At 47.0% G+C, this 139264-nt stretch overlaps 8 protein-coding genes across 12 annotated transcripts in view; 5 read left to right on the top strand and 3 right to left on the bottom strand.

Moving 5' to 3' along the window:
• POLR1B (RNA polymerase I subunit B) overlaps positions 1-13119 on the top strand; it is a 21606-nt gene extending 8487 nt beyond the window's left edge. Inside the window, exons 7-15 of the mRNA XM_061990861.1 lie at positions 286-457; positions 1992-2163; positions 2982-3263; positions 3826-3959; positions 4994-5164; positions 5805-5961; positions 7936-8132; positions 8461-8714; positions 11181-13119. Of these exons, the coding sequence (XP_061846845.1) occupies positions 286-457; positions 1992-2163; positions 2982-3263; positions 3826-3959; positions 4994-5164; positions 5805-5961; positions 7936-8132; positions 8461-8714; positions 11181-12063 (2422 nt within the window). The 3' untranslated portion in view covers positions 12064-13119. The remainder of the gene's footprint in view (positions 1-285; positions 458-1991; positions 2164-2981; positions 3264-3825; positions 3960-4993; positions 5165-5804; positions 5962-7935; positions 8133-8460; positions 8715-11180) is intronic.
• A 233-nt stretch (positions 13120-13352) lies between these two features.
• On the top strand, positions 13353-18545 carry CNPY3 (canopy FGF signaling regulator 3). 2 transcript variants are annotated; one of them, XM_061990858.1, is made up of 8 exons: positions 13353-13421; positions 13557-13868; positions 14087-14128; positions 16901-17024; positions 17180-17276; positions 17601-17723; positions 17899-18016; positions 18109-18545. In XM_061990858.1, exons 1-8 carry the CDS (start codon positions 13370-13372, stop codon positions 18315-18317), a joined length of 1077 nt encoding a protein of 358 aa, XP_061846842.1. In that variant the 5' UTR covers positions 13353-13369; the 3' UTR covers positions 18318-18545. The 2 variants fall into 2 exon arrangements, with proteins under 2 accessions (XP_061846842.1, XP_061846841.1); XM_061990857.1 differs by lacking the exons at positions 13353-13421; positions 13557-13868; positions 14087-14128 and adding an exon at positions 15070-15195.
• Positions 18546-18607: 62 nt separating this feature from the next.
• On the top strand, positions 18608-20833 carry GNMT (glycine N-methyltransferase). Its single transcript, XM_061990855.1, has 6 exons — positions 18608-18989; positions 19109-19236; positions 19482-19595; positions 20067-20209; positions 20306-20427; positions 20525-20833. Exons 1-6 carry the CDS (start codon positions 18784-18786, stop codon positions 20694-20696), a joined length of 885 nt encoding a protein of 294 aa, XP_061846839.1. The 5' UTR covers positions 18608-18783; the 3' UTR covers positions 20697-20833.
• Positions 20834-22304: 1471 nt separating this feature from the next.
• Positions 22305-38543, bottom strand: PEX6 (peroxisomal biogenesis factor 6). The gene is made up of 17 exons (XM_061990854.1): positions 37653-38543; positions 37399-37559; positions 36140-36223; positions 34745-34847; positions 34054-34190; positions 33858-33969; positions 29914-30116; positions 29235-29427; positions 28807-28883; positions 28583-28715; positions 26654-26859; positions 26500-26561; positions 25939-26047; positions 24426-24542; positions 23831-23908; positions 22672-22811; positions 22305-22537 (listed from the first exon to the last, which is right to left on the bottom strand). The coding sequence occupies exons 1-17, from the start codon at positions 38541-38543 to the stop codon at positions 22401-22403; spliced, it is 2943 nt and encodes a 980-aa protein (XP_061846838.1). The 3' UTR covers positions 22305-22400.
• Positions 38544-42144: 3601 nt separating this feature from the next.
• Positions 42145-45103, bottom strand: VSX1 (visual system homeobox 1). The gene is made up of 5 exons (XM_061990697.1): positions 44722-45103; positions 44383-44461; positions 44027-44150; positions 42995-43175; positions 42145-42413 (listed from the first exon to the last, which is right to left on the bottom strand). The coding sequence occupies exons 1-5, from the start codon at positions 45101-45103 to the stop codon at positions 42145-42147; spliced, it is 1035 nt and encodes a 344-aa protein (XP_061846681.1).
• A 19295-nt stretch (positions 45104-64398) lies between these two features.
• On the top strand, positions 64399-76409 carry FUCA2 (alpha-L-fucosidase 2). Of its 2 annotated transcripts, none has more exons than XM_061990849.1 (7): positions 64399-64905; positions 67879-68066; positions 69819-70158; positions 70857-71067; positions 72388-72578; positions 73810-73918; positions 75376-76409. In XM_061990849.1, exons 1-7 carry the CDS (start codon positions 64673-64675, stop codon positions 75514-75516), a joined length of 1413 nt encoding a protein of 470 aa, XP_061846833.1. In that variant the 5' UTR covers positions 64399-64672; the 3' UTR covers positions 75517-76409. The 2 variants fall into 2 exon arrangements, with proteins under 2 accessions (XP_061846833.1, XP_061846834.1); XM_061990850.1 differs by lacking the exon at positions 64399-64905 and adding an exon at positions 64945-65327.
• A 366-nt stretch (positions 76410-76775) lies between these two features.
• Positions 76776-97568, bottom strand: PEX3 (peroxisomal biogenesis factor 3). 3 transcript variants are annotated; one of them, XM_061990852.1, is made up of 13 exons: positions 97448-97568; positions 89917-90048; positions 88555-88660; positions 84919-84962; positions 83567-83691; positions 82149-82215; positions 81997-82051; positions 81579-81735; positions 81002-81072; positions 79117-79239; positions 77875-77971; positions 77446-77551; positions 76776-76980 (listed from the first exon to the last, which is right to left on the bottom strand). In XM_061990852.1, exons 1-12 carry the CDS (start codon positions 97518-97520, stop codon positions 77468-77470), a joined length of 1134 nt encoding a protein of 377 aa, XP_061846836.1. In that variant the 5' UTR covers positions 97521-97568; the 3' UTR covers positions 76776-76980; positions 77446-77467. The 3 variants fall into 3 exon arrangements, with proteins under 3 accessions (XP_061846836.1, XP_061846835.1, XP_061846837.1); XM_061990851.1 differs by having other exon boundaries at positions 76776-77551; XM_061990853.1 differs by having other exon boundaries at positions 76776-77551; positions 88555-88636.
• A 58-nt stretch (positions 97569-97626) lies between these two features.
• On the top strand, positions 97627-110319 carry ADAT2 (adenosine deaminase tRNA specific 2). Its single transcript, XM_061990844.1, has 6 exons — positions 97627-97714; positions 97986-98090; positions 106191-106341; positions 106923-107029; positions 108709-108781; positions 108905-110319. The coding sequence occupies exons 1-6, from the start codon at positions 97655-97657 to the stop codon at positions 108943-108945; spliced, it is 537 nt and encodes a 178-aa protein (XP_061846828.1). The 5' UTR covers positions 97627-97654; the 3' UTR covers positions 108946-110319.
• Positions 110320-139264: the final 28945 nt, after the last annotated feature.

Here is a 139264-nt window from a genome sequence, read left to right as displayed (position 1 = left end):
AAATGCTTTGTAAATTGCTATTAGTTTTCAGCTCAGATTTGGGGTGGGGTGAATGTATGCAGATATCTGTAAATGATTGGTGTCATAGCTACTGTAAAATAACACACAAACCTCAGCTGTTGACTGGTCCTGACTCAAATACCTGTTTACATAAGCTTTATACTTACAAGGACATCTAACAAAAAAAAAAACCAAAACACAAAGGCTTGTGTTTATTTAGGAAAAAAGACTTGAATTTCAACAGCTAGCATGAGGAGACAGTTGTCCTCCTTTCTGTCCCTCCAGCAAGTGCATCTGCATACACCTGACAAACAGAACTGAAAAGTTCTACCTGCTCTGTATGATGACCCGGAAGCTGTATGCTTTTGCCAAAGGGGAGTGCATGGAGGATAATCCAGACAGTCTGATGAATCAAGAAGTGCTTACCCCAGGACAACTTTTCCTTATGTTCTTAAAGGTAAGGTCTTTAAGCCCATGAATGTAATGAACATTCTGCCCAGACCTCACAGCAACCATGGGGACAGAAATGTAAGAGCCTGAGTATGCTCTGAAGGCTGAGTGAGTGTTGGATGTAGTGTAACCAGGCACTGCATCTGAGGAAAGCTTGATAATCTTAGTGTAGGTTATTAAATATGCTAAAGAAAAGCCTGTACAAAACCCAGAATAAAGAGCTCTGTAGTTTTCCAGAGCAGATTAAAGCACTTCGTTCAGGGTAGGAGTCTGAGGAAAGAGGCATACAGCTCCTTCGGGTGTTTGAAGAGGGCTTTGGAACAGCATACTTTTATTGTATCAGCTGATAGAGGAGTGGTAAAGATCTGCCTTGTGGTAGTGATGCTGCTGTTTCACATGGCAAGTGTACAAGAAAATAACTGCCTCCCTCTTGTCTTCCAAAAGGGATAATTCATGATGTTGTCATCACTCCTGTCTTTAAATTCCATACAGATCAGGAAGTTGGTAGCATGCTTGTGACTTTATTACTGGTGATGTAAAAACAAGATTTCTTAATCTATTCCAATTCAATATGAATTCCGTTTCTCTCTTAGGGATTCCTCATTTTAGGATGCCACAGGGAAAATATCCTTGCTCAGAAGCTTGACTGTCCCCCGAATTTCATTGTGGAATGGTGGTTCTCATCCCGAAGTAGAGATACTTCTCTGAGTTCTTAGACAACAGATTTAACCTTTCTTTTTCACTTTAGCCAGAATTTTTTTTTAGCATTGTTTTGTTGAAAGACTGCTAAAACCTCTCTGCTACTAGAGAGGTATCAGTGAGTTTAGGAATAAAGTAAAATGTGAGTTTTGTGAAGTATTTCAGTGCTATATGGAACTGCCACCAGGAATCGGAAGAGGTTGATTTCTTGCCTGGCCCTGTCAGATCACCAGGGAGGAGGGAGTTAGCAGCACCTTTTCTGAGTGCACAAATCCTAAATAGAGCAGACACAGTGTGGCAGTATAAAGAGTATTGCTGTGTATCTTATGTTCTTTTCTCTCTTTTTATATAGTATCTAAGATCACAGCAGCAATAAAATAAGTTAAAATGAAAGTCCAGTCCACTATCTCATATTGTCTGAGCAACACTTCAATACTGTGTGTCCGTGGCCTTCAAGTTTTGGAATCTAAACTTACTTAGTAATGTGATTTTACTTTGTCCCTGTATTTAGCAGGCTAATCAGTGGAATTATTTCTGCTTTGGAATCTGTTTGTGAAATCTTGTTCTTGCATTTCATTTGCCAGACTCGCCACAGGTCTGGGTAGAAGCGATTACTAAGCTGTTGGGCAGGTATTTTCCCTTGCAGGTCTGTATTGGCTTGATACCATCGGCATTTTAATAAAATTAGGTCAGTGTGGGAAATACAACTGGGAAACTTATCAATCCCTAAAAGTTGTCTGTCCTACTGATTTCAGAGAGTTTCTGAAGCATGTGCAACTAATGTAAAGTTCTAATTTGAGCTTTTATTTTTCTGTTTTAAATCTCTCACTTTTAAACTGTAGGAGAGGCTTGAAAGCTGGTTGCAATCTGTTAAGTTCGTTTTGGAAAAAAGAGCAGAAAAGGCAGATATCAGCATAAATACAGACAGCTTGGTGAAGGCATTCAGCCTGGCAACAGACTTTTCCAAACCATTTGAATATCTTCTTGCAACTGGTAACCTGCGATCTAAAACTGGTAAATAAATCTTTAGGCTTAAGAAGCCTCTTTGATGTTTTTTTTTTCCTGCTGAACAGAATGAGAAACAATATAAAACAGAGCCCTTAACTGAAAACAACTCTTTGTATGCAGACATTGTACACTGTAACTCAATTAATGAACGTAGTGTGAGGAAAGTGATAGTTGAAGAAAAAGGCAAGATTACTCCTCAAGCATAGACTTTATAAAACAGGTTAATTATTAAAGCAAAACATCTACTGAGATAAATTGATGAAATGAAGTTTAGCATTGTCCAAAAGAGCAACCATATTTTGAGTTGTTTTCCCAAAGGTAATTTCTTGTTAGAAGGTGCAGTGTAAGAGAGAGAAGGGGCATTTGTTTTATCAGGACTGCCCCATTGCTCGTGTGAGCTCAAATGAAGGGAAGCTGCTAATGTATATTTCAAATTGACCTGACCCTTCACTGGCGTATCTAGTGTGATGGTACTGTAATGGAATGCTCACCAGAAAAGAAAATGAAATTAGAAGGCCACAGAATTTCTGTAAAGAGAACAATCTGCAAATCCCCAGGTCGCTTCACTGGGAGTGACTTTTCATGTGTTTCTAAAGGGAGTTGGAGTTGAAGCAATAGCTTGGAATTCGAAGTCTCTAGGCCTCTTACAGGTCACTGAGTTAACCTGTGCACGGGCAACAGCACACATGCCTTCTGTTGTTGGGATTCTCTGTGAACATCTTTAGGGCTTATTAGTGGAAAATAAGAAGCCACCTTGTAGCATCATACTTAATTTGTTAAAACTTGATGACTTCTTGCCATAAATGTCAATTTTTATTCCCAAGGCCTGGGTATGCTGCAGGATAGCGGGCTGTGCGTGGTAGGAGACAAGCTGAACTTCATTCGCTACCTCTCGCACTTCCGCTGCATACACAGAGGGGCAGCATTCTCCCAGATGAGAACTACGACTGTCAGGAAGTTGCTGCCTGAATCCTGGGGGTTCCTGTGCCCTGTGGACACTCCAGATGGAGAACCCTGTGGCTTGATGAACCACATGACAGCTGTGTGTGAAATCGTGACGGAGATGGTGCCCGTGATAGACATTCCACCTTTGTTGTGTTCCCTAGGTATGTTTTACTGGCTTGATCGTTAAATCAAGCAGTCTTTGTCTGTACCTTTCTGCCCTGCACACCTGCATCTGGGCTGGGCTCTTCGTATACCATCACCGTACACTCTTGAGATGGTGAAATCGAGTTAAACCTGTACTGTGCTTCCTCATAGTGGTGAGTGGCATGTTGCTTACACGGGCAAGTTGACCTTTTGGAGAGCGTGGAGTTCAGTGTAAATGTCTCTTAGCTGTGTGCTGTAGGAATTGAACAGTACAGGCTCTAAGAAGTTGGCCCAGGCAGTCACTTTCTAATGCCAACGAGAAGAACTGCAGCTCACTTGTAATTACCACAATAATGAGAGTCCTTATCTGACTCATTGAGATGGGGAAGAGAATGGCACTCTTAGTTGGGCATATTTTACGTTTTCCATTAAGTAATCTACAGTGTTTCCCTGTAAGTCTGATTTATTTTCATGTCTCAGAAAGCTTTTTGGTGTGGATTAAGGCTTCCTGCAGAAATAATTTCTGTGTTTTCTTTGCTTTTTTGGCTGTTTTCTTCTGCCAACCCCCTCTTCTCACAGGTGTCACCCCCATTGATGGCACTCCGACCAAGCCTTACATAGAGTGTTGCAGAGTGGTGCTGGATGGCTCCGTGGTTGGCTGGGTAGAGTGGGAGCTGGCTCCTGAGATAGCAGAAACTCTCCGCCGTTTCAAGGTCACCTTGTTTAAAATACTTCTTAGCTAAACATCCTCAATATGCAGTGGTGAAAAATAGGCACATTTGGAACTACTTTTAAACCCTTGGCTGAATGTTAGTATTGGAGTAGCAATTTCTGTTCTTCTTTCTATGCATTCCTGTCTGACCTGATGTAGGTGGGACCTGCTTTAGCATAGGGTTAATAATCTCTAGAGGTCCCTTCCAACACCTACCATAGATTCCCTGATTCTGTGTTTGGTCTGTCTGTTGATGAAGTCATCATTTCTAGAACTTTTCATGAAAATGCTTTCGAGGGAGGTTCTGCTCCCCCTCTGCTCTGCCCTGGTGAGGCCTCATCTGGAGTCCTGTGTCCAATTCTGGGCTCCTTAGCTCTAGAGGGACAGAGAATTTCTGGAGAGAGTCCAGCACAGGGCCACCAAGATGTTCAGGGGACTGGAGCATCTTCCTTATGAGGAAAGGCTGCGGGAACTGGGGATGTTCAGTCTGGAGAAGAGGAGCCTGAGGGGGGGAATCTCATTAATAGTTACAAATATCTAAAGGGTGGGTGTCAGGAGGTTGGGACATCCCTTTTTTCTATGGTACCTAGGAAGAGGACAAGGGGTAATGGGATGAAGCTGGAACACAAAAAGTTCCAGTTAAACATAAGGAAAAAACTGTTTTACTGTTCAGGTGAGGGAGCCCTGGCACAGGCTGCCCAGGGAGGGTGTGGAATCTCCTTCCTTGGAGGTCTTCAAGACCCACCTGGACACATTCTTCTGCGACCTGATCTAGGTGAATCTGCTTGAGCAGGGAGGTTTGACTAGATGATCTCCAAAGGTCCCCTCCAACCCCTACCATTCTGTGATTCTGTGATATTCAATCCTTTTCCTGGTGGAGATCTTTCTAAGAGTATTTTTAAAAGCTTTTGTCCAGCGTTTTATTTTAGTAGCTACACCTATGGTTGGCGTTTTCATTGTGTGGCCTGTTGGGTTCAGTATAACTAAACCAATGTTGAGTTGTGTTTCTCAATTGGCCTTTCTTTGTCCAAATAGATAACACAAGAGAAGAGGTTTCCTGCTCGGGCAGAAGTGGTGCTCATCCCCATGACAGGAAAACCCAGTCTGTATCCTGGTTTGTTTATTTTCACTACCCCTTGCCGGATGGTGCGGCCTGTCAGAAACCTCTTCTATGGAAAGAATGAGTGGATTGGTACTCTGGAACAGGTGGGGTTTGCACATTTCCTTGATTAAAGCACTGACTATTACAAAGGTACCTACCGTCAAAAACAATGGTTTGGGAAAGTTATTTGTTAAAGGAGATGAAAATGGGACATAGGGAGCTTGTGTTGAAAAGCTAGAATAGGTGGTAAAAGGGTTGTCTCACCACCTGCTGATGGCTTTCCTGTAAACATCTTATAAGGACTGTAGGGATCTCTCTGAGATACTGTTCTCAGTATCAATTTAGTGAAGCTTTTGAGGCAAAGGATCACTGTCTTGTGTGTACTGTGTCTTCTGGTGTTACATCACATTCTCCAAACTGCCCATAGGCAGACAAGCAGTGGTTAGCCAGGGAACTTGCCCATTTGGAACAGCTGAAATGGGAAGCAGGAAGGAGGACATGTTAGTGCAGATTTGTATTTCTAGACTTTATTTCCTTGCCATTCGTCTGTGATTGTGACAGGCAGTTTAACAGTTTGACACCAAGAATCTGATATTACCTCATCTGCTAATATCACTAAGGTGCAGAAAATGAACACAGCTAAAATTGAAATAGGTTAAAAAAACCCATCAGACGTAGCTTGGTTTGTTTCCTTCTTTTTAAAAGAAGGTAGTGAATGAGTGTGATTTGCTTTGATGCTTGCAGGTCTTCATGAACGTGGCCGCCCTGGAGTCAGAGGTGGTACCTGGAGTGACCACTCACCAGGAGCTCTTCCCTCACAGCATTCTGAGTGTGGTGGCCAACCTCATCCCCTTCTCTGACCACAACCAAAGTCCACGAAACATGTACCAGTGCCAGATGGGTAAGTGCTGTAGTACCCAGTGCTGCAAGTCCCTGGGCAAGGGAGGAGGGAAGAAGAACATCTCGCGTGTCTATTCCAGTGTGTCTTCCTGCATTCCCAAGTAACAACTCTTCCCGGATGTTTTTTCAACACTGAAGTTGATCAACAGCCATTTTTTCATGGCAAAGTAGATCACAGAATCACAGTGGTGAGGTTTGGAAAGAGTTCTGTAGAGATCATCCAGTCCAAGGCCCTTCTAAAGGACACTCCCCTCCATCAGGTCACACAGGAACGTGTCCAGGCAGTTTTGGAAACTTCGAGAGCAGGAGCCTCCACACCCTCCCTTGGGCAGCCTGTGCCAGGGCTCCCTCACAGGGAACAAGTTAAGTAGATGAAGTCAAGTTTTACCATCCTGGCTGCCTTTCAGCACGCAGTTCTAGGTTGTTGCGATCATGTTGCCTTCCTTAAGCCTTTATTTCTGTTGGGTTTTTTCTTAATTCAGTGTCGTTGATCATACAGATGAATAAAGAGCACTGCACCAGCTGTGTGACAGTGTTGATGTCTGACAGCTGTGCTGCCAACAGTCCTCTGGTCCCACAACCCCCAGAGGTTAACCTCCTGACTGGCAGCTATGGTAGACGCTCTGTGGTACTGTGCCTGAGGTTTCCGTGCCACCTGTTTTCCATGTGAGTGGCTGCTGTCTCACCACTGCAGCTGTTGAGAGGACACTTGCTCAGCATCTGTTGCAAGAGTCATGCAGCACTGCAGCAACAGGGTGGGTGTCTTTACTGTCAACTCTTTGATAAAGACGTCAGTTGATTTCTTTGGTTGTCAGAAAGAAACTGGGATAAGATATGGAGCAGGGATTTCAGTCAACCGAGGGGCAAGCAGTGTGCAAGAAGCTTATCTTTTTAAAACAGCCAAAAAGGCAGGCTAAAACAAAGTATGGGGCTAGGGGCTTCAAGGGAGCAGGTCTCATTACCATGATAGCCTCAGTAGTGTTACATTTCTGACAATATCGTCAGAAATATGTCCTTAAAACATTAGTTTTTCCACACTTCCAATGTATCCATGTTCAAGTGCTGGAGAGAGTCCAGCACAGAGCCACCAAGATGATCAGGGGACTGGAACATCTTTCATACGAGGAAAGGCTGCGGGAACTGGGGCTGTTTAGTCTGGAGGAGACTGAGGGGAGAACTTATTAACATTTATAAATATCTAAAGGGTGGGTGTCAGGAGGTTGGGACATCCCTTTTTTCTATTGTATCTAGCAACAGAACAAGGGGTAATGGGATGAAGCTGGAACACAAAAAGTTCCACTTAAACATAGGAAAAAACTATTTCACTGTTGAGGTGAGGGAGCCCTGGCACAGGCTGCCCAGAGGGGTTGTAGAGTCTCCTTCCTTGGAGGTCTTCAAGACCTGCCTGGACATGTTCCTATGTGACCTGATCTAGGTGACCCTGCTTCTGCAGGGGGCTTGGTGGACTAGATGAGGTCTAAAGGTCTCTTCCAACCCCTACCATTCTGTGATTCTATGAAAACTTGTCTTCCTTGCCGATACATTTACACTGGAGAAGCAAATGCTTTTTGGCCTGAAAATATGTGAGGTGTGCCTCACTACGGGAAACTGAGGAGAGGAACACACCCCATCCTCAAAAAAAAAAAAAAAAACAACCCAAAAACAACACACACAAGCAACAACAAAAACAAAACTGAAAAACATCACCTTTACTGGAGATCTTTAAATGCAGAAAAGACACAAAGCTAGGAAATGTTATGAAAGAGATTGAATGTTATGGCTCAGAAACTTTTACAACTGGTCTTAGGGCAATTATTAAATTCCAAGAGTTTTTAAGATAGATTATCATTGTAAATATTTCCAGCTTTCTTCATAACAAGATATATGGAAGATGAAACATAGATTCACTTTGAACTGATCCTGAATAAATCCAGCTTCCCCCCTCCTCTCTTCTCCCTCCTCTCTTTCTCTCCAGGAAAGCAAACAATGGGGTTCCCAGTGTATAACTACAAGGACCGCTCAGATAACAAGCTGTACCGCCTTCACACCCCGCAGAGCCCTCTGGTGCGGCCCAGCATGTATGACTATTATGGGATGGACAGCTACCCAATTGGCACCAACTCCATTGTGGCTGTCATCTCCTACAGCGGCTATGACATGGAAGACGCAATGGTGAGTCACCAAAAGGACAAATCCTGCTCTCCTGTAAGGATATTCATGTGAGGGATGGGGAAGAAGGGTAGTACTAGCTGAGAAGAGCCTTTTTTTTTGCTTCTGCTAGTCTATAGGTCTTGTTAGGAGAGGGGAGCTCCCTCGTGCAAGGGCAGTGGGCTTCCAGCATTGAAAAATACTGGGGTTACGGGAGGTTTGGCTCTTTTGGAATGGTGACTTGCTGGGAGGCTTTACTTATGAAAGCAGCATTGCTAAGACTCAGATCAGAATGGAAATGCTTTCTTTGTTATTAGTAAGTCTTTAACAGGTCTTTGTTTATTCTTTTTAGATTGTGAACAAATCTTCCTGGCAGAGAGGGTTTGCCTATGGAAGCGTTATCAAGATGGAGAGCATTGACCTTTCCCTTAAAGCCAGCAGGGCTGGTGACAATTTAGTGTTTGGCGTCAGGCCTGGTGACCCAAATGTTACAGAGAAGCTGGATGCCGACGGGCTGCCTTTTGTTGGCTCAATCCTACAGCCTGGGGACCCCTTCTACAGCTTCATGAACCTCAACACAGGGGAGACCTTCACTGTGTACTACCCGTAAGTACAGCGTGTCCCTCTGAGCTGCACACAGCAGTGGTGGGCAGTCTGAGCACCGCTATCCTCAGTGACCTGCAGCATCTTTTATTCCAGGTGTTCTCTTTCCTCCTCACATGATATCATCCATGTTTTGAGAAAGAAACTGTGCAGTTCATGTTGTAGATCACTGCCACGTGTATAAGGTTTTGAGACCTGAGGCTGTTCAGCTTAGAAAAGAGAAGACTGGGTGTGGGGGGGAAACTTATCAACACTTACAAGTGCCTAAAGGGTGGGTGTAAGAAGGATGGGTTCACATTTTTTTCTGTAGTGTCCACTGACAGGACAACAGATAATGGACACAAAAAGCTGGAACATAAAAAGTTCCACTTAAACACAAATTTCTTTGGTGTTGAGGTGAGGGAGCCCTGGCACAGGCTGCCCAGGGAGGGTGTGGAGGCTCCTTCTCTGGAGGTTTCCAAACCCAGCTGGACACATTCCTGTGTGACCTGATGGAGGGGCTTGGACTGGATGATCTCCAGAGGTCCCTTCCAACCCCTACCATTCTGGGATTCTTTATCACGGCTTTTCTCTTAAGCCAGTGTATGCCTGACTTATCACAGTAAGAGAATCTGAGGCTATTTAAAAGAAAGAGCTTACAGAAATGTGTTGCTGTCTCCCAAGGGCTGTTTCTCTGACCATCTGTCACAGTCATTTTCAGTAGCATTGTCTAAAAAAACTCAAAAAAACCACCAAACAGACAACCAAAACCAAGTCCCTGGTCCCAGAGACTTGCCGGGAAACCCTGTAAGCAAAGTTGTTATTGGATTAAGGGTTCAAAGAGCATTGTTATTAACATTGCAGCCTGCAAACTACTAGAATGTTGACATGTATCAACTACACCCCTCTCTTCCTTGGAATACTTCGCGGTTAAGAGTTTGAACTTTGGTTGAAAGAGAGAATGCTGCTAAAGCCTTCATTTTAAATGCCCTTAATTCTTTCAGGAAAGGGAAGCAAAGGCATTGACAAAAATTGTTATGTTTAAATGCATCCTGCGCTCCCAGGTGTCTGTACAACTTCAGGCCTTACCTGTGTCTCCTACAGCATTTATAGGGCGAGGATAGTGCTGTGTAGTTACTCACATTGTGAAGGTGAATTGGTTTGAGAAGCACTGGGGTAACAGAGGAACCGGCATTACTTTGTAACAGACAGTGCTTTAGCTGCACTGGGGAGGCTGCTGTGGACTCCCAGAGTCCTGGTCATGGAGCAGAGCTAAGAGATCTGGCACATGCTGGTAAGGGATCTGTGAGCTTGCTCTTGGCCTCACTTGTGGAGCCCCCTTTGGTTCTCTCACCTCATGCTCCTGTTTCCCAACAATGTCCTGCCAGACCTGCCTTAGTTCAGGTTCCTCATCCAGAGGAGCCATTTTAACTCTGTACCATTCAGCTTTTGTTCATTCTTGGTCCAATTTGGGTTGTTACAGAGATCTGAAGTTCCTGGCTCTTGGTGTTGGCTCTGTCCCCCAGTTTGCCTCAGAGACCCTTACTAGGGAATTGTCTGTGCTCTCTGAAGTGCTACATACGCTGTTAAATCGTGTATAGCTTGGGAAAGCCCTCTCTTTGGGACAGAGACTTTGACTTAAGTTTGAACAGATTTGGAAGAGGCTTATGAAGCATAGCTGCTTTTTTTTTGTATGTTTCTTTTTGTGATGGCCTGTACCCTGGTTGCATTTGAACACAGCAAAATAATAGCTTTGAAACAGAAGCTTAAACTTGGGTACAGGCCTTCTGCAAACACTGTGTTCACTAGAAGTTCAAAGGAGAAAATCTTTGTCTTACACAGAAGATATTTATTCTTTAGCTGTCATCTCCGAAACGAGTGGAGAGTTTGAAAGCTCTCTAACAGCAGTTAAACCTACAGAACACACCTTGTGAACAATACATCAGGCTGAGGGTTCATCTGGAGAAGTATCACACCCCGAACAAGGCACTTGTTAGCAAAGCCCTCTCAGCTCCTGCTGTGCCTTCCCCTTCTGCTCTCAACTCTTTGCTTTGCACTGAACCTAGTTCCTTTGTTTTTTTGGTGTGAATTTCTTGGGAGTAGAGAAAGGGGCTGCTGCCTTAAACCAAGCCAGATGGCCTTGGGATGCAGGTTGTCATGAAGTGTGATACAGATGAGCCAGCTTTAAATGATCTTTATTTTAAAGTCATGGGTGGCACATTACCTGATCACCAAAAAGCTGTAGCTGTGCTTTCAGCATTAAAAAAAGCAAATGAATGGCACTTGTGTGATGCCATTGCTTCCTTGGCTTAATGTCTGATTTCCCTCGCTACTGAATAGTTCCCTTCCAGACGGGTGCTGTTGCTTAGCTCTCCCAAGGCATTTTATGAGACTTTTATGAAGTAGTTTGGGTTGGGGTTGGAGTGGTTTTTGTGTAGCTAAAAATCATTAGGCACACCTGACACCTTTGCTGCTGTTCCACCTGCACAGGAACAAGGAAGTTGGCATTGTGGACAACGTCAGGTTATGCAGCAATGACCGTGGCACTGGGAAGTTCAAGAAGGCTTGCATCACTGTGAGGGTTCCCCGAAACCCAACTGTGGGAGACAAATTTGCCAGCCGGCACGGACAGAAAGGCATCTTGAGCCAGCTCTGGCCAGTGGAGGATATGCCCTTCATGGAGAACGGGATGGTTCCAGACATCCTCTTTAACCCTCACGGCTTTCCCTCCCGTATGACCATTGGGATGTTGATCGAGAGCATGGCAGGGAAGTCGGCGGCACTGCACGGCATCTCCTACGACGCCACTCCCTTCACCTTCACGGAGAAGAACTCGGCCCTCAAGTACTTCGGTGAGACTTTGGTGAGCGCAGGTTACAACTTCTTTGGGACGGAGAAGATGTACAGTGGCATCAGTGGGCTGGAGCTGGAGGCAGAGATCTTTGTGGGAGTGGTGTACTATCAGCGCCTGCGCCACATGGTCTCGGACAAGTTCCAGGTGAGGACAACAGGGCCGCGGGACGCCGTCACCAACCAGCCCGTCAAGGGGAGGAACGTGGAAGGCGGAATCCGCTTTGGGGAGATGGAGCGTGACGCTCTGCTGGCTCACGGCACGTCCTTCCTGCTGCAAGACCGCCTCTTCAACTGCTCCGACGGCTCTGTAGCCTATGTCTGCACGAGCTGTGGCAGCATGACGTCTCCCATGCTGGAGAAACCACCCCACTCCTCCTCTGTGATGGGCAGTAGGCGCTACTCCTGCTCCGTCTGCAGCATGGTGGACACCATCGAGGTTGTCCCCGTGCCCCATGTCTTCCGTTACTTTGTGGCAGAGCTGGCGGCGATGAACATCAAAACCAAGCTCAACGTGGAGTAGCTCTGTGCTGCTGCTGGGGGGCAGGAAGCATGGGGCAGCCCCTGCCTTTGCTCCTGGCAGGTTTTGAATGTTAAATCGGTTCTCAGGTTCTTCACATGTTTGGAAGATTAATTTGACGTTTGTGTTGAGACAGAGCGGTCGCCCAGCTGTATGGTGCCAAAACGCAGCTCCAAGTTCATTTGCCCTTCCTAAAGGATCAGTAGCTATCGTGATGTGGCGTATGGAAATCAAGCAATATCCCTGCTCCCAGCAGGCCGCGGGATTGAGAGTGGTTGGCAGTCCTTTGTCCTCCTGCAAAGATGAAGAGGTCACAAAACAGCATGAAGTGAATGCTGGAAGTGATGAAAAAGAGAGATTTTTGGTTTTTTCTGAAGAGGAAATCCTTGCACTACGTATGCCTTAATGATGGATACGTGTTAAAGTGATCAGACATGTTTTGGTTTGCTTTATTTTAATACTCATGAAGAAAAAGAAAGCACAAAGTTCTACTGCATGAAGCTACAGCCTTGACTGTAAGAGACCAAGCCTGTCCTGGGAGCATCTCTCATCACCAGGCCCAGCCCCTGTCATGGTTTGGCTCTGCAGTGCTTTGGGTTTGGGGTTTTTTTGGGGTTGGTTTGGTTGGTTTTGGGCTTTTTTTTTTTTGGAAGAAAGCAGAGACTTTCCAGCCTGCCTCCGAGCCTGGATCCTAGAGCCCTCCTGAGTGCTGTAAGGTGTGGACACTGTGGGCTGGGGGCTCTCTGCCTCCCCAGCAGCAGCAGTGGCCACTGCCGCGGTGGCTGCCGGCCCGCTCCCGCGCTCCCGTCTGTGCCTGTTCCCGCCCCCGACCGCCCCGGGCTGCTGCTTCACGCCTTCTGTTAAAGGTTCTTTTATACGTTCTTATATCACCTGTGTCCAGAGTCGTGCTGGGGCCGGGGCTCAGGGCCCGGGGCGGCGCTCCCAGGGCTTGGCGGGCGGAGAGAGACGGGAGGCAGTAGGGCTGTCCCCCGTGGGCGAGGCGCGTGGCCGCCGCACTCCCGGCGGTTCCCGTCCGCTCCGCACCAGCTGCAGCACCTCGGCGAAGGAGGCGTGGGCCGGGGCCGGGGCCGGGGCCGGGGCCGGGGCCGGGGCCGGGGCCGGGGCCGGGGCCGGGGCCGGGGCCGGGGCCGGCTCCATGGCGCGGGCGGGCGGGCGGGAAGGAGGAAGGGCGGGCCGTACCACTGCTGCTGGAGGGGGAGGCGGGCAGTGCCAGTGCGGTGTCCCAGGGGGGCGGGGCCAGGGCCATCCCGCGGCCGCTCCGCCGGGTGAGGGGCTGAGCTGAGCCCATATGGCTGCCATGGAGGTGCTGCTGGCGGCCGCTCTGCTCCCGCTCCTGCCCCGTGAGTACTCCCGCGAGAGACAGGGCTGCGGCAGGCGGGAGGGAAGGAAGAAAGGCTGGGCTCAGCCGGGCAGCAGCCGCGGTGCGTGGGGTGTGCAGGGGATGTAGTTCCTCTGACCGCTGTCCCCCGCCACAGCTGTCAGGGCTGCCGGCCCCCTGCCCACGCTGGCCCCACCGCTGAGCATGGTGGTGGGCGGGAAGCAGCGGCAGCTGGTGGTGTGTGTGGTGAGCGAGTTGGCCCCAGCCTCTGGCCACACCGTCTGGATCTCCAGCGGGAACGGTAGCATCCTCCAGTCCTTCACCTACGGGGTGTCCCAGGAGGATGGTGGCACTGTCTGCACCGTCTCCCTCCTCCCTGACAACCCTCCAGATGAGGGAGATCTCGCCTGCCACGTGGGGCCCAACAAGACCTCACCAGCCCACAGCTCCAGCCCCGTCCACATCATGGGTATGGCCCTGCCACCACTCTCCCTGCCCCTGATGGCCTGCTGGTCGCCTGGGATGGGGGTGGTGGGGGGCCTGGGGCTGCCAGGGTGTGGGTATGAGGCCCCAGGGGCCAGCATTGCCATTCGCAGGGGCAGGCACAGGAAGGGGTTTGTGGTCGGCCGTGCTGCACACCTGGGGCCAGGCTGCTGCTGCCTCTCCAGCTGTGCTCTTATCCCACAGGCAGCGGGGAGGTGGCAGAGCTGTGTCCCAGGAGCATGGCTGGTGAGTGTCTGGATACTACCATGCTGGGGATGTCAGTCGCTGGGGGGGAACCTGCTTTGATCCTGGCAGGGATCAAGATGGGGCTGTGGTTGGGGTGGGTCCCCACAGCATCATAGGGCTGGGGAAAAGAGGCTGGAGCTCTATCCTTGTGGAGAGGATGGGGAAAGTGGGTCAGAGCCAGCTTGCTCTCAGGGATGTGTGGAAGACAAAAGTCCACGATGGGTCACAGCCTGGAGACTTGAGGCCACTACCCCTGAGTTGTCCCCTGCACAGCCCTGGGGGAACGTGTGGGCAGCGGGGTGCCTGTGGCAGGCATCACTGTGTCTCCTCCATTACAGCGCCACAGGCCTGCACTTCTGCAGCCCTGCTCACGGCTGCCCGCCTGGTGCTGCTGAAGGTCGCGCTCTTCGACGCCCTCCTCACCTCCCTCCTCCTCACCCAGAGCAGAGGGCCCGAGTGGATGCCCTTCCCCTGAGGGGTAAGTCTCCCCGGTTTGGCCTGAGGCTGCAGGAGGCACCTGGAATATTCTCAGTATTCCAGCATCGAGACTTCCCCCCTCGAATGCTGGAGGGAGGGTGAGGCACGGTGCTGCCGGGGGGATCCCTGTTTGGGTGGGGAACAGAGCAGCTGCCACGTTTCTGTGGGTGGCGGGGGCCTGCAGTTACCCGGGGGGGTAAGGGCAGGCTCCCAGGTTCCCCGGGTCAGCGAGGGGCCTGGAGGGCTGCGGGGTGACCGCACAGCCGCTCCCGTGTCGGAGGCGCGGCCGCCGCCAGCCCCGTGGGGTCCGGCGGGACGCCCCGAGGGCGCTGCCGCGGCGGCCGGGCGGGCCTTGGCGGGGCTCGGATTGGCCGGCGGTTGCCGTGGCTGCGGGGGCGGGCCGGGCCGGGCGCGCCGCTGCGATTGGCCGGCGGCCGGCGGTTGCCATGGTTGCGGGGCGGGGCGCTCCCGGAAGCGCGGCCCCGGAAGCGGAGTCATGGCGGCGGCGGCGGCCGCGCTGCTGGTGGCGGTGGCGGCGCTGGCGGGAGGCGACGACTCGGACTGGGTACGGCTGCCCAGCAAGTGCGAGGGTAAGCGGGGCCCGGAGGGCCGAGGCGGCGGGGTGGGCCGCTGGCTGCCTGGGCCGAGGGGTGCCAGCGCGGGAGCGCAGAGGCGCGTGGCGATGGCCGCCGCAGCCGCCGAGTGCCCGGGGGAGAGCGAGCGGCCGAGCCCCGGCCCGGCCCGCGGCCGCACTCCCTCCTTTCCCGGCCCAGAGGGTTGGGGCCGCCCCGCAGTCGCTGCCTGTTCCAGCGGGCAGGAGCAGCTCGTGGCTGGGGCTGCGTGCTGCTGCTGCTCACGATTGGGCCTGGGTGATGCTTCCACCCGTTTGATTCATAAGCAAAGGCCTCCCCAGGCAATCGATGGCAGGGCATGGCAGCCCTTTTGCTGTCTGCCGTGGTTTCCTCTGTCTTTGCTGCGCAGGGACACGTGGAGCTCGACAGCAAAGGAAGAAGTGAAACCCCGGAGCTCTTTGCAAAGCTTTCCCTGCCAGGGGAGCAGTTCTGGAGACACTGGTGCCCAAGCTGTGCCAGGTGGCACCTGTGTAACCTCCGGGTAATGCCAGGGTGAGCACTGACCACATGCTGCTCCTCTTCCTGCCCAGGCCTGGAACCTGTGTGAGCACACAGCCGTGGCCCTGGGCAGCATCTGGATGCCGGGAGGCAGCGGTGAACACTCCCAGCACGGGCAAGGATGCTGCAGCGGGTCTGGGGAGACACATTCCTCGAGGGCCAAATCCAGAGGGGCTGTAGGAAGGAGCAGTCGTCCCACCTGAGAAATGGCTGCAGTCAGCTCCAGCCAGGCCCTGGTGCCAGCAGAGAAAGGAGAACACAGGAGGAACCCAGCAGAGCTTCCCAGTGTGTGCACAGCAGCTCTGGAGAAGCCACCTCACTCACCTCCAGCTGACAGCACTGGATCTCCACTTATGCCATTGGCTGGGAGAAGACGGGGTGGCTCATGGCACTCAGAACACTTGTGCTGGGGCCCGGCCCTTCTCCTGAAGCAAATCTTGAAGAAGAAATGGCCCACAGCACGGGACAAAGGTTTCTCCAGCCTCCTGGCACACCGGTTTCAGGGGAGGAACAACTACCCTGTGCCTGGCTTCCATCCCTCTACATTTTCACTTGTAACCCCTGAAGATGTTTCTCTTCTCATGCTGTTTCTATAGCTCTGTTGGACACTTTGTTTCAGAAGAAATAAAGCTTTTGTTTCCTTTTTTTTTCTGCTCAGTTTTATAACAGAAAACATGCCCCTTGTCATAAAGCTGTGGGTGCTGTGTCTGTGCTGCAGACAGTGCCCCACACGGTGCTGTGCTGGAGCTCACAGACCCTCCTGCACTGACACAATCCGTGTCCCATCACCCTCCCCACTGAGCCCTGACAGCCTCTGAGTCCCCAGGGTGCCAGGGGACCTGTTACTGTGCAGGATGTGCTGGCACGGTGAGCAGGGGCAGAGACCCACACTGTGGGAAAAGATCTTGTCCTCTTTCAGAAGGGAGCAGAATGGGCACCATGTGCCCTCCTGGCTGCAGGGATGTGCTCCCACTGAAGCGCTGATTCCTGCTTCAAGGGCTCTCCAAGGGAATCAGTTGAGCTGTTCCCAGTTCCTCTTCTGAATGGCCAAGGCATCTGTATTCTGTCCTGGTGTGCCCAACTCCTGGGGCTCCTCTGTGCTGCTGTCCTGTCCCTGGGTGCTGTGCTGTGCCCCCCTAAAGCTGCCCCTGCTTTCCTCCCACAGTGTGCAAGTACGTGGCCGTGGAGCTGAAATCCGCTTTCGAGGAGACTGGCAAGACCAAGGAGGTGATTGACACCAAGTATGGCTTTCTGGATGGGAAGGGCTCTGCCGTCAAGTACACGCAGTCGTAAGTGAGAGCGGGACTGGGGGGGGGGGTGTTCATCTCACTGTCTGGGGGCTCCGGGAGCCTGCGACTGCACCGGGGCTGGGGGGGGCAGCTGTGAGACACTCTTCCATCACCCCAGCTGGGCTGAGGCCAAGCCCTCCCTCCTGCCCATGCAGGGACATCCGGTTAATTGAGGTGACAGAGAACATCTGCAAGCGGCTGTTGGATTACAACCTGCACAAGGAAAGGAGCGGCAGCAACAGATTCGCAAAGGTGAGGGCTGTCCTACAGCCTCCTGCTCCCAGGGACCAGGCTTTGTGCTTCCCACCCCTGAATCCCACCCCCGTGCCACGCTGCCCTGGAGTGCTGGCCCTGGTGGGTGGGCCAGCCCCAGCCCTCTCCTACACAAAAGGAGCCAGGGACTAGTTTGCCTGGCCTGTGTCTTTCTGTTATTTTGGGGAGTGGGTTTGCAGAGGGCCCCAGGGGCACTGATTTCAGCTGCCTTGCATGTAGCTGCATCCCCAGGCAGGTGCTGGGAGGTGGGAGCGGGAGCCCAGTGTTTATAGCGCCGCCTGACTGGGCCCCACCACTCCTCAGGGCATGTCAGAGACTTTCGAGACCCTGCACAACCTGGTGCATAAGGGCGTCAAGGTGGTGATGGACATTCCCTACGAGCTGTGGAACGAGACCTCCGCTGAGGTGGCCGACCTCAAAAAGCAGGTACCTGTCCCAGGGAGATTGGCCCTCGGCAGCGGCTGCTGTGGCCTTGTGGGCTGGAGCATGGAGGGGAAGAGGGGTTCTAGGGGTGCCCTGCAGGGAACGGGGCTGTCAGCAGGACCTGCTGCCCTGCCCCTGCCCCAGGGACATGTGGCCACAGCTCAGCTCTCTGCACTAGTGCGACGTGCTGGTGGAGGAGTATGAAGATGTGATTGAGGACTGGTACAGGCACCACCAGAGCGAGGATCTCTCCCAGTTTCTCTGTGCCGACCACGTGCTCAAAGGGAAGGACACGAGTAAGTGGTGGCTGCTGCCAGGGGCAGCACCCGTGTGCTGGGGATGGGGGGGAGCCCCACTTCTACCTTAGGCTATCTCTGCCCCTCTCCAGGCTGCCTGGCAGAGAAGTGGACTGGCAAAAAGGGCGACCTGGCAAGTGTCGGGGAGAAGCAGAGCAAGAAAAAGAGCAGGAAGAAGAAAAAGGGGCAGAAGGATGAGAGTGAGGGAGCTGCCAGCCTCCCGGAAGCAGGGGAGGCCCTGGAAGAGAGTGGGGTCCAGGAGGAGGCTCCGCTCACCCGCAGCCCATCCGACGAGCTGTAGGCAGCGGGCCGAGCTCTCACCCTGCGGGCACGAAAGGCGAAGGGAGGCGGTGCGCGGCGGCGGGAATGCCCGGGGAGCGCCCGGCCCGGCCGTGCCCGCGAGGGTGCGCTCCCGAGCGGGGTGGGCGGGGAGCTGCCGCCCCCTCGCCGTCCCCGCCCCCGGGGCCGGCTCCGCCGCCGCGCCCAGACAGGACTGTAAATAAAGGCGTTTTCTCCAGAACCGCCGCCACCACTGCTGCTGGCCCCGCTTCCTCTGCCGGCCCCGCCGGGGTCGGGGTCGCCGGGACCGGGGTCTCCGCCGCTGCCGCCCTGTCCCGCCCCAGGGCAAAGGTCGGGGAGCGGGGCTCAGGGGGGCGGAGGCGGCCGCGATTGGCCGGGGGCGGGGCGGCGGGGACGCTGCCGGGGCCGGAGCGGGAGCGGAGCCGGCGTTGCGGCCGGGGCGCTGCGGCCGGGGCCAGGGCGCAGCGATGGTGGACAGCGTGTACCGGACGCGGTCGCTGGGGGTAGCGGCGGAGGGGCTGCCGGACCAGTACGCGGACGGGCGGGCGGCGCGCGTGTGGCAGCTGTACATCGGGGACACGCGGAGCCGGACGGCCGAGTACCGCAGCTGGCTCCTGGCGCTGCTCCGGCAGCACCGCTGCCGCTCCGTGCTCGACGTGGCCTGCGGCACCGGGTGAGGCCCCGCGCGTTCCCGCAGCCGCGTTCCCCACACCAATCTCCGCCTCCCGGGGCTGCCCTGGGCCCCCTCCCCCCCCCCAGCCGCCCCGGCCCCGCTGACAGCCGTGTCCCCAGGGTGGACTCCATCATGCTGCTCGAGGAGGGCTTCCAGGTGACGAGCGTAGACGCCAGCGACAAGATGCTCAAGTACGCGCTAAAGGAGCGCTGGGAGCGGCGCAAGGAGGAGCCCTTCGACCGATGGGGTGCGGACACCGGGGGGGCTCACGGACACCCCGCCGCGAACGGGCCGGGCTCAGCCTCGACCCCCTCCCCGGGCTCCTCCCCGTGCTCAGGCCGTGGCACAGGTGCCGCTGGGCACAGGCCCGCGGGCCCCGGGCTGGAGCTGGCACCCGTGAGAGCCGAGGAAGGGCTGGGTGATGCCGGGTGGGGAGCTGCGTGCACGGGCAGGTGGGGTGTCTCTGCCCTCACCTGCTCCCCTGTGCCACAGTCATTGAGGAAGCCAACTGGCTCACCCTGGAGAAGGACCTGGAGAAGCCGGGGGACGGGTTTGATGCAGTCATCTGCCTGGGCAACTCCTTCGCACACCTGCCCGACTTCAAAGGTGAGTGGGGAGCAGGGAGGGGGTTGCTGGTACCTATGCACACGCACAAGAGCATCTCCCAGCGGGCTGAGAATGTGCCCTAACTCATGCCATAAATGGGGCTGTGGCGTGTCTCCAGGGTGGGGCTGAGAACGTTGCCCCAGTATGGGGCATGAGGTGCTGTGGTGGTGGTGCTGGAGCTGTGTGCATCTCTACAGCATCTCTGGCAAGGCTGGAGGCACACCCAGACTTGTGCCACGGGCAGGGTGATGGGCTCCCCACACGCCATGCTCGGCCTCAGTGAGGCTGAGAACATGCCTGAGCTCATACCAGGGGTGGGGCTGTGGGTTCTTCAAGCTGAGAGGCTAGGTGGGGGGATGGTGGGGGCAGCTCCGAGTGTGTGTCTCTGCGTGCAAAGGGGCGAGACAGGGCCCTGCAGGCTGTGCCATGAGGTACAGCCAATGCCTGGGGACGCCACGGTTTCCTCCCCAGGGGACCAGAGTGAGCACAAGCTGGCCCTGAGGAACATTGCCAGCATGGTGCGGCCTGGGGGAGTTCTGGTCATTGACCACCGCAACTACGACCACATTCTGGCCACGGGCTGCGCACCGCCCGGCAAGAACATCTACTACAAGGTGAGTGGTTGGTGGAACCTGCCCTAACCCCAGCCCCTCTGACCCTGAGGGGCCCATGTAGGGCAGAGGGGCCACCATATCTCTGCGGTTCCCCAGAGTGACTTGACCAAGGACATCACCACCTCGGTGCTGCTGGTCAACAACAAGGCGCACATGGTGACCCTGGACTACACGGTGCAGGTGCCTCCCATGGAGTCAGGAGCAGCCCCAGAACTGAGGTGAGAGGGGCCAATGTGGGGGTGGCTCCTGGCACAGGGGGGTGGCCAGCACGGTGCCCTGCTGTCCCCCACCCTCACCAGCGGTGCCTCCTTGCAGCAAGTTTCGGCTCTCATACTACCCACACCGGCTTGAGGCCTTCACAGCCCTCCTGAAAGGTGCCTTCCAGGGGAAGTGCCAGCACACCGTCCTGGGCGACTTCCAGCCCTACATGCCTGGGCAGGCCCACATCCCCTGCTACTTCATCCACGTCGTCAAGAAGACAGCCTGAGGGGGCCCGTGGAGATGGGACTGTGGTGGCTGAGAGCTGCATGTGGCTCTGGGGACCAGCACAAGGCTGGGGATGTCACTGAGAGGTCCCTGGGAGACCCCTCGCCTTCATTAAGAGCACTCATGAGAGCTACTGGAGCCTGTGGTCCGTGTGTCTGTGTATGTGCAGGGGTCAGGGTGAGGGGGTGGCCACAGCTGCCTCAGGACTCCTGGGGATGGAGATGCCCAACCTGGGGAGAGCATAGAGTGGGTGCAGGCACAGCTTTACCCTCCCAGCCTCCAGGTGCTGGTACCAATTACGCCTGTGGCGGGGATTTGGGGCTCCCCTGGAAGCCAAGGCAAGGGTGGGCTGGCTCCTGGGTGGCTGCTGGTCCCACCAAGCCTGCTGCAGCCCTGCTCACAGGACTGGACTGCAGCCACTTTCCTCCTTTGCACCTCCAACCACATGCTGATCCCTTTTTCTCAATGCCCCTAGGGTGGGGATGCTCTGCACACCCCCCGCCAGCACTTGCGCTGTGGCTGCAGCTCCCCCCTGCCCGCCCCAGGACAGAGCTGGTGCCCAGAGCCAGCAGTGCCTGCGGTCGGGGCCTGCTCTGCCCAAACAAGCCTGGGTGCTGGGGCTGGAGCTGCACCTGGGCCTCCCTGCACCTCCCTGCAGCTGCAGGGGCCTGGCAGGGATCAGGCAGCTCCACCTGGCTCGAGTGCAGAGTGACTGTGTGTCCCGTGGCCTTGGCTGGGACACAGGGCACACGTGCCATGGCGCTGGCTGCTGCCACGAGGCTGCAGGAGGTGTGACAGGACCACAGCGGGGTCTGGGCTACAGATGCTCAGCACGGGTTGGTAACAGGGCAGCTTGGGGTTGCTCCAGCCATGGCATGAGTATTTCTGAGGCTGGAGCCCTCCCTCTGCGGGGGACATGTTTTTTTCCCAGTATCTAGTGGGAATGCCCCATGCTGCCACTTGGTTCCATTGCCTCTGGTCCTGTTGCTCAGCACCTCTATGAAGAACTTGGCTCCCTCTGCTCCCAGCTGAGTGACCCCTGCTCCCTCAGGCAGCCTCTCCTCAGGCACCAACCATTTTGGCAGCCTTTGCTGGACAAGGGTGGCCTTGGCCGAGTTCCCAGGCCTCCTCCCTCTACCTGCTTTAACATTCAGCCTGCCTGGGGACTTGCAGTGACCTTCCCCAGCCCATAGGCACCATTAGGAAGCAAAAAGCCCAGGCTGAGTGGTGAATACTTAGTGCCATAACCCTTCAGAGAGAGCACGTGGAGCCTAGCACACCATGTCCTGTTCTCTCTTGTCAGAAACCCCGGCCCTGGGGGCTGCCACTCCAAGGAACTGCTTACAGTCCTGCTCTTGCTGCCCCACCAGTGCTCTGCCACCCACGTGGATGTTCTGACATTGCCCACAACCAATGAAGACTGATTTGTCTCCAAGGGGAAGTTGCCTTGGTACGGTGCCAGCAGCCACAGAGTGCTCCCTGAGCTGTGAGAGACCATTACAGAACCCACTAGCAGCTTGGCTGAGCAGAGCAGCACTTTCACCAGGCCAAAGAAACCACACAGCCACTTTTCTCCATGCAGGCTTCAAAGTAAGGGGCTCAGGAGGCATGAGAGAAAAGCAAGCAGATGCCTGCTTGTGCCTGTTTTCTTCCACCACGTAATACAGTGTTCTCCTCAGCCCTCCAGTCCCAGCTCTGCCTGGCGTTAGCAGGCAGCAAACTTCTGCTGGATGAGCTTGTACCTGAGCAGCTCCTGCTCAGAGACTGACGGCTGCAGCCTCGCAGCAGCCTGCAGGAAGTCATCCATGGTGAGGAGCAGAGCAGAGCTCTCCGTGTCCAGCCCTGCAGGGGAGAGAGAGAACAGGAGAGGGCTTGAGCGACGGGCGAGATGCACCAGCACCCGGGCGGGAAGGGAGCCGCGTCTCCTGCCTGCGCGGGGCCGCCCCGGAGGAGGGGCTGCGGGGCCGGGCTCCCACCTTCCTCGATCCATTCCACTTTGCGCTTGACAGCACAGAGCACGGCGTCGGCGCACAGCGCCGAGATGTCTGCCCCTGTCAGCTGAGCTGGGCAGTGTTCTAGGATGGAGGGGAGATTCACGGAAGGATCCAGTTTAAACCTGCCCAGGGAGAAACCCGCAGGTGGAAAAGCCACAGAATAACAACGCACAATAATTAACCCCAAATGACCAGGAGTGACAGAGCCATCAGCGTTAAGTGGGCAGGAGGAAACAGGGGCCTAAAGTTTAGCTGCCTCTGGACTTTCTGCATGCTCCTCAAAGGGGATAGCTGTTTTGGTTTTCCTCACACTCACTTCTCTTTCAAACATCCCCCCAGCAAGTTGCTCTCTCCTGCTATGCAAGATCAAAAGTAACCTCAAGTTCTCACTCTGGGACTATAAGTGCTGCCTTGTGCCTGGGAAGAGCCTGCAGCCAGGACTGGCTAAGAGCATGTTTAATTACAGGTAGTGAAAACCACTGTAACAGCAAACCATCCCATCTGAGCCATGCTGTAGACAGGCAGCCTCTTGCAGCATGCTGTGGTGGGAAAAGCTCATAGCCAGCCCACACTGCTCCACTGGCAGCTTATCAAGGGCAGCAGCAACCACAGCTGCCCCTGTCAAAGGCAGGGGGGCAGGGGCAGAGCAGCCCATCAAGCCGTGCCTGAACTGCAGGGCTTGCTCTTCTTCCTCCAGAGATGCCCTCAGGAGCTTGAGACAGCAGGGGAATCAGCCCAAATGCCACTGCTGCAGTGACCCCACACTGCCAGGGCTCAGCAAGGCAGGCCTTCACCTTTGGGCCTGCAAGCAGCAGGGGATGTGCTAAGGGGACCTGCAGGAAGCAAAGGGGAGCCTCCTGCCATGCTGCACTGCAGTCTCACTGCACTGCTAGGATCTGACTGAGCACATGGGCACAGTGACTGGAGAACCCTGCCCACCCTTCCACTTGCACAGCTGCTCCCATCTCATAAGAAAACCAGCTTCTGGAAGTTGCCACATTGTCCTCCCCCACCTGCTGGCTGTGGGTCAGTGACCTGGGTGCTCCCCAGCCATGAAGCTGAGCTGGAGCACAGTACCCATGACCCCCAGGAAGCTGCAGGCTTTGTGGGGAGGTGGCTGTGAGAGCAGGGGCACACTCACTGCCTGGTGACGGCGCTCAGCACCTGCAGCTGAGACTCCCGGTCTTCATTGATGCCCACATAGACCAGTTTGTCAAACCTGTCCATAGAGAGAAGAGACACTTAAGCACAGGCTGAGCCAAACCAGCCCAAAACTGAGGGGTGGCCCTGGGGCAGCTCCTTCTGCTGCCTGGTCTGTGGGGGATGCAAAGCCTGAGAGGGGAGAAGCGGGCAGTACGCTGGAGGGGAGGGCACAGAGGGAACTGGGCTGACGGGACCCACCTCAGGTCCAACAACAGCAGGATGGGCAAACTGCAGGCCTGAGGACAGGCTGGGGGGCAGCTCTGCGGAACAAGCCCCAGGGAAGCAATTTTGGTGCCACAGCAGGTCCCTTATTGCCCACAACCAGAGTGGTGGGGGGGTAACAAGCAGCGGGATCTTGTACTGCTACGATAGCCACAGGCACCGGCCTCCTCTTGGCTTCCACAAGCCAGGGCCTGGGGGCTTGAGGAACAGTCTCTGTGGAGGGATCATGGTAGGGATATGGTCCCTCTCATCATTGCCTGAGGAGCTCTGGGGGCCTCTCCTGGAGGGAGGCAGGGGGAGATGTGACATACCTGCCTGGCCGGAGCAGGGCTGGGTCCAGGAGGTCAGGCCTGTTGGTAGCTCCAATGACAAACACCTCTCTGGTGGAATGGAGGCCATCGAGCTCAGCCAGGAGCTGGGAGACAACTCTGCAGAGAGCAAGACAGCACACTCACAGCCAGGCCTTGGCAAGTCACCCACCGTCACTTTCAGCCACCAAGTCATAGAATAATTTCTGTTTGAAAAGACTTTTTAAGATGATCAAGTCCAACCCCTCCCCTCACACTGCCAAGCCCACCACTAACACGTGTCCCTCAGCACCTCAGCTACACGGCTTTGCAATATCTCCAGGGATGGGGACTCCATCACCTCCCTGGGCAGCCTGGCACAGTGTCTGACAGCCCTCTTGGTGGAAAAGTTCTTCCTAATCTCCAACCTAAACCTCCCCTGGTGCAACTTGAGGCCATAAAAAGAAGAGGCCAAATGAAAAGAATAAGCAATTCCACTGGCAGGTCCAGGTCTGGACTTCAGCTTCTATTTCTCCCTCTTGAAGAGGCCTGACACAGCCATCCAGACTTTGTGTGTGGACTCATCACAAAGTGAGTACAAACCCCTGGGACTAAGACAGCCCTTCAGGCCTGTGCTTGGATCTGAACTCTGCCAGGATGGCCACACAAGCTTACCAGTCACACAGAGCAAGCATAAGCAGGCAGCCATGGCTGTGGCTCAGGTTTCCCCTCTCTGATGTGCTCTCTGCTCCTAACTGTCCCCGTGCTGTGGTTGTGCCCAGCAAGTTCAGCTGTCAGTCCATGCTGGGGCTGCCCTGACAGGCCAGTGGCACAGGGTGGTGAAAGGCACGTGTTGCTGATCTAGTTCTGCGGCCATGGGGCTCAAGCTGGTGTGGCAGCACAGCACTTCAGTGATGCACACATCTCCTGGGAGATCTCCACCAGGTTCTGGCATCACTGGGCACCATCCCCAGCCCCTTCCAGAGCTGCTGGTTTGTGTGTATGAAGATGGACAGTGAGGGTACATGGTGTTGCTGGAAAACTCCACTGAACCCCTCATGGACAGAGAGGAAGACTGGATGGGGACTGTCAGCTCAGCAAAGAGGGCTGAGGGAAATAACCCTGCTCCTGGGTATCTCCAAGCTGTACATACTCCTGCCAGAGGCACCTGAAAGGTTTCGCACTGCCAGGAAACAATAGCTAATAGGAAGAGAGCACAGCAGGGGTGTGAAGGATGACCTTGGAAGGGCCAACAGGGGAGCAGTTGGCAGCCACAGAAGCAGCTGGAGGAGACTCTGTCTTAACCAAATGTTTGCACAACAAGCTTGGGCAATCGGGAATCTGTGGCAATGCAAACAGCAGTACTAACATCCAGAAAGAGGAGACAGGCCATACAGAGGAGCTGAAGGCAGCAGGGAGAGGGAAAAGGAGAGAAAAGAGAGTTGGGATGGACTGTGCCTGGAGGGGCAGTCCCGTGCATCCCCCTAGCTGAGGCAGGTGTGCTGCTCTCCCCTAGGACACACAGTTAATCACTCACCTGTCCATGACACCCCCTGAATCGCCACTCCGCCCGCGACTGGGGGCCAGGGAATCCAGTTCATCAAAGAAGATAATGCAGGGAGCAGCTGCCCTGGCTTTGGCAAACACTGGGAGAAGACAGCACAGAAAGTGAGAAAGACCTGGAGGAGCAGTCAACGGTGACAGACCTGCTACATCACCAGCAAGGGAAGAGCTGTGGCTGGAAAGCAGCTGCCTACTGTCTCAACACCACCAACTGCTCCTGCCTGAGGGGCTCAGCAGGGACAGACAGCAGCCAGCACGCTGCACCCTGACGCTCAGCTGTGTCTCTGAGGGGCTGCTCTCCCATGAGGGACACCAGGGACAAGCAGGACAGGAGCAGAGAGCAGGAGGGGAAGCTGTGGCGAGGCAGCACAGAGACTGGCTGTAGGAGACAGCAGCATTCGTGCCTTTGATGGCAGCTGTGGGTGGGAGTTGGGCACAGAGATTTAAGCGCTACCCTCCTTTCCTCCAGCACCACAGAAAAGCTCTGTTTCCCACAAGCAGGAGCAGGATGCATCTGCTCACCATCACTACTCACCATTACGCACATTCTCCTCGCTCTGCCCCACGTACATGTTGATGAGCTCTGGTCCTTTCACACTGTGGGGCGGGGAGAAGAGGGAGGCAGCTGGAGCATGCCCATCTGCTGGCAGGAACAAGGCAGCCCCATTATCTCACTCCCCACTCCTCACCTCAGGAATGTCATCGTGCATGTGGTTGCCACAGCTTTTGCCAGTAAGGTCTTCCCTGTTCCCGGAGGCCCATACAGCAGCAGGCCAGAGCGGCACAGGCCCAGTGACAGCAGCTCCGGGTGCTCCAGGGGCAACTGGATGGTATCCAGGATCTCCTTCTTCACCTCCTGCAGCCCACCAACATCCTGCCAGGACACAGAGGGGATCTGCCAAGAGAGGGACAGTCCCTGTCAGCACTTCTGCCTCAGCCCTGAGTAGGCCTGGGCAGCAGCTCGTGGGGTTGTAGTCGTCAGCTCCTTGTGCTGCACCCACCGGCCACCCTGCTGCAGACAGCCCCTGGGACACATGAGGAAAGGTAAAAACATGAAACAAATAAATAAATGAAAGAACCCTGGACCTAGAAATTATGAGCTCCCTGTGTTCAGGGCACCTTGGCCTCCAGGGTGGTGAGACAATGCCAGGGCTTCACACCAATGGGGCAAAAAACCTGGGGCTACTGGGAACTGCTGTCATGTAAAGGAGGATGACAGAGACAGGCACTGCACAGAAAGCCATCTGGTATTGAAGGGGAGGATGCCTGAATAAAGTCCACAGATGCTTACAAGAAATAGATAGGGATGGGGTCAATTGCAAGCACACATGGATCGTTGCAAAGGGAGGAAAAACAACAAACTGGAGAGGAGTGAGCAGTGACACACTTGTTTAAAAATGCTGCTACTGCTCTGCTCACGGCTTTAGAAACGGCAGGAATGCCCCAGTCTGCATGACAGATCCTCCCAAGAGTCAGAGCAGCTCTCCTGGGAATGTGCAGTGAAAGCAGAGCCCCAGAAGGCTTCTCCCCAGCTGTTGGCTGGCTGAGGGACAGGTGACAACACAAAAAAGGGGCTTAAAAATAGGCTACAGCAAAATTCTTTTCCTCTCAGCCCATTTGGCTCTCCTTCCTTCTCTACTTGAGATGATGTTATTTCTCCAGCTGTCCAGCAAGTCCACCAGGAAAAGCAGGTCAGATAAGATAACGATTTCCAGAAAATAAACATTGTTAAAGCATAAGGGCACAGGTCAGTGGTTTTCAGTGCTGATGAATAGAAGAGCTGCCCTCTCCCCTGCACTCCTCCTGATACCACCTCACCAGAAAAAGCTCTACAGACATCAGCACAGGAGCTGCAAGACTGCAGCAAAGTTGTTTTCAGGGGAGATGTTGCAGACACTTCTGGCAACTTGAGATTTGAAATTAGTTTCCCTTTAGGAAGCCCAAGCTGGAACTGCAACCCAATGTGTGACTAACCAAGAAATGCAAGCAGGGAATCGGAAGTGATGTATGTTGAGAGTATCCAGGTCTGCTAATGGGCTTTCTGAACTGCAGCCAATTACTAAAGAATTGATAAAGGGTTGTAAAATGCCAACAAGACCAGTGCTCATTTACACAGCTCACTGCCCAGCTATTATTTGCCTTATGGCAAACGTGCCTCCAAGCTGAGCTCACTCCAGCTTCCAGGAAACCTGTGAGGGAATGAAGCCCCCATGTAGCTCCTGGAGGAGGCCACCAGCAAGGTGTGATCCTGGAGGGGAAGCTGGGGAAGGCCCCAGGATCACTGCTGTGAGGATGGCGCTGCCTGTGCTGTGCTGAGCTCAGTGGGTCTTTGCTGCTTTTCATTTTTTCTTTCCCTCTTCTTTCCCCTTTCCCTTTCCTTTCCTTTCCTTTCCTTTCCTTTCCTTTCCTTTCCTTTCCTTTCCTTTCCTTTCCTTTCCTTTCCTTTCCTTTCCTTTCCTTTCCTTTCCTTTCCTTTCCTTTCCTTTCCTTTCCCAGAAGAATACATGAAGGACACTGCAGGAAGTCTCATCATACCAGAGCACAGCCCCGAGCTCTGCAGAAGTATTTTGAGCCACAGAGCTCTGGAGAGCCAATTCCCACCCCAACCCCCCCTGTACCTTGGGGGCTCCCACGGCCTGTGCATGGGCACTGTGCATCTGCTCCAGCGCCGCGCTGAAATCCTCCTCCAGCACCGGGAACCCTGCTGTGCAGAAATCCCTCTCCACCTCCTCACTCAGCCCACCTGGAAAACTGGGCAGGAAGGAGAAGGGAAAGACTCAGGACTCTGAGGGCTGCAGCCCCTTGTCCCCCCACAAGCCTCCTGCCCTGCTGCCTGTGCTACCTCAAGGCCTGGATGCGGGTACAGGCAGCCCGGCTGCTGTGGGACAATAGGGCACAGAAATCTCCCAGCACAAACCCCTGTGAATAGGGAAACAAAGAGCATCAAGTCCAGCCCCTGGCCACAGCCCCAGCCAGGCCATCAAAGGTGAGTGGGGAGCAATTCCTCACAGAGTTGTTCTTTCAGTTCTGTGCCCTGCTTAAAGGCTCAGGCTTTTTTCTTCTATTAGCTCTGTCCTCTGCCAGAGCTGAGCATCAGCCAACACCTCTGCAGGAAGCATGCAGTCCTTAGGCATGAGAAATCTGCACTTAAAGCTGATGTCTGAGCACCAAGGCTATCACCAGGAGTTGGCTGGGCCGTGGGAATTGCCCCTTTCGCTATGACCAGGGAGGGGAGGTTGGCCCAGCAGCCCCGGCCTGCCCATCACTCACTGCAGTCCTTCGGGCCAGCTTGGACAGGCTCACTTCTTTGCCCAGGGGCAGACTGGCAGTCAGCATGCTCAGCATCCCCCTCCTCTGCTCTTCTGAAGGGGCTTCGATCTTCACCTCGTGAAGGAAAGCAGTCTGCACGTCTGCAGGAACATCCTGGGGCCTGCAGGTCGTGCCAATCACCAGGACAGGGTGGCTGTGGATAAAAAGGGGGAAAGTGCCTGGTCCCAGTTCTGTGGAAGCTGCCTTCTTACACTGCCAGCACCCACACCACTGGCTAGCCTCCTCCAATTTGCTCTTGAACTGCTTTAGGAGCTCTGTCTCCAAGGCCCTTTATGTGACATTTTATGGCTTGATTTGAAGTCTCCCCCCCAAGCTCTGGCACTTGTCATCAGCCTCAAGACTCAGTGCGGTGCAAGCTCACTTCTGGGGACCCTGTGACCCTTGGTGTGCCTCACAGGAAACCTGAGGCATCTGAACAACTCAGAAATGAGCTTCAGCCAACGAGGCTTCCCCAATGCCCTCAGAAACTGAGTTGGAAGAACAAGGGCCCTCAAAAGTAACCAAAGCAAATCTGGGAGAGGCTCTGCTGAGTGAAAAATAAACCAGGGCACATTAGTAATCAGTCATCTTTGATGTAGCAGTGTCTGCTGCCCTAGGAATGGCAGAAGCAATCAATCACCTTGGGTCTCTGTCCAGCAGCAGTTGCCTCAGAGCAGCGATGACCCTGGCATCCTCTCCTGGCCCGGCCCGCTCTCTGCCCAGCACCTCGATGTCTTTCAGTAGGAGCACACAGGGGTGATACTGCTGGGCTTGGATGAAGGCCACCTGTACTTTCTCCTCCGTGGCTCCACTGGTGTCCCCACACAAACCCACACAATCGACCTGCGAGACAGACAACACCCCACCACACAGTCTGCAGCGGGACAGCCAAGGGACTGAAGGCAACGGGACAGCCAAGGGACTGAAGGCAACAGGTACAGAACCACAGCATGGCAGGAGCTGGAAGGGACCTCTACAGATCATCCAGCCCAACCCCTCTGTTAAAGCAGGTTCCCCTCCATGAGCTCACACAAGAACACATCCAGATGGGTTTGGAAACCTCCAAAGAAGATGATTCCACACCTTCCACAGGCAACTCACAGCTGAAAGGGGATGTTTCCCAGACACGCATTCAGGACATCTTCAAAATAAGACATGTTCAGGACTCTCTGGCATGGGGAAAAAAAGGCTGTTTCTTGCTTCTCTGCAGTAGGTGAGGGAGGCAGGAAGATATTGTCTGAAAGAGGTGAGGTCAAGGGACTGGAAGAGCCTACACAGGGGATGTCACGGTTCAGCAGCCTGAGCTGGAAGGGATGGGAGCACTGGGATAGAGGCCAACAGAGGGAGAACGAGGTGTCTCTGGGGAACAGTGCAAAGAGCTGGGGGGGAGGCTCAGGAAACTCTTCAACCCAGTGCCACACAAGCTCAAAGTGCAAGAGCAACACAAAAGGCAAGAGCGGGGGAAAAAATAGTTAGGTGGTGGCTAGAGGCCCAGATCTTGTTTACTAAGCAAACATGTGGGGAAAGCTGAGCAGTGAGCCTTGACCAGAACCAGGCAGTGCTGCCTCCTGGTGCTGGGAAGTCCTGCAGGGAGAGCCTAACCATCTCTGGGATTCCTTGGGCCTCATCCTCAGAGGCTTGGAGCAGGGGGAACAGCTTGAAGAGCTGACATAAAGGGTAAGGATGGGGATGCAGGTCAGAGGAACTCTTGTGTTCCATGTACTATAGAAAAACAGCAGGAGTGAGCGTTGTGGCAGGCACGGCCAAATGGCAGCAGTATCTGCATGCAAGGGCAGAGAGAAAGGACAAAAAGCTGTTGATCGTGGTGGAGATGACAGTGTGGAAGAATTACTGTGTCCTGGTAAGAGAGCAGGCAGAACAGACAGAGGAGGTGAAGAGAAGGTGGAATGGTAATGCGAGCACTGCAGTAAGTGGGAAAAGGAGGGGAGTGTGTAAAAGCTAGGAGGGGAGAATAAGACGGACAGCAAATAAGAGTGTAAAGTCTTTAAAAGCAGCACATGAGACTAAACCCAGAGCTACAGCATTGCACATCACACTAGAACCTGGGGCCACCTGCCAGGCCACAGTGCTGCCAGACAGAGTCTACCTGAAGGTACTGAGAAGTCTCTGCAATCTTGTACTGAATCCCAAGAGCTATGGCACATCTCCTGAAGAGAAAGAGCTCAACACCACTAAGCATCATGTCCACAAGATGAGCTGCACAGCAGCTGGCCAAGGCTGTGTTCATTTGCCCCAGTTCACTTGAATAGAACAGAGAGTGATGTCAACAGGACACAACTTCTAAATGGAAGAAGAAACCCCAAATACCTAAAATGCTTAGCTTGTTTTCTACGAGGTTACTCGAAAAAAGTACCCATAGAAAAATGAGCAAGCCTCTGTTTTCCTTCCACTTAAAAGGAACCTTTCCATCTTTCTTCTTCCAATTCCTTTCACAGATTCGGAAATTCTCCTCGAAGAGTCACCATGTGACTTCTGATCCTCTCACTTTTGCAAAGTTAACTGTCCAGACTCAGGGAGAGTAAAGAATTTGAGGACTAGACTGTCAGAGTGAACAAAAGGAGTGTGCAGAAGGACAACAGTCCTTTTAAGGAGTGAGTGAATGCTGCCTTGCTGCTCCAGTGCTGGACAGTGGCAGCGGCCAGATCTCATTTCAGAACAAGAGTCCATTTAGCCCACTGTTTTGCTTCCAAGCACGATCACAAGTGGCTGCTTAAGAAAAGGTAAGCTCTCCTCCAGTTTCCCTGTGCCTGCAAGCTTCATCTGTCAGCCCTAGGTCTTACGTTGGTACAAAGTAATCACCATCCACTTTCTGCTGACAACTCAAGGTCTTGTAAACCTCTACCAAATTCTCCTTAAGTTCTCTATTTTTCAAGCTGAAGAGCCTATTCAGCTGTTCACCACTCAGAAGCCAGGTTAGGCCCCTCACCTTCATCAGTGTCCTGTTCTGAATGTTTTCAGTTCCATCTTCATGCTTTTGTGATGGGGAGCACAATATTCAAGCTGTGACAAGACACAGATCTGCACAGCAGTAGTACCTACTCTTGAGCTTGTTTCCTAAAATCTGGTCTGATTTCTGACAGATACGGAGAAGAGTCCAAGTTTTCACGGAGCCATTGAGATACAACCAAATTCTTGATCCTATCTGGTCAGAGTCAGCTTGAAATCTTATCATTTTCCACATAAAACCAACTACAGTGAGTTTTACCTGCCACTTCACTGCACAGTCACTTGGTCTCATTAGAGCTTAATCAACAAAGCACCACTCTTTCCCAGCTCTTGTTGCAAATGACTGCAGAGCTCTGCTGCTGACTGTGAACTCACCAACTACTCCCATCTCATTCCTGACCTTTAACCAGCACTTTATCCACGCCAGGATCTTCACTCACATCCCACCACTACTCAGTTTCCCAAAGAGCCTTTTCCAAACCCAAGCAGCCTGTGCTGGTCACGTTACCTTCCCCATATGCTCAGCAACACCTTCAAGTAACTTTCTGAAGGTTTACAGGACTTCCTACTGCAAAAACTACATGGTTTTCCCAGCGTGTGTTAACTCTACCCTTCACTCTAACCTGCTGCAGGTTTATGCCCCTTGGAGAATGCTTCTTGTTTCCAGCCACTGTCCTTTACCTCCCCTTCATCTCTTTTCCATTTATTTCTCTCAAGCCCACCCCAACATGATCTACGCAGGGGCCTCATGCTGTGATGTGGTGTCCCTCAATCACCACCACAGCAGAGGAAACACTCCCTTACCTTGATAAAGAAACCTCATTTTCATCTTGTTCCCCTTGCAGAACCCAAGAATTGCTGTGGAGCATTTGGAGGCTTTTTTTGCTCTTGGGGGGTGGTGGTGGAGGTGAACAGTTACAGAGCAGGCTGTGAGATTTTGAACCAGATCTGGCACACGTGCTGTTATCTAACCAAGTGCTGCATTTCTTCTCTTGGCGTCCCAGATACATAAGATCTTGGCATCATCTCTGCCTCACTTTCCAACATGCCTTTTGCCCAGCCTAAGAAGGGACCATTGGGAACACCCAATGCCACTGCAACTCCTGTCCTCATTATCCCTCCGGTTTAGTCTGTTTCTATTGCAGCCACTCTCTGGGGTACTGCTTCAGCTCAGTGCCATATCAAATGACAGCAAGTGAGTCTTCTGAGACACAACCCTGTATCAGGGCACCTGTAAAATACATCAGACTGACAGCAATCGTGGCAAAAATCCATACCAAGAATGGTGCAAACACAACCCCTGGACCAAGAGATCACTGAATTGTAGATTGCCTACGCTCTTTTCCTGAACATGTTACCGGCCAGTCTCAGACACGAGCCAGGGGACCAGGTGGACCTTTAGGCTGCTCTGGCCACCAGCAGTGACAACCTGTGCCAGAGTGAGCTGCTGAGCCCAGCATATTTGGGCCCTTTTTGTTCTGTAGCAGGTGAGTAGCCTCTGGGTAGGCTCCTGTCATGACTGCAACAGGGGTGTTGGTGTGTCTAACTTCAACAACATTCCCATGACACCCTGTATGGTGTAAATCCACTGAGCAACTGAGGGCAGGAGGAATTTACCTTGAAGAGGTGGAGGTTGAGGCAGCTGCACGCAGCTCTGACAGCCACCAGCTTCCCGCTGCCGCTCGGCCCTGAGAGGAGAACGCTGCCAGCCCGGCTCAGCACAGAGGCCCTGGGACATACAGACAGCTCTCCCAGTGACCAAGGAGCAGGGCACCGTCTCCCCCAGCCATTGCCAGCAGCAATTCTGACTCACTGACTGCTCAGATGAGGCTGAAGAGCATCACAGAGCTGCTTCACAACATCTGAAAGTCCAGCAGGAGACAAACTGCTCCAGAACTCATGGTTGTTATAGGCTGGGGTAGATGGGACAGCGCTGTTTGTTGAACCCACCTGTGAGGAAGGGAAAAAAGCACTCTGTGGAAAAGGCTGAGAAAACACAGGCACCAAGGCATAGAATCATAGAATCATTTTGGTTGGTAAATACCTTTAAGATCATGGAGTCCAACTACTCACCTCACACTACAAGCTCACCACTAAACCTCAGCACGTCAGCTACAGGGCTTTTATGTATCTCCAGGGATGGAGACTACATCACCTCCCTGGACAGCCTGTTCCAATGCTTAACAACTCTCTCAGTTAAAAAGTTCTTCCTAATGTCTAATCTGATCGTCTCCTGGTGCAACTTGAGGTCAGTTCCTCTCATCCTATCATTCATTACTGGAGAGACCAACTCCCACCTCACCACAACCTCCTGGGAGGCAGTTGCAGAGAGTGATCTTATCTCCCCTCAGCCTCCTCTTCTCCAGACTAAAATGGGACAAAGCCTGTCCTGAAATATCTTTTTTTCAGTGGCAGGAAACACAAGCATCCAGAGAAATCTTTGTCATCCAACCTCAGCCTCAGATCTTCTGTACACCTCCCTCTGCTCTCCACTGACATCTTACCAAATAGACAGAGGTGTTCTGGGTGTCCACCAGGTAACCCTCAGACTGCTCGCCTTCCACCATGCCTAAAGTCTTCTTCACTTTGAAATACAGCTCTGGCCACCTAAAGGAAAAAAAAAAAAACAAACCAACAACCAACCCCAAGCAGTTTAAATTGCTGAGTCAAAATCTTGCAAGGTAGGAAAAATACAGTTTTCAACAAGAAGACAGCTGAAAGCCACTGGTAAGTAGAGATAGTCTTGCCCTCTCCCAGGACCCATATGGATCCTTTAAGGACCCCACTGTGCTGCCTGACCAGACAGGACTGTCAACAGTCAGAGCTTCTGCCGGTGGCTTCAGTCCACGAGTACAGATGTACTAACCGTATCTCATCCACCTAAGAGCTCCAGACACTCTCTTTTCTGCCATCACTCCCTTTGCTACAACTCTGCAGAGATTCACCTGCAGCATATGAGTCCTCCGGGCTGCAGACTGGAACTCACCCAAATGCTGTGAAAGACTAGCAAGCATCCTGCCCTGAACACATCAGGAAAAAAGCCTCTTCCAACACTGGTACCCAACTGGACAGATTAAGGGATCTGCAGAGATCTCCTCCAGGAGTTTCTCCAACCTCTGAATAACAGTACCAACACAAGTTCTTTAAGTCCCACAGACTCTGATATCTTCTCTGGCTTGCCACATGGTTAACATATAAATCTATCAAGGGAAGACTTGTGTCCCCTGTGGAACTGCCTCTCCCTGAGAAACACCCTGGAAAATACTCAATGTAGTAGTGCTATAAAACTATTGGGTTTAAACACACACAGCAGAACTGAGCAGCATTGCAACGTGTCACTGGCACATCCTGCATGGACAACTCCTTGGTATCACATGCCTTGGTTACCTGTGGCACTTACCTCAGTGACACAGCTGGAGCATTTCTATACCAGCACGAGCCAGATCCTGCTGCGAGGACCCCGACTCCCATACAAAAGTGAAGCACAGAACTGCTTCAAAGCCACAGAGGCAAAACCAAGACAGGTGGCCAAACACACCGTTACTCTAACATTAACTGCTAGTACTGTAACTGTAACTTTCACACTTTGTTTTGTCACACGTTCACAAGCCCAACTTCCACTTTGCTTTCTTTATGTGGCACTGGTTGTTCTCAGGCCACCCTTTCCTCCTCTGTGTTCTTTTTCCCCACTGGTTTCTCTCTTCCTCTCCTCCCTGACATTCTTAGCTGCAGCCTTCTATACTCCAACAAAAACATCTCTCTCTTCTCCCTGAAAGAACAGCCAGATAAACCCCAGAGACAGGCCAGAATGGAATCGACTGTCTAGTTTCACTAGCAAGAAAGTATCTTTAATCTTGCCATACCCATGTTTGGTGGAGCCACGGTTTGTTGCCACCTACCTTAGGAATTTGTCTGCATTTACTTCTAGAAAATCAGCATGTCCAAATGTTGGAATACACAGTATGTCTCCTTCCTGGACAAGCCTACAAAAAGAACCAGAGAGTAAATCCTCCTGGCTGTGTGTCTTCCCCACCCTATATCACATGTGTTTTTACAGAAAAGAATGGAGCTCTTCACACCAGCTCACCTCTGTCCTGTGAATAACACCATAAACAGCCATTTATAAGATTTAGTATGCACTGGATGCCAGTAGGCTCATCCAGACTACTGTGGGGAATCTTCTGGAAATAGTATAGAAGATGAAGGCCATTAGAGAGTGTCTCTTCCATACACAAACAGCTTCCTTATCCCTGGAATATCTGAGTGTAATTCAAAAACCAGAAAGCCTCAGTAGCCAAAGAGGCTTGGGGGCAGGTGTCATAAGAGAAGATGGCAACACATCCAGTTTCCCAATTACTCAGCTTCAGTCGAAGCTGAAAACTGAGATTGCCAAGACTCCCCCAAAGGGAGGTTTGTGGGCAGCACTCGGGAGCCTTTGGCATTGGATGGAAGATCCAGAGGAAGGAGGCTCAAGGATGATTTCCAAATGACTGAGCAAGAGGTGCTGTGAGTGATGTACACTCACAAGGAGAAAACAGTACAAGTGGATATTCTCAAACTACTCAGCATCCACACTAAGCTGCTGCTGATGCACATCGGCAGTGTCTATCACAGAATCATTTATGTTGGAAAAGCTCTTTAAGATCATCAAGGCCAACCACTCCTCTCACACTGCCAAGCCCACCACCAACACACGTCCCTCAGCACCTCAGCTTTGCAATTTCTCCAGGGATGGGGACTCCACCACCTCCCTGGGCAGCCTGGCACAGTGTCTCCCCTGGTGCAACTTGAGCCCGCTTCCTCTCATCCTATCGCTCATTACTGGAGAGAAGAGACTGACCTCCACCTTGCTACAACCTCCTGTGAGGTAGTTGCAGAGAGTGATCATGTGTCCCCTCAACCTCCTCTTCTCCAGACTAAACACCACCAGTTCCCTCTGCCTCTCTTTGTAAGATTTGTTCTCCAGATCCTTCATTGCCCGTCTCTGGACATGCTCCAGCACCTCAATGTCCTTCTTGCAGTGAGGGGCTCATTACTGAACACGGTATTCAAGGTGCAGCCTCACCTGGCCGCACCAGCACCGACCTGGCTGCCGTGAGGGTTCACCTCAGGAATACACCCCACAAGCAGCAACGCATCTCCTCCCTGCACAGCTCACCGGGGCGTCTCAAAGTGCTTGTAGAGGACGCGGTCGTAGCCCCCGCGGGCGCTGTAGGCCGGCGAGCAGACGATCTCTAGGTGCAGCTCCTTGGCGAAGGGGGGCACGGACAGCACGGATCGGCTGCCCTTCCCATCCACAACGCCGGCTCCTTCGTACCTCTGCAGAGGGGAGAAGGCCGCGCCGTGATGCCCCTTCCAGGGGACAGAACCGTCCGCGTCCCCCGGGCGCGCCCGACCCCGGTCCAGGCTCACCCGCAGGCAGAGGTGCGTGGCGGCGGCGGGGTCGCAGCCCAGGTTGAAGGCCAGCGCCGGGGCCAGCAGGGCCGTGCCGTCGGCCGGACCTCGGCGGGCGGCCCGCGGGTACTCCCAGGGCGGCGGCCGGGCCAGCAGCGTCGCCAGGTGCTCGCGGGCCACCCCCTCGGCGCACACCCGCACCCACTCCCCCTGGAAGAGGCCCAGCGCCAGCAGCCCGCGACGGCTCACCCACACCTCGGCCCCGCCGCCGCCCGCCCCGCCGCCGGAGACCGCCCGCAGCCGCGCCGCCGCCGCCGGAGCCGGGCGGGAGGGGGAGGCGGCGGCGGCGAAGCGGGAGACGAGGGGCGGCGCGGCGGGGCGCGGGCAGGGGGCGCCGGCGGGCGCGGGCTCGCGCGGCGGCTGCGGGGCTCGCGCCGTGCGCGTCCCGCTGCCCAGCAACCCCTGGAGCGCCGGCCGCGCCTCCAGCACCAGCGGGCCCGGGCTCGGCCCCGGCAGCGCCTCGCCCCGCCGCACCAGCACCGCGCCGCCCTCCGCCCGCCCCGCCCGCCCCGCCGCCCCCAGCAGCACCCAGGCCAGCGCCGGCGGCCGCCGCACCGGCCACACGACCACCCGCCGCCCGGCCGCCAGCCCCAGCCGCCGCAGCAGGGCCCCGCGCAGCCACAGCTCCGCGCCGCGCCGCCCGCCCGCCTCCAGCGCCACGGCGCTCAGCAGCACGGCCTGCGCCCCGCCGCGCCCCGCCGGCCGCACCGCCAGCACCAGACCCGGCCCCGGCCCGCCGCCCTGCCCGCGCAGCGCCGCACACAGCGCCGGCGGCGCTAGCACCAGCGCGGTGGCGGGCGCCAGCTCCGCCGGCGGGGCGTCCAGCGGCCGCAGCACCGCCACCGCCATCGCGACCGGCCCGGCCCCGTTCCGCCCCGCCGGCACGGCGCAGGCGCGGGGGCGGCACGCAGAGGGCATCGGGCGGTGGCGCAGGGCGGCCCCGGGCGCGCCGGGAGCGGGAGCGGGAGCGCGGCGGCTGGCGCCCATCAGGAGCGCCCCGGCTCGGCCACGCACCGACGGCACCTGTCCCGGCGGCAGCAGCGGACTCCCGGCCCGGGCACAGGGCCCGTCGCACCGACGCCGTCCTCCTCGGGCTCCAGCAGCGAGGGGCTGCGGGAGGTGGAGAGAGGGGCAGCGGGGCCAAAGAGGCCGGTGCGGCGTTTGCTGAGGACCCTGCCCTCCCCCAGCCTCGCACCGGCAGAGCGTGGAATGAGTGGGAATTGGCGTACGCCCCCGGAGCAGAACGGATCGCCCTCACCACTGCCAGCCTGAGGAGGATGTTGCAGGCTGAACACGTGCGCTTGGTTCGTAACAATGTGCTTCTATTGGGCGTTGGTGCTGAACTACGCTTGGAAAGGAGCAGTCTGGAGGAGATCTGTGCTCTCTGCCAATAGCCAGCTTGGCCTCAGAAAGGGAACCCTCATTTCTTGTTGGTGACCCAAGAAGTAATGAAAAAAACATCCCCCCCGTAGGATTCTTTAGTTCTGCACGCAGACACCCCTGCAGCTGTATCCCAGGCTGACAGGGGCCTGTTGGAGCGAGGGGAAGGAGTGAGGCTTCTGGCTACCTCTAGGACTTCCAGCCCACCTTCCCCATCCCTGAGCTGCTCACTGTGTCCCATCGCACGGCTCCACACGAGGGAGCGCTTGCAAAACGTTCTTACTCTCTTCCTAACTTCCCAGGCTGAGAAGCCAGCCAGCGGCTTGGGAGGATCAGCCGAGACAAAATAAAACGAACGTTACTAAGCTGTACAGAAATGGCACCTGAAGGTGCTTCTGCAGATGCAGCCCTGCGGCCTTCTCTGTTCTGGCCTGCTCGGGGCTCCTACTGCCTCCTCGCAACTCCCAGACATCACCTTGCAATCTCATAAAAGCTAAGAGATGACAAAGTAATCTAATTGTATTCTCTTTGTTCTGGCTTTGATGTTACCCGCTCCTGGTGCCCGAGCCACGTCAAAGGGATCTCCCAGGGCCCCTCACAGAGGGAAGCTCATGCCCTGGTGCAGTCACCAGGATGGACTCTGGGTCCTGCATGGGCAACCTCACTGCAGAAGCACAGGCTTGTGCTAGCAAGGCAAGAAGAACATGCTGCCCTACTCTTTCTTACTGCTGCTACATAGCAGCCAGCCCTGTCCTGCCTAAGAGTGCCTAAGAGGTGGGTGACTGTCTCTGCTCAGAGGGATTGCCCCACCAGATCCTGGCAGCCGGGAGCTGAGCCTTGGGCAACTGCTGTCACCCACCAGCACCTCCCTTCACTCTGACCCTGTAAGGAGAGCAGCATACTTGAGCCCCGGCACACTCCACTGTTACTTCCCTGCAGGCAAAAAGTGCCTCAGGCCAACAGCCTTCCCTCTGACTCCCCTTTCAGAGGCTGAAGTGAGATCTGGGAGCCCCCTCAGCTGCAGCCAGGAGCGTTGCAAGCACCCAGTGTGGGGTTGGGGTGGTGGCCTTTCTCCTTGAGGCAGTTGTGGCAGTGGTGTGCTCGTGCTCCCAGCACAAGGCAAAAGGCTGGGCCATCTGCATGTAGGCAGGCAGGCAGGGCAAAAAAACCCCAGATGATTGCAGGCATCCAGCGCCAGCACGGCACGGCCCAAATAAAAGGTTTGCAGATGCTGCTCAGGCAGGATTAGGCCTCCAACGTGCTAAGTCTCGGCTCTCTGCAAGCCTAATTGCTGCTGCAGTAAGCCCTGGCTGGTCCTTCCCTGTACCATGCTCCCCATGCCACCCCCCCACCCCGCTCCACATTTAGGGGTTTTTTTGTGCTACAAAGCTTGTATTTGCCATGCATATGTTCCACTCCCTGGCCAAGGGGAGGGGCGGAAAAGCAGGAAATCTGTAGATGCCACTTTTATCACTCTGCTCTTCCCAGTCAGAATCCCACCGCTCTCCTCCCAGCTGGCACTGCGCTGCACAGAGCCAGGCCAAGCAGCAGAGGTATGGACAGGTGACAGCATTGTTACATGGCTGCACATCCCCTCCCACTCCCCGAGCTGTATTAGGAAACTTTCCAAATTGGAATTACAGAGATTTGAATGAAAGCTTTGGATAATTTTCTGTTATGCTTTGGCCAGCAGCTGGAGCTGGAGGTGTTCCAGGAGTGCTGCCGCACAGCGTACAGAGGTCAGCTCAGCCCAGCCCTCAGCCGCTGTTGCAGCAACAAACCTCACATGGCAAACGGATCAAGGAAGGGGTGGCTTTTTGACAATCCTTGGGAGAATGGAGCAACTTTATCCTTGCGACTTCCCTCAGGCACTTGCTGAGTGCTCCATTTTGCACTGTTTCTCCCAACCCATCAGCTGTGGTTTGGCTCTTCATCACTTTCTGAAACGTGGAGGCCTCTGGACTAGACATCGGTTCTGGAGAGATACACAAGAGCTTTGCCTTCACCCCCATGGAACAATTGCATTGCCTAGCAGAGCCCTCCAGCCCACTTCAGTCTCGAGTCCGCAGAGAATCAGCTCAAAGCCAGCAGCTACCAAGCTGTGCCCAAGGAAGGTACAAACTGCAACACAGGGTGTGAAAACTAAAGATACAGCACGATTTTTATTTATGAGTGTGTAATAAATAAACAGTGGACAAGACAGGAAGAGCCACATTCAAAAATCCAGATCACTAAAGTGCTTTTAGACATAAATACAGGACGACCAAGAGACGGCTCTGACATTAACACTTTCTTTTTTTTACAGACAGTTACAAAATATCTTCTTATGTCAATTCACAAAAAATTGTTTCATTGCTCCGGGGTACTATGGCTTGGCTTATCCAAAAGGTCTGTTCTATTATGCATAGCGTGGCAAATCACATTCAAGAATGTACAAAATCATTGCATAAATAAAAAAAGGTCTTTTAACCCCCTTCTCCCAAATCTGAGTTAAGGAAGCTACACAGTGTAAAATCCAGTGATAAGGCTGCGTTGGGAGGCCAGGTCCTCAGGAGGTATAAACCAGGTTACACCAGCTTAAGGAGGAACCCTACCGTGTTTCAAAAACCTGCTGCTCCTCGAGGTGGAAGAATCGTGTGTTCAGAGCGGAGGGACTCGCTCCACGGGCTGCAAACGCGCAGAGGAGGGGCCTGTGGGCTCCTGCACCGTCTCTCTGCTCCCCCGGCTGTTTGAGAAGGGAATGGCTCCCGGCCGTTGTCGCATCGCTGCAGTTTGTGCTCCTGGCCTGCCGGGGAAGCCCTCGCAGCCCGGGGGGAAAGGACAGCTCTCCCCTAGCAGCGCTCCGCATCTACTTTTCACACCTCTCCCACCCTCGACCCTGCCGAGATGTGAACTGCTCAAAAGTGAGAGAGGTGGGGGGGCAAGGGGATGTGTTTGTGCTCAGGTTTATAATGCCCTGAATTCAGATAAAAGTTCCATTATTTAAGAAAAATATAGAGCTATGTATCAATAAATATTGTTATCTCGCTGGGAAGCTGCGAGGTCTGGCCTCCTCCAGGGCACCCCAAGCTCAGTGGTCCCTGTCCTGCTCGGAGGGGAGGTCTCCGTTGACACACTGCCTCAGCACACCCCTCTTCTCGTGCTTGGCTGTCCTCGAGAGGTCAATGGCTGTGTCCTCGGAATCTTTCACAGGGCCAAGCTTGTTGGGGTCCCTCTGGGAACTGGCCTGCTTCCCTTTGAGTTCCTCCTCCTCCTCCTCCTGCTCCGCTCGACAACCATCTGCCAGCTTCTCTTGGCTCTCCGCCTTCCTGCTCACCTCCATGGACTTTTTGTGCATGCCTTGCAGAAGGGAGAGAGCAAAGCCAAGGGAGACAGTTACTTATTTCTGCTGCCCTCTGTTGCTTATTTCTTATCCCCTCCTGCTGCTTGCTTTGGCTCTCACACGCATCCCAAGGAGAATTCTCTCTAGCTACCAGCCTTTCCTGACCTGCAGCCCTTCTACCTGCTCTCTGCAGCCCAAGAGGACGACTGTGTGGCAGGGAAGACTTCCAGGGAGAGAGGTGCTGTGATGGCCCATCCCAGCCTGGATTTCAAGTGCCACTTCAGTGTAGGATGGTGTAAAAGCAGAGAGTAGCTCAGAGGTCATGTTATCTTTGCGAGGGGGTTGGGTATGGGGGGGATAATGACTTCCTAAATACCCTGCAACTCCCACACTGGCTGCTAACACTAGATAGTGATCCCTAACCACACGTAGGCATCTGTTTGACATTGCAGCAGCAGGTTTTTTCCCTTTCCTAGCTCTTCTTTGCAAGGAGGGAGCCCATGTACAGCTCAGGGCCAAGATCCCATTCTTTTCCAGGACAAGGTGAAGGTGACCATACAAAAGAGGAAGATACCCCCAGCCCCAAGCTCCCACTCACCCAGCAGCCACGGGGCGCAGGATCCCACCAGCCCGCTCTTGGCAGAGTTGATGATGGACTCAGGCAGAGGGATGGAGTGCCTCACCATAGCCCCATAGAGGCCGTACTCAGCCATCACGCTGCTCCGGCCCCAGCACTTCTCCCGCTTCCGCCACTTGGCTCTTCGGTTCTGAAACCAAACCTTCAGGGGTAACAGCCAGGAGAGCACGGAGGGGTGGGATTGGGGAGAAGATGGCCCCCCCGGGGCCCATGGTGCAGGGGGGAGCATGTGGCCAGGGCAAAGAGGCGGCCGCGGGGGTGCATGGAGGGGTTTGGGTTTGTGAGCACGAGGGCGGCCGCATGGGTGTTGTATGGGGAAGGGGTTGAGGGAGAGCACACACGTGGGTGTCAGTGAGAGAGGGGAGGAAGAGGGGGAGAGGGAGCACACGTTACGAGGCTGATCATGACACAGGAGGGTGATCCCAGCCAAAGCCACCCTATGCCTGCCAGCCCCTCTGCTACATGAGGCACCATCCTCTTCAGAAACAGGGATATATCACGCAGTGACAGATAATGACAGAGGGTCCTGAAGCCCTTCCCTCACCTCATTCTTGGGTTTGAAGGCTCAAAGTGTATAGATACAACCTGGCTGCCACCCAGACCCTCCCATGCATTTCTTAAGGCAATGGAGGTGCTCCACAGGGGCTCAAGATCAGGCCCCAAAATACCATGTGTCCTTTAAAGGGACAAGCCAGTGCACAAGCTAGTCGGGCACAGCTCCTGAATCGCTCTCAGCTCCAGCTTGGGTTGGGTCTCTCTGGAGGACAGAGCCAGGCTGTCAGGGCCAGCTCAGTTCCCTGCTCCTGCATTTCCATTTGAAGCCCCTTCAGTGCCCAGGTGGCAGAAGCCGAGCCGTCCCCTCCGAGCACCCTGCAGCATTTCAGTGCCACCATGTGCCCACCACCTGCACTCACCGGCTGTAAAGCAGAAGGGACAGCCGGGCATCACAGCCCACAGCCTCCATGGGGAGCAGGGGACATCACAGCCACCTACCTGTATCCTGTCCTCTGGCAGTTCAGTCTTCACAGCCAGCATCTCCCGAGCATAGACGTCAGGGTAGTGAGCTTCATTGAAAGCCTTCTCCAGCTCTTCCAGCTGGTGAGCTGTGAACACCGTCCTGCCAAGGAGAGAGAGCATCCTGTGACATAGTCCTGACCCTTAGGGCTGGCAGCCCTCTCCCCACCGACATTTATCCTCCTGAAAATCCTTCCCCCTGCTCGGCTGCAGCCCTTCTCTTTGCTCCCTCGGAGGCATCCAGCGCCTGAGCGCCGGGGCCAGTGGGACGGCAGGTAGGCTGGTGGAAGCGGCACGGAGGTGAGAATGAGGCCAGCCCCGCTCTCGGGCCCTACCTGTGCCGACGTTTCTTCCTCTTGACCTGTGAGGCAGACATCTTCGGGTCACTGGCGTCCCCGGACAGGCTGTCCTCATCTGGCAGCAGCATGGCGGGGCGGGAGGGGAGGGATGAGTCACGATCCCGTCGGGAGCAGGGGGAACAAACCCAGCTCCCAAAGCGCTGCTCTGCCTACCGGGTCCCCTCCCGGAGCTATCCCGGGCCTCGCCGGGGACTCGGAGGTGCGGCGGGACGGGGCCCCCGGGGCCCATCCCAGCAGCGGCTCCGGCCGAGGTGAACTCCCTCCCTCCGTCCGTCCGTCCCTGCCTCCCTCCCTTCCCGCGCCGGCCCCGCTCACCGGAGATGTTCTCCTTGTGGCGGCGGGCTGCGGGCGGCTGCCCGGGGGGCGGGCGGGGGCCGCGGGCGGGCAGCAGCGGCAGCGGGGCGGGCAGCAGGCACGGGGCGGCCGGTGCCCCCAGCCCGCACAGCAGCCCCAGCCCCAGCCCCAGCGCCCCGCCGCCCTCGTAGGCACCGCCGGCGGCGGCGGGGGAGGGCCCGGGGGGCGGCTGCAGCTCGGCCTCCAGCCCCAGCAGGTCGGTGATGGCGAAGCCCTTGGCCCGCAGCCCCGCGCCGCCCGGCCGCGCCGCCGCCCCGGGTGCCACCGGCACGGCCACGGGCACGGGCACCGCCACCGGCCCCACCGCCGCGCGTCCCCCCGACGGCTCCGCCCGGCCCGGCATCGCCGCCGCCTGCCCCGGCCCGGAGCGGCCAGCGCCGTCCACCGCCCCTTTTATGGGCCCGCCGCCCGCCCTGGCTCCAATCACACCCCGGGCCGGGGTGGGGGGGGGCGCTCCCAATCCCCGGATTAACGGCCCCCGGCGCCCCCCTCCCCATCCCCGCCGCACCGGCCCCGCGCCCCTCCCCCGGCCCCCCCGCCACCTCCTGCCGCCGTCCCTCCCTCCGCTCCCCTAGGCCCCCGCCCCTCGGTCCTCCCCATCCCCTCTCTGGGTCCCCTGCGATCCGTCTCAGGCCCTCCCCAGGACCTCCTCAGCCCTTCTCCCCTCCTGATTCTGTCCGCCCAGCTCCTTCACGAACGCTGCTCACACCCCCTGTGGGCTCCCTCACCGGCTCTTCTCCCAGGACGCCCCTCACTATATCCCCTCTTTCAGGGCCCCACAGTGCCCTCCTCAGGTCCTCTCCCCAGTACCCCCATCCCACCCCGTGGCTCTTCAGCCCTGCATCCCAGCCAGGGCATCCCATCCGCTCCCTCTCCCTCTGCTCGGCACCCTGAGGCTGCAGGGATGGAGCTGGGATGTCCCTCTGGCACCTCGAGGTGCTCTGGCCTTCACGCTCACGTTCCCTTTTGCTCCCAGATTCTTCCACCTGGGCTGCAATGTTGTGGGATTTTTTTTTTCCCCTCCTTCCCTTCATCTGTTGATGGAAACGATTTACAACCGGCTTACACAGGCTGCCTGATCTGGGCCTTCGCTGGACCGTCAGATTAACCGAGGGTCCTTCTGATAAAGATAATTACAAGGGGACTCCGCATTAACTTTGCATTATTAAAGAAAGACCCAAATCTCCCCTCGCAAGCTGTTCCCAGGATTAGCAGAACAATAACTTTCATTTAGGATAATTGCCGTGGCCTGGGCGCTGGGGGTTGGCTGGGGGGGACGCTCTGGGCCATCAATGCTTCGCACCCCGATAGGCAAAGAGGGGAGCGGGAGTTGCGGGAGGGTCATACTCCCAAAGCCCAAGGCAGGGGGTCTCCAGATGCGGGGGATGCTGGGGACAACACCCCCCTCCCCCAGGCTGTCCCCCACCCGGGGACAGGGCACCCCAGGGTTCCCTTGGGCACCTTTGCTTTGCCACAGTGGTTTTGCCACACTTTTGCTGGAATGGGAGACTTTCACTGCTAGGCAGGGAGGATCTGCCACAGTAATTAGAAGCCATAATCCGGCCACCATCCACAACAAATTTCCTGTCCCAGCAGATATTAGTGGATAAAACCCTAATTTTTGACGTTGTCCCAGAATCAGCTTGATTTCAGCAGTTTACGTTTAGGCTGAGCTGTTGGGAGAGATGATGAAGCCTTAAATATGCATATGGCCTGGGCATTTGGAAAGTTTGGGGATAAAGCGCCTATAATTGCTCCTAATCAGTTTATGAAACATAAAAGCTCAAACCCAAGAGAAAGCCGATAGATGCAGAAATGGAAATAGCGATTAAATCTGCCCGTGCTGGTGGGGTGGCCTGGATACGGCACTGCTGCCTGCGTCCCGGGCCGGGGCCGGGGCTGGGGCCGGGACTTGGGCCGTGCCAAGGTGGCTGGGACGGGCCAGGGCTGGGGCCGTTCCGTGGGGGCCGGGCTGGGCTGGGGGGGACAGGCCTGGCCATGGGGAGGGGGCATCTCCAGCAGTCCTTTGGACAATAAATCAGTTAAAGGATATCTTGATATATGCTCATCAGATAGGATTAGCTGGGATTAGACTAATCAGTAAATGTTTCTCTGCTCATTGTTTTCCAGGGAAGATTTTCAGCTGATTCTCCGACGCCAAAAGATTATTAATCGCTTAAAGAGCAGAACATCAAATGTCGCCCCTTGCTCTAATTTCCCTGGGCTTCATCCCCTCCCCCTTCCCCTCCCCCGCCGTGGGCACGGGGCCTGCCAGCCGGCCCCACAGCCCCTGGGTGCCCCAGCACCCAGCCCCAACACAAGGCCACTGGCCAGGGTGGCCAGAGGCTGCAGCACTGTGGCCCTGGTGCAAAGCCATGTCACAGGGGTGAGTGCTGCCCTTCACAGGAAAAGAACTTTAACATCATGGAGTCCAACCCCTCCCCTCGCACTTCAAGCCCACCACTAAACCACATCTCTCAGCATCTCATTTATGTGTCTTTTCAGTCTCTCCAGAGATGGGGACTCCACCACGCCCCTGGGCAGCCTGGGACAGCGTCTAACAACCCTCTCGGTGAGAAAGTTCCTCCTAATCTCCAATCTAAACCTCCCCTGGTGCAATTTGAGGCCATTTCTTCTTGTGCTAGAATGCTGGAGCACCCCTGCCACCTGTGCTCCGCTCCCTGCTGTGCTTCACAGGACTGGGGACACAGAGAGGTGGGACATTTCCCCCAAGTGTCCCCTCCTCCTTGTGGTGGTGTGACTGGTGCCTGGGACCCTTCTCTTCAGACACTGGGGCGAAGTTTGCAAGTCCTTGTGGCACTGCTGGTACACACAACATTTTGGTAGACAATGATGGCTCCTGGGCCAGCAGCTGGTGGGTTTCGGGGTTGCAAAACTCAGGAAAAACCCAGAGGGATGTGCACTTCCCTCACAACCACCTGCGAGAAGGGGACAGCAAGGAGAAGGTATTGAAGGGCCTGGTTTAGGGGATTAGTAATGGGATAAGACAGCTTTCACCTCCCTGGTTTAGATATGAATCAGGTCAATAATAAAGGATAGTCTGACAGTTTCAGGAAGCTCAGGGTGGAAGAAGCTCCTGTGCTCCAGGATGGACGGACTCCAGAAGCCAAGCTCCTGCATTGGGAGTCACAGCCCAGTGCTCCCCACTGTCTCCGTGCTCCCACATCAGCTCCTGGTAACTAGGCACAGGAGTGAGGTTGGAACCTGTTTTCCAGGGATGATGTTGAAGCCACAGCCCTCGTGTGTGTGGCCTGCAGGGGAAGCTCAGCTGGTTGGCTGGTGGCCATGGTGGACCTTGCATAGTGTAGGGTGGCTCAAGAAGAGAGGGCAGCAGGGCAAGCAGCCAGCCAATTGTAACATAGGCAATTTGGCAAGGGTGGGAGCTTGGAGGTGAAGGTCCCTGCCTCCATAAGCATGGATAGAAGAAAAAGGGCTTTTCTTCCACCTCCTCTGTGTCCTGCAGGGAATACGGGGAAGTGATGGCTGTTGTGAAAACATTGTCTCTGACCCACGGGTGAAGAGGATCTGAGAAGTTGCCCATCTCCAGGGGAGATGCCCATCTCATGACCTTGGGCGACGGGGCTTTCCTCAGGCTGCAGCCAGGGCCACGTGGTGGGTTCCACAAGCACTCCTGGCCAGGCAGCAGTAGATTTGAAGGGTCAGGCATGGCCAGATTAAACAAATGAGAAAATCTGTGCTCCCAGCACTGCTGGGCTGTGGAAAGGGGTTCATTTCCAGCTTGAGTTTTGGAGGGTGAAGCACAGCCACAGCTGTCCATGCGTGCACATCACCTGCTCAGCACTGCCACATTGCCAGCCGGGCTCACTGCAAGCACACCAGCAGCCCTCAATTGCCACTGAGGAGGGGGGAGGTGTCCCTTTCCACATGCCCCAGAGACATCTCTTCTAATTCCTCTGCACAGCTTTCTGTCTTAAGGCATTTGCCTTTGATTAAAACCAGAAGAGCAGTCATGGTTTAAGTGGAGTTTAAGACGAAGCCATGTGCCGCTGCACAAGGCGCTCACATCTGGAGTGTCACAGATTTAATCAAACTGCTGGGAAATGCCTCACGCAGACAGCTGTCACAGCAGCCTGGGGCCCAGCTCCTAATTAATTCCTAGCCAAACCCAGGGCAAACAAATGACCATCAAGGTGCTACACTTACAGCCTCGACTGGAGGCATGACTGGAGGCAGAGATCACCCCAAAGATCTCCAGGAGCTGTAGGAACCCATGGAAAGCCCTGTCCCTGCCCCTAGGGAGGAAGCTGGGGCTTGTCTCAGGGGTGTATACATGTGTGACAGAGGGGAACACGAAGGACAGGGTGCTCAGGAAGAAACCCAAGTGGAGCAGGGCACAACTGCAGTGCCTCTAATTTCTGGCTGCTCCTTCAACGGCGCTTTTCGCTGCCACTCCACTTTGTTGTTGCTTTCCAGTCCTGTTTACTCACCCGTCTCACATCCTCATGGGCAACCCCCTCCTGTCCTACACAGGGTGTATCAGCTGGGATGCTCTGGGGTTGCTTTGCCCAGTGGCACCCGAAGGTCCTGGGCAAAACACTTCCCAAGCCCTTTGCAAAATCCAGGCAGTGGCAAAACAGGGCAGGTCCACGCTAGGTTCTCCTTGGTGCTCACTCACAGCTCATTAAAGCTAATTGAAATGACTACTGGGGCTGGGTGTATATGGGTGCTTGGAAGTCCTGGGCACATGGCACAGCTAGTCTGGGAATATCCAGCTGTGAGGAGCCCCAAACTAGCCGATGGACTGTCCACTCCAATTAGCCCCACAAAGCAGCTATTATTCCTCTGCACTATGCCTGTCTGATTACTTTATCTTATTATTTTTTGATCATTCCTCCAAAATGTGCTAATTAAACAGGAATCATCAATACAATTAGAGAAACACTCATTAAAGCAGAAAAGAAAAGAAAATATCAGCAGAAGAAAAACGGCTGCAAGGCTCCCAAGCACACATAATAGCTGCCACATTCATTAAATCAGCATCTCCCAAAAGAGGAGTAGACATTGTCCCACTCTGGTACACACCCTGGAAATGAAACTTCCCAAGCAGTCTGATTTCTCTCCTTTTTTTGGAGGAGGGTGGGGTGGGGTGTGCTGTTGAACAGATAAATACCTTTTCACCACCACCTCAGGTTTCTTTTACACTTGTGAGAGCAGAGATTTTTTTTTTTGTCTCACGAAGATCTCGACCCAAGAACAATGAAAATCCACTGGAAGGTTTTGACTGACCTTACTGAACCTCAATTCTTAACTTCCAGACTGGAAGTTTGTTGGCCAGTTTCATCATTCAGATGTTTTGGCCTTCAATCAGATAATAGCATGAAGTGAAAAGAAGTGAAAATAGGACGTCCATAGTATTATCATTTATCATTTAGATATGGAGGCCTGAGGGAGCTCTGGGAGTAGGCAAGGGGAAGGGACCTGCCCACAGACAGGAAGCAGGACAAGGGCCAAATCTTGCTGCATCCTAACACAGATGTTTTATCTGTGTGCCATGTGCATTGCACTCTCTCTGGTTTAACATTACAGTACATCCCAGTCTGAGCAGACATATCAGTTGGTTCCATGTGAAATCCAGACTTAGCTGCAGGACTGTTGACCTATCTGGCTCTCAGGTATCATAAAATCTCAGAATGGTAGGGGTTGGAAGGGACCTTTAGAGATCATCTAGTCCAACCCCCTTGCAGAAGCAGGGTCACCTAGATCAGGTCACACAGGAACATGTCCAGGCGGGTCTTGAAGACCTCCAAGGAAGGAGACTCCACAACCCCTCTGGGCAGCCTGTGCCAGGGCTCCCTCACCTAAACAGTGAAATAGTTTGTTCTTATATTTAAATAGAACTTTTTGTGTTCCAGCTTCATCCCATTACCCCCTCTCCTGTTGCTAGATACCATAGAAGAAAGGGATGCTCCAACCTCCTGACACCCACCATTTAAATATTTGTAAATATTAATGAGATCCCCCCTCAGTCTCTTCTCCTCCTAGACTAAACAGCCCCAGGTCCCACAGCCTTTCCGTCATAAGGAAGATGCTGGGGAAGAGGACATACCTCACCCCCTTGAGAGCCACAGCTACAGCCTGTGACTGCAAGGAGTGTTGGAAAAGCTCAGGGACAGCTGGGTTGGGTTGGAAGCTACAGGTCCCAGGAGATGGAGTGATGGAGAAGTCCCTGGGCCACAAATGGTCCTTGTGAGAACTGGCTGCTTCTCTTGAAGGTTGATTTTTTTCCCTTGTCTCACCTCTTCTCTACCTCTCAGCCTTCTTCCCCTTAGACATGTCTACCCACTCAGTCTCCAAACCACTTCTCTCTTTCTCTAAGAGCCTGTCCAATGCTCATTGTCACAAGATCTGAACCTCTCTTCCTTTTTTCCTCTTTCCACTGCCTTGCATGGCTTTCCTGGCTCCCAGCCTAGGAGCACAGTGAGCCCTCAGGCAGCACCTTCTCCACACTCACACCAGCATCTCACCAAGCGGAGGCCTCCAGAACAAACATATCCTTTTTCATCTCTCTGTCCCAACCTGCAGCAAGCTGTAAGCAAGTTGCTAGCCCCACAAACACAGGGAAATCCAGGGAAAGGTGTGAAACCGTGATTTTGGGATTTCTGGGGAAAAAAAAAAGGGGTATTTTACTTTTTTCCCATCCCAAAGTGGTGGAAAGTCCAGCTCAGCTCTGGGTGAAGGTGATGCCCAGCCTTTGCATTTCCAGATCAGTTCAGCCATGCCTATGATAGAATGTTATGCTACGAGACCTGACAGAGCTACTTCTCCTTTAATTAATCTCCAAGTTTGCTATCTGAGTGCTGTGCCATATGGTATTGATTTTGCAGCTCAGTATGACAACACTTGCCACGAAAGAAGCTAACCTAATTAAAGCAAGGGATAACACGCACACAGGCAGCTACTCTCACTCTTCACTTTCATACTGCTTTCTAAATCAACTCTCCTGAATGCAAACAGGTACTGATATGCAGCTGGAGGGGGAACTTGAAGGTTTGGGCTGTGCAAAGAGGTCCAGATCCCTTTCTCAGCACCAGCCTGGGCTTGCAACACATCTCTCAGTATGCTGTGAAAAACACCACCCTGGGCCTTGCCATCTCTCTCAACTCTGCAGCCAAGCAGGGAGATGGCTTTGGCAGAAGAGCCAGCAGATTATGGAGCATGATTTCCCAATATCAAGCAATATCTCCATTTTTTTTTCAGACAGAACAGGGAATTCATCAATGTATTTCACAGCCCCCCTCACCCTCCATTAAGGACTTGACTCCCATGAGACATAAACTCAGATCTTTTAGCTGAAGAGACTACCATGTGGCTGTCTCACAAAGCCCATCTGGCATTACAAATGACCCTTCACCAAGGGTCATCTTGTCCTGAACAGACCATCTAAAGGACCTATGGAAATGATAGGAAAAATCACATCAAATAGAAGCCTGGGCAGGAATCCTTCTTGGAAAAGGCTGCCCACGGAGCTGGTGTAGTCTCCATCCCTAGAGATATTTAAAAGACACATAGCTGAGGTGCTGAGGGACATGAGTTAGTGGTGGGCTTGGCAATGTGAGGTTGGGGGTTGGACTCAATGATCTTAAAGGTCTTTTCCAACCTTAATGATTCTATGATGCTATGAAAGAGAACAGAGGCATAATGTGCTTGGCCAAATCACCTTTGCAAGCAAGCACATTATTTGGTGTTAGAAATACAGATGTGAGAGGCAGGGTTCCTGTAGCTCACTTCACCCGTTTTACTTGACCCTGTAGGAAAGCTCTTCCTGCCAAGCTTCCCTCCACACTCTCAGGGATGTGTTCTCTGTGCTCTGATGCATTCTGAATTTTCCTTTTCAGTTGCACAAAGAGCAGCTTTCAACTTCTCCTGCAACAGCTCAGCCCAGTGTCACTCCTAAGTTGTCTTTTTTCTCTTCTTTTCTCTTCATTCCCTTTGTTGGCAGCACCTAGTTGTAAAATGTGTAAAATTTTCTTCTTAATTTTTTTCCCAGAATAAAGGAGAGATTTCAACACAAAGGACTTTCCAGCTTTCCTACCAGCTTCTGGTCTTTGCTTTGACATGATTCCTCCCATATAGCCAAGGTGGACCTTGATGCCAAAAAGGAATGTATCGTCCAAAATCAACAGTTACTTAATCACCTCAAATAAGGACTTACTTATATGATTGGTATTGTCTTGCTCTTGGAGAAAAGGAGGACAAAAAGGATTAAGAGGTAGAAATAAGCCTCTCTCTTGTGGGATCCTTGTCTGTAGTCTTCTCTTTTGGCTTGAGATTTCGTTGAATTTTAAAGGTCGGATAAAAGAAGTTTCTTCCTGTTTGGAAATGGCAGCGAAGAGTTTTTGTTTCCTTTTGCCTGGTACCTAGAAAGCTTCCAGTTTCACTGGGGAAGAGATGCATGGTTATTGGTTTTCTTCAGCATCCCCCTGCTCACCTTTGCAGCTCCTGCAGTGCTCAACCAAAATGCTCTCCAGCCTCTTGGGCAGTGAATGTGTGGCCGCAGAAACCCTGGGGAATAACCTTTCAGGGTAGGAAACCTCTGCCCCTGCCCTGTTTTGGGGTGCTCACTTCCCTGGCCCAGTTAAGCATCTTTGGGGACAGACACAGCCCACCCAGAAAGGGGGTTCTTTGCTGAGGTGTCTTACCCTGCCTTCCCTCACTTTTGTTGGACCTCCTGGCACCATATGGGTCTGGAGCACAGGTTACCTGCATCTCCCAGCTGGGAGCCTACAGCCCATCCTTCCCTCTCTTTTTAAGTGACCCCTCCCACTTAGTTTCTTCAGCTCACAAGGCAAGATGTTAACTGCGGAGCCCCGTGGCTGAGTGCTCATTTGTTTGGCACAGGAGAGGCTGGGGCTGGGGGAAGCCCTGAGCCTGCTGTGCGACAGCAGTCCCCAGGGGCAACCTCAGAAAAGAGGCGATTAGCCAGCCCCTCACCACCACAGTGGGAGAGTTCAAGGGGAAAGAAAAGATGAGTCCTGGTGGTAATGACATTTTTCCACATGGGTAAATGCATTCATCTGTGACAAACAATCTCAAGCTGTGCCTCTGCCCATGGTGCAGAGGAGGAGGGACCAGAGAGCTTCCCCAGGCAAGACATTAGAGGCAGAAGTCTCCTAGCTTCCTTGCAAGAAGCTGGATGTATGTGGAGGATGTGCCTCCAGTCCCTGCTGAAACTAGAACTCAAGGCTTGCCCAGGGACAGGATCCCAGCAGGTGCCAGGAGCTCCTCCTTAAAGGAAAGTGCAGTGCAGGTGAGCTTCATGCAGAATCACACCCCACATCCTCAGGAAGTCCTGCAGAACAGAGACATGGAGTACAGAGTACTTGAGTGAAGCTTGATAACAGAACTATCCTTGGGTAAAACACCTATTAATTGAGGCTAAACCAGCAACAGTTAAATCTGTTTCTGTCCCCAACACCCTAACTCATCCCTGTAGCTTTAGCTGCCTTTTACCCCTGCAGGGCTGTGCCTGTGGGCTGATCCCGTGCTCATTGAGCACCTGATGGAAGACAGTGTTTGGGTAACACCCCAACCAATGTCTGGGCTGGCACATCTATCACAGGACAATTCTTCTGGGAAAAGCCCAAAACATCAAAAGGTCCCAAAGGGTTCACTGAACCCTGGAAGACCTATACCTCTGCTTTGCTTGGAGCAGTTCCTCCTGCTTCCCCACTTCCAAACATAACCAGATGACCACATATAAATATCACTACTCAGAAGTGGTGGGATGTCCCAGGAACACCATATACCCTATGGACTGGGCATCATGCCTGTCTGAGAAGGAACATGTAGGAGTGTATTATTAGTGGCTTGTCATCAAGTGGACAAAGTGGTTTAGGAGAGCACAGGGCAAGGCACGCATCCTGCCTGAAGAGCTTAACTTCTAAGCTTTAATCAGAAGAATTAGGGCTTTATTTTGGCTCTAATTTAATCAGAAAGAATAGCAGAGGTGGCCATGCCATTTCGTGGGCAGCGTGCTATCTGCTCTGCTTCCCCTCCTGACTTGCGTTTGCCAGGCAGCACCCCTGGGTGACCAGGGCCTGACCACTGGTGATAGGCCCCATCCTGATGGCCATGGCTCAGCTCTTCACACCTCAGGCAGGACACAAGCATCCTCAGCTCTGGAGGAGCCGACTGGACTGGTTTTACTTTCTCATTGGAGGCTTAGCTCTAGGTGAGTCCCCACAGAGCTATCTGAGGCCTCAGGTGGCCGGAAACATGTGCATGCATCTGCTGGCAGCTACAGCGAGTCTCCCACCTCTCTGCTCACCCAGCACTCTGCTTTGGGCTGAAGCCATCGGGTCATTTTATTGCCAGCTGGACTCTAGCCTGGGACCTGGTTTAGCCCAGCTTCCAGCACCCGTGAGGTTTCCTGGCTGTGCCCTGTGAACCAGGGCTCTCAGCAGCAATAGCAAGCATAAAGGAAATTTGTTCCCTTCATGGCTGGTCTCCCCACTTGTGACACCTGTACACAGGGAAAAGTCCTGGAACTAAATCCAGGGCAGGCATCGCTCTTCCCCCTGAGCTCAGCACCTGTCTCACCCACCACATTGTCATGGAATCACTTTTCCTTCATTTTAAACTGCAAAATAGCACTTTGGGGAGTGACATTTCAGCTGGCAAGCTCCAGTTCAAAGCAAAGAGCCCCAAACTGTGACTGGGTAAAGCAAACCACCCCATCCTCCTGATGTGAGCTGCAACAGTTGGAGGGCTTTAGTCACTCACCCCTTTCCACCCTCTTTTTTTGGCACTCTTCTGCTCACACTTGCACAGAAGCAAACTCATCCCTCATCACAAAGCCAGACCCCAGCTTCCCTGGGCATGGTGCCACCCTGCCACTCTCCTTCCTGCCCAGAGCAAATTCCTGACTGTGGCAGAAGGCAAATACCAGGCACATGCACTGGATGTGACCTTCGTCCCAGAGCCTCTCACTACTCCAGCCCACAGAAGTGGCTCGGATCTTCCCGAGCAAAATCTAATCAAACCTGTGTAAAAGAAAAAAATGAAAAATGGAGAGGAGAAAGCAAAACCCTGACCATATTTTTAAATAATACCAAAAAGCTGTAAGTATGTGGCTGTCCTGCTTGTTCTTACAGCCTGGGATCAGCCTGATTATTCAGGGATTCATTTTTATTTCTGAGTTTTATTTTTTCTCATTTAACAGCTGCACATTAATAAAAAACTCCATTTATTGGAGGATTTGGCTGGGATTGCTATAATAAAATAGAAGGATTTGTGCTGGGTACTAAAAGAACTCTCTGCAAAAAGTAGTGTTTTTGCAGTGATTAGGAGCTCTGGAACATATTGTTTTGCTGTGCAGCCCCGTCACTGCCGAGGATGGTGACAGATGTCTTGTGTTAATGTTGAATGATTAAATGCCATTTCTGAAGCCACTCCCTAGCTGTGTAACATGGTGCTGCTTCACCCACACAATCTGCCTTCAATCTGTTCGCTTCACTGAGAGCATCCCTCCTTGCTGACTGTCAAGAAGCTCCCTTCATAGCCTGGGCTGCATGCCGTGCCCCAGAGTCAGTCTACCTACAGTTAACATCTAGCCTTTTGGTCACTGCGTCAGGACACTGCAACTGAAAGACAGGATACGGTTAGTGTAAGCTGAGAGAGAATTATAGCTCTTGGGCTTCTCATCCACTCGTGCTGTCCTTCACCCACACTGCTAGTGAGGGCAGGTTTAGTGGGAAACGTGAGGCCAATGTCACTATTTCCAGCTCCATCCACTGCTCTGCTAAAAGAGGTGACATATCCCTGCACATTTGCTTCTCTTCCATCCATAGGCCGCTGCTTGTGTCAACAGAGGCTTCCTTGATCTCATTTTTGAGCTATTGCATTTGAGCAAGGTAAAGAACATCCCAGCCATGGATGCCTACGTAGCTGTGTCCTGCTGCACCAGGGGCTCCCCAGGCTCTCTAGCACTGGCTTCCTGGCTTTCTAGTGTCTCCAACACACACACACATATATCCTTGATCAGAACATCTGTATCCTCTGGAAGTATGTTGTCTTCCCAAAACCATTGTCTGGTATCTGTTGTGATGACCTACTCCAGCGACAAGTCGCGCACACACGACATCCGAGTCCCCAAGGCAGCACAGAGGACAAATGAGGTTGTTTCTCCCAATACAGCTGATGTGGAGGGTGGGGAGGGGGAAAAGGAGGAGCCGGCTGGGGAAAATCTGGCTGTTCACATGCATTCACACATGTCCCTATGAGTCCCGTCAGTCAAGGAGGAAACATGGTGAGGGACACTTGGGTGAGCTAGGAGGTGCAGAAAGATGCTCAGGAGGGGAATGTCCCCTTGAGAAGCAAAGCCAAGACAGTGTGACAGCACCCATCCACATCACCTGCAAACAGCACCCTTCTGCCCACCTCCTCTCCCTCTGCTCACTCCCCTCTGCACACCCCATGGGTTTGGGGGCAACGTCTCATCTTGTGCCATGATGAAGTCACCGTGGTCTGTGGCAGCACAAGGCAGAGCACAATGAAGCGGGAGGGCGAGGTGGTGCCAAACAGCAAGAGGCCCAAATTGACTTATATCTACCACCTCTCCCCTTAAAAAAAAAAATATGAAACCTGCTGTCACTCACTAATCCATCAGCCTGACAGGTCAAGTAAAAGCAGGTTGCCCACTCGCTTTCACTTCTCCCCCAACTTAATCTCTGTGCTAAATTACAAGTTGATAATGGGTTCCCATTAATTATTGATTTTCCAGATAATACTTGTTAAAGTAGAATTAACGCTATTGTTTCTGAACAAATACTGCCCAAATACTGTGTTTAGCGGGCTTGTAATCAGCTTTACCCACTTCTCCTCTAATCTGATTGAAACAGATTTCCTACCAAATCTTTTTTATCATTTTGTTGATATTAAAAGGTCACATATTTATGCCTGCCCAAAGTTTAATTTAAGTCTCCACCATCGATTACCGTTAGGGGGTTCTTGTGTGAGCAGCAGAGTGCTGATGGAGGCAACGTTAATTTAGGCTGGGAACGAAGAGACGGAGAGAAACCAAAGGAGTACCTCCTCCGTGGTGCTCAGGGAGTGATGTTAGGCATTGTACATTTGAGCTTATTTTCCCCAAGCCCTATATTATGATTCTGTTCATCATAATGCCTTTTGACCCGCTGCATTTACTCCATCATAATTATCCTTTAATACTCTTATAAATGAACTTTTAGCTTATCTTCCGTTAATTCTCAGAACAAGCAAGGCACGCACGTAACAAACAAAGCCATCTAAATAAAGTGTTTAACCCTTCTGGTGGCTTTCCCTGATGATTCAAAGGCAGGCTGTGCTTTTAAGAGGTAGGTGGCTTAATTACGCTTCCTCTTAGGTGGTGCAGAGCATGCAATGGCATTTCAGCCCCTCTTCAAGCCAAGCCCCATCGAATGACCCTCTGAAAAGAAAAAGCAATGAATTAAAACCAAAGTAAAACTAGCTGGCAAGAGTATCATGAGTCAGCCTGGGATTTCTCCAGTGCTGAGTGGCTGCCCGACCTGAGTGGTACACAGGACCTGAGATGAGGAGGTTACAAAGGGAAGTGGAGCTGAGTTGTCTCAGGCACTTGAGAGACTTTGATTTGATTCCTAGCTCAGACATGAGCTCTCAGTGATCTCTTGGACAATTCAGCTCTCTAGGAGGTGGAGGGAACATGCCCTGCGTACTTGTACCTTGACATGTACCTTGACATGTTCCTATGCGACCTGATCTAGGTGAACCTGCTTCTGCAAGGGGATTGGACTAGATGATCTCTAAAGATCGTTTTTTTCACAATGAAGCCATCAAAGAACTCAGAGTACCTAATACTGTACCCTCTTCCACCTTGTCTCTCCTTCAGAGCCCATGCTTAAGCCACAGTGGGAAATGGGGAGGGATCAGCTTGTGCCATTCACTGTGTTTCAGAGTTTGGCACATACTCACATCTCAAGTATGGTCTTTTCTATAAACATGACTATTCCAGCAGCACAATAACTTGGGGGCACTGATTTGCAGTTGTAGCTGAGTGCAGACGAGACCCTGCTTCCTGGCCTGGAGACATCACCTGCCAGCAGACTCCACCTTGTCCATAACCCAGCAGGGACCAGAGCCTCCAACACTCCCAGCTCCTTGGACACCTGCCACTGACCTGGCACATCAGGATCTCTCAAACTCCTCAGCAGACGGCAGTGCTGCAACCTGCCTCAGCTGTGACCTGATTTCCTCCATGCACCTTGCAACCAGCACGAGGTAGCTGCTGCTAGTCAGTGCCTGCCTCCTGAAGCAGAGGACATGTGCCCAAGCATCCACCATCCAGTCAGCGCTGCTGCCAGGCATTTCCCAACATCCCACATGGGGACAAGATGGGGAAGGGATCTGTGTCACAATAAGAGGTCATCTCCTCAGTAGATGTCTGACGCTGCCAGTGATGGAATCACAGCTCCTCTTGCTGTGATCACTCCAGCCTCCTTGCTGCAATTACTTTTTGTCAGCATGACAAACAAAGCAAGAGAAGGTCCTTTTCCCAGAGTCTGGTAAATCTGAACATTCAAAGGCAGAGAATGTGATCATTACTTTCTCCAAAAGGAGCTGTGACACAGAGGTTAAAGACCAGATCCAACACAGGCTTGAGCTGCTGGGGTTTCAGCCCTGCAAACCTTAAACACTTTCTAAGTAGCTGGTCAATGGCCATTTTCCTAGGACAGTGAAGTCCCATAGGCAGAGCAAGGAATGGAGATGGCTCCACATACAGCAAAGACTCATCTACTTTAGCATTTCCTTCTCCACAAGCATCCTGCAGTCACTCCCTTCAAAGGCAAACTGCTTTCATTTGCCACCAGTCCATCGGAGAGCATCTCACCTGCATAATCCAGAGGTAGCTAGAGGACAACTCATCAGAGACAATTCTTAAGATCCTTTTTCACAGACTGGGTAAACTCTGCAACTTGCCAGTGAAAATCAAACAGATTTTCACGGAAATTTGGTGATGTTCAGTGAAAAGCTATTAGCATGCATAATGAGGAAATACCTAATTCTCCCAAAGAGGGTTTTATGCCCCTAAGTGCACCGACAATAACCTGGAAGGGTTAGATTATAGCTAGTAATGCCACGCAGACCTCTAAAGGAGATTAACTCAGGAGTTTTGTTATTAAAGGTGTACTGTTCATGAGTTCCAACTCCACTACAGCAATAGATCCTAAGCAAGGCTACAGCTCTGAGAAGCTTCACGAGGTGACTTGCCCACATTGCTGCACACTTGAGCACTGGAACAGGTTTTCCACGGAGGGTGTGGAGTCTTCTTTGGAGGTTTCAAACCCACCTGGACGCGTTCCTGTGTGACCTGATGGAGGGGAACCTGCTTTAGCAGGGGGCTGAACTGGGTGGTCTCTAGAGGTCTCTTCCAACCCCCACCATTCTGTGAATCTGTGCACACTCCAATAAAAAACCCCAATGAAACAGCTGCCCTGTTTGGTCCCCAGCCCATCTTATTCGCTCTCTAGTATTATTTGCCCTCACAAAATCCTGTTATAGTCTTTTCCCTGGTTTTGCCAACAAGATGATGATTCTTTCAAAGTCACGGGGCTGCTGTGGACTGACCCAGCTTTGTCAGCTAATGGGACTAGGGTGATTTACATCAGCTGGGAATCTGGTCGCTCCCCTGCTTCACGTGGAATGGACTCGCAAAGATTATCAGTTAGCTTTAAGACTATCATGTTTTTATTGTAAGGAAATCACACTAAAAGCATTTTTCCCTATTCAGTTTTTAAGAATCCAATCCTCTGCTGTAGCTTAAGGACAAACAATTTCATGATTATCACCAGCAGAGCCAAGGCCAACTTGAGAAATTTGTATTTATTTCCTGATAACATAATCCACGTTCCACAGAATTTGCCATGTGAAATATACTCCTGTGTAATACCAAAGTGTTAATGGCACAGAGTAAAACCTCAAGCTGGTTTGAAATGCAGAGATTTTGAAGGAAAAGATATGAAATCACATAATGCAGCTCCATAATCGTTTGACAATAAATGATCCTTTTATCCGATTATTATTTCAGTTGTGTGTCTAATAAAATGCAGTTCCCTGTTCCCCAAAGCATTTGGGCCACAGTTATGACCTGAGTGGTGGCCTGTGAGGGGAAATCTGAGTCCTGGTCCTTTGTTACTCAGCCTGAGCTCCTCGAACCTTAGGACCATCAATGGGATGAGACGTAGGATCACGGCATTAATTGCTTTCAACTGCAACAGCCCCAGTGAAATTGTTGCTCCAACAGCTACTGACTGGCAGGCAGGATAGAGTGAGGATGGATATAGGAATGGAAAGACAGCACTGAAAAAGACCACGAGTAATAGAGTCAAAGAAAGTGAGAAGGAAGTCTTCAAATTGACCAATAGAGAATATACCTCCTCCTCTTTAGTCATCTTTCCTACAACACACTGCTTGTGAAGCTGCTATTCACGGTGTAGAGTACTTTTCTTTCAAACAATAAACTTCTGCAGTTTTAAACAGGGAAAGAAGCAGTGGTCATATCTTCTGGTCATAGGTGCAAGGAACTAGCAGCATTTAAAGGGGAAACTCTCCAACACTAACAGAAAACCCAATTTGTAAAGAATTTGGGAGCACAAACATAGCACCTGGGAAATTACTTTTGTTTTCATGCTTTCAGAAAAGACAAAGGACCCTTTCCCATCAGGTTAGAAGTTGGCTCAAAAAAAATGTAAGCATATTGAGAAAATAATACTATAGTTTCTCAAATGAATTTGATTTCTTTCAGGTTTAAAAAAGAAAGGAGTGTTTTACAATATTGTCTGTGCCCATACTGACCAGTTTTCAAGCTATTAAACTGATAAATCCTCAAATCAATGTCAGCCTTTTCTCAGCCCTGTACAGTTTGGTTAACCCCTGGACTGCAAAGAAACAGTAAATGTTACTGGGTTTTCATCACATTTGCAGAGGATTAAAAAATGAGCACTAAATAGCACAGGGCCCAGTCAGGTACACACACGAATAGATCCACCTGCAGAAATACATTACTGTCTTTAAAAAAAAAAGCCCCAGACAAATGCAAATCTACATCTCCATAGAAAAGGATGGTGACTGGAGACAGTCCTTTGAGACAGTGCCTTAAACAGCTGAAGAAAAGGTTGAATCAAATGCCATGGGTGGAATAACTTCTCTCTCTGGAGAGAATCGGGATAAGAAGGGACTTATTTTTCACTGTGGATTCCCTAATGTTATTTACAGCAGCCAGTGGAATGGGTTGTTCTTAACTGTGCCAACCATGAACTCGGCTGCTCATACATGGTGTCATGTGCACGTGGGTACGGCAAAATCATTCACCTTCCAGAAAAGACATTATCGGAAACTAGGGCATAAAGCCATGAGGCAGAGACAGAATTTTCCCTTTCTGAGCTATTAACGTTGCAAGCTCACAGCACCCCAGAAAAACATGGTGTTGTGTATCTGTAAGCAACACCTGTGGGCTTTTTTACGCCTTTTCCTTGCAATAAAGAGGCAATGATGAATGTAGGGAAGGAAGATGTGCCAGAGCAGAAATCTATGTCAGAGAAGAAACCACCAAAGCCAGGCTGAAGAGGAACAAAGTGACTGACCCAGTGCAAATGCACAGTCATTCATTCAAGTCAGTGGCTACGCCAAATAATTCAAGAGCAAATGCTTGCAGTAAGTTTTCTTTCTTTACCCTGATCAATTACTTGAAGACATTCTCACAGAGCATCTACAACAGCAGCCTCTGAGATTTCCCTGAAGAAACAGAGATGTTCATGTAGCACATTCCTGCCTCCTGACCACAGCTTGCTTTTGTATAACTTTTCACAGCCTTGTCAGTAGCACCGGGACTGCCCAGAGTCTGGACATCTAGCTGAAATCCAGTGGTCTAGAAGGTGATGACATAGCAGGAGCTGAATGGTTATGTCGGAGTCTGCAAGGTAAGCAGCTGAGCTAAAACCCAGGACAGGAGGGCCCTTCTTCCTCATGATGGTGGAGAAACAGCAGATTCCAAGCTGGATAACTGAACCCTGAGACACATGCAGAGATTAATCAAAGGTGGCAAGAGCACAAACTCTTTCTTTGGCATGTACAGATTAATTGTAACGTCTGATCACAAAGCCCAAGTGTGACAGATAGAGCCACACCTCATCTGTATTTTTCTTCTGATGATCTGGTAGCAGTGATCTGCAGTTTGGTTTGGTTTTTTTTTTTTCAATTGGAGAACTGAACAGTGGTGCAAACACCGAGCAGGACTATCCATTCACTTAGACTCCTTTCCTTCTTCCACCAGCTCCAGCAAATTCAGACTTGAATAAAACTGATGTCATTATACCAGGCTGAATGTATTGGTGGCTCTGGTGCTTCTTTGGCTGTTGAAATCCCAAAGTGGGATTTCTCCAGCAACAAAGAAGCAGTTCAGTTACAGGATTGGGGTCACGTCTCCAAGCACAGAGCATGTGCACCAGCCATAGTAGTAAAAGCTCACAGCTGTCATTTTTTTTTTTTCCCTCACTGGAAGAAAAAGAACTATTAAATGAGCAAAACAACTTTGCACAAGGAGTACCACCATTACACCAGCATCAACCCAGAGGTTTAGAAACACCCAGAGGCATCATTCCTGGGAACCAGTCTTTTCCTACGAGGGTTCCCAGCCATTGCCCATCCTCTTGGAGGAAGGGAGGGGGCGAAGAAAACATTTTGGCCAAATTACCTTATTTATTCATGGGCCTTGCTAAATAGTAACGATAAGAATAACAAACCCTGTGGGAGCAGCATAACTAATTCACGCGAGGATGTGCAAATGGAAAATTTGCAAACTAATTGCCCCCCTACACAATACACTTTTGCAGACAGGTTGCCCGAGCAGTGGCTCCGCCGACTGTTTCTTTTGTGCTCAGCGGCTGCCTGGTAAAGAGGCGGTTGGAAATGCTTTCTGAGCAGACAATGGGCTTGCTCAAGTGTGCAAGTATTTCGGAGGGAAGCTATCCCGCCCACCCCGGGTGGCGAAGGTTTGTTCTGCCCGCGTCCAGCTGCCAGTGTCGTGCCAGGAAAATACAGGGGGACATGTGCGGGACAAAACCAGTTTTTTGCCTTATTGCCTCCGTCGGGCTCGGAGGACACAGAAGAGTATAGCATCAGCAGCATACATCCCCAGTTCCCTCAGCCGCTTTTCACAACGCTTGTGCTCCAGACCCTTCACCAGCTTTGTTGCCTGCCTCTAGACACGCTCCAGCACCTCAATGTCCTTCTTGGGGGGGGGGGGGGGACGGGGGCAGAATTGATACAGTATTCGAAGTATGTGGCCTCACCAGTGCTGAGTACAGGGGGACAATCGCTTATCTGGTTACAGGTGGCAAGCTGCCTCTGAAGCAGACCATGGCTTCAGGCCCAGGGCTCAATCCTGATCAGGCTGCTGAACCAGCAGACCCCAGCAGGCAGCTTACAGGCTGGCGCTCAAAAGAGACGGTCAGTGCTCCCTAGAGAAGAGGAGCGGCGGGCCGAGGTGGCACTGTGTGCGGCGCAAGAAGCGTGGTGGGGTGTCTGCCGAGGCAGGAGTCTGCGATTTCATCTTAAAAGCCTTCCAATCCGCGTGACAATTTGCGGATAAACCGGAACCGATAGGGACGAGACCCAGCGCAGCTCCCTCCGGAGAAGGCCAAACGGGCCCAGCGGCGGTGAGCCGCGAGCGGGCAGGGCCGCAGCCCCTCACCTACGGGCGGCACAGACCATCTCCAGGAGGGTGGCGAGTTCCGGCGGAGCGGGCGGCGAAGGGGGGAGAGCCCGGCCCGCCCTGCCTGTGCCCCCCCACCGCCGCCAGCGGCCTCCCCTGCCACGGCCCCCGCACTGAGAAGCCGCCTCCCCTCCATCCGCCGCCATGTCGGGCCCGCTCGGCAGCCCGGTCGCGCTGCCGCTGCTGCTGTTGGGGCTGGGGCTGCCCGGGCTCCTGCCGGCGCGGCCGCCGGGCGGCGGCGAGCGGCCCCGCTACGAGCCCAGCTGGGACTCGCTGGACGCCCGGCCGCTGCCCGCCTGGTTTGACGAGGCGAAGTTTGGCGTCTTCATCCACTGGGGCGTGTTCTCGGTGCCCAGCTTCGGCAGCGAGTGGTTCTGGTGAGCTCCCCGGCCCCTGCCCCTGTCCCGCCGGCCGCCGCAGCCTCCCCGGCCCGGCACACGGGCTCCCTCGTCCTGCGCCGCAGCCCGCTCCGGCCCCCGGTGGGGCAAGTGGGAGAGTCACACCGAAATCACTGCGACTGTGGATGAGTCGAACCACTGAGGGCTTTGCTCGTCAAGCAACTCTCTGGGCCGGCAGTGGTGGTTTGGTTTGGTTTGGTTTGGTTTGGTTTGGTGTGTCGTCCCTCCACCCCCCGTCCCCCTGCGCCCCTTAAAGTGATGGGTTGGAGTAAAGCCCCTCTGCAGACTAACCCTGGAACGGAGGTGTATGGGAAGAGATGTGTTTCTTCCTGAGGCTGGGCAGTGAGACTACGAACTCTATGGTGCTGTTTACAAAGGAAACAGAACTTGGTGTCCTTCTGGTATGTCTGACCATCTGTCTGCCCAGCCCCAAAATCCTTTAATATGCTGGCTAATGTTAACCAAATTCAGCAGGGAGCTCTTAAGTAGAGCTGAAAGGGGTAATTTTTGCAGCATTGGTGAAAAGGTTGGTTGGTTGAGTGGCAGAGAGAGACATCTCAAAGGCTATGATGAAGGGATGGATGAAGGGACTGTCTGTGGGCACAGGCATTGGGAATCTCCCTCCCATCGCCCGGAGAAGCCTTCCACAGCTCTTGACAGAACACTGTGGCACTGTCTGTGGGCTCCAGCCCCCCCTCCATCACTGCCCCTGTTGATGATTCTCTTCTTTTTTTAAAATTAAAAAACCCTAAAATGCTGATCCATCAAATAATTTTAATTCAAAGGCTGAATAAAACCTTTGGAGTGTTCACTGGGTGAATGCTTTTGGCTATATGAGGGGGTTTTTTTGCCGTCTTCTTTCCAGGAGCTGCTGAATACTTCCCGTGTGACTTCAAATGAGTCACATTGTCATTTACAAGATGAAGATAAGAGCAGCTCTTTGTCAGAGCTATGGTAAATCTTAAATGCAATATTTGTAAACAAAAACTACATGGATATAAACAAACCACTGTTTTCTGACAATATTTGGTCTGCTGTTTTCAGTTATGTTAAAAGATTTCAGCAGTTTTTTCATGTGGACTCTATTTGCTAATAAATTATTTTCTTTGAGGGAGGGAAAAGCTAACTTTGGGTTCAGGCCTTACTCTTGTGCTGTGCTCTGATAGTGGTGCGCAAATTCAGGATCAAGCACTCATTTTTGTTGTTGTTGTTCTAGAAAGACTCTAAAACACTCTAATGGAGTTGATGAAGTTGTCTTTTATATTCCTTAGGCACATGTGGGAGTAGAGTTGTTTCAGGGCCTTCTAGCAGCATGTGCAGTCAGGTGACTGAGGTCATGTGTTAGTATCTTCAAATTGAAGGTCGTAAACTGTAATATCACCCACCTCCTCCCCTCAGAGCTGCACAGCCTTGGTCAGGATGTTTCTAAAGTCTAATCACATTAGAGTACAAGTGTTCATGTTAGCAAACTGTGTGACAAGGGGAGAGAAGCAAGGATGGTGCGTGTTTCTTCAGGCAATTACAAACTTTAAAGTCAAAGTTTGTTTGTTTGTTTGTTTCCAGGCTCTTTGAATGAGGAAGGCTATCTCGGCCTCTCTCTTCTAGATTTTTTTCCCTGTTAGCTGCCAGACATTGTGGGTTTTTATCTTGAAGTCTGTTTGAGAAGGTTGCAACAATACCTATACCGTTACTGTAGTGTTGCTGAGGTCAAAGTCCAGCTCAGGACAGGAGAAAGAAACACATTTCAAACATTCAGATTCTGGCCTGTTTTATTCATTCACTTTCAATTCATTTTCACTTCTGTCCAAATTTGCCAACAGGATTTTTGCTGCTTGGCTTCATTCATAGAAAAGTAAATGCTTTCAGACCCTTTTCTCCATAAGTGTTAGCAGCCACAAAGTATGTTGTTGTTGCTAGAAGGTTTCCAGCAATAAGGCTCTTTATGTGACTGTGCGGAGCTCCTCTTTCATTGCTAAGTAAGGGAAAAGGTGGAACAGACTGAAATCAATAGTGCTTCATTGGTGATTTATGGTCTGTGCCTGTGATGAGGGTGAGAGACCACCCTGAGATCACAGAACGGAGCTCCAAGCCTTGTTGTGGATTAGATCAGTTGGAATAGGGACAATACTGGTCACCATCGAGGGGAAGCATGGGATAGAAACTGTCCCTTCCTTTGGTAGGTGGGATGCAAAATGAGTTCATCAGCTAATTTTTTCCTTCTAGTTCCTAAGTCTGTGTGTGTTGGTAGGTGGGTAGATATGTGCCTGCATGTTAGAGACTGTGATGGAGACACATCTGTAAGGGTGTGGGGTTCCTGCAGAGGCAGGTCATTGTTAGAGCATGTGCCCTCTAGCAGGGTGCCTTGGCTTCAGAGCTGCTGCTCTGGGACTGTGGGCATCATCAGGTCACTCAGCTGTCTTTGGCCTCTAGGCAGAGGACTCTGGAGCAGCAGAGAGGTAAAGCTGATGGCCTGCTTCTTCGTGGGCTGCTAGAGCTGCAGTGTGGGGGCAGAGCAGGGATGTGTGATGGTCTATGCACAAGACTTGACAAGGATGAGTCGTGTTAGCCCAGAAAAAGTGCATTCCTTGTGCTGCCTGAGCTGCTTACATAGACTCTCCACCTTGTGCTCTCTAGAACAGTTTTGGGATTTGGGTACTGAACAAGGCTGCCATTTTTCCATTCACAAAGTGAGTTGATTTGGTTCGTTGCTCCAAGTGAAATCCTTTCCTGAGTGGAGTGTTTGAAAGATGTAGAGTGTGGCAAGGAGGACAAAGAAACATAAATCTGTGATAACTGATGCTGTTCTGAAGCAATTTGGCCTTACTGCCAGTGTCATGTACCCCCAAGCGCACGTGCCTCTTGGTGTGTGCTCCAACAGGAGCAGACAATTTCAGTTCTCTTTTATTTGTCTAGAAATACACCAGCAGACATGTTTTGCTCTGGATTTTGTAGGTGGTACTGGCAGAAAGAAAAGAGAGAGCCCTATGTAAAATTTATGGAGGCAAATTACCCACCTGGGTTCAGTTATGAAGATTTCGGGCCACAGTTTACAGCAGAATTCTTTGACGCCAACCAGTGGGCAGATATTCTGAAGGCTTCAGGTGCAAAATATGTTGTCTTAACTTCAAAACATCATGAAGGTAAGTGGGAGGTTTGTGAGTATTAGTAATTGTTGTATTTCTGTTAATAGAAGAAAAATCCAGATGACTTTCCTGCCAGCTAGGAGAGATAAGAGAAAGCTAGACAGGCTTACCTGCCCCAACCCAGCCAAAGAGGAAACAAACCACCTAAGAAACGTGTGTGCGTTTTCCTAACTCTTACAGAAAAGCTATGGCCGTGAAGCTTGCCTAGAAGGAAAAGCAGATTGTGCCATTGTTCTCTTGCTGTAGGTTAGACAGCCTGAAGCAGTAGGGGCAGCTGAACTTCCTGCAGTAGCTGTCGTTTGTTTTTTATTGTTGTGCAATTTATTGCTCAAGGAACCACGAAAGTGAATTCTGCACTAACATATGGAGAGCTGCTGTGCACAGGCAGTTAACGAGCTCCACAGATTTCTCCAAGGAATTTAGGAGTATGTTCCAAGAGTTGACTTGAGAGTTAGAAATGTATACAGGGTATAGCTCTTCTTGAAGCTGTGCACAGAAGCCAAAACCTTGCACCAGCTCTGTAACTTTAGAGGTACGACTGATTTTTGGCACTGTAATTGTAAGGTGCTTTTCAGAGAAAAGTGAAGAAAAAGGAAGTGGTTGGGAGGAAATTTGGTGGCAAAGACAGTATAAAATACTAAGATGCAATGTGACAGTACATCTAGGAGATGTTGTAGGTCTGGGGAGATGTAGGATCAAGACTGGCAAACTCATAACTTCTGAATTTTAATCTCGGCTCTGACACACAGAAAATCTTGATCTTGCTGATGCCCATGGTGTAATTCCCAGTGGCTTCAAAGGAACTGTGATTCATTTAGTCTGTCCTGTAGCCTTGGGCATGAATTTTTAGCTTGTTCATCTAGTTGATAAAATTGCACATATCCAGTTTACAGAAATATTGCAGGATTGATTGGGTAATGAGTATAAAGCAGTTTGAAGATGAGAGTGGAGCTCTTATGGCACTGCTGCAAGTCTGCAGTGCAGCAGTAGGTCTCAGTGCTTGTGCAGGATTGCTGGATGTCTGAAATGTTAAATGCCTCCTGATATTTAGTGCTGATATTTTCAAGGCTGTTTCGGGTTTGTGTGCCAAGTAGTTGATTGAGCTGTTATAAATGTCAGGACAAATGAAAACCGAACATTTCCGTAAGATGTAAACAGAAGGGAGGAATGCAAATAGCTTGTGCCTTCTGCAACTGAGAAAGCATTTTGTCTTGCAGCTGTTGAACATGTATTCACAGTTCACACTTGATACATTCAGAAAAAGTGTAGATGCTTCGAAGGTTGCTGTATTTTTGGTTAATTTAATTGGGATGTGTAAATAGAGGGAATAATTAAGGAGAAGGAATAATTATCCTAAGCAATACAGAAACAGAAAATATAAATGCATATTCAAGACCCGCCTGGACATGTTCCTATGTGACCTGATCTAGGTGAACCTGCTTCTGCAGGGGGCCTGGACTAGATGATCTCTAAGGGTCCCTTCCAACCCCTACCATTCTAGGATTCAATGATTCTATGTGTATGTATAAAAAAAACCCCCTAAATAAACATATCTGGCACGGTGTTCTGATGTTATGAGTACTGTCAGTGTGCATAAACAGATTATGGGCATGCTTTATGCCTGATAACAGTATTGTTACATATGGGATTTTTATTTTATTTATTCTTTGCAGCTACTTTCCAGGAAAAGGAGGCATAACTTCTCCTCTTCTGCTTCCCTTTCTTATCCTTTGGTTTTTCTCTTTTCAGGCTTTACTTTGTGGGGGTCCAAATATTCTTGGAACTGGAACGCTATTGACGTAGGACCAAAACGAGACCTTGTCGCTGAACTAGCAACATCTATTAGAAACAGGACTGACTTGCGTTTTGGGCTATACCATTCTCTGTTTGAATGGTTTAATCCTCTCTTCCTTGAGGATGCCACCAATATCTTTAAGACAAGAAAGTTTCCAACCAGTAAATCATTACCAGAACTCTATGAAATTGTGACCAAGTACCAGCCAGAAATAATTTGGTCTGATGGGGATGGAAATGCGCCAGATACTTACTGGAACAGCACTGGTTTCTTGGCTTGGCTGTATAATGACAGGTACATGATGATGCTGCTTTAGCCCCTTATCTGAAATTCTGCTCCCTGTCTAGTTTGTGTCATTTTCTGCATGTTTTTGTGGAACCTGTTATGTCTACTTATGAGGACTTAATATGAATTTTCCTGAAAAACAGAATCCAGGTCTTCCCTAGAACTATCAAAGCTTGCTTTAGAAAAAGAGTTTCATATTTTCTAACCACATTTGTCGTTTGGTCAGTTAAGAAGGTATTGGCTATTCCACCTAATTGTGTTTTTGCCTAAGTACTGTGTGCTTCACAAATAAATGGGAGAGTGGGATAATTAGAGAGTATGGGTGCATTGTTGTCATTGCAGACCGAACATCTGGCAGCAGATGTGAAGTGCAGGCTGGTTCCTGGCAGATCTCCTGTGAAAGTTTGAGTGTATTTCCCTAAGAAATCCTGTGATCTGGACCTTTATTAGCAAAGATTCATAGAATCACAGAATGGTAGGGGGTAGAAGGGACCTCTAGAGAGGTCTTCCCTGCTAAAGCAAGTTCACCTAGATCAGGCCACATGGCAATAGGATTCCTGAAATTGCACCTAACCTAAATGTAATAAATTAATAGTACAGAAGACATCTGAAATGTTAGTTTCTGGGAGGGATGTGTGTGGCAAGAGATTGTACCAGCTGTGTCTGCTTTTGATAGAATAAAAATTATAGAATCTGTCTGTTTGCAGCCCAGTCCGGGACACGGTGGTGACCAATGACCGCTGGGGCGTCGGCAGCATCTGTACACACGGTGGCTTCTACACGTGTAGTGACCGCTACAACCCCGGCCACCTCCTGCCTCACAAGTGGGAGAACTGTATGACTATTGACAAGAAGTCCTGGGGCTACAGGAGGAACGCACAGCTTGACGACTACCTCACCATCGAAGACTTGGTGAAGGTACAGTGGGACAAAGGTGTTGCCTGCAACTTCTGATTCTCCCTCCCGGTCATTATGTTGTGCTGCATCACACTGCAATGATGGATCTGTTTTTGTTAAAAAGATTATTTTAATTGAGTAGAGAGTTGATGTTCATTTGCAGCCTAATGCTGTCAGTAAGGAATATCCATGTACTTCTTAATTTTTCTCTTAGTCATGTCTATGAAATTAATATCTCGTAAAAAGTCAGTTTCTTAGAAGCTCTTTCCCTTCTGAGTAACTGGCCAAAGATGGATCTGAATAGTCTCGTAATTACCTTTCCTACCAAATTCTCCCAGTAACTGCAACTCTTAAGTTGACCAGAAACAAACAGTTACACTTTCTCCATTTGTGTTTAGGAACTCCTGATTGAAGGCTACATCTTTTCCCCCTTCTAGCTAGAAACACTTTATAACCTCTAAGAGTGTTTTTACCTTGTAGCAATAAACTTACTGATAAATGCAAGCAGATGCAGATAGCTAGTGTCAATAGAACATTGATACCTCCCCCCCTCCCCACCCCGTTCCAGTCTAAGGCCTTAAAAGAGATGTGGAGCTTAGGAAAACCGAATTAAAAGAAGACTGATTGATATTTCAGCTAAATGCAAAATTCAGCTATTGGGGGGGGGGGAAACTCTTATTGTTTCCTAATCCAAATCTGTGCCTAGTCCTGTCTTTGCAAAGATAATTTCAGGTTGAAATACCCTCTTTTCAGAAGCAGAAGGTTGAAGGTCATTCAGTAACTTGTATCTAGCTGTCCGTTCCTCAGACTTGTGCACCTCAGTCTGTGATCTCTGGAGGGCAGTGTGGATGTGAACACAAATATTTATGGATGCTGTAGAAGGCTTCCTTACGTTTTACAGATGCCCAAGTAAAATCAGGAGAGCATCAAAGAGAGGAAGAAGGAAGTTGCTTCTCTCAGCTTCAGTAAAAGTGCAGTGGCCTCATCCTCCTCTCTATCCATTCTATCAGTTAAACCCCTGTGAAATTTCTGCAGAAGTCCAAATGCTCCAAAGTTGTAGAGTCTGACTTTAATGATTAGATTGTCAGACCCACTGTGCAAAAATGTCTTTTGGGCTATTTTCTGACGTTAAAAAAAAAATGACACGAGACCTTTGTTTTGTGGGGCTTAAATTTTGTATTGACTGTTGGGATGCCCCCTAAAGTCTAAACGTGCAGCAGTAAAGGATCTTGTTCAGATCATCGTTCTCAAGCAGCTGGGCAGACTTTAGAGACTCCTTCAAAAGTACAATTTCATTAGCTGTAACCATATGCTCCCTGTCTGTGTTTGAAAACATTTCAGCAACTTGTAGAAACAGTGTCTTGTGGTGGAAATCTTTTGATGAATATCGGGCCCACTCACGATGGTCGCATCGCCGTGGTATTTGAGGAGCGCCTGAGGCAGATGGGTGCCTGGCTGAAAGTCAACGCAGACGCCATCTACTGGACGACGCCGTGGAGAGCACAGAACGACAGCCTCACGGCAGACGTGTGGTAAGGCTGCGGAATCGCAATGCAGGCTGCGAAAGCAGCAGCATAAACAACGGGTGTGAAACGCTGAAATCTTCAATGACTCGATGCTGCAGACATGGACAGCTTAGTTTGTATGCTGTGAAGACGTTAACCCTTCCATCAGGGCAAGTGACTGCACATAAAAGTGCCTATAAAACTCTGGGGAGACAATGTAGGTCAGAGACCATAGTTTTGGGATTATGCTGAGGATGAAGGAAAGGTTGCAGACATTTCCTTAGTGATTTTGTGCTTCTTAGTGTAGCTGGCAGCAGAAACTATTAAGAAAAAGTAGAATCCAGACATATAAAACTGTTGCAAAGTGTTTATCTGTGCAAAGGAATACTTGATGTCACTGTGTAGAGAGAATTCAGTCCAGCATATTCTGCATTTCATTTTCAGGTAAAAATGCATGGGAAGGTAACACGATTATTTGATCACCTACTTCAGTCAGTCTCTGGACTCTCCTCTGCCTTTGTATCTCAGGGCTGCTGTTAACACCTTAATAGTTCCTCAGGGTTTTGGTCTGGTCTTGACCCTCTTCTCTGCCTCAGTGGGCCTTTTTACTCCTGTTCCCAGTGGGATTTGACTATCTGGCTTTAGCCTTGAAATGCCGATCTGTTTAGTAAAATCACTTCCAAGAGCAATAAAAAAACTGTACCTAAATGAAAGAAGGGAGGAGCATTTCAAGTGTATGCCTTGAGATTTCCAAGGACATACTGTAGACAATGTCTGCTGAAATTAAGTTTTAAAACACTAGCCATGCAAGGTGGAAGCTTTACTGTCACACCTACTCTTACTAATTTATTTTTAGTGGAATGTTGGTTTGCGTATAGATGTGAATTAATTACCTTTTTTTTTTTTCTTGAATATAACACACAGTTATCTGTGAATGATTCCTTCTGCCCTTCAAGGACCTGCTTCTTATATAGCTGATTGGCAATGAGTTGTTATATGCCTGCTAAAGTTACCACTGATGTTTACCTCTGAATTCAGTTCTTTAATAGTACCTGTTACCTCCAGTTTGTTGGAACATAATTTTAAGGAACTTTACCGTATCAAAAGGTATTAGTGGTCTGAAATGAGGGTTACGTGTCTGCAAATGTAAATAATGCTGACTTTTCAGATCTATCCAGCCCTGAAACACTCTATATATCCCTTCAGAAAAATTGCAAGATAAAACTGACAGGCATTTCTATTCTCCGTTGCCAACCAGGTACACTTTCAGCCCTAAAGAAGGCAAAGTGAATGCTATCTTCCTTAACTGGCCAGTCTCTGGGACTCTGGAACTTGGTGAGCCACAGGCTAAGCTTGGAGAAACACAGGTAAAAGACATCCCCCCCAACAGCCTTCCCTTTTAGAAGAGTGAGGCTTTTAACATGCAGTGCAAGAAAGTACCGTGCTCTGAAGAAAAACACCTCTTAGGATTTGTCTCGTTCCACCATATTTACTTTAGTTTCTGGAAGCTTTGGGAACACACAGCTCTTAGGACAGAGTATGTTGGAAGCGACCCAGCAAAATGTTTGTTTCCATTCTAGGAACTTCCTTGTCATACTCCTCCTAGGGAATGTTTCTTCTCTAACAAATAAAGTTAGGCTGAATTATTGCTGGGATCTGTTTTAGCTTGCAAAGTCAGGATCATAAAAAGAGGCCAAGTTGCAGGGGAAAAAAAACCTGGGCTGCCCCTCCTGTTTCCTGTGCAGACTCTTAACTCCACATGACCTTTCTTTTTAATAGCCATCATCCTGTCTTTGGTGATATTGTAATTGTTGTGATGTCGCAGTAGTTTCAAGGCAGAGCCTCTCTTCCCACAAAGGGAAAGCACCCAGAGGTGGTTGCTGCCCAGAGAGGCTGAACAATGAGCCAGTGCAACCCTAGATGTGTGTCTTAGAGCACACAGTGGTCAGAGGTTGAGGACACGAATGCTGCAGGTACAGTAGCCAGTAGTGTAACTCCACAAGAGGAGACCTATGGAGCAGAACAGCCAGTCCTCAGGCCTTGAGATAACACTGTGCAGGTAAGGGGAAGGGTGGACTTTGGCTTAGCTCTGGTATCACGCATTGGATGGCCACTAGCTGCTGAAATGCCTTAAGAGTGTTTCTGGACTGACTCTTCTGATCTTGTTCCATATGAAAATAATCTAATTGGTGCCAAGACAGCTCTGTCATGAGGAAGAAAGAGTGATTTCAGAAGTGATGTGGGTGCATCTTTAATGCTGGAGAGGCATCCAGACTATATTGTGCACAAGACAGTAATGTTCCTTGGTGGTAGAGACTTGTCTTCAGCTGCTCCACTGTTTTTAGTTTTTCACCATCTGGTGTAAAAGTCTCCCCATGAAATCTGCTTGTGTGGTTTTAGTGAAGGGTTCTTCAAGTCAGAGCTCTCTGAAATACCTGGCTGCACTCTCTTAAGAAACAGTGATGCTCTCAAGATGACAAGTTCCACCACAGGAAACAGGCATTGCAGAAACAGGTGATAGAAAGCTGTGTACTGTGGCACCTCCACCGCTGCTTAGACCCAAATCCTATCCCAAGCACTTCTGTAAAGTGTTTACGTACCTTTTACAGCCCTAAGTATTCAAGGCCCAACATCACTAGCTTTATTACCTATCTACTTTGCAAGTATTTTTCTATTACATTAATAATTGTTATTAATTTGATTGGTAAGTGGCATTTAAAGATAAGTGGAGAGCAAGGTAGCTATAGCTCAACATTTCTTTTGTCAGTACCACAATTCTATGTACTTTGCAAAGTTCTAACTATAGCGGATGTTTCTATCTCAGGTGCAGCTGCTTGGCTACAAGGATCTGCTGAAATGGGTTGCCCTGGGAGAAAAGGGAATCGTCATCGCTCTAACTCAGTTAACTCCGAAGCAGTTGCCATGTCAGTGGGGCTGGACTTTACAGCTGACTGCCATAAGCTGAGCCAGTTGCTGGAGCCTTGGGGCAGTAGGGAAGGCTGGCTGGGGCTCTGCCCTGCTTCTCTAACTCTTCCTGGCCTGACAGAGAAACATTGATAACTTCACTTTTTTAATGAAAGGTGGGCTGCTATTAAAGGATGGAAGGAATATGTCCCTGTGTGACCTGATCTACGTCATCCTGCTTTAGTAGGTGTCATTGGACTAGATGATCTCTAAAGGTCCCTTCCACCAACCTCTAGCAGTCTGTGATTCTATGAACAAATCTCACATGAAATGAAGCATGGGGCAGTGAATCTCTGAATACAATTTGTTTCTTGGAACTTGTTTGAAAAGCTGAGCATCCACCTTGACCGATCCACGTTTTTTAGTCCCTTCCTTGCCAAGTTAGGGAGAGAACATGGTGGGAGGGGAAATACAGGTACTAGACTTTTAAAGCTATGAGAGGATGGAGCTATCTCAAGCTAGTGTTCAAATCCACCTAAATCAGCTATATACTTCTTTAATGCCAGAAATCTAACTTCCACGACACTATACAATAAAAACTGTCAGTATTGGAGAGAAAAGAAGAAACATTTTCCAGTTGTGTGCAACAACCAGCAGCCGGTAGTTCCAGCTGAGTAAGGTTAGGTATCTATGGGAACAGCCCTGTAATAGTTTGGAATTCACCACTGAGGCAATATCTATGTACATCTTAATTTCTCATCATGAAAACCTTAAAGTTCACATGTTCCTACTATTGAGTAATTCTAATCATTACTAGGAGAGAAGAGGGAGGGGTTGTTGTTACCGTTTTGCATGATTTTTACATGGTTAATGCTGCCTCTTTTTTACAGCCCTTGTTTTTACACAGTTACCAGTGTGCCTTCTGGGGACAATTAAACAAAACATATACTGCAATGACTGGTTTGTTTTTTTTAAAGGTAAATAATCCAATGTTGCTAGGCATCCTCAGCTTTGGCAGAGACAACATTTTAAGCCACGGTAGATTGCCTCCAACATGAAAAAAATTCCCAAACTCATCATCTCTCAGCCTTTGTAGGGACAGACCTGCAGTGTAAAGCTTGCAAAGTGAAGGAGGTATAGGCCAACAATAGCATGAATTGTTTCAGTATAGAGATCAAAGGTGTATTTTTTCCTGAGTCATGTTAATAGGTGAAAAGCTATTACTGTATAAGTTTAGTCTTTCAACTATGCCAAAGTTTTAAGTGATGGGCCAAATGAAGTTACTGCCTTTCCTGCTACTAATGTTAATACACGCACAAATTTTACATTAAAATATTTTATTACAATACAGACAACTGGGCTCAAAATTAATACAAATTAAGATAAAATATTTACAAGTTAATGTTTACAGTGTAGCTGTCCGAACAGCAAATTCCTTTAGTATTAAATAACAGAGAGCACGCCACTGTCTTGTTCAAGAAGAATGTACGTCGATTGGCAAAGGCTCTTGGAAGGAGGAGAGACCCTTTGGAGTAAAATTTGTAAAGTCAAGGGGAAAGAAAAAAAAGGTTTTAATTTCTTTAAGAAGAAAAACTAAAAGCCTTACTTCATCCTGCTGCTCTGTGCTATTCTTAGATCACTGTGATCGTTAGATTTTTTTTTCCAAGACTTACACACCTCAGGCAAACAAATGGATTTTTTAGTAGGATGTGTCCTACTGCCACCAGAAGCCTTTGGGATGCAATAAAAATCATCAAATGAATTACGGAAGAGGTTGACCATTTTTTTAATAGAAAAGTTTTTACAGATAATGATTCTTTCAAGAAGAGTATTTTTAATAGGTCTTTGAAACAGAACTCTGTTAGAACAAATATGGGCTCACTCCCTCTTTCTTTCAGACTGTTCTTTCTGCTGGCCTACCGCTCTTACACCGTTATAAAATTAACCCAGGTCTCATCAGTAGTCACAACGATTTGTTATAAATACATACTCTACTCCTATAAATGTGCAGTTCATTTCTCTAGTTGCTGAGGGGTACTAAAAGCTTCATAAACATTAGCAGCAAAGTCTTTCACTTGTTCCATTGTCAACAGGTCCTGGAAGAAATTGAAAGAATAAATTTGCTTAATCAAAACACCCGCACCACTATTCTGGTTCTGCTGCAGTACATCATCCATCTTGAGCCATGGAAGGGTTTATGAGCAGAGCTGCAAGTAGAACTAAGTTAAGAGACCTTTTTGTGTGTCAGCACAGTTTGTCAGCAGGAAGAGGTTCTAGAAAAAAATAGCAGCATTTTTGGAAGACATAAATTTGCAGAAAGTTGTAAGTTATGCCAGTTGTTTGTATGTCATCAAGAAGAAGTATACAATATTAATTTCAAAATTTTACTTGGGTTATTTTAAATAAGTTAGAATATTACCTGAACAAAGTGACTGGGTGTTTCACTGCATACCGAATGGATCTGTCCATTTATTATTGGAATTATCTTGGCTAAAGGAAGACTGACGCTGGAAAGACTAGAAAAGAAGGGGAAAAAAACTGGATCTAGGCCTGCTCTAACATTGTTAAACTCTGATTATTATGATTCTAAATAATTACTGCTTCAAAGCAAGAGTTAACAGACTGCAAACAAAAATGTTCAGATGAAGTTTTCCCCCCACCCCCATCAAGCCTTTCTTTTAATATACAGAAGTAGCAAAGCAAATTTCAGCTGGTGTCCCTACTGCACAGTTTCACACTTGCTTCTCGTGCAGGAGATATGGTTACCCAGAGTCTTTATGTGTGTGCATATAAACAGTTGTTAGAAGTGCCAGTCTATAATCTCACATGACTTCAAACTCTAAATCAGGCTTAGGACAAACTACAGTCTTTGGGATATTTTAAGTGATGTAAGTAGTATCTATTTAAATGAAAACATTACTCTGAGCAAGACAGCAATTATTAGACCAAGCATAAATAAACCCAGTTATTACTAATGGTTTTAATTTTAATATTTTAGAAATCTTATTTCACGGAATTGAACTCAGCTTTTGGCTTTGTAACACTCTCACTGCACTGAGCATGAAACAACTTCAGAACAGGAAGAGGCAGAAAATCCTGAATGTTATCTTTTTTTCAACATATCAGGGAAGAACCTAAAGCTCCATGGGTGCTTTGGCTACATTTATGTAGGGAATGGTGGTGATGCCCACCTTCTTTGAGTAACTCCTAACAGTGACTGAGTGCCAGAGCTTGGGGCATGCAGAGCCCCTCTGCTAACCGCAGGGGAACACTTTCCCAGGGCCTCAAAGCGGGGCTGCAGGACAGCATCAACACCAGTGTGGTAAGTCCTCTTTAACTAGAAAGGCCATCTGCTTGTACAGCATTCAGACAAAAAGTGGAAGGTATGAGTCTCCTAATGTCTACTTCAGATCTGCAACATGGTGGGAAATACACCTCGCTAAATTCTAGCCATTTTATGGCTGGGAAGAAAGATGCAATACTTCTAGCTGTCTGCTTAACCAAAGGGAGGAGAGTGCATTTATTCTTGAAAAGCAAGAAGCAGAATTATTTCCAGTGTGAGAACTCAAGCAGGCAGGAAAAATCAGTAGCCTTTCTTGAAATTCACCATGAACCCAAAGCATTAATTGTGTGAGAATCACAACAGAAGAAAAACTCGTACCTATTTACAGAGCCATTCTGAGAGAGGTCCTGTTCAGTAGGTCTAAAAAACTCTGCCATATTATCCAGCAGTCGACTGAATCCTTTGTTTAAACAGGTGCTCAAAACTGTACTGAAGTCTGGACTGGAAAAAAAAGAAGAGGTTTGATTCTTGGGATGTATTTTTTCAAACTAAAAACCCTGCAAGTATCCTGTGTGCAGATGTCTCTCCCATAATGGAAGATGTACAACCCAGACAAAAGGCTGCAAGCACAGCCACCTCAAGAAAGACCAGATCCCCAACAGCTCCACAGCAAACCAATCAACAATCTAAACTCTACCCTCAGGTCACTAAACCCCACAGAAATCAAAAGCATTCCTCACTTCTCTTTCTTAATGTAGAAGGGACTTACCCTTAAAATGCCCCAGATCTACAGCAGCTACATTTTAAGAATAGTTTGGTATTTGGCTCAGTTCCTTCCTAGTCAATGTAGAAGCCCCACATTGGTAGCTCTCTCATAAAAGAATGCAAAAACCACTCTCAAAACCATTGCTTAAAAATAAGTTCTGACAAGCCAAAACTTCTCTTCATGTCATCAAAGCAAGCAAATCCAATAAAATTACTCTCAATTTAACCTGCTTTAGCAGAGGAGAAAAAAAGGTAAGGAAGAGAGAAGAGGGTCTGACTGGGAAGGACATCCTGGTCACCTTGTTTCATCTCAGCAAGGTGGGATTATTTCTTATAAATGAATTTCAGAGCTCTCAACTTTTGAATATCCCAGCCTACAATTATTGAATATAAACATTGATCACAGCAGAGCAGTCACATTTGGCAAGTAAAAGTTGCCTGGTTTTTTATACGGAAGGCCTGTGGCCAGTGGGGTTCCACAGGGATCGGTTCTGAGGCCAGTCTTATTCAACATCTTCATCAACGACCTGGATGAGGGGACAGAGTGTACCCTCAGCAAGTTCCCTGATGACACCAAACTGGGAGGACTGGCTGATTCCCCAGAAGGCTGTGCTGCCATTCAGCGGGATCTCCGCTGGCTTGAGAGTTGGGCAGAGAGGAACCTCATGAGGTTCAACAAGGACAAGTGCAGAGTCCTGCACCTGGGGAGGAACAACCCCCTGCACCAGTACAGGCTGGGGATTGACCTGCTGGAGAGCAGCTCTGCAGAGAGAGACCTGGGAGTCCTGATTGATAATAAACTAAGCATGAGCCAGCAATGTGCCCTCGTGGCCAAGAAGGCCAATGGCATCCTGGGATGCATCAAGAAGAGCGTTGCCAGCAGGTCGAGGGAGGTTCTTCTCCCCCTCTACTCTTGTCTGGTGAGGCCTCATCTGGAGTCCTGTGAAGAGATTATTTTGGGCTCCCCAGGTCAAGAGGGACAGGGAACTGCTGGGGAAATTCCAGCACAGGGCCACCAAGATGATCAGGGGACTGGAGCATCTTCCTTATGTGGGAAAGGCTGCGGGAACTGGGTCTGTTCAGTCTGGAGGAGACTGAGGAGAGACCTCATTAATACTTACAAATATTTGAAAGGCGGGCGTCAAGAGGATGGGACAATGCTTTTTTCTGTAGTGTCCAGTGACAGGACAAGAGGTAATGAATAAAAGCTGGAACATAAAGTTTCACTTAAGAAAAAAACTTCTGTCCTGTTCAGGTGAGGGAGCCGTGGCACAAGCTGCCCATGGAGGGTGTGGAGTCTCCTTCTCTGGAGGTTTTCAAAACCTGCCTGGACTCATTCCTGTGTGACCTGATCTAGATGGACCTGCTTGAGCAGGAAGCTGGACTGGATGATCTCTAAAGGTCCCTTCCAACCCCTACCATTCTGTGATTCTAATTGTCTTTCATAAACAATATTTGTGATATGTAATTAATAGAAATACAGGATATTTCTCCATACCTTTCTAGCATATCTCTAGTTTCATTAAGTAACTTAATTGTAGCAATGTCTCTTTCTGTGAGTCCATAGGCCTAGAAAAAAACAAGACAGACACTATTTATTAAGAAATACATTGGCCACCGTAAGAATAAGAGTAGAAATAGAAGAGTTTTGTAACATGGAATTATGTCAAGGTTTGACATGTAAATCAAATCTATTTAAAGAAAATATTTATTGTCCCAATGTGTTCTAATTTTCCTTTGAAATGGTTACTGTAGGGTTTTTTTAAACTAAAACCAGTACTATTGGGAAATACTACATTAATTCACCAAAAAGTTTTTCCACTTCTGCCCTCCCAAACAGAAATAAACCCAGCTTAAATTGAGGATGACATTTATTTTCAATGAAATCTGAAGAAAGTACTTTGCCTTGAGTAAAGAGGTAAGGACACTTGATTTATGACAGAAGGAGCATCACCATTTATTCAAAACACAGATGCCATGGTACAACTCGAAGACCGTTGTGTACTCTTCCCTTCCAAAACCAACCAACCAAAAAACGCAGAATGAAAAAAGATGAAAGAAACTGAAACATATACCTGGGCAGCCAAGGGGTTTTCTTCATCTGGCATCAGATAATGACATAAGGGAGAGTAAGATACACCCTGATCTGAATCTTTATGCTCCACTACTTCCCTGATATCTTTAAGTTTCTGTTCCAGCTCCAGAAGAGATAGGGTGTGTTTAAGGGAGATACTGGAAAAGGAAAAAAAAAAGGCTACAGTGTTGATGGCAAAATGAATAAAGATGCTTTGTCCTCCTACCAATAATATGTTGGCAAGTAAGAGGATCCCAGCCTGCTATGTTGGTTTGCACTGGTAGACACAGCCTGCTATAATAAAACACTGTTTTGGAACAGGTCAGTCTGCCTTCCTTTTGAAAAAAATCTATTAAAACTCGTTGTTTTGGGAACAGTCATCACAATAAAGTTCACCACAGAGAAACAGAGACTCTTACCTCCCAAAAACTTTCTGCACAGCTTGTTTAACAATAGTTATTAACTCAGTCAGTCCTACAACAAAAAAAAGTGTCAAAATTATTCTAATTATTTGCTCAAGTCTAGAAAAAGTAGCATTTTGTAAGTAATTAGCTTATAAGAAGCATCATACCATCTCCTAGAAGGTGCTGAATACTCGATAAATATTGCTGCTGAACTTCAGGGGGAGCTAGTAGTGTCTGGGGAAGAAATAATCCAGTTTTGTGACATGTCAGTAGTAGAGAACAATGCAAAAATGATTTCCAACCTATTTCCTTAATCTTTATAATACCCTGCAGCAGCTGGATTTCCCTGTTTTCACACAACTCTGTAGCTTCTGACTCTCTTCCTGCAGAACTTTCACAAGTATTGAAGGAAACAATGCCAGAGGACAATACAGATCTGTTCCATCTTCAGTAGCACAGAAAAAAAATCTTTTGCTTTTCCTTGATATATAAGAAAGTCTTTTAAAAACCTGCATTGCAGGTGAAACTAGACCCTCCACCACTCCAAAAGTTAAACCTAGTGAAATGGGATATTTATGCTCAACCTTAACAAAAGCTTTTCTGATAAAGGAGCAGCTTTCAGGAACCGAGACAGGATCCCTGTTTGCTCCAGTGGAGTGCCTCAGAGTTAGCTCCGTCAACCTACTTCTCTATTGGAAAAATAACAGAAAGGAAACATAATTCCAGTCCAGACTTATCTTGTCTTTTTAAAAAAAGCTTTTTCAGATTTCACAAAACAATGCACAATCTCCATCAACTCTGGCCTCCCTAAGTAAAGCTTGTCTCAGGCCTTCCTTGGCAGGCTTTTCCTTGTCTCTCATCAGGAACTATTACAGGGGAGCATGCAACAACTAATCGAAGTTTATATCCATTATTTTTAGATGAGTCATCTAACAATTTGCAGATCTTACTTTGCACAATGGGTACGTACCTACCATAGGATTGATCTATTTTTTATTGAGCGGTGATAGATACACTATATAAACAAAACCCAAATCTTCTCCCTTGCTTGGCTCCACCAACAGACATTGAGGTAGATGGCCTTTTAGAGTTAAAACAAAAGACTCAAAATTTCAAAGACATCAATTTTCTTCTTTACTCCTAGGAAAATTTAACTGGGGAATTAATGTATGTGCTAGGAAGACCTAAGCATTGATATATATCTGCATACATATCCTAGATCCTTCACACAGTATTACTGTTTCACAAAAAATTAAAGCAAAGAAATATTTTATGTCAGTGTTTAGATATGAAGTGACCTTTAAGCAGTACAAAGGCAGACAAAAGGTGTCTAAATATTGCTAGTATTTTGTTAAGCAACAGTATCACCAAATCATCCAAATTTAGAGGCTATTAAAACACATCAATATATATCTTATTTCCAGTAATGCTTCTGCATCCCCCACGCTTCATAAGAACTCTTGGTTTCATTCTAATACTCCTAAGCTATGCCTTTTGTATCTTTTGCTAAATAATCCTTTTGCGTCCAAGGAAGTGGAAACAAAAGTTGAAAGAAAAGAAAGTTGAAACAAAACAAGAGACTTACTGTGCCATTTCTGCAGAGTGCAGCATTATCTAGGTAGATGTAACCGCCAATAATATTTAACTGGACTCGCAAAAGAACTACCAGCATACAGGTACTATATACAGCTACAATGCTTCTTGTGAAACCTTGAAAAGAGACAACAAAAAACACCTCAAAGCCAAAGAAGGGTGAGCCAAGGAGAGAGAGTGCTCTCCAAGACTGAAGACATGTTGAGGATCATAGAATGGGTAGACCTATAAAGATCATCCAGTCCAATGCAGTCCGGGATTTTTAAATATAGTCACATTTCTTTCATATAGTTGTCACAACACACATTTTCATAATACATACCCAAGATGGTCATGAGTCTAATATGTGCTGCAGCTACATCAAAAACATGCCATTTAAAGTCCTACATTAATATAATTTTGCATGTTACACAAGTTATTATGGGAAAAAAAAAAGGTAAAAATGCTCCAGAAGCAAAATGGATGTACTGTCAAATTATCTTTCTTCATTAGGCCAGGAAATACACACAGTACAACAGCCCTCGCCATGCAATTAAGACACAGAAGGCATAACAGCAGCTTGGGAAAAAGTTACCTAAAGCAGGAACAGCTAATATCTTAAGAAAGAAAACTAAAATGAGCATCAGCTACCTGCCACCAGGCAACACATGTGGAAGAAGCGACATGAATATGGATGAGTGCTGAGTAGCAAGGACACAGGAAGAAAGCAGCTGGATCAGAAGTAGGATGCATAAAGGTGTCATGCAAAGGAGAAACGAAACCAAAAGGATGGAAAGACAAAATTGGGAGGTGGTGGGGATAACAAATGGTACCAAGGAATCAAAAGTAGTAAAAGAAAGCTCAGTACTATTCACTACATAACTGTCTGATTTCAGTATTCCCCCTTCCCTTGCACTGCTTCTGTCAGTCAATGAAAAAGATGAACCAAAGGGTTCATAGTCACCCTTACGGTGGTTCTCTCCAACAGCCTTGAAAGGGGGAGATTGCTGGCCATGTAAGGGTTGGCCTACATTCCTGATTGATGTTTTCTCAGGTTCAGCATACAACTTTCTGAAAAACTAGTTTGATTTTTCTGTGACCGTATGGAAAGTTCTAACAAAGTTTTCTTGAGCGGAGTAACATGAAGGCAAGTTAGATGAGCTTTTAACTTCTGGGGCTATGAAAAATTCCTTCAAGAAGAGCTTTTGGGAAGGAGGAACAGGCAGGAAGTTTGCCATGTAGCATGTTACACTCTCTTCATATCTACTGAAACAACAACCCAGTGTAAAGCGTGCATTTTAAAGGGTGTGACTTTTAAAATTTGTACTAAATATTATGCAGATGAAATCTTTCATTTCCACTTACTTATTATCTTTAAATCCTCCCATATTTCTAACTTGTTTGCTGGCCTGTGGGAAACAAATGGAAATAATAAACATTAAAAAGTATATCATCCTTAAAATTGATACAAATGTCAAAAGAAATAGCAGCGCTCCAAGATGAAGTCATGTTATTATCCTAACAATTCAGATCAAATTCATGTCTACATTGACTCGCCTCACTCAAGAAGTCACAGAAAAGATACAAATCCTTGAAGGTATAAACGTGTTTCATTATGTCAATTATACACTTGCATTATCAATTTTGAGTTACTACACTAAGCAGTCAGAAAAACCCCACTGATGGTACAAAGGGGTGTCTTCTGGGGCCTTGATCCCAGATACATTTAATCTAGACCTCTGTTCAGCAGGGCTTCCTATACTCACCTTGTATGATGAGTGCAGGACCAGAATTTCCATACCCGCAAGATTTACCATTACCTGACTTTGTTTTAGAGCTCAGATTTAATTGCCAAAAAAATAAAGAGATCATGACCATCTGTGGGAAAGAAGACTTGCTCCACACACACAAATGCACGTTGATCTTTTGTTGAAAAATGTCTCCTTTTTTGCCCCTGAGCAATTCCTAAAATTGTATATGTCTTGCAGTCAAGAGAGCGAGACTGTAGACTGCACAGATATACCCCAACTGCCTAAGGTACACTGCACATTTGTAACTTCTATCCAGAGGTAATGTTAGCAATATGGCAGCAGTAGCAGAGATAAGAGCAGGCTAAGTACCCTAAAAGTCAGATCAGCCATTCTCGCCTGTTAAGTACTGTCAGCAAAAAATGGCTGCTGTGTCTCTACCATGGATGAAATATTGTGCAAGTCATGAAGAGAATCATTTGGTAATTTGTTAGAATTAACACAAATATTTAGGGCAGATAGTTCAGATCAACCTAGACTTTACAGTAATAAGATATTTTTCACTAGAATTTCTTTACAGACACAACACGTGCACTTTGGCATTAGTTTGACCATTGTATCAAACAATGAATTTTAAAGTTTACTGCTATCTAACGATGCAAGTTAACTGATAACCTGTTAAATCTACAACTCTAAAAAGTAAAGAGATAGATTAAAGAAAGGATAACTAGACAGGACAGAAGGATCCATGACACATACAAAACCAGTTTACACACTTCTCTTTTTGTAAGCTAAATCAACAGTTTTAAAAGCTATTCAAAAGCAAAACAAAGGTATGGCTGTTAAAAAAAACCACAGTAATATCTCTGTAGATAGAACACATAACAGGACTCAAAATCACTTTTGTTACTTATGAGTAACATGGAAACATGAGTTTTCCGTGCAAACTGAAGAGAGAAAGAGAAGCCAATACATCAGTGTCAGCCAACTACAATTGCACCTGCTTTGTCAAAACATTTTATAGAGCTCACAGCTTAAAAAGTTTATCCTCACAACCTAAGGCCACAGCCAGGTAACAGTTCAAGTCTGCAAGGATAAAGTGTAGCAGCAGAAACAGTTCAGTCTTTATCTTCTGCCATTTACTAAGACTCAACTGCTACTCAAAACTCAGCTTTTATTTCACATTTATTTCTTTGGAAAACTATTACCTGCTATTGAAGTAAAAAGCAATGCAAACAAAAAATACAGAGGTATGGAATAAAGCCAAGTGCTGAAGAAGTGGAAATACACAACGTCTGCAAGGCAGGTACTTCATTCAATCACGCTGCTTTGAAAAGACAGACAGAACAAGAACCTCTGTGGTCTTGTGTGACGCTTCGTCTTTAAGTTTCTCCTGAAAACTGAAGATTTCAGCCCGCTTAACACCCTTCAACCTACCACCAGCTGCCCCAAATCACTAAAACAATGCAAAAAGGTTTTAAATTTAAGGAATTGAACAGATTTTAAGTTAAAATAATTAACCTAAGGCATAACTCAGTCTGTAACATAAGATAACATTGATCCATAACATGTTAAGCCCCAACATAGATTATGTGAGAAAAAGAACACATCTTCAGGGACATGAAGAAAAGTGAATCTCCACATCTATTCTTTTGTATATTCAGCAACAAGGGCACTCACAGGTTGGGAGACTCAAATCAAAGTGGAAAGCAAACAAATCTATACCTCCATGTGTAGCACAAGAATGCAGAGCTTCTTCAAAGACTCAGGTGGGATGAGCCCTGATGGCTGACCCTGTGACCTTCTCAACTTCTCTACCTTTTCAGTTCAAAAAGCTTAGGCATCTAATTAAAACTTCCTCAGCATAAGTCAAAAAAGGAAGCATAAGATACAAACTCCACTGCAAGATACACTCTAAATTAAGTATCCACGTTTACACGACACTACATGTAACTAGCATTTAAAAAAATGTTTTCAGGAATGCATTACAATAACATCAAAAAGTCCCATCTCCATTTTGACTGGGATTATCGGAATTCAGAAGTGGGTCACTGTACCTGTCAATTATTTGCACTAGTCAAAAGAGTTAGAGACACCAGATATACTTTGATAAAAGAATGCATTCTGCAGAGAACACACTGAGGCATTGTATGTCTTCACCATTGAACAAAGGATTACAAACCTTAGTAGACTACTTTGCTACACAGTCCAGAGGCAAAATCTGGTGATCCACAAGAGCTCTCGTTTGCTCAGGTTTATTTTTCATTCAGCAAACTCTTATTATGACAAATATGTTAAATATTCCATCAAAGTTAACTTTTCCTAATTTCTTGTTGTTTAGGGTAAATAATACTCAATTACAGCTGCAAATTCTCAGATAATCAATTATAAAAGCACTGTCCAGGTTGCCATTCCCACTTTGAATATCACATTCTGTTGCCTTGTGTAAGAGTGTTTTTTGACTGAAAAGAGACAACAACTAGATAGGTAATCTATTAAATGCTGAACATATGAAGCTATAGCTGTACAAATAAGCTAGTGGGAGATGAACTAGAAAGAGAGCTTAGGAAGGCAGCCTAGAGTGAGTCAGAAATCCTGTGTTAACTGCTTACACTACACCAAATTCCAAGCATCTTACTCTTCTTTTAAGATAAGCTATTACACACTTTATGTACTTGAAAATATCCTATTTGTTCCTGCAGTTATAAGGAAGCCAAAGGTGTTTTCTGACAGGGAAGTAATCCTCTTAATGTAGAACGTGTCCCTATTTGTTCTACTTCAGAAAATCAAAAAAGAAAACTTACTTCTCATAGCTAACATCCATTTGCAATCTCATCTTCCACTACTACTCATATATGATTTTGATAAGATTACAAAAACATTTTTACAGATACAACATCAATAACTCACTCAAGATGCTTTGTCCTACTTAAGAGAAGAATACATCCTTCAAGTACCTTTATCTACCTATCTCATACACCCTTTGAGAAAAAACACATCTCTCACTGCAGCATCCTAAAGGAAGTATGATTTCTTGAAATGTTTGGAAAATTCCAGCCAAACCTATCAAAATACTTTTAACATGAGGCACAATATTTTTGTAGTGATTTCAAAATAGTTTTCAAAAGATAAATGACTGAATGGGACACAGAAACAAAGTCCTGCATGCTATCAACATTACAAATATAAACTTTGGAAAAAAAAAGCACTTATCTTGTGATCAAAACAAGTGATCTTTAACAAACATTCTTACCTATTTTTAAGAAGAGATGTGAGACTCTCAGAATTTAATTGATGCATTAAAGCATCCCTCAATGTTGGAAGCATTGACAGCACTGTTATTAAAAGAAAAAAAAGACCTGTCAACATTAAAAAAAAAATCATCATAAACCTACCCTCAGCTCTCACTCAACAGCTGCTATACAATGCAAACCCCATTGTTCAACAGGCAAAGCTGGGAGGACAAGCAAAATACAAAACCCTGGGACTACTCAGAGTGCAATTATCTGCATCTCTCTTATGAGCCTTGGCATGGTGCTACCCTTGGGTGGCTACATGTCTTTGTTGACTCCAGCTGCAGATGTGTACTCACATCCTACAGATGTGCATACAGGTGCCTTCAACTGCCTAGAAGAAAATCTACCCTTACATTTCTCCAAATGAGAAGAAGAATATCTGAGGTTTGTGGTTTTTTTCCCCAACAAGAAAACCTGAGAAAGGTATGCTTTAAAATAAGAGAGCTGGTGGGAAAAAATTCTGTGCTTTCAGAATTTTCAACATCCAATCTGTTGTTAAATGGTAAGAACAGGAAATGGAAACCAAGCATGCTCAGAACATAACTGATACTAAGAACTAAATATGAAAAGTCTTGACAAGAATGCATGCTGACAGACAGAAGGTACTTCGTACAACAAAGGGCAAAGAAAAACTTAGTCTCTGCAGCAGAATCAATCCCAGCACTATAAAATGGAAAAGATGAAAATGAAATACCAGGTTATTTCATGTCAGGGTAAACACAGTGCACAGAAAACATTTGCAGACACTCAAGAAGCCGTTACAAAATTTCATCAGGAGAAGAAAATGCTGCTCAATTTGTTTAATAGAAATAGTTTTGAAAGGCCTATATTTACAAGAATTACAAGGATTTTGTTAAAGACCAGTGTTATAAACACTTTAACTTTCTGCTCCCCAGCTAGTCAAGTACCTTTTAACTGTTCAAATATGAAGAATAGGCTGAAGCGTTTCTTATTTGTAAATAAAAACTAGCTTACTAACAACATGCTATAACAAGATAATCCTGCTGCAAATTCAGTATTGTGTATGTGCGGTTTAGGGCAACTGTAACCTGCACATACAGTTCTATGGATTATGGATGATCATTCAAACCAAAAATTAAGATGACCCCTAGAAATCTTTTCAATCTTCTGTTTTTCAGATTCTGTTTTAATTATGTAAAATGACTCTATGCACTAGTTTTTAATTAAGATTTTGGATTCATCTACATTTCTTATTCTTCTTCTATCCTGTCAACATGCAGTGTAAATCCCCAAATAGTTGCACCTATCAAAACTAGTAGTTTTGATACTAATTGCACCTATCAAAACTAGTATCTTACCTGTCATATTGCACGTCCTCTGATTGCTTTCAAAATGATACTGCCTTCGTGCTTGGGCTATGTATTCAGCTGCCTCTCGTTCTTGAATTTCTCTGATTTTCTTCTGCCCATATTTTCCAAGTAAATAGACTCCTAAAGAAGAGATTTTCATATTACAAGCTGCTTTCAAAAAGCGAGGAAGGCTCCTTCAGCCCTTCTTTGAACTATGAGGGTGTATAGTGGGTTTTGGGGGATATGTGGGTCTTGAGTACTATAATCCTGATTGACAACGTAATAGAAAGAATGTTTTCAAGGGTAGTGACCAGAATTAGTATAAGAGTGAGAAGAAATATCTTGCCTTTCAAAGAAGGTATTTTGATATTACTCCAACGTGAACAACTAGTCCAGAAACGAGTGAAGCAAATATTGGAAAGAGGAAAAAAGGTAACAAAGAATAAAGAAACTGAAATGCACAGGTCTGGAAATGGATGAAAAGTACCTTTTTTTTTTAAGAGGTTATATTTCTAAAGTTGGCAAAAGCTAGACACAAAACTCGAGTATTAAAAATCACAAAAGAGAAAATGTTACAGATAACACTTCCTTCGTTTGGTCCTGAAACTTATCCATAGGAAGACTCTTAGCTGCAATAAGGATTGTCCATAGCCCTCTTATTTCTTACCTCGCCTAGTTCCTACTCTCTAGTCCCATCCTTCTTCTGCCCTTGAGGAGCCGATCATCTCTCATCACCCTCACTATAATTCTCCATATCCACAAAGATCCACCAAAAATTTTTCTTCTATATTTCCTCCTCTCTTTACGTATATCCCTTTAAGTTTGTCCCAACTGCTCTTCCCAAGGTTGGGGGAAAGAAGGGAGGAACAAACCCAAGCAGAAAAGACTACTGTACAAGCTGATCACCTTCTGTCCACTGGGGTGCAACCCTCTAAGTACTGAAACTCCTCTACGGTGCATCAGCTCTGACTGCCAAGTCAATAACGGTACACAGAATAAATATGAATACCCAATCAAGACTTTGCTTTTTTTTCCATCAGGTATTTTCAAAAGTCCTAAGCACGGAGCCACAAAGTTTTCTTCAAAGCTCAATTTCCACATTTCAAAGTTAACATCTGAACGAATGAGGCATTCAACAGTTGCTGAACACTGAAAGTTTTAAAACTATTCTTATAAGCCCAATACACAACGCTAAAAAAACAACAACCTCAAACTCCCCAAGATTTTGAATTCAGCTACATTTTTAGGTCATTAAAACCTTTCAACACGTTCTCTACATTTCAAAAATCTTGTCAACTTTGTGCCCCAATATTTATGGTTGCAAAAAAATTCATCTGTTCATATTGGATTTATGCTTCCAGAGCAGTTTGAACAACCACAGTCACTTCCACTTTTTTCCCCAAAGCACTGTAAAATAAAAATGGGGTAGTCTCTCTCTCTTGCTTTAGTGTTTAGGCAGAGGGACTGTTTGCCACATATGAGAGTCACTCTGTTAGATGCAAGCTTTAATATTATGGTTCCATACATATAAAATGCAACCTTACCACTGTAAATTGTTAATACAATGAGACTTTGTAAATAACCTTTTTTTTCTTCTTCTAAAAAAAATTGATCAATTCCTGCCAGGAATATCTATTTACAACACAACTGTCAGAGTAGTGATTTTTTTTTTTCAGCTAAGACACTGAAATAGCAACATTTTTTTTTTACTATTAGCATCTAATTTTTGAATATAATCATTTTATTCCACCATATTTTTTCACAGTACATTCATGTATAGTCGTTTATCCAAATGACTACTTTGGGTTATTTTTTCCCCTCAGAATAAGTCCTTTAACTCCAGGTTTTGTGGCAGAAAAGCTGTAAATCTTAAAAAAATAATTAAAGAGAAAGACTCTTGCTGAACAGGACACAGGCAGACATACAAACAATTTTAGAAGACTCATGTGCATGCCCTGAAGTGATATGCTGGAGCAACAGCTTTATAATTAAGATTGAGAAAACTAATTGCTTAATACTCAATTGTTACAGCTGTGCAACTACCCTGTGTTAAGAACATACCCTGTCGTGCCTCCTGAGGGTCCAAAGCTGCAACTGCAGTCATCCACATCTAAAAAAGAGTTTCCAGAAAAAAAACCCACCTGTCTAAAATGAAGCAACATCAGCTACTAGTAATATTTTTATTATAATTGGAAAAATTGGAAAAAAGTATAATAATACTTTTCCTCCCCTCTCCTGAACTACGCCGTAACTTTGACTCATCACTAACAGACATTATTTACTTCGGTATCATCCTCATCTTTGGGAGTGCAAGGAGTCAGAAGTTAACTGAAGTAAAAGTTACACCACCCACACAGCTGAGGTAAAACCAACAAAAAAGTCTGGATCGTAGGAGCAGACTGCCTCTGTTACCAACTACACAGCATGCAAGTGTCTCTAAGTCACCTGGAGGACACAGCACCTCACTTGGGAAATCCAGGTCTTCTTTGTGACTCCCTCTCACTGGGTGACTAGTGGAACTCCTGCCCACTAGCCACCGGAACAGAGCAGCGGGGCCTCTGCAAGTCTCTGGCTTATGGGACACTTCAAGGAGCTGCCAGCCTGGCAGTCGGCCTGCATGTGCGTGCACATTTTACTTTAGAAGAACTGTGCATGTCTATATTGACAGATGAAGCACTAATCTGAAATATTTGAATTCTAAGAGAACTCTTAGATGACTTAGAAGTCCAGGCCGAATGTATCCCATGAAAACATCATCGTTAGGGAGTTGGAAGCAGGACCAGAGAAAGCCACATCCCAAGGACGGTCATATGGCATTAGCCATAAGGCTAATGCACCTGTAGGAAACTAAACTGACATTTTGAAAGGCTTTGTTGTTATAAGCAAGCCAGGTGGACCTCAACACTTTGCAATAGCTAGTATTACTCAATTTTATCTCTCAGTATGGTATAGGACGTCTGCAAAAAGTGGCAGGAGCAACATTTTATTCATGTCTAATTAGCTAAACTGTTGTATAGATAGAACTTGATATTGAATCTTTCCCATATGTTCTATACAAAACCAGGAATTAAGAAAATCCAGCAATAATGAGATTGCCCAAAAGATACTTTCCATGTAAATCTTTTTGTGCCCTCACTAAAATGTGAGCTATGCAACCAAATATAGCCCCAACACTTCTGATTCAGAAGGTTTAGAAACAGATGAATTGTACAAATTAGAATTGCACCACCTGATGCCAGAACCTTTGTGTACAGGAAGGATCCCTAACTGGAATTCATACTGCTTTAAAATTGATCTACAAAGTGAAACATTTATGCTTGTATTGGCTGTTTGTGCTGGTTTTGATTGGGGCACAGCTAATTTTCTCTATAATAGCTAATATGGCGCTATGTTTTGGAAATCGTGTTGGTAACGCACTGAGGCTTTTCGTTATTTGCTGAGCAGTGCCTGCCCAGAGTCAAGACCTTTTCTGCTTCTCCCCCATGCCCTGCCAGCAACTGGGCTGTGAGTGCAAAAGGAGTTGGGAGAGGACAAAGCTGGGACATCTCAGACCATACGGTATCACGCTCAACAATAAAAATAAGGGGGAGGTGGCTTGGGAACCTACTTGGCATTGGTCTGGTGGTGTTGAGCAATTGTTTTCAATTACACCACTTGTCTTCCTCATGGTTTGTTTTTCTCTCTTTTATTTATCTCCCCCTCTTCTCCCTTCTCCTTAAAATTTATTATTACTATTATTAAACTATGTTTATCTCAACCCATGAGTTTTCTCGCTTTTACCCTTCCAATTCTGTCCCACTGGGAGTGAAGAGTGCGAGTGAGCAGCTGTGTGGTGCTTAGTTGCTGTCTGGGGTTAAACCACAATACTGTCGTGCAGCACCTGAGGTCTACAATATCCATATCCTGCAGAAGACACACTTTGATTCATCTGTTAATAGTAAACAGAGATAAATAATCTCTAATTTGTCTCTGGCTGTAACACAGTACAGTGTCTTCCCATCTAAGTGTAAGTAATGGAAGTAGCTTACAAAAATCTCCAGGCTCTTACTTATTCATGTCAGTGACCTCCAAAAAGGTAGGATATTTCTCACATCACACAAGTTACGGCTTAGCTGTCCCTCAGCCCTTTCCTTTCTTCATAGTAATATTGGATAGATGAGCAGAAAGGTGGGACAGGTAACTAGGAGGCATCAAGTTTTCAGGAAACCTCTCTACCACTCCACATAACCTCTGCCTTCACTTCCATACTTCTCTCAGGGGAGAAAGAAAAGGAAGAAAAAAAAAAAAGGAAATTTTTCAGGTTTAAGAATTTTATTATGTTGAAATTGTGCCTTTCTTCCAGAAACTGTCAGCTCCACAAGTTGTGATTTGTCCTTATATTCAAGTATACCATGCATCGACTCATATACAATCGTCCCATTTTGATTGAAAACTATATATAAAATAAGAAGGCACTAAAGCCTTATTCTCTTGGCACCACTGAATCCCAACAAGACAGCTTTCTTTGCTACGCAGACTCCTGAACTGTAACACTCTTTCTGCAAGCTGAAGGTTGCAACAGATGAAACTGAGCGCTAATTCATTCACCATGAAATCAGGACCATATATTGCAGACACACCCTGAACTTGCTCTTCCACTGCAGCGAGAGAATTTCAACAGTGAATCATTTAGTAATAACCATTGAAATCTACCTTGAATGCTGATCACTGAGATAGAAACCACTTTAAGGTAAATCTACCTATCCAGTGAGAACAAGTGAACATAACAACATCCTTTTAGCTCTGTCATGTTAAATTTCTAGTGTGTTTGACTGTAGATTTTGTTTGAAGTGATTTAAGTCTTTTTAGTATGCAATTTACTGTACTTTGCTAAAAGGACAGACTTATGAAGAAAGAATTTGTACAGCATCTTTGCTGAGTTGATGTCTTCCAAAACCTGCCCTACAGTTAAGGGAAAATTACATCTATTTTAGTTGATTTTCCCTCAACTTGAGCTCTAATTTTATGAAGTTTGTATCTTCATAAGCAGAAAAATCTGTTTCAGTTTTGTGGTTGACAGAAACAGCACTAAGCATGAGAGACGCTGATAACAGACAAGGAATTCACCTCAGGAAAAAGGAAAAGTTACCAACAGACACAGATTTTGGTGAAATAATTCTCCAGTAACAGAACACTGATACAATGTTGTCTCAGCAATAATGTAGAAACAATTGTGTACTGTCTAATGAATCATTAAATATCCACACATTAATGGCCAGCCATGTGCCAGTTAAAGACTTAAAATCCTTAAACCCTGTGATATTCCCTTTTCCCTGTTAACACCACTCTCCCCAAAAATGCACCTGCAGCTCTTAAAAAAAATCAAAACCAACCCAAACACCAGAGACATGTAGACTCCCATCTTTGGTATTAAATCAGTACATTATAATGCCTTCCTTACATCAGCCACTTCCAGATATTCTGCCTTCAAATAAAAGCAGCAATGTAAAGCTGCATTCTGCCTTTTAACAGTAGGCAGCAGTTTTTGGATGAGAGTCTGTTGTGGATCTCTGGGTTCTGATTCATTGGTGGTGGCTTTACCATAGCTTCTGAAGTTATTTTAAGGTCTGATCCATAACTAATAAATAGATGCCCAAGGCACTCACAATTCAGCTGTGTAGCAACCGTAGTGCAGCACTCTGCAGTAAATCCCTTCATCTCCAAGATTGCCCTTAAAATACCCTGGTGCGAGTTACAGCTGGTGGCTACTAATGATGTTCTCCTGCTTGTGAATGTCCCTATTTACTTCAGAGTCTCAAAGACAAAAAAAACCCAATTCTCTACAGAGTCCTGAAATACAACACAGCCCAAGGAAAGTGGTACTTGATCCATGCTGCAAGCAACAACAGCATACTTCAGTATTTTCAGTCAGAAGTTTAAACCCTCATTACAAGGAAAGCATCTTGGGTTGGGTTTTTTTTTTTTGACTGGTCATACTTAAATGACTTTTAGTGCCCAATAGTTCTTTTTGTGTACTTCAGTCAGTGACATTTTAGTAAATGCAATACTGAACTGGACATAACCAGCACCAATCATAAGGAAAAAGAGTTAAATTCAGTGATATTAGCGTGGTTTTCAGACTGGCAGAAAGCTGTCTATACATGATGAATTTTGGATTTCATGTTATGAGGACTATCAAGAGCCATAAGCTCTCCCACTAGGGACATTGATTCAGGTTTACTAGCTTCAACTGGGACAATTAGCGTTTTCACTATTCCCATTTGTCCACCCACCACTCTCACAGAGACAGTTGAAGGGGAACAGCTTGCAGGTTACACGCTGGGATAGTAACGTAAATCTGTTTACTTAACATGGTGAGCTGTAATGTGATGGCCCAAAAACTGCTAAACAGTACTTGAAGAGTCAGAAAACCTGCAGAGAGGATGAACTAGAGAAGTGGTGTGACAAATATTTCAATAACCATTACCTAACCTGTTATTATGTATTAATTGGCCCTCTTTGAAAAACAAAACAAAAACACAGAAGAAACTGATGTTGAAAGGATGTAGAAGTCACACCAACCAGTCAGAAGCATACACAATTCACCTTCACAAAAGACTTCACCTGAATATGAGATAAAACATACTGCAAAAACCCTGATTGCAGACTTTCCTTAGCAACTCTGTAATATTTAATTCTGTGCAATTTGTGTAAGATATCTCTCTGAGCATGCAAAGACATGGCCACACCTTTTGAGAAGCATTTAATCTCCATCTGCTGAGATATACCCTTTATTATTAAACACAGAAACAGATCCAAGGTGTTCTTTTAAATCCAGTTCCAACTAAAAATAATCCTTTAATAACTCCAAAGAAAGGAGGAGCTTACCAGACCATAACCACCCGACAGGTTAGACAAGAGCCTTAGGGGAGAAGGAAGGGCTTGAATAACGAACATAAATCCTCCTCTCCAGTAAAGCTTTGTGTTGGCAGTTATACGGACAATTCACCTCAATGCACAAGTGACTTTCACCCTCTGTCCTCAAAAAAGACTAATACAAATGGCACTCATGCTTTGCGCGATTAAATGTTGTTTTGAACCAACACAAACATCCGCCGTAACAAGCCCCAGGCAACTTGAATCCCCGAGTTTCTGGACGGGCAAATCTTCGCCCCTGCGCAAGTGAAAAGTCTTCCAGCTACCTGAACTCTCCCAAAGGCGGTCGGGTGGGTGGGCGCCGGTGTCACCGGCACGGGAAAGGGATGCCCCACGCCAAGGCGGAGCAACCCGTGACACGGCCCGCGGCGACGCAGGGACGAGGCCAGCGGGGCCCGCAGCACCCTGGGTCGGCCACGCCGGCGCCCGGCACCTGCCGGGCTTTCCTGCCAGCGGGGAAGCTGCCTGACCACCGGGGGCTTGGCCGCGGCGCCGCCTCTGAGAGGGCCTCCCCGGCGGCTCTGCGGCGATAACGGAGAGGCCCCGCGGCTCTTGAGATCGGCTCCGCACAGACCCCTTTTATCACCCTCCCGGCCGCCCCTCGGTCCGGCTGCTGCGCACTCACCGCCGAGGAAAGTGCCGAGGACGAGGCATTTCTTCTTATGCCGCTTGAGGAAACTCCAAAGCGACCGGAGCATCCTGCGCGCCCGGCGCGGCCCGGCCGCCCCTCGCCTGCCCGCGGCGGCGGAAGGGGCGGTGGCAGCGGCCCCGCCCGCGGTGCCTCGCTGCCCGGCCCCCCGGAAACGCCGCCCGCGCCCCGCCGGTGCCGGCCATGGCGGCGGAGGAAGAGGAGGCGGCGGCGGCGGCCTGGATGGACCAGGCCCTGGACGTGGTCAGCGCGCGGTTCAGGGGCTGCGCCCTGTGGTCGGCACGGGGGGCCGGGGGCATCAGCGGCAGTTTTCGGAAAGTGCGGGCGGCTGCGGCTCCGCTCGGCTCTCCCGCGACGGCAAACTCAGGAAGGGGCCTGAGAGGAGCGGGGACTCCCTCACGGCAGCACGGAGGGGGCGGGAGGAGGGCGTTGGGGAAAGCCTGGCTGTGGCTCCTGTCGTTAACAGTGTCCTGCTCCTTGTCTCTGTGTGTCCGTCTGTCTGCCCGCCCTGCAGGCTAAAGAGACGCTGGAGAAGGGGGAGGTTCCCGTCGGTTGCCTCCTGGTGTACAACGGCGAGGTCATAGGGCGAGGGGGGAACGAGGTCAACGAGACGAAGAACGTGAGTTGGAGCCAGGGGTCTCTGCAGTTGTACGGGGGTGGGGGGGTGGTGGTGTCCCGGCTGAGCCGCTGCAGCCCGCGACCCTCACTTGTAGGGAGCGGCTGCGGGAGATGGCGGGGTGTGTTCGGAGGGAAAATGAGCGGTGCCAGGAGGGAGGGGATAGAAAGCGACAGGGAAGAAGGTGAAGTTGCGTGTGAACTGAAGACTGTCGTCCCTGTAGGGTTTTCAGGTTTAGGACGTGCTCTCTGTAGGCCTTTAAAGTCAGTTGGGAGTTAAGAGTGATAAAAATGAGTTACCCGTGCTCTTTGTTGAAACTCTTTCCAGATACAGGTTGCATTGTTAGCATTCTGTGTGATGTGATAAGGCTGTCTGAAAAGTACTGAACTATATACTGGAAATCCAACTTTGTTGCCTTTCTAGAAAAAGAAGCATACAAATTAAGGAATAAGTAATTATTGGTCTCATTTTGGAAGAGGCAGGGGAAGATGAGTTGTTGAGAAGTTGTGTAGAGTTACTGAATATGTAAGGTGACAAAATCTGATGTGTAGTTTACAAACAAACAAACAAACAAAGCCTGCCTTTGACATAACTGCTCTTTCTAAAAAACACTGCCTGTAACTTTTTGACCTGATGCTTGCAATTTTATCTGTGAAATTGGATATGTGCTGGGAGGCCCGTTAAAGCCAACAAGGATTTTGCACACCTGGAAGTTTTGGATAATGGAATCTTATTGTAGGTTCTAGCTATAGTTGTCACTAGATGTCTCGAATCTGAAAATATAATAAAAGGCAAAAAATGTGACATAGGACAATCCATAATGTATTAAGATAATTGTAATACAACGTGAGAAAACCAGATGACAGAAGCTAGGTATCTCCAGTTAAATCAGTGTAAACTCTTTGATGAAGCAGACACTTCTTGGGAAATTATGCCAGAGATATTAATGCTGTGTGAAAATCACAAGTTAATAAACAGACAGAACATAACTGACAAAACTGATGAGAAAATCAGAAACAACTTAAAAATACTAGGGAAGCTTTTGACCTTTTTGGTGTTAACATCAAGGTTGTCTGAAGGTATGTGCGTCTGAAGTAGCCTGATTTTTAAAATTTGGCTGCATTTTGGAACCATTTTGGACTATTAATATCTTTGAAAGCCAAGCCTTTTTTTCAATTCTCTTGTGGCTTTATCTTCATAAATTCTTATATTACAGTGATTAGAAGTGCTGAGTGTTGCTAAATTTTTGTATCAGATACTTAATTGCTCCATATAGTCTAAAAGAAAATGTAAGCTTGAAAGAAGCATTTGCAGGGAAATGTGAATGCAAGAACTTGTTTTCAGTTTTCTCCTAGTGATTTCTGGCTTTATTTAGGAACAATCCTGGGGAAAAAAAATCTCTTTTTAAAACACTGAGGCAGTTCCAGCAGACATCACAAATTTGCCAGGGTCCATTTTAAAAGTAATTTCTCGTCCCACCTCATGTTAGAGGCCTTCTTCAGAAGACGATTCCTCAGATGGCTAGAAGACATAAAACTTCCAGTCTTAAACTTTTTGTGGTCCATTTATATCTCTCTGTTCTCCTGCCAGCATAGTATATTATTTTACACAGCTGAGATGTATTTAAAGTCATATTTTGGCTTTTGTTTTTCCCTGAGCCAACTTTTTAATCTTCTCTCAGAAGATAAGCTTCCTTTCTGTGTTCATTGCAGGAATTCTTGTATACATCCATTCCAGCTTTGCATCAATCCTTTTTGGAATTCACTTAAGCACAACAGTGTACTGTATTCTAGATAATCTTTCTCTTGTGCCTTGTTTGGTAACAATACTACTTCCCATTCTCCCTGGGAAGTAAGTCCACTTGTCTTTTCTGGATCTTCCTTGGTTTTTTTTAATGCTGCTTTATTATTCTTCACTTGTTTTGTTTGTATTGGGTTCTTTGTTGGTTTTTTTTTTACTCCCATCTGTAAGGCCATCCACCTCCCGAGTGACACTCCAATCCCCTGTCTTCCATTAGCTGCTTTATGTAGATGTTTCTCTGGTTAATGCCAATGTCACAAGGGAAAACGTTTCAGCAAAATTGGGCATCTTTGCTAATTGATTCCCTCTGGACAAATATTTCCCCTTTCAAAGCAACTTCTTTGCTTGCTCACATTTCTTGTGCTATGCTGTTTCCCCTAGACTGACAAGAATTTCAAATGGTGTGTTGTACCAAATGTGTTGTAGAAGTCCAGGTAGAGGAGATTGGTGTTTCTCTTACCTAGAAAAAAACATTTGTCAGAGAAAGTTACTAGGTTAATTTAGTGTCAACTCTCTTATGTAAATCCACATTGTATTATATTACCTTCGATGTTTATTGTGTTGCCTATTTTGCTGTTGAGACTATCCTGGATCTATAGATGTCAGGACTGTATGTCCTTCCTGTTTTTCCTTACAGTGGCATTGTTTGCTCTGACAGATTTCAGTTGCGTGGTACTGGCCCTTGCTGTAAAGTCTCAATTCATTATCTTGTATGCTGTAATTTGTGCTTTCGTACTCTTGATTCTGCCTTTTGACCACATTCTCTGTGTCCTTTGTATTGAAAAGACAAAATACTCATTTTGTTTTGCAGCAGTACTATAAATGTATTTGAGCCTCATCTCAAGGGCACGGTAGTAGCTCCAACTCCTTTCTCACATGTTTTGTCTGAAGACAGTTTTACATTTTATGTAATTTGTTTTGCAAGAATGACGCTGGGTAATTCTTCCTTTAGCTTTTGCTTTCTGACCTCCAAGATGTTGCTTTATAATAGACTTTTTAAACTTTTTTTCCTCCGTGAAAACTTTCTTCCTTCTTTTAGAAAATGGTCATTTATCCAGTTAGATCTGCAGCCTTTCCCTACAATTCTGCCCTTGCTGGGGAATTAAGTTGCCACCAGACTTTGTGTCAAATAAATTCCATATTCTCCTTAAGTAAGTGTCCTGATTTGGGCTAGGATAGAGTTAATTCTTGTGAGGTACCACAACCATTAAGTCCCTGCATCCTCTGATCATACAGATCAGAGTTGGGAACAGGTAGTATCTTCTTTATGCTCTCTTTCATTCTGTTCCTTAACTGCTCATTTTGTCAAAAAGGTTTAGTTGCTGAAAGCTCTCATTTTTATTCAGGTTGTCTCATGTCAGCCTATGTACTCTGTTTCTGCCCTGCACAACTTTTGCAGCGCATGCTAATGTCAGAGATGCTGCTGCTTACTCTGTGGAAGTTATTTGCAAAGTAATTGATCATCATCTGTCTGATTCCCCAGAAGGCTGTGCTGCCGTTCAGTGAGCTCTGGACCAACTTGAGAACTAGGCAGAGAGGAACCTCATGAGGTTCAACAAGGGCAAGTGCAAAGTCCTGCACCTGGAGAGGAACAACCCCATGCACCAGTACAGGCTGGGGGTTGACTCTCTAAATCTCTATCTGAGCAGCTCTGCAGAGAGAGACTTGGGAGTCCTGGTTGATAATAAACTAAGCATGAGCCAGCAATGTCCTCTCGTGGCCAAGAAGGCCAATGGCGTCCTGGGATGCATCAAGAAGAGTGTGGCCAGCCAGTTGAGGGAGGTTCTGCTCCCCCTCTACTCCACCCTCGTGAGGTCTCATCTGGAGTCCTGTGTCCAGTTCTGGGCTTCTCAGCTCAAGAGGGACAGAGAACTTCTGGAGAGTCGAGGGCAAGGCCCCCAAGATGATCAGGGGACTGGAATGTCTTTCTTATGAGGAAAAGCTGTGGGAACTGGAGCTGTTTAGTCTAAAAAAGAGGAGACTGAGAGGGGATCTCATTAATACTTAGAAGTCTTGTATTTGAAAGTTGTATGTCAAGAGGATGGGTGGCGTTCTCTTTTTTTGTAGTATCCAATGACAGGACAAGGGGTAATGGACAAAAACTGGAACACAAAAAGTTCTACTTAAGGAAAAACTTCCTTCATGTGAGGGTGAGAGAGCCCTGGAACAGGCTGTCCAGGGAGGGTGTGGAGTCTCCTTCTCTGGAGGTTTTCAAAACCTACCTGAACATGTTCTTTTGTGACCTGCTCTAATTGGACCTGCTTGAGCAGGGGGTTGGACTAGATGATCTTCAGAGGTCCCTTCCAACTCCTACCATTGTGTGATTCTGTGATCACATTCTCCTGAAAAAAGTTCCTGTTGGAAGAAGGGAGTTTATATACAGCTGTATTTGTTTTGTTTTATTATTTTAGGAGCTTGGCTGTGGCACCAGAATTTCAAAATAGTTAGGCATGTCATTACTTACATCCATTGGGCAATAGCGAATCAGATGTCTGTGTAAAGTGTTCATTTCCAACAGCCTGGCGATACATTCACAAGCTTGTGCCAGTATTGTGTTCCCTCTGTCAGCTCTCACACTTGCTTATTCACAGGCTTGCCTCAGACCAAGTTGAAAGTTTTCTTCCTTAAGCATAATGACCTTGCCCAAGTAGAAATGCCTCTCCCCCCCTTTTTTTTTCATCTTTTTTTCCATGAGTGATACAGTCATTTGCTTCCCACCAAAATACTCTCTGTCCTGGTTCCTTTGTTGGTATCCAGTGCAGACTTCTCATTGTTATACCCTGTTGGGTCATTGTAGCAAGTGTCTTTGCCCAGATCATCTTGCAAATACAGTGTTTGATAATGAAGTATTGCTTGCACTCTGAAATTACCAGTGAAGCCACAAGATAATACAGAACTTTGAGCTTTAGCCCCGTTTATTCTAAATTGTTAATTCTGGTCCGAGATTTAGGAGGTAAGCTTCTCAGGACAGTGATTATATCTTTATTTGTTTATAAAACATTTGCCACAGTTTGGGATGCTATTTTAAGGCTCCATCAAGGGTTTTTCCCCACTGACGTCAGCTTTAAGTAACTTCTTATTGCAACGGCATTTGCCACTCCAACAATTCTCTTTTTCTCTTGCTGCTCTCACTTGCATTCGTTTTCTTGGCTTTAAAAGAGAGTGTAAGATGGGGCAATTTGAGAAACAGTAGTAGGGGTTTACAGAAGCTTGTGAATTGAGTCAATGACTCAAAACAGAAACGATCTTCTTTTGTATATTGTTATACACGAGTCAATAAAAAAGACAATCTAGTCATAGCTCAGTACAAACTAAAGTCTTAAAACAGGCCTAGAAGGTCAGTATTCCCCCAGCCATATCTTGTCTTTAAGAGGAACCTTTAGCAGATTTTTAAAGAAGGAGCTCAAGAAACAAGAAGAGAGTAGTGTAAACCTTCCCCTTGCATAACCTTTCCACTTCTGAGTGGGAAGAGTTTAGGGACTTCCAGAGCCTGAGCCTGTTCTGGATGATTGTTTCTGATAGCTGTCTGTGCACATATCCTCCGTGAATTTGTCTGAACCTTTTTTTGAACTCATTTGTGTTTTTGGCTTCCCTAGCATCCTGTGGCAATGAGTTCCACAATTTAATTATGTGCTTTGTGAAAGAGTACTTCCTTTTGTTTGTTTTAAATCTGCTGCTTGATAATTTCATTGGATGCCTGCTTGTTATGAGAAATAATGAATCACAACTTATTGTTTGCTTTTTCTACTTTTTTAAAAGATTTTTTTAATAAACCTCTAGTCTAGTCATCTTAACTCGGAAATGACTGTATCTGGTGGGGTTAAGAGCCGTAGCGTAGTTAGAAACTGTACAGAAACTGTTCTGTACCTTGGATAATCCTTTCTGGTGAACTTGTGAAATGGTGAACTTGTCCTGGTGTTCCCACATCCTCATGAGGTGAGATAACCAAACCAGTATGTGTTACTGAAGATGTGGACACGCTGGTATCTGGTAATATTCTATGTTAGTGTAATTTCTTTTGTGTAGCTGTCTCCTGTTGCTGCAGAAGCCAATGACTTACATCTTTTCTTGACTTGTACTTCCAAGATCAGCAGAGGCCTGAAAGCTACTGGGTGTATTCAGTATAAAGCAGAGTCACAAGTCAGAAGTGTGTTTTCCTCTGATGATGGTGTATTGCTTATATGCTTTCAGTTCATGTTCAAGAGTAAAAAAGCCAATATGGTATTTATGTCTCTTCTGATCTGAGGGGCATAAAACTGGCATAGCCACAGCTTCCACTTTGAGTTACGGTAGCTGTAGTAGTCCCGAGGCATCAGTTCTGCTGGTGAATGTGGTGCTTTGTATAAGGTGTGTGCATTGAGACTTCAGCCAAGTGTGATCTCATCTAGTCAGCCAAGGAACCTTGATGGCAACATTTCACTAATAGGTCTGGAGGAATGATTTAGATCCATGTTTTTATTCCAAGAGAGTTCATCATTATGTTAGTTCAGATCACAACTGCGCTCATGGAATAAATTTCCTGATTCTGTCTGCCTGCCTTGCTTTGGTTTGTCTCAGAGATGACAAACTTGTCTTCTTTTTGATGAAATGATGCTGAAAAGGTGCACTCAGGGAGCACACCTAATGCACTCCAGCTGTTCCTGGGAATATACTGTCCTTGGCACCAAACCGGAGCCCGGCAGTGTGAACTCCCCTGAGTTGGTGTTGAGTCTTCAGTGTCGTTTTGCTGTATAGATGCACTCCCCTTGCACTGCACTATTTGCTGATGTGTAGGCATAGGCAACGTAGATCTCTGCAGGAGTTTTAAAACATTTTTAAACAGTGCTAAACTTAGTGGTAAGTTACTTATGTCTGAGTCCTTTGCTGTATATTGTAGAGCATCTTACAGTTATCACCTCAGATCTTCACAGTGCTAAAACAACTCAAGTTCGTGTGTTGAGAAGAATTTATCTAAGGTCACATAAAGACATTTATAGCAGAGGTAGGAGTATAATATGGATTTATTCTTAGTGTAGTGCCTGTGTTAAAAATGTCCTTTATCCAGAACAGATGAAAAAGAAGAAAAACTTTAACATCCTTGCTTCAAATAAGCAACAGACTTTGTAACCAGAAAGTCTTTTCATAACTAATACTTTGTGGTATTTTTGCTGTGACATTGATTGGCAAAACACACTGCTGCAGACATTCCAGAGCAATGCTGGGACATTACTCATTGGTTTTGTCTCTCTGCAGTTCACAGAATCTCAAGGGATGGAAGGGACCTTGAAAGACCGCCTAGTCCAACCTCCCTGCCAGAGCAGGACCACTTAGAGTAGATCACACAGGAACTCGTCCAGCTGGGTGTTGAGTGGGTATTCTCTCCAGAGAAGGAGACTCCACAACCCATCTGGGCAGCCTGTTCCAGTTGAAGTCACCATTTCTTCTGTTCAGGCTTTTGTGCCATGCCTATTGCTGTAACTTCTGAGATAGTCATTACTGAGTTACCTTGAATTAAAAAAAAGATAAATCAATATTCTTCTGTCTTTTTGTAATCAGGCATATGCTGCAATCCCTGTCTATTGCTTTGAGGCATTCCCTGTAATTGTGTGTATTCCCAGGCAGCATTAAACCTGGTGCAAACTGAAAAGGCTGTGTCTACACAGCAGGCCAAGCAGTTCCAGAAGCATACTGAAATTATTGCTCATTCAGAGTATATTCACTCTGTGCAGGCACAGTAACATTGCCAGAGTTTGGAAAAGGTACTAGCTAGGAGCAATTTCTTAATATTTCCAGTGAAAGTGAACCCAGCCTGCATTCTTGCTCTTGGAAGCGCAGTGGGCTAGATCAGTCGTTCTGGTGAGCTGTGTGTGTCCTTCAAGCCTCAAGGAAAGCTTTCATGTCTTGACTTGCTAACAGAGGGAAGAGAACTTCTGAGCAGACCCCTCTGCTTAGGAACAGGTAGAAGGAAAAAAACTGCTCTGCACTTGTGGATCTTGTGTCTACTGCAGATGAGATTGAGGTTGAATATCTTCTTTCTTGGGCTGAGGATTTCTTCTGCAGTTTGGCTGCGTGAAATTTCTTTTGCAACTTGAAGCAGCAGAGGTGTACTAAGAAGAATCTTCTCAAGAAAGCACTATGTTACTACTTTAACAGAAGTGAAAAGAGTTGTGTTATTAATAAATTAGATGTCAGGCCATCGTGCCTCTGACTTGAACGAGCATTTATATGACATCACATTTTATTTCATCTCTATCTGTACAAGTGAGAAGCTTGAAGCTGTGAATCAATGCAAACTTGAAGAAAATGTTTGTTTTTACCTTCTAGGCTACTCGTCACGCAGAAATGGTGGTAATCGATCAGGTCCTTGACTGGTGCAAGGAACAGAACAGAGATTATACAGAAGTGTTTGCACAGTCGGTGTTGTACGTGACTGTAGAGCCTTGTATCATGTGTGCAGCGGCCGTGCGATTGATGAGTATCCTTTCATGCTTGTCCATGCCGGGAAACCGGGTGTCAGGACCATACTTTTTTGGCAGTGAGCCCACAGAGGATGACTCTACACTGTCAGGCAAAGCCAAGAGGGGTCCCATCTTATGGTCTGAGAGTCTGCACCCACCTCTGTTTACCCCCGGTAAAGAGACTGGACTACGAAAGACAATTGGTGGGATTATGACCAATTACGATTTCCCTTAGGGATGTAAAAATACATCTCAGGGACGTCTGTTATTATGTAAAATGAGCTCAGCTGGGCTCTGTTTTCAGTTTTGAATGTTGTAACAATCAGTAAACCATGGCCATGTGAGCCTCTGCTTAAGGATTCGTGCTTCTTTTCAGAGGAAGGCTGGATGTTCATCTTCAGAAAGCATCTTAGATTATTCACAAGTGAGTTCTGATTTTATGAGGGAGGAATTGTAGTACAGACTAATTTGTTTGAAAAGTACAGACTAGTTTGAAAAGTACAAGCACATTTTAGTGAAATTTAATGACTACTTAAATCAGGCTACTGTATTTGCTACTTGCTTTTCACTTTAACTTAATACCTTAACTCATTCGCATAAATTCCACGGGTCGTATATGGCTGTCGAAATGAGCGTTTTGGAGGCTGTGGCTCAGTTTTGAGCATCTCTTCTGACGATATGGTAGACACAGGAGAACCATTTCAAGTACGCTGTAAAATGTTTTCCTTGTTTATTTCAGCTGGGGTACTGTGCCCTAGCTTCATTGCCATGATTTGAAAACGTTGTGCATAGGTTTGATGATCTTTCATCCAAGTCCTCTTAAAGTAAACTTGACTTAACAAGAAAATAACGTTAAAAAATTAAGTCTGGAAAGAAAATTGAGGAAAAGCCTTATGCCAGTCCTAAAATATTTAAAAGGATGCATCAGAGGTGAGGAGAGAATTACACCTGTGGAACAAGGTAAGGAATAAATACATCAGAAAGATGTTTAATACTTAGAAGAGTAATGTATGTGTCAGGAAGAGATGAGGGAAAAATTGTTTTTAAACTGCAGAATGTACAAACACAATAAAGATCAAGTAACAGCAACTTACCAAGTTACTGGTTTGTTTAGATGAGCCACTGGAGTTGATTGTATTTTTGGTCTCCGTTTATCCCTATATGAGATAAAAAGCATCAGCTTACACTTCATATAGTTCAAATCCCCAAATACATACGTACTGCAGAAGTAGCAGAGGAGATATAGTTTGGCTCTTGGGAGACTTTCTGTGCAGTAAAGATAGTGAAGGACTGGAAGAGTGGCTGGGGAGAATGAGGCATGTTTGTAATTTAAGAAAGGCTGAACGAGTTTTCAGTGGAGGTATAGTGCACAGAAATGTAGGTGGTTTACAGCATGATACTAGTATACCTATACATTCGTATAGATAGAGAGTATAGCATCATACTTACTATGTTACAAGCAGTTGTAGATGATCCTGCCTTATGCAGGGATACTGAGGAGGATTCGTGGAGTTATTTTCCACATTTTACATTTACGGTTTTATCATAAATAACCCCTAAAGGCACCAAGGCTCAGAAGGAATTTCAGTCAGCAAGACGATACTGTTTGGCAGTCCAGTGTAAACATACTAAGCATCGTCCTGTCAGGGTGATTGCCAGGCTAGCATCTGAATTAATTTTATAGTCAGTACTGGAGGAGTGTTCATTTCCTAACATTGGCATCTGGTATTTAATTTTTCTATAAGTTGAGAAGAAGGAAAGAGAAGATTCTTGCTACTACAAGTCCTGCCTTTATTTCTGTAGGCAACTGCAGTGGGGTGTATAGGTCTACTTCATTATTTTCTAGGGTGGGTGGAGATTCATTTAGCGTTAGTGACATTTAAACACTTTGTCATTACTGTTCATAGATAGGAAAAAGATTTTGGAAGGACCAAAAAGGTCTGAGAGGTAGGTGACTGTTAGGAATAAAGAGTAGCTGTGTGGACAGATGTTCTCTGGTAGGAATCTCACCTACAAATACTTAGATGTACGTCTCTTGCATTTCCGAGTGCTTGAGGAGTACATAAAGTAAGTTGGAAACAGATTAATAAGAAGGAAATTGGGGCTTGCATAATTTTTTACTAAGAAAGTTTATTTTGGCTAACTTTTAAGTTCTCAGGGAAATTATTTACCCTATTAAGCCTCAACGTAGTGTTTTTCAAACGTATTGGGTCTCCAGCCTGAAAAGGACGTTTCCTGAGCCCCAAATAGTTAAAGGGCCCATGTTAAATCAGTGGAACAGACAGCACAGTTGTTTACAGTTATTCTGTACTTAAGTCATTGCTGTGAAGCATGGAATAGGTTATTCTCAGATTTGCTCATGATCATTGTTCTAATTTGAACAGTGCACTTCTGGGTATCGCGCCAAAGAAGCCGTGGAATTGTTAAAAGCTTTCTACAGACAAGAAAATCCCAATGGTAAGTTTCATGTTAATGGATCCATTTTGAACCCAACCTAATTTAAAAGAATGCTAGCGCTGGTATTACTGTAATTCACTTCTGATGGTTTTTTTCTCTCGCCTTTCTTTTTCTTTTTGACAGCACCAAAATCAAAAGTACGGAAAAAGAACAATCGGAATTAGCCCCACACTGGCAGGAGACAGCAACTTACCAAAAAATGATACGTGAAGGTTTCTTCAGCATCCTTCTTTCTTAAAATGTGCAGGCCAATGAAACCATGTCTAATGTTCTGTTATTACTAATAAGATACTTCTTGTTCCTGTATTTCTGTGTATGTGATTGCTTGTTACCATACATGATGTAACACAAGTGTAAGTGGCTGGTTTTAGAAAGAGGGACATTTATGATTCAAGTTCACTGGTTGACAGCCAGATGAATCCACTGAAATGATGCCATTCCATACAGTATGTTCTAGAATATTTTCTTTCCTTCTATCTGTGGAGAAGTGTCGTGCTTTTCAACAGCAAGTGTTTACTTAGGCAAGTAAGTCCCTTGGAAGATTAAGTTTGTGAGACCTTCACGGTCCTCCTGTGTATATTTAATCAAAAGGCAAGCTAGAACATAAGAGGTTCCAAACAAACAAAAGGAAGAGCTTCAGTGTGGGGCTGACAGAGCATTGGAACGGGCTGCCCAGATGAGTTATTGAATCTTCTCTGGAGACATTCAAAACCCATCTGGATGGAATTCCTGTGTGATCTACTCTAGGTGGTCCTGCTCTGGCAGGGGAGTTGGACTAGATGATCTTTTGAGGTCCCTTCCAACCCTTAAGAATCTGCGATTCTGTGAATTGTACAGTCCTTGAAGACTGTACTATTGTAATGGTTCTTCATGGTTTTTACACTCCCTCTGGCACAAGCCAAATTTTCAGGCATAACTTCTGAAAGTCACATACAAATGGAGGCAGGTAGATGTGCAGAATCACACCTTTCTGTCTGTATGTGCTATTGCTTAACAAGCTTTAGGAAGCCTCACTTGGATGCACAGTATCTTCATATCAAGTTGGAGAGAAACTCTACAACTCTTTGGACGGTCCACTCCTCTCGTGAATGTTAGCATAAGAAATGCTTTATTGTTAAGAATGTGCCAAGAAATTGTTCTCAGCTACTAAATTACAGCAACTGAGATGGGCAGATACATGTGAAAGCCAGGAAATGAAATTGGCAATAGTATGAAGAAAATACATTTGAGATACTTATCTTTTTGTAGCATTGGCTAGCTTCATCGTTTCTGTGTACTTTGCCTGGCCATGCAGTACTGGATGATCCAGAAGAGGGCCTTATAGTTCCACTAATGAATTAAGAATACAAATACAGTTCAGTCTTGATTACATACCTCTTAGTGGATACTCAAGCATGAAACTCTGCACTTAATTCAGCTGGCTTTCAGGAACTTGAGAAGTGCCCTAACTTTTTAGGTTTTTTAATGTAAAAGAGTGGTTAGAATTCTGTGATTATAAAAACTGAATACAATTAAACCTTTTTGATATTTCAAATAAATGCTTTCAAAAGTGTTTTTGACAAGAGCATTAAAAGCATTCCTCTGTCACCGTTGCTCCTAATAGCTTAGAGTTTGTATTTTGCATATTTACTTACTGTTTAGGAAGTTTTTACCATAATGGCCATTTTCAGAGTTTAGAAATAGCATCCCCTTAAGCCCTTTAACTGCTGTCTGTGACAAATCCTATTGTCCTGACTGGTACTTAGGGCACTCTGAGTCTTTTCCTTTCCATAAGCAAAAGAAGTTATGACTGTGTTTATCGATTTCATCAGCTTCAGAGTCCAAAAAGAAGGCTCGTGAACAAGAGAGCAAAGCTGTAAAAGCTGTTTAGGAAAAGACTGGTTTTGATGACTGCAATGGCTTTATTGGAAAGAAACAGTCACACCTGTGGCTAAAATGTTTGACTGGTGGTATAAGACATTTATCTATACAGATATGTACATTCACTTCTCAGCTGCACCGTAATTTTCTTACACGTTGAAGTCACTGAAGTCCAATTTAAAGGAAGATGCTGGACTTCTCTCACATCACTGACAGTAGAAATTGGAGCCTAGTGTTTTGGACCAGGACCTAAACCTCTCAGCACCTCTTCTTCTGCAGAGGACTTAAAAACGCTTTGCTTCCCCGTTGCCTTCTTGTAAAGGAGAATGTTGTTAGCATTTGGCTAGTGTGCCAATAGGAGCCAAGTGAGTCAAAGATGGGTGGTAGTAAGGCAAAACACTTTTTAAAAGCCATGTCTAATTCTGCAATTGTCAAAAGGGAAACAAAAATATTTTGTAACAGGAGTTAGTGGTAACTTGTCACTTAAAACCTGTACAAAGCCAAGGGAGACTGAAGAGGCTGACAAAAACATTATCCTTGATCACTCAAGAGAAATTTTTCATGTGCATGTTAGAAAAGGGGCATGAAAGAGGAATAGCATAGCAAACTAAAAACTACTGTGATCACAGAAAGCTGCTTGTGTTTGCTATTTAGTGTACTCTGTGAGGAAAAAAAAAAATCAATCTAGAGGCACATTTGCTTGCTTGGAGTTTTGGTGGGGTTGGTTTTGGTTGTTTTGTGGTTGGGGGATAACAATTAGCTGTGGGATCAAACTGCTAAAAGATTACCCAGGAAGCAGAAATGTAGTCTATTCTCCTTAAAGTCCTTATGGGATTAAGAAAAATTGCAGACACACAGGTATTTTTTATAAAAAGAAGGAAGTTGTGTTTGAATACAAGCCACTCTTGGGAGCCATGGCATGACATCTGACAGCTGCCACAGGTGTGTCCATCTCCTCTTTTCCCCCCAGGTAGTGCTATCTTCCCTCCCTGCAAAGGCCAGGCCAGGCTCCCACCACAGTAGCAGCAGGAGCCCACACCCACTGGTCCTGTTGACCTCCACTTGCCACAGCCCTCAAAGGAGTGCCTGGGGTAGTTGTCCTTGCAGCTCTTGCTAACCATGAGGTCTGAGTTAGTCAACATTGTTTAGAGTTGGATTCCCATACCTGAGCCCTCCGTGAGCAGTTACGGTGATCCTGGGCAGAGGGCTCTAGGTTCAGGCTCAGAAACACCTCCATGGCAAAGCTCAACACGAGGGCTGGTAGAAGGCAAGAGGCAGCCACGGTAGTTATAACCTGATGTGCTGACCAGTTTCAGTGCTCTGAACTTAAAGAGAATTGGAGAGTGCAGAAAGAATGTCAGAAAAAGAATAGCACAGTTCTTGGAGCGCTTATTCAGCGAGAAGGAGGTGGGTGCTCATAGCCACAGAGGCATAGGCTTGGTTGGCAACTGTTGCTACCAAGTAAAATCCTGCAGCAAACTGTGCCAGAGGCATCCCGGGAACAAGAACCGATGAAAGGCTGGAAGAAGCGTTGCTGTCTGCTTGCTAGGGACCTAGGTCTCGGCCTATGGCTCTAGCCCTAAGAGAGCTTCAAGAGCAACAACTGTAATTGTTACTGCCACCTGGAAAACTCAGAGCAGCGGCTTATAAATGATGGTATTCATTTTCACAGTGCTTTTACGCATTTTAATCTATTTGTGTCTAGGCTGCCGCATAGCAGGCCTCAAGAGCAGCAGTAAATATATTCAGCTGGTTTATTTAAAGAAGTGTAAATGCTTCACATCGCCATCTTCCCCTCGCTGCTTGATAAAACTGTAGGCTTTAGTGTCACATTTACCTTGGGCTGCGTTTTTGCCAGTTCATGGCAGGCAAACATGATTTTATTCCAGCCTTCGGTTTGCTTGTCAATAGTCTGACATCAAAATATATTGAAGCAGCTAGGAGGGCAAGGAAGCAAAACACCACGGCTTTGTCTCTGCTAAACCGATTACAATTGACAATCCAAGGCTATAATAAATACATCTTGTGACTTGCACGCTAGAGGAGAGCCTGCATTTAAATTACAGCTTTGCGTTTCGAAATGCTCACTGATCCATTCCGTTCCCATTAAGAGCTCCTTCCGCTCTGCAGAATTAAGTGATATCTTTACGTGACAGTTACATTTAATTAATTTATTTTTCAATAGGTACATTTATGGAGTTTCTCCATTAAGCTTTGGAAATGTCTGTAGGTCCTATGCGTTTATGTAAATGCGCCGTGGCCCATAATTACCTTTGGCAGGCTTAGGGCACTGATAAAAAGATCGTATTTTTGAAAACTAAAGTCTTCAAACTTCCCCGGTGCTTGGCAGGAAATCTATTTCTGTGTTTTATTTGGAGCAATGCTGGGGAGCCTGCAGCCAACAGCTCCAGCGTAGGCAGTAACTGTTAGGTTTTAGAAGAAAATACGTTTGACGCTAAATGAGAGCAAGGGAGAGAAAGACAATTAGCACAAGAGTACTAGAAGCAACTGTTTGTTTGTTTTGCCTCGTGGCTGCCAATATATACTCCTATCATTAAAGCACATCTAGAAATGGGGTATTTTCTACGAAATCACTTCACAAAACATGGATCTTTGTCTTTTTAAGGGACTGCCCCAATGTGACTTTATCTTCTTTTTTCACCATAGCTCTGTGCTAGCCAAGAATGCCGGATTCTCCCCTTGCCTCCTCCTCCTTCCTTTCTGAAAACGAACTTTTCAGGGAAATATGGAATTCAGAGAAGTTTGAAGGAGAGCAGATGGCCAATAGGATGTAAAACTTAACTTAGGTAGTCGCTTGGCAGGCAACTACAAGTGAGCCTGTGATGTTTCCATAGTGATGTTTGCACATGATGTCTTCCTTTTGTCTTTTAAAAAATCTAAGTAATTTAAGAAATAAAAAAGTTGGGATAAAAGAAAATGAAGGGCTCTGTAGACCTGAGCGTTTAGTGCAATACAATTAACTTCACCTTTCCCAGGGGCAATGGCTTGGGCTTGCTGCTCTCTGGCCGGAGAGCAATGCACTGACCTCAGCTACAGTTGCACTCACGAGCCTTAGTTCCTGTTGAGGATTGCTGGATAAAGCAGGGACAGCTTCTGAAATTAATGAAGATATGGTAGTGCTTCTGGCTTAACCAATTTTCGTGGCATCAGGATTTCACATTTACATATGGAGGAAGGTTTGCTGTGGCTCTTCTCTAACCTTCAGAGCTTTCTCTGCAGGCAAGGAAGCAGCATAATAAAAATTGATGCTTTCCATGGCTTTGATTCCTACTTTGTCTTTTGAAGTCTGAGAGGTAGCCATTACACTCACATTAATTTGTGAGGATATAAACAACCGCCATTGTCTGTGCAGGCTTATTGCACAAGAGAAAAAAACCCCACAGATTTGGAGGGAGAGATGGTATCTTTTATGAAGCCAAAGGACAGTCAGAAAAAATCAAGCAGGATTTTCAACAACTAGCCGTAGGGATACCAAGCTCAAATGCTTCCCATTTTTTTCCACACACCTAATGAAAGGAAACTGAAAATAAGCAAGTACATGTTTGCATATACCATCTCCCTGCAAACCTTGTTTTTCTTGGAAAAAAGTCTCTACAAATATGACTATCAGTTGGTTTGAGCAAGAAAAGAAGTTGTAGGAGACTAGGCTCGTGGTAAACACTGCTCCTAACTCCCCAGCAGACCCCTCCACAGCCTCCTGCACAGATATGTCAGTGCATGTGCCAGCACTTTGTGAGGACTCAACACAATTTTCCCTTCCCAAAAGCCTCACAGCAAGGTGCTGAATGCAGCAGCTCATTTACTGACCCCCTCATCCTCAAGCCTGGAGCCTCTCCCAAGGAGAAACAGCTTCCTGGCAGGAGTGCTGTGGGATAGGGGGAGAGCGGTTCACATTACCTGTGGCTTACGAATCCCAGCGTGAACTCTGATGAATGCTGTGACACAAGCAAATCAAGTCAGTTCAGCCTGGGAACAATGTTACCTACCTGCCCTTCTGTGCTCTGGCCTCATCTGTACACTCAGATCTCGCCAGCAAGGAAACCCTCTGCTTGTGTAACGGGCAGCCTGTTATTACTAAACTTGACCCTGGAGGCAGAAAACTCTTGCTTTTTTAAGAAATTCATTTTTTTACCCTCTGCAACTTCTTTGCAGTCACGCTGTGCAGCACTTGTACTGGCAGCAGCCTGAATGAATCAGTCAAAACTATACCTGTTTTGTGTACTTTTTAATGTTAAAAATGTTTTGTCCCATCAGGGAGCTCCATCTGAATGCTTGAGCTGCCAGTGACAATAGAGAGGGCCAAAAGCTCTCAGCCACAGTTGCCACAAAATCTGGACTACTTACAACATAGGACACTTCAGTAGCATTTCCACTAAAGGGAACATCTGGCAGCTTCAGTGCAGGCAGCTGCAGCTCAGGGAGGTTCAAACTATGGATTTAGCTACAGATTTACAGAGTTCTTGCAGTGCTTCTGTGCCACAGAGGGCAGTTCGGCAATGGCATTGCAATGGGCTGGAGCTGAGCGGAGCAGCTCAGACTCTTTCCCGTCTTTACCTTAACCCTGTTCCATGGCTGTTTCCTCAGAGCTCACACACGTGTTGTACTGAATGTTTACTCAGTTTGCTACTGGATGTTTTAGTCAAGGTAGGGCAAGTGTTTAATCTTCCTTTAGATCCACCGGCAGAGCAACAGAGCACTCCTGCTTGGAGCCACCTGCCCATCCATTCCAGATTTCAGACCACCATTGGGCAGCACTATTCAGCAGCACCAGCACTTGCCTGGCTGCTGAGGCACCTAACTCTTAAAATATCTTTGCATCTAGTCCTGTGCCAAGCTCAACCTGTCTGTACTGAGGAACATACCTCCCTATCGATCTCGGCCAGCATGACTTCACTTTGTGCCCTCTTTTCTCTACTGCTGCCCCTCCAAAAAGCGCCAGGAGCTGTGCTGCGTGGCTGGGAAGCAGCAGTGGCGAGTAGTCTCTGCCATCCTGCCACTCCACTAAGAATGCCAGCTACTAAGAAGCAATAACCCACAAGGAGCCTAATGAAACAGCAATCTGGTATTAAGATGTGTATATAGTTGCCATTTGTTAAATTGACAGATGACATTTGGAACATGCAACCTCTATTCATTTTTTAAAGCTAAATACTCTCTCAAAATAAAATCTTTGCCATTAGTCTTAAAGCTGATTTCCATCCCAGACAGGGCCAGCTGTGCTTTTACACATTTTCTGGGCACTAGGTCAGCTCCTTAGCAGCTACAAGATTTTTTTAAATTTCTTTTTAATTATTTTTTTTGCAATAAACTGGAAAAATTAATGAACAATAAAACAATTACCTGCCTCTCAGATTACCTTGGAACCTACCTTTAGTTTTTTTCCCCATGCTACCTTTCCATGTAGAATTCTTTACACGAGAAAAAAGAAAAACAAACCAGAGGGTTTTGACAAACAGTTTAAAATCTATCAGCTCCCTGGTCCCACTCATCTATATTTTTATGTATCAGCAATAAGGAGGTGCCAAAGGGAAGCTCCAAACACCTTCAGCAACAGTTTAAAATCTATTCATGAGCAACAAAGACTTTGCCTTCTTAGAGACAGATACCTCAGACAATGTATTTCAGGCACAGTAAAGAGTGTGAAGGGACTCAGCTCATCCAACTCAAAAGTGCAGAAATCATGGTGAAGACACGATATTCCTTTACACCTTCAAATCGCTGTCAACACTTTCAATAGCATACTTATAACTTCCAACTCTAGAAATACTCAAAAGAAATAGGCACCCAAATGTTATCAAAGTTGTACTCTTAGACAAGCACTTGGCTGTTACCTCATATGCTTCTTCATCAGTTTTACTGATAAAGGTCCAGAGAGCTCATCTGACTGTTGTTTATTTAATGTCTTTTCAAAGTCATTCTATTTTAACACTAGGATGTCATTTCACTACTGCTAAGCTGTCACTTCAGCTTATTTTTACACAAAAAAGAGCAAAAATTAAGCTTCTCAACATGCAGAAAAATTGATAACTAGATGACTGTTATTGACTGCAGAAGACAGCGTGGTTTCATCTCACGTCCTTTCAATGACTAATCCAAGGTTGGCAAAAGGTGAAGTCTGTTGACAGATGCGTTCTCCAGCAGCTGAGGCTAGAGAAGCAGAGAGCATGGCCAGCAACCCCCTCACTCTGCATCAGATTTGCCAGGAGTCACAGCCACATGGGAGCCGCCAGGGGAGCAAGAGCCTGCAGAATGTTTGAGTCACAGGGACACTTGCTTTCTTGAAGCTTTTCTTTCTTGAAAAAAAAAAAAACCTTAAAATCTTAAATGATTTACATATGAATTGCTTCTAATGAGGACACACAAGCTCAGTTTTCCAGCAGACTTTCAACAAGGCCAAAATTAAGGCTACAATTACATGGCAGAACACTAGACTGAGATCTTCATGGGGTTTATGTCAACAGTGAAGTCAGTCACTGCTGGTGGGTAGGAAGCAGCTCTCTTTAGGGATGTTGAGTTGGTTGATTTTCTGATTACTTCAGAGGATTTTAAAAATAGCAAATTATAATAACAGGCCTATAGACTCTGTAGCAGCTTTCTGATTAATGTGAATCTCAAGATATATGCTAAGTTCTTGTCCATAAGGTATGCCGTTCAGACATTTTCTGGATGCTGTTTTAACCTGTGTCATCTGAGTCACATTAGTCAAAAGAATTGGCCTGTAATTTAATTATTGCAAATGGTGCATCAGTGAGTTATTTCCTAGGAAAGACAGTTAAGAAAACCCAACACTGCAATCAATGCTGAAATGGAACCCTTCTGCTTTGGCCTTACGAAAATATTTCCGTATGGCAGGAGCCAAGCGAGACTGAAAGAGTTTAGAAAATTCTATTAGAAAGTCATCTTCACCCAGAGTTTTCCCAGAGACCAGAGGTTTTATGACTCCTTTTTATTTCTTCCTCTGCTATGGGACTACCTAACTGTTCCCTAATTTCCTGCAGAGTTATAGGTATTTCCAATTTACTTAAGAGACCTTGAGTCTGTTCAGCTGTGCAAATGATTCAGATTACTTAACAGGATTGTAGAACTCAAAAGAGACATCCTTAAGGTCTATGGGGTTCATAGCTTGTACAACAGACAACCGTGCACAGGAATCACATAACACCCTGTGCTTTTCTTCCTGAACTGTACTGCCAGCAGTTCCCAGACATCTCCTCGTGGCTCTTAATTTCTGGTTTTCTGTTATTTTGTAAGCAAAGGATTTACCGCTTTTGCTTCCCACAGAAATGTAAGTACAGTGCAGTTGTGCGCTTGAGTCCCATTAAGCAAGAGGCCCTTACTATGTTGCTGCTTCAGAACCATGCAGCTTGGTAATTTAGAACAGTAACATCTGGGACCTGAGCAGATTAATCAACAAAATCATCAGCATAAAAGATTCTCGGTGGGATTCAGAAACTCTCCCAAACTGAGGAAAGGAACCTGGAAAGGTTTTTTAGGCCTTATTATTCCCAAAAGCACAGTGAGGTGAAGACCATAGCAAGTTCTGCAATCCACTCCTACAACCCTCCTTCTGTGTCATCATCTTTTAACTCTAGTAGGTATCTTGTGGGTACTTTGGGCCATTCACAGTCTACAGATGAGAAGCAGGCCTTGCTGCACATGCTAGGGGACTGAAATATAGTCTGTCCACGCCTGACTCATCCTTGGACACACATTAAGGAGGCAAACGTGTCTGGACTTTTCCCCTGAGAGACCTCTAAAAGGCAGCCTGTGGCTATGCAGTGTAGATGCCACAAGCTGTGCAGATGGCACACAAGGTCTGAATTTGTGAATGAACTGAAGACCCCTCTTATGGACAGCTAAGCTATGCTGTGTGTGACGACCCTACCACTTAGCAACTTGTCTGAACCAGGCTACGACTGCCTTAACACTTTCTGAGTAGTGCCCTCCAGAGATACTGTTTCATGCTATTTATGGAATATTCAAGTGATCCTTAATTTGTCCAACAGAGTGTGTTTATCTTCCTACTGATAAAAGAAAAAGGTCAGTAATGGAGGGGAATTAAAAAAAAATAGCAAGGAAAGGAAAAATTCAAATAAATGTGAAAGGTATAGCAAGTCAAGGTGCCACAAATGCAAAATGCTGATATACAACATTAAAGCCTCGATCCTGTGAAATGCGTAGGGCATGCATGGGAGCTTTACTTACAAGGAAAGAAAACAATCTTATTTCCAATCCATAACTTCCTTTTGCTAAAAACATGTTTGTTTTCAAAGAAATTAATTAATTTGGGAAACGGCAAGAGAAATGTGTGTGGTAAAGTTAGAGGAAAAATAAATACTGTGAGCTTCATTTAATTTTAAAAAGTGACCCGTGCATCCAGAGAACATGATGGAAACTGGGTTTCTGCTCTTCAGCTACTTCTGAAGGCTCAGGGAGAACAAATGGAATGAACTGGTTTTACCCTCCACAGCAGGTTGCACCAGAAGATCTGTACCTTCTGTCTTACAAGGTAGAGAGCGAAACACAAGGAGATGTAACCACCATGAGCCACACAACCTGCATACGCCAGGTTTTTTGCCTATCTTTAATACATGCTGTATTTGGGGAGAATCAAAGCCTTTGGACTGGACTGGGTACAATCTTTCTGCTGTGTGAGGGCTTGCTGTTAAGAGCTATTTCTAGTAGACTCTGCCCTCCACCACGTCTAGCCATTGTCTAGAAACTAGGGAATTGATGCTTGTGTTGTCAAGTGGCTTCACTACTCCAGTTAGACTTGTAGTGGGAAACCCCACCAACTATAAAAATGACCTTTTTTTCCAGGGTACTCATTTTCATTGTGCCCTCACTGGCCACAGTTTCCAGATCCCATGGCTGCTCCTGTGTTGCAGTACAATAAGCAAAGGCATGTGATACAGTTCTCAGTGTCTTTGCCTGAAGAAATATAAATCACATTGTAGGTATTATTTCCTCCCATGTTGTGTCATTTGGTAAACAATTAAATGTGCGCTACTGGAGGATTAGTAAGTGAGCCAAGGATACTTGCTACATAAAACTTCACAGCAAGATATGACGATGCAATTCTTTAATGCTATAATATTATTTAATGTAAAACCATCTGGTGTAAAATCAATTCCATGCTAAATTATGTTTTCCCCTTCAGTCCTTTTAAACTTAAAAAGCGGGAAAGATACCAACAGCCCATAAATAATCTCTAAATAATGTGTTATAGACTGATGGTAAGTGGCACTCTCACAACCCCGTATTTATATTAAAAAACCTCATACGTGTACGTTATATAGATTACCAATTCTGAAGTTGAAAGTAAAATAAAGGTGATGAATGTACGTCTACTTTACTCTCCATTACATCTCATCTTTGTAAGAAAAACAGGTTTTATTCCAAGCTACATATCTTGCAAAGTTAACACAATGTTTTAGCCATATAAAAAAAATTAAATGTCTACATCCAAGACACACACCATTACACTTATGTGTATTGTAAATGATACATAAATGAGTAATAAATCACTAGTTTCATGTCTTTTCTCTGTGGAGTTCCATTTATCAGGCTTTGGCAGACAAATTAATAGATCTTTGCAAAATTGCATGTATTTTCAATAACTGTGACTCTGGTGTGATTCTGGACAGAGAGGAACCTCATGAGGTTCAACGAGGACAAGTGCAGAGTCCTGCATCTGGGAAAGAACAACCCCTGCACCAGTACAGGCTGGGGGTTGACCTGCTGGAGAGCAGCTCTGCGGGGAGAGATCTGGGAGCCCTAGTTGATAATAAACTAAGCATGAGCCAGCAATGTGCCCCCGTGGCCAAGAAGGCCAATGGCATCCTGGGATGCATCAAGAAGAGTGTGGGACCCGAAACTGTTCAGCCTAGAAAAGACTAAGGAGGGATCTCATTAACACAAGTATTTAAAAGGTGTTTGTCAAGAGGATGTGGCATCACTTTGTTCTGTTGTCTCAAGGGACAGAACCAGGGATAATGGATAAAAGCTGGAACACAAAAAGTTCCACTTAAATATAAGGAAAAACTTTCATGTGAGGGTGAGGGAGCCCTGGCACAGGCTGCCCAAGGAGGGCGTGGAGTCTCCTTCTCTGGAGGTTTTCAAAACCTGCCTGGATGTGTTCCTGCAACCTGATCTAGATGGACCTGCTTTGGCTCGGGGGTTGGACTAGATAATCTCTAAAAGTCCCTTCCAACCCTGATACCATCCTGTGATTCTGTAATCTAGGACAGCTCAACATTAAGACTGTTGGGATGTGGTGGGTCAAAAAGCCAGTTCAAAAGTTTTCACACTTGGCTATATCTTTGATAATTGTTTGAGAGGCAAAGCGTGCTGGTCCGCTCCCAGGGCAGAACCACAAAAAGCCCACCTCTGGGGTAAGCACTTGCTCCACCAGCCACTGCTCGAGAGAATTAAACAAGCCACCCTCCCCTTCTGGCAAAGTGTGTTGCTCCACTGCTCTATGGAAAATGCTCAGCTGCTGCTAGCACAGCAATTATACTGCAGGAAAAATCCATCTCCAAATAATTTAGACTTTATTTACTCAGGAAATAAAAAAACACCCATCAAAATCTAAAGGGTGAAGAAGGCTAATGAGATACTGGCATGGAGATTCTTTTAGAGTTATGCTTCACATGTTTCTAATGACGCAACATCATGCACAGGGCCACAGACAGTCCATCAGAGCAGGATTTCCTGAGGACTTTACAGCTGTACACACAACTTGGTGGTAGGAAAGCTGCTGCTCCATCAGCCTCAGAAGGCAGGGTATGAGTTGACTGAAAGAAGTAGGTATAGCATGGGCAACTGGAGAAAGCAAGGAACCAGGGGAAAACTAAGTGTCCTTTCTTTCTACATACAAAGTATTTTATAACTCTTTTTTGAGCCTAAAATTGAAACTACTCCATATTCCAGCTCTATGGTCCCACTATTTATCTAGTTCACAAAGTTCCTTCTCGCACATACGCAATGTTTCTCATTTGGCTGCTTTTTGAATTAGTGCATCCATATACAAAGCAGCTAAAGTAGGATATGCCTTGCCAGTAACTGGCAAAACGCATGGGGTAATAGGAGTGCTTGCCAAGTTGTACCATGAGCACAGATCAGGCTCCCGGTAACATCTAGACTTCTGCTATTCATTGTGATAACACCTAGGAAAGGAACGATGCAATACAGAGCTCAAGGCTTCACATCTTGCCTCTGCCACTGACCCATGCAAACAAGGGGAGAGCTGCTTGGCACCTCCATTTGCGGCTCTAAATTACAGCGTGCTCAGTGATACATCAGCCAGGGGGGTTGAGGCTAAACTCTCATAAACCCATTCTGATTCTTTCCATCATGTCTCTCATTAAGCATAAAACGCCTCCAGGGAAAGCCAGCTGATTAAACAGATTCCTCAGTGACATAATGAATTTACAAAAGCCCTCCAGTTTCACTGCGTATGTTTGGGGAAAAGTATCTTCAGCCACCAAGGACAAAGTCTAAGGAGAAGAATAATTACTCAATTTTCTCTGCCTCGGGGCCTCTCAAACCTTCCCCACCTGCCTTGGAGGAGGCTAAGCAGAGATCCCTGCTGAGCGCTGGGAGGGAGAGAAGAAGGGGTAGGGACACAGGCATCCATTCATTCATCCATGGTCTCAGGACAGCAAATTGCTGCACCCATACTGAAACCTGCAGGCCACATTCCAGCCCAGCCAGCGTCCCCACACAGCTACAGCCCCAAGGCAAACCTCTCTGAGGCAAGGTCTCCCCACAGAGAGGTATTGCTTCTCAGTACTGGAAAGAAACATGAGGCTCTTTCCAGCATTCAGATCCTGTTTTTAATGTGACTCAGCTCTGCAGAGTCCATAAGGATGACACGGGTTGTGCTTTATTAGCAGTTAGGTTAATGTTTGGAAATAAAAAGACTGATGGTTTTATCTGTTTAATCATTTGGTTCTGCCAAGAGCGACCATAAGCACAGCCCAATGGTGCATGAAGAGAGAGTACAGCCTGACATTCGTTTCCCACCACTGAAATCCAAACATTAGCATACAAGTTGCGTAGCAGGCTGGCAGGGGCAGGCAGCCAGGATCTGCAGCTATTGGAATGACTCAATGATCATAATTTTTCTTCATGGAGATTTTCAACCTCCCTGCAATGGAAGGAAATAGGGACGGATGAGGTGGGCTAACTTTGAGGTTTGGCAGTTCGTTTGTGTTTACCCAGCTTTCCTATGCCCTCAACTGAACCGGGCTACATAGCTAAGGACTAAAAGACTCCTCTAGTTTTTCTTCAATATTATTTCACTCGTGTGAGGCTGTCCATCCTTGCTTTTCTCTTCACTTCGTCTCAGTAACATTCTTTAGCTGCAATGCAGATTCACCACATGTAACCAAGCAATGCCACCGACCTGCCATATGCAGACAACAGCAGCTATAGCAATTTATCACTGAAAAGCAATCGGATGGCCGGATCACACGGTCAGCTGGCACTCAGACAACATTGGATGTGGCAGATGCCACCACTGCAAAGAACAGAATACGAGAGAACAGCAGCCAAAGGACACAAGGATGTTGTCTGAACAGATGATAGCTACTTCAGCTAGTGTTTATTAGCATTTATCACTAAATAAGTGCAGCTTTTAGTCTTGCTGACCCTTTGAAACTTATGTAGGGCAGATGTTGGCAATTTTTGGCCAAGTTACACAGAACATCTCTCCTTCTGCCCACAAAGTCAAGGGCGAGAGAAGCCACTGAAAGAATCACAACGGAGCTGTACTCCAAGCAAAGCTTCCTTGGATGTGCAAACACACGCCTTACTTCTGGGAAGGCGCGTGGCTGTGTACATAATGGTCCAGCTGGCCCAACAATTCTGAGCAAATATTGTGCTGTTTTAGGAGTGCTGCAGAGCTTAAGACCAGCCACATAAAGTGCATTTTGTAAACACTTCTTAGCAGCCACACAGGTGTGTCATCACATAGGAGCCCAGCTCCTTACATGAAACAAGACAGTTTCTGCACAGCTGGTAGAACTGAGACACAGGAATTCCAAGACCCTTAAACTTCTGTAGTTGTCCTGCATCCAGCCTCTTTCTCCTATTTGCATTCTGTTGGTATCTATTCTTTCCAGTCATACGGCCAGTAGCACCAGCCCATGTTCTTGACCACCCTCTAATACATTTGAGATACTTCTAAGACAGAAAATGCTGCCAGGAGCTGCCTGTAGCTTTAATGTCAGCTCAACACTTTAAATCTTTTTTTCTTCTGCCAGAGCTATGCTGTTTGCTAGCACAAAAATAAGCAGAGCCTGAGATCTGCCCACTCTCCCTACCTTTCCTCATATACTTACAAAAAAATAGCTGGAGCAAAACTCCCACACATTGCTCAAGATGCAGTCTCAAGCAGCCCTAGAACAGGCTTTTTCCTGTCCTAAGTCCACACTAGAGCTATTCAAAATATAACACTTGCACTATTGTAATGCCTTTAGAGCTAGAGCAAAGAGACAGGTGCAGGGGTGAAACCCAAATCAAAACAAATTTATGCACACCCAAAACATGCTGCCACTTCCATGACCAAAAGAATCCCACAACACTAAGTTAAAATGAAATACTTTTTAAAATCTTACCACCACTGCTTTAACCTCAAGATCACCTCTGCTCCACAACTACACAGTTTCCTTCCAGCTTCACATTTTCAGCCTTGCCGTCCTAATGAGAAACCTTTGCCAGCTGGATCCAGCTCCAAGAGCAATCTCCATGAGGACAGGCACCTGGGGATCTACCTGCCTGGCTCAGAAGGAGAATTTGGTTTGTTTTTCCGATCCCCCATACTGTGGAATCCTTTGAGGCCATGATAAAGGAATGCCAGACCACCTAGCAGCGAAAGCAGATGAAGACAGAGGGTGCTGATGAAGAGCTGAGATGTGGGTGGGAGGAAATGGTTAATCAGAGCCTTTGGATATGAGCATCCAGCTTTGATCCTGGACCTAAGAAGAGGGTACAGGGTGCTGGTGCACATCTGGTAAACCTGCTTTTTTTGTTTTATATAGTTTTGGCTTTTATTATGCCTTTTTTTCACCCCCCTGTTCCATTTTCTGTATTTCAGTCCCAGCAAGCTGGGAAGAGGAAGCTTCACTTTCTCATGAAGCTACTGTTCAGTCAAAGCCCAGCTTTAAAAATACATTTTCTAAATATGCACTATTCACTCTCATCCTTGGTAATTTGACTGGCAGATGTAAGAGCTTCAAAAGCAGATCTTGTCAGTCATTCTTAAGCTTTTCTTAATATGGAAACAATCACGTGCCACTTAAAACATTGTTTTCAAGGGGCACAATATGTTTAATAAGATGCACACACCTGGAGTCTCAACCTCTTTTAATTTTCTGGTAAAAACTCATTTGTGGGGATTGCAGATGTGCATGGGTGAGATGACAGATACTTCCAGGTGGCCCCTGAAAACCCATCCAGGCTTATTTGCTATCATTTTCTGTAAACGCACTGCATTTATGAGCACTTCTGCAGGTACTTGCTATCCCACAGACACCCACTGGCACAGCTCTGAACGTCTGTCTCATGAAATCCAAAGGAAGCTGTCACTTGTTTGCTCTGGGGCACAAGCTGAGCCTGATATGGAGGAGACTTGACATTTGCTAATTTTAAGCTAAGCTTTTTATTCGTTTGTTTAGGAAGCACAACAGAAACTCGATGCTAGGGTCCCAAACTATGTTTGGAGAACAGTTCCACAACAAGTGAAATATTGGTGTTAAAAGATATCCTGAAGAATTAATTTGGAACTGTTCTATGGTCAATTTAGCCACAGAGTTTCTGGGACAGGATATCCAGAGAAAAAGCATCCTTCATCTTATCACCAAAATGTCTTAACTCTGACCTGAAACACAAATTTTGTGCTAGGGTATAGTACAGTGTTTGCAGTCTCTTGCAAACGCCAGGCAGTGAGGGAACATGTTGGTTTATGGCACACTAGTATAAAGCATAGAACTAAGTTCAGTTGCATTTGCCTTTACTGGGAAAAGAAATAATTGTTCTACTTGTTTTGCTTCCAAGATGGGAATAGCAAAGTCTTTCTCACCTCACTGAGAAGAAAAAAATCACACCCAATATGGTCAAGGTGCACCCCTTTTTACTGAGCAGAGTGTCAACCTTGCAATTTGAACAATTTTCCTTTTTTTTTTCTTTGCTAGTACCATCTGGGTGTTTTTTTTCTTCTTTAGTGTGGTTTATCATTGAGAGATGCTTCATGTGTGGATGTCTTGGGTTGTTTCCTACAAAATGGCAGAGCTCATCAATAAAAGGAATGAGTAGAGCAGAAAAAGTGAAGCTCATTTCAAATGTGCTTTTAGAGAAGGTGATTTAACAGCAATCTGGAGGCAAATACTTGGGGGGGGGGGGGGGGCAGGGGGGTGGTGTGGAAATCTTAAATTTAGTCAGATTGGCACCTGGAGTGGGCAGGTTACTTCTTCCCAGGTGGCCTGAGGAACCTGTATGGAGATTCTTCTCTTGGAGGATGTGAGCTGTGATACCACCAAAGCTGCTGCTCTTGTTTGTTTGCATTTGCAGAGAACGTGCTGCAGCTGAGATCACCTTTTCCAAAGCTCAGATACTCCTAGAAAGCCAGTGGCCAGATATGTCTTTTGATGTTTGTGTCCTGTAACCTGCCAGGGAGGGGGGGAGACTTTGGGAGAAAAATGGGATGGAAGCAGATGTTGGGAATGCCAACAGCACTGCTGCTTTTTGACCCACCACATGACACTTTTGAAGACCCTCCTTCATTGTTTAAACACTGTACACTATGTCTTGATTTATGTCTTTCTCCTTCCTCCGAGTGAAGGCTTCATGAATGGAGAACCATTCCACACAGCTCAAGCATGAGTTCACTTCCTCCCCTCAGCTCTGGTGACAGCAACCTCTGTCCTTGTATTACTTCTTGGCCTCAGTCCCCTCACAGTAAGGTGATCCACAATGTGACTATGGTCAAGGATTTTTGCCTGATGAGTTTCAGAAAGGCCCACCTGCTCCTCTCAGGGCTGGTGGTAGCTCCAGCCAGCCTCTGGAGCTGAATGCCATCCCTGTGCGAGTCAGCAGTCACTGCCCCAGCTGCATTTCATTCTGACTGCCATCCTTTGATCAATCAAAGCAAATCAAGTGCAGGTCAAAGCCAGGCACCACGTGGATTTGTTCATCCAGCTCATGTCTCACCCTGACCACTCACCAGACAAATTCCTCTTCAGCCTACCACGCTTTCTGAGCAGTGGTTTCTCTGACCAGGGTGATGCTGGTCACAGGGGACGAAACCCAGTTCTGTAAGTAGAGATGCACAGAGAAGAGCTGCATTAGACTCAAGCCCCAAACCTTGTCTGACAGAACAAGGACTCCATGGCACAAAGATGGGTCATTGCTCCCCAGAGGCCGTGGTACCAAGGTGGAGGTGCAGCCCTATTCCCTCCCTGGGAGTAGGGAGGAGAGCACGGCTCATGTGGAGGCAGCAGCGGCTGTACTAGGCATGCGGTGGGTGAGTTAAGGACATATTTTCAGCCTTAACTCCGCGTTTCCTAGGTTTTGTCAGTCTAAGCCAGATTCCTAATGTTATTTTAATGCTGTTGTTTTGTGTGTGAATAATATGCTTTCGATGCCAAACCACAAGCCCTGGAACTAATATCTCATAAAAATGCCTAGAGTCCAAAGCTAATAGCTGTTATTCATCTGATCGAGTGATGCCTAAAAAGTTACAGATTAATGCTATTCCCCAGGAGAATGTAAAATTAAACTTGACTTCTGATGGGGCTGGGTGCTATTGTCTGCAGTGTTTGAGCCTGTGACTGGGGGATGCTAGTTGCAGAACCTGGGGTGCTCCATGAGGGCACCCTGGGGTGCCATGAGTACAGGTGGTGAGAGCTACCTAGGCTCTGCCTGGAGACCTTGCAGGCAGAGGCTAGGGGAGTCTGTGAGGGATTTTCATCAGTTTTACCTCAGAAAGCCCCCACCCTTCCAGCAACACCCCATCCAGAGACAGGTCACTACAGCTAATCCTCCCCCAGCCCCACTGCTGTGGGCAGGAAGGCTGGGAAGGCTGAGGGGCAGATGATCACTCGTTCCCCAGGCTGGTGGTGTCTGGGTGAAAGACAGCTGCAGTGAGGTCAGGCCCTGTGCTCACCAGCCTGGAACAGTGGGCAGGAGCCAGTGCTAGTGCCAGCAAGGAGGCAGGTGCCTCTTCCCTTCCCAGAGGATTTGGATGGGGCACCAGTGATCTGCAGGGAGCAGAAGGGGAGGAACATGGAGGGGACAGGCGACAAGGCAAAGCTGTCTTTTCCTTCCAGGCAGGGAAATTGAGCCACAGGATGTCAGCGCAGCCTGTGTGAATGCCATGCTTGCTGAAAGAAATGTCTCCTCTTACGAGCACACAGGAAGATCTCTTCCCTGGTACATCTTATTTAGGAAACTTGCATCATGGCAGCAAAGCAGAATGCTTATTTGGAAATAAAAGAATGAGATGCCCCAAGTCAGTCCTTGGGTGTAGGCACCATGGAAAAAGCCTGAGGATACACCAGAAGCAGCTGCTGGCTCAGAGTAACAAATGCAGAGCTGGATGGGCTGGAGGCCTGGGCAGCTGGTGTTTGCTACCTACGTCCTCTGATACTGGCTGTGGAGTTGTAAGGTATTGATTATTTTCCTCTTACAACACAAAGGGATTAGCTAGACTAGCTTCTGCAGAGGTGAGAACAAAATGTGTCATGTAGACTGTTTATTTTGTTCTAATTGGATTCACACCCTCTTTCTGAATAAATCTCATTTTACTCCAGCTCTTGTGGTTTTTCGTGGCCATGAATGTGAGGAGCTCTTCCAGGGACAGGCAAGTGATTCCCAGCTTCACTGGGGAAAGTAAAGGAGCCATGCTGTGGTCACTCAAGGCAGGTGGCCGAGGAAGCTCTCATGATCATGTCCCAGAAAATGCTTCATGCTCACAGACAGCTTTTGGCAGAACAACATAAAAGTTGCTCTTTGAACAGAGAAATCTAAGCTTTTCAGTCCTTCTAGACACAACAACCTCACCTGCTCTGGCTAAGCTGCAGCACAACGCTGCAAGCCAGAGGCATGGCAATGCTGCCCATCAGAAAGCAGCGTATGCCGGTCCCTCTTCAGCAGGGCAAGCTCTGCTGTATACTAAAATTGTCAGCGAATTTTCTGCCGCAGTTCATCATCTTTTCTAGCTGGTGTGGAACATCGTAGGAAAATTCTCCTCGTCTGCTGTTTTTTTTGGCCCATACACTCAGAAACACAGAAAGTACCTGCAGTAGGGGTGGCTTCTCAAGTTCATCCTTTAAATCTCTGGAAAGAAAATGAGCTCAGAAGGAAAAGGAACAGCATAGTTTAAGAATCCTAGGTCTGGGTGCCTGCAAACTGCTAAGTGTCCTCACTGTGTTAATCTTGCTAGATGAGTAAATGCTTTTCACTCCTGTCTCCTTTGCGCTGTGGAAAATTTTGACGTCTCTTTACTGGACACTGATTTGAAGCTCTGCCTCTGAATCAGATGGGTATTAAAAACCTCAGACTAGCTGGACTGAGCAACAATCTCTTGATGAGCACAGTAGAAATCAGACATGAAATAAATAAGTCAATGAGATGATGGGGAGCCTAAATTATGCTCACATATGCAATTCAGAGTTACGACTTAAATCTGAAATTCTTCCATTTATTTCTTGTTCCTACAGAGAACTAATGAATGCTGCACCAGGAAGGTATGTTTCTCTGGAGGGCACCTGTTCCAGGAGTTCCCAAAGATGTCCTGTATTTGTGGATGCCTCTACATCTACACCAACCTTTGACTTTTCAGCCTGGAGGAAACTGAGGGAGGATCTCATTAATACTTACAACTATTTAAAAGCTGTATGTCAAGAGGATGGGGCAACACTATTCTGTGTAGTGTCCAGTAATAGGACAAAGGGTAATGGACAAAAGCTGGGACACTTAAATATAAGGAAAATCTTCTTTCCTGTGAAGGTGAGGTAGCTCTGGCCCAGGCTTCCCTGGGAGGGTGTGGAGTCTCCTTCTCTGAAGGTTTTCAAAACCCACCTGGACACATTCCTGTGTGAACAGATCTAGGTGAACCTGCTTTAGCTGGGAGGTTGGACTAGGTCATCTTTAAAAGTCTCTTCCAACCACTACCATTCTGTGATTCTATGACTTGTCTGAGAGAGTTTGGTAGGTCTAACTGGAATTCATGCACATGTATTAAATTTGACACGTCTCTTTTATTGCTGTTCTGGTCATGTTTCTCCCCATGACAGATTGTTGTATTTTCTATTGGCTTTGTTACTGTATAAATGAACACTGAAGCATCAAATAAACCCATATGCTAGCTACATTCTCTGTTTGAGGTGGGTATTGGAGTGATTTGGCATATAGATTGCTATAATTTTCAGTCATACCTTTTGCCTTGCTCATTTGCTCTTGCAGAACTCATTTGGCTTAGTGCTTTAAGAGACCATGGGAGGTGCTAAATAAACATTTCAAGCTATAAAAGAAGTTACTGGCCAACTGTGAAGTGCTAAGATTAAGTAACTTACCCACTTAAGCATCACACATGTAAGCAGAGCATCAAGTTCTGCAGTGCAGCCTTCAGATTCCCTCTCTTTCTCTTCCTGTGCTGTCCTGCCTCATTTACAGCATATCAGATGAGCCTTTTACGTCCTCCCTCCCTGCACAGTTCCCTAGGCTGGTATCTATCCTAACCAAAAGAAAAAAAATGTGTCCAAGTAATTTGAAGGAACTTTTTTTTTTCTTTAATACAGACAACACAGCCTATTTTTCCTTATCTTTATTTTTTTGAGTGCTGGAGCCATCATAGAAAATTTCCCCCAAGTATTCAGCCTGCATCAAATACGTAAAATTTTCCTAGCAGGGAACATTCCAGTCTACAAAATTAAAGTTAGGTGAAAGGAAATTGACTGAAATTAGTCTGCTGCTAGAAAATATGATACAACCTGGACAACATGAAACAGTGCAGTACAGGCATTAGTACATCTACTGAAGTTTGCCTCCTCTGCAATGGAGCTTCCAGTTACTTTGATTCCACAAAGCAGTGCTGTAGAGAGCTTTTATGACAGGAAGCAAACCAGAGTATTATTTCTAAGGAAACTCTAAGGTGCAATTAGGAGAACTGGTGGTAGGGGCATCACTTTCCCATCACAGTACCCACACAGTGCAGTGGAAAAGGCTCGATTGTACAAGCAAGGACAGGATGGACCCCCAAGTGTCACCTGGCTAAAAAGTTAGTACAGGGAACAAACAGCATTCAACTCCCTGTCTCATTGTCCATCTGGAGGAAATGTAAATGGGAACAAGATACTCCTCTGCAGATTAAAAGTAAAGATGTATGGATTACTTGATCAATAACTTTATAAAACCGCAAGATGACTTTTGGAAATGCAGAAAGACTCAGCTGTCTCCCCTTAATTAGCAAGCTGGAAAATTAAGGACACTGTATAAACTGAAGGAAAACCCCAATAGTCTTCATCATAAAACTCAGTTAAACCTCTGCCTTTAGCAGCTCCCAGATCACAGAAACCTTGTGAATATAGGAGGACTGAGGCACAGGGCCTTAAGAGGCCAGAGTAGAAAACAATGTAGTTTCCTTTCATGAGAAACTAAAAATAGCACTAAGCATCTCCAAGTAGGCAAGTTCAAAAGTGAGCCTGCTTGATTGTGGACTGGCTTCTTCATCAACTTAGTATTCAGGAGAGGAAAGAATTGCCATAGCAACATTCCCATCTTCTGACATGTATCATGCAGATCATGTAGTCAAGGCAGCGCAGCACCCTCTCACACATGTGCTCTGTGAACTTTTGTAATCTTGACAATATTAAAGGGAGAACTATGTCTCATGATTGACACACTTGCCTGTGTGTCTTTATGATTCCTTAAAAAAAATATGGAAATGCTTCCCTTCCCCCATCCTCCTCCTTTGAACTGTTTTCTCTTCTCCATCCCACTGAAATGATGAGAACAGCTCATGCCCCAGATCTGCAGATATATGTTCCTGACAGTAGTCCTACGCTATGCAAATGTGTAAACTGCAAAATGTAGAGGGTTTAAAAAATTTAAGTATATCCAGCAGAATCTAAATCCTGGGTAGAAGTGCTAAAAGGAACTAGAAAATCTTCCAGTATCCGCATAATTAATGCTCTATTGAACAAAGCCTTACATCTTTTTTCTTTCAGGGCTTTTTTTTTATTAGTCTGAAATCCCCAGACACACACCTCAACCACACCTACAGCACATGTCAATACACGTGTCCACCATATGTGGGAGCCAAGTTCACAAGAAGACCAGAATACTCTACACACAGCCAAGGTCTGGCTAACTCCTGGGATGACTTTGGCTGTGTGGACTTCTCACTGAGGGAAAAGTAGTGGCCCGTTACACAGGGCTGAGCTGTGGGCCAGTGGAAACAAGATGCTGCATCACTGTGCAGTAAAACCACCTTTTCAACCCTGACAGCCGTGGCAGCCAAATACTTGACTTTACAAATGCTCTTGATTTGATCGATTTATAGGCTACCCAGTGCACCTTTTTCTAAGCTTCTTACCTATTCAGTATCATGGCTCCCTCCAGAAACCGCATAACACCAGAAATAGTTAAAATACAATTATAGCACTATATATACATAGTGGTTCTGACATTAAAAGTATCACACAATATACTGTCACGTGCCTACGTATTTTTCCTTCAGATCTGCGATTTCACATGCTCTGCTGTCCTTGGCATGATGCCTATGGCACCATTACTACATCAGGGTTGGTCTCAGTAGCTCCTTCTCAAAGGAATTAGCTTGAAATCCTGCATAACTCTACAGCCTCAGCAAAGAGTGACCAAAACCCTGCTGCTGAAGAGCAGCTCTGCAGAGAGAGACCTGGGAGTCCTGATTGATAATAGACTAAATATGAGCCAGCAATGTGCCCTCATGGCCAAGAAGGCCAATGGCATCCTGGGATGCATCAAGAAGAGTGTGGCCAGCAGGTCAAGGGAGGTTCTTCTCCCCCTCTGCCTTGGTGAGGCCTCATCTGGAGTACTGTGTCCAGTTCTGGGCTCCTCAGCTCAAGAGGGACAGAGAACTGCTGGAGAGAGTCCAGCGCAGGGCCACCAAGATGATCAAGGGTATAGAACATCTTTCATACGAGGAAAGGCTGCGGGAACTGGGGCTGTTTAGTCTGGAGAAGACTGAGGGGAGATCTTATTAACATTTATAAATATTTAAAGGGTGGGTGTCAGGAGGTTGGGACATCCCTTTTTGCTATAGTAGCTAGCAACAGGACAAGGGGTAATGGGATGAAGCTGGAACACAAAAAGTTCCACTTAAATATAAGAACAAACTATTTCACTGTTCAGGTGAGGGAGCCCTGGCACAGGCTGCCCAGAGGGGTTGTGGAGTCTCCTTCCTTGGAGGTCTTCAAGACCCGCCTGGACATGTTCCTATGCGACCCGATCTAGGTTGACCTGCTTCTGCAGAGGGGTTGGACTAGATGATCTCTAAAGGTCCCTTCCAACCCCTACCATTCTATGATTCTATGAAAACCCACTTTGACTGAGTGCTTCTCTCTGGAGTGGAAATACACTTAGCCTTCGGCTACACTTAAGTGAGGTAGTTTTTTTAAACAGGTTAGTTTACGTTCTCTTGGTCTTCTTTCTTGCACAGCTCCTCAGAGCCAACTCACGAGCACTCACTGCAAAAGGTTCCTGTTGGGTGACAGAAGCTCTCACTGCCTTTGCCAAGTGAGCTCCTTTGAGCAACAGTTGGCTAGAGGCAAGTCACCTTCAGATGACAGCTTTTTATATCTGCTCCCCACCATGCCTTTCTGTCCTCCCCACCACTCCTCTCCAATGTTTAGGATCACTGTACCAGGCTTTGGTACCTTACCTCACCCAGGCAGGGCGAATGTAATTATGTTTTGGTCTTCATTGCTTCATGGTTCATCTGGGATTATGTATTCAACAAGCTTCTGAGCTTCACCCAGGTTTGACAGCCCTCCCTGCCTGTGTGTATTCCACAGCTACTCATTCCAAGAAACAACTGTTCAAGAAACTTCTTGGTAACTTGTCCCATGGTAACTCTTGGCCAGAATATGTACAAGTAGTTGAGGTCCTCCATTATCATAATTTTTCCTGCATCTTAAAGTACTGTGTGATTAATTGCCTCTTCCTACTCTGTGACTAGTAACACTCCTGTTCTCTTAAGCCACCTCTGGAGAAAAAAGTTTGCAGCATAATATGGGTAGCAGAAGAGGGGTGACCTCCCCCTCTTTTATCCCATTACATCTGTCAGGTGTAAAATTAGAAGCCAAACTGGGAACCATTATTAAATAAGAATGATTTATTTTATGTTACATAGTAAATGAGCTATGATGATTATATGTAGAAAGCTAGCCAGGCACTCCTCTGCCTGTAAAATTAAACATCCAGAAACACACTACTGCAGAGGACTACAGCTGCCGATTGTCCCCGTTGCTGTGGGCAGGATGGCTGGCTGCTCACCAGCCTTACTCCCAGAAGAAAAGTGGGAGCACAAGCAGCTACCAGTTAGGAGTTATGGTGGAATTACTGCCCAGGTCAAGAATGACACCTTTCATAGTGCCCCATTTTTTTCCATGTTAAGCAAGTAACTGCCATCTAACATCTGACTGTCATTATTTGTTTCTATAGAAGACCTTGTGTCTGCATGTATACGTGTTATCTCTCTGTGTGTATATATATATATCTATATGCATGTGTGTTTAATTTCTATGCACAGAACATACAGTGTATCTGTATCTCCACATTTAAAAAGCAAAGAGGTATTATGTCCTAGTACTGACTGTACCAGAGCAATCTCTATATTTAGAATGCACACCGCAGAGATACTTGTTCAGCCTAATGGCAGATGTTTACTTTCTAATACACAAGCTATATATAAAATGCTGAACTTGGACACCATGATTAGCTACGATAAGAATTATATGAAAAAGATACAATTTACTTCTGTCTCATTTTACACAGCTCCAAGGAACACCAGATACCTCCTCTGGTGGGCCACGAAGTCTGTGGCCTACCTTTCGAATTTCTGTACTGGCATTTATTGTCTTGAGGTTCAAATCCCTTTACAGCTGTGGTCTGAACAAGAAAAGGGCACTTAAAGGAGTAAGACTTCAACTTGCTCTTCTGGGTTACATTAAAATCCATTGATTTTTATCTGTTACTTGAGCAAAACAGAGTGCAATTTTTATAAAAATAAAATTGCTTATTTTGAAGAATATACATAAAATATATTTGATGTTTATGGTCTGTAAATTGGTCAGTTCTGCTGTTCTTAGAGTTACTTAATAATACAAGCAGGAGGAAGTCATTATGCTCAACAGACTTATTTTCTCTAAGCACAAAAAGCTCTTTTGCTTCATTACGTCATTAGAAGCACTAAAGCGTCCCACCTGCAACTCCACTTGCCCCTCATTCAGCAAGGCCCCTGTGCTGAAAAGCAACTTTGCATGCATTTCCAGTTCAGCATGCGCCTAAGTACTTTTCCAGATGTCAATGGCAAAGATCTTTTTACTTCCCAGACTAACTTCATTTCCCCTTTGCTCCTCTTGCTTCAAAAAGAGAGGAGATCACCACCACTGTAGAAAACTGGCCAGTCCAATCTACAACTGGTTTTTTTCCCCCTGAGATTTCTGCAATAGTCAAAACTCATTTCATACTACAATCTGGCATGCTGAAGACACCTGTAATGTTACGACACACAGGAACATGTTGGGCCAAACATAATGTCCCAAATGTATAATAAAACTTCCAGGCTTCTCTCCTCTGCAGCACCAGTGAACCCAGTTTATATGTCTAGCTACAGCAGCACATGAAACTTTGAACCACAGCTGCAGACCAGTGCAGCTGGGATACCTTAGTGGAGGTGACCTCTTCTACTAGTATGCATTAGACTTTGGTTAGGAGCTTTCTTCTGCTGCTGCCAATGGGAAATGCCTGTCACCACTTGCCCCTATTCACATGAAACACAAAAGCATTAAAAGATGGGATTAGTAGTATAAATTCTCCAAGACTGCACTCAGAGGTGACCTCACCTGCATATCTCCTACTGCTTGCTCCTTTACTCCCAGGGCAGGAACAACAAACCTGCCTCGGTGATGCTAACATCAGGTTGATGGTCTCTTCAGGACTATAATTCAAGTTTTAGTTTATAAATCCTTTCACTGCTCAGTCTAATGGTATTTGAGTCTTCAAAGGCTACCAAAGTGTGTATGAGAGTCCTGCAGCCTGACCAATCTTTGTAGAAAATAAAAGGTGAAGGATTTGAAATAGGCTTTGAATAGCAAATTCAATACGAAAAATTAACTAAGAACTGTATGTTGCCTACACTGTCATTACAAATTGCCACATGGGAGCCTGCAGAACGGTTAGCCATTTTTCAGTCTGCTCAGTGTCCAAGTGGCTTTGATGTGTACTGATGGTTATATTACTCATGTGGGCTGAGAAGCAAAGAATCAAGTTAAAATTAGGGAAAATATTTGTCATTTCCCTTCAAAACAGGGCATCAGTTGCTACAGAGAGACACAAACTATGGTTTTCTCACACACAAGCTAAATCACAGACTAAAACAGTTTAATATTGAAATTGTGGCAGAAGTTTGCAAATTATGGCAACCTCTTTGTAACAGAGTGGTTGGGGTAGCTAAATGCACACAGAAAGTGAGGATGAGCCTTTTAAAGCCAAATAGGGAATACAGTCATAATGAAATTCATGGTAACTCTGTGACTAGACTTTCTAACCAGCCTTAAAAAAATCCCCAACCCTTTTTCGTCAAGAGAGCAATATTAAGCTTGCAAAGTCAGACATTCAAGAGTGAGGTAATATCAGAATTAAGGCTGTCTGTTCAACATTAATTTGGCCCCTTGTGACTATGAATTATGATATTGCCTTTAATTAGACGTTCACACAATATTTTTTCCTATGCCTCAATCATAACACATTGATGACGGTGCTCACTGAATGATGAAACTGTATTTTGTTTTTCCCTTGTGGTTCAAGGTGTGGCAGCCTGCCTTATTGGCTGCACACTATACTCTACCCTGACAACAAAACTAATGATTCCTTCACTGTTTTCCATGTGTTTTATCAACAAACATTACCAATTGAATTTTACTGCAATCCTCAAGGTAAAGCTAGATTTTTTTCACTTAGTCTATTCATCTAGAATCTATTCTTCTTGCTCAGGTCTAGGCAGCTCTATTTGCATAAGCTTATGGAGATACTGACAATATATGGGAATCAAAGTCAAGGTCCCCATACCCACGTGTGTCAGACCAGGAGAAAGTCAACAGATCAGGAACGGTAGGGAAAATCCACAAGATGGATCATTACCAAAGTTGATAAACACTTTGGAGAATTACCTGTGCACTATGAAGTGCAGGAATACTTTTTTTTCTAAAACTTGCACAAAGACAAATAGATTTTCCTCATAAATTCAGAAGTGTTCCGAACATAAACCCTATCCTTCTTCCAAAGATCCAGTTCCACGGCAAAAGTAAAGAAAAGTTTTCCAGATGTAATTTGAATTTTTTTTTTCATACACTTGTACTTGGAAATAGATGACTTGTTCTGACAAAAAGTTTTCCACCAAAAAATTAGTTCCCCCAAGAGAAATACTTTTCAGGGACAATTTCAGCCAAGATGGTTGCAATCTGGCAAGCTTACAAGTGACTTTTACTTCAGTCATCATTCAACCATCATCTTTCTTAAGAATGATGGATTGTGTAATTCTAAAGGGAATGAACACAGTCTAGAAGAGTGCTCTCTGGGTACACAGGTCTTTAAGTTATTTATAGGATGGTTCATACATCATAGACTGGATTTAATGCTCTAAAATGTTTTTGACTTTTTGAGGTGAAGAACTTCTTGAGATCTGAGAAGAAAAATTGAGTTCCAACTTGCACAGAATACTTTAGATTTCCTGAAACCCACCAATATTTTGTGTCAAATATATTGTCTTTGGCTGACATTGCCAACCTCAGGGGCTTAACAGAGATCTAAGCTTGGTAGTCTATTTTTTTGAAGTGCTGAATACTCACAAATTCACAGATACAAAGGTTGACAACTTTATGTGTCCCAATGCTGCATCTCTGAAAGGGAGTGTTCTTTCACTTGGGACACCTACCTACAGATTCAGCCATGCAATTTGTGTCTCTAATGTTACGGTTCTCTTTATATTCTTACTACATTCAAATGTCACCTAAAATGACATGGTATTAGAAGAAAACATGAGCTGGGCCAAAACTTGCTGAGAAAGAAGAATCTTTCCATCAGCAGCCATTTTTTGAGGTCTCAGTTGTTCAGAGGTGTAATACAAGAGAGACATTCAGAGTGTGCACTAGCAGAATGTGTGCCATGCCACCAGCTGTGTGGCATTTTGGCACTTTTTACTTAACACACTCTTTCCATCAGAATGAATTCTCAAATTCAGTGGGGGAAATAATTCCCAAGAAATGAAAAAAAAATCTGCAAAAACATCCTAGATGTAACACCAGAGTATGACTTCTGCAGGTTCTTCTAATGACAAGTAAACAGGGTTTGTCCTTTGGGCTTCCTACTGTAAGCTACAGGTGATTCTCTCTCATGATGTCTGTCACTGCTGCTGCTGCTGGAAAGTACAACAGATTCCTTAGCACATTCAGTGTCCATCAACACTTTCACATGTGCTACTATAGCTTCCAGAAGCAGTGACTTCAGACAGCTCCCAGCTCACTATACATTACTGATTCCATATTTTCTTTCCTTCCTGAGTTTTGAAAGCCTGTTTCAAAAAACAGGCATCTTACCATCGCCAGTAAGATGATCTATTACAATGAAGCCCTAGTTACCTGTGGATAGAGTAACACCACTGCAATATTACTGTGCATATGTAATGCACAGCTCAGGTCCAGGGGAATGCAACATCCCTAATGCAAGGCCACATGGCTACAGACAATTTGCTTTCAAATTCTGCTGTTTTTGTGTGTCCTTTCTCTCTGTGGACCATCAAGAGCAGCTCTTTCTTCATCTGTCCACCCATTTCCATGAAACTGATGAACAAGTTAAAAATTACTGAGCAGACAGACAGTCACAAAGACAATATCATGACAGAAGTCCTATTTTTGAAGGAAACCAATCAAAAAGCACATTGTTGAACTCATGCACTGTTTCTTATGATAGTCTGTACGTAAATGCATTTTAAAAAGTACTGTGGAGGCACGTCATGGGTTGCATGCCATCAATTGTCCACAGACTTGCTCCAGAGCAGAAAAACGGTTAAGTCATACTAAAACTCTGCAGAAATCCTTTTAATAAAAATCACACATTAACACTATACATCTTTGAAGTGCTCCTCGTGTACATCTAAATACATTAATGAATAAATATTTGATGTGAATACCGAGCCATTTGGATCTTAAAGTTATTTTTAAATAAATAATTTCTTGTTGAAAATGTCATTCACAAATTTTCTGCCTACTACAGTTTCCTCTTGATTATCCGATAATTGAAGAGAATCCTGTTAAGTTTAAATGATCGCTGTTTTGT

Source organism: Colius striatus, chromosome 2 (assembly GCF_028858725.1).
Source record: "Colius striatus isolate bColStr4 chromosome 2, bColStr4.1.hap1, whole genome shotgun sequence".
Taxonomy (NCBI): domain Eukaryota; kingdom Metazoa; phylum Chordata; class Aves; order Coliiformes; family Coliidae; genus Colius; species Colius striatus.
Note: the sequence above shows the minus strand (reverse complement) of the source record. Positions and strands in the feature narration are given on the sequence as shown.

Excerpts from the sequence above, each read along its gene's own strand:
- GNMT (XM_061990855.1), top strand. The coding sequence starts at position 18,784 with ATGGTGGACAGCGTGTACCGGACGCGGTCGCTGGGGGTAGCGGCGGAG. Across the intron at positions 20,210-20,305 it reads GCAAGAACATCTACTACAAG|AGTGACTTGACCAAGGACAT; the intron begins GTGAGTGGTTGG and ends GCGGTTCCCCAG. Across the intron at positions 20,428-20,524 it reads GGAGCAGCCCCAGAACTGAG|CAAGTTTCGGCTCTCATACT; the intron begins GTGAGAGGGGCC and ends GCCTCCTTGCAG.
- PEX6 (XM_061990854.1), bottom strand. The coding sequence starts at position 38,543 with ATGGCGGTGGCGGTGCTGCGGCCGCTGGACGCCCCGCCGGCGGAGCTG. Across the intron at positions 34,848-36,139 it reads AATGCAGACAAATTCCTAAG|GTGGCCAGAGCTGTATTTCA; the intron begins GTAGGTGGCAAC and ends TTTTTCCTTTAG. Across the intron at positions 28,884-29,234 it reads AGCTGGCCCGAAGGACTGCA|GGGTTTGTGCTGGGAGATTT; the intron begins GTGAGTGATGGG and ends CCCTATTCACAG.
- ADAT2 (XM_061990844.1), top strand. The coding sequence starts at position 97,655 with ATGGCGGCGGAGGAAGAGGAGGCGGCGGCGGCGGCCTGGATGGACCAG. Across the intron at positions 97,715-97,985 it reads TGGACCAGGCCCTGGACGTG|GCTAAAGAGACGCTGGAGAA; the intron begins GTCAGCGCGCGG and ends CCCGCCCTGCAG. Across the intron at positions 98,091-106,190 it reads AGGTCAACGAGACGAAGAAC|GCTACTCGTCACGCAGAAAT; the intron begins GTGAGTTGGAGC and ends TTTACCTTCTAG.
- FUCA2 (XM_061990849.1), top strand. The coding sequence starts at position 64,673 with ATGTCGGGCCCGCTCGGCAGCCCGGTCGCGCTGCCGCTGCTGCTGTTG. Across the intron at positions 71,068-72,387 it reads CCATCGAAGACTTGGTGAAG|CAACTTGTAGAAACAGTGTC; the intron begins GTACAGTGGGAC and ends AAAACATTTCAG. Across the intron at positions 72,579-73,809 it reads AGCCTCACGGCAGACGTGTG|GTACACTTTCAGCCCTAAAG; the intron begins GTAAGGCTGCGG and ends GTTGCCAACCAG.
- VSX1 (XM_061990697.1), bottom strand. The coding sequence starts at position 45,103 with ATGCCGGGCCGGGCGGAGCCGTCGGGGGGACGCGCGGCGGTGGGGCCG. Across the intron at positions 44,462-44,721 it reads CCACAAGGAGAACATCTCCG|ATGAGGACAGCCTGTCCGGG; the intron begins GTGAGCGGGGCC and ends TGCTGCTGCCAG. Across the intron at positions 42,414-42,994 it reads CTGCGCCCCGTGGCTGCTGG|GCATGCACAAAAAGTCCATG; the intron begins GTGAGTGGGAGC and ends CCCTTCTGCAAG.
- PEX3 (XM_061990851.1), bottom strand. The coding sequence starts at position 97,520 with ATGCTCCGGTCGCTTTGGAGTTTCCTCAAGCGGCATAAGAAGAAATGC. Across the intron at positions 90,049-97,447 it reads CCTCGGCACTTTCCTCGGCG|GAGTCTATTTACTTGGAAAA; the intron begins GTGAGTGCGCAG and ends TCTCTTCTTTAG. Across the intron at positions 84,963-88,554 it reads ACATCTCTTCTTAAAAATAG|GCCAGCAAACAAGTTAGAAA; the intron begins GTAAGAATGTTT and ends TGTTTCCCACAG.
- CNPY3 (XM_061990858.1), top strand. The coding sequence starts at position 13,370 with ATGGCTGCCATGGAGGTGCTGCTGGCGGCCGCTCTGCTCCCGCTCCTG. Across the intron at positions 14,129-16,900 it reads GTGTCCCAGGAGCATGGCTG|TGTGCAAGTACGTGGCCGTG; the intron begins GTGAGTGTCTGG and ends TTCCTCCCACAG. Across the intron at positions 17,277-17,600 it reads GCAGCAACAGATTCGCAAAG|GGCATGTCAGAGACTTTCGA; the intron begins GTGAGGGCTGTC and ends ACCACTCCTCAG.